At 34.7% G+C, this 137,425-nt stretch overlaps 13 protein-coding genes and 7 long non-coding RNA genes across 39 annotated transcripts in view; 10 read left to right on the forward strand and 10 right to left on the reverse strand.

Annotated features, from left to right (window-relative positions):
• Positions 1-3,250: 3,250 nt before the first annotated feature.
• Positions 3,251-4,079, reverse strand: LOC135146222 (uncharacterized). The gene is made up of 4 exons (XR_010283746.1): positions 4,013-4,079; positions 3,891-3,960; positions 3,369-3,431; positions 3,251-3,309 (listed from the first exon to the last, which is right to left on the reverse strand). It is a non-coding gene; the product is annotated as an uncharacterized LOC135146222 (long non-coding RNA).
• A 4,114-nt stretch (positions 4,080-8,193) lies between these two features.
• LOC135146219 (uncharacterized) lies at positions 8,194-9,383 on the forward strand. The gene is made up of 2 exons (XR_010283744.1): positions 8,194-8,434; positions 8,606-9,383. It is a non-coding gene; the product is annotated as an uncharacterized LOC135146219 (long non-coding RNA).
• A 20,758-nt stretch (positions 9,384-30,141) lies between these two features.
• On the reverse strand, positions 30,142-30,798 carry LOC135146217 (uncharacterized). Its single transcript, XM_064078384.1, has 3 exons — positions 30,668-30,798; positions 30,331-30,570; positions 30,142-30,268 (listed from the first exon to the last, which is right to left on the reverse strand). Exons 1-3 carry the CDS (start codon positions 30,765-30,767, stop codon positions 30,159-30,161), a joined length of 450 nt encoding a protein of 149 aa, XP_063934454.1. The 5' UTR covers positions 30,768-30,798; the 3' UTR covers positions 30,142-30,158.
• A 3,963-nt stretch (positions 30,799-34,761) lies between these two features.
• On the reverse strand, positions 34,762-35,370 carry LOC135146187 (uncharacterized). Its single transcript, XR_010283731.1, has 4 exons — positions 35,305-35,370; positions 35,186-35,250; positions 35,041-35,109; positions 34,762-34,971 (listed from the first exon to the last, which is right to left on the reverse strand). It is a non-coding gene; the product is annotated as an uncharacterized LOC135146187 (long non-coding RNA).
• A 4,725-nt stretch (positions 35,371-40,095) lies between these two features.
• LOC135146191 (uncharacterized) lies at positions 40,096-40,396 on the forward strand. Its single transcript, XR_010283732.1, has 3 exons — positions 40,096-40,139; positions 40,192-40,256; positions 40,338-40,396. It is a non-coding gene; the product is annotated as an uncharacterized LOC135146191 (long non-coding RNA).
• A 1,008-nt stretch (positions 40,397-41,404) lies between these two features.
• LOC135146188 (RNA cytidine acetyltransferase-like) lies at positions 41,405-44,263 on the forward strand. Its single transcript, XM_064078341.1, has 16 exons — positions 41,405-41,559; positions 41,611-41,732; positions 41,790-41,879; positions 41,934-42,081; positions 42,132-42,223; positions 42,283-42,389; positions 42,449-42,508; positions 42,571-42,842; positions 42,894-43,034; positions 43,086-43,250; positions 43,308-43,439; positions 43,492-43,641; positions 43,701-43,772; positions 43,830-43,978; positions 44,030-44,123; positions 44,171-44,263. Exons 4-16 carry the CDS (start codon positions 41,961-41,963, stop codon positions 44,260-44,262), a joined length of 1,647 nt encoding a protein of 548 aa, XP_063934411.1. The 5' UTR covers positions 41,405-41,559; positions 41,611-41,732; positions 41,790-41,879; positions 41,934-41,960; the 3' UTR covers position 44,263.
• Positions 44,264-44,350: 87 nt separating this feature from the next.
• LOC135146189 (histone deacetylase 1-like) lies at positions 44,351-46,429 on the reverse strand. The gene is made up of 13 exons (XM_064078342.1): positions 46,355-46,429; positions 46,169-46,286; positions 45,994-46,068; positions 45,806-45,944; positions 45,608-45,749; positions 45,460-45,552; positions 45,297-45,405; positions 45,103-45,243; positions 44,873-45,049; positions 44,741-44,818; positions 44,641-44,688; positions 44,475-44,582; positions 44,351-44,422 (listed from the first exon to the last, which is right to left on the reverse strand). The coding sequence occupies exons 1-13, from the start codon at positions 46,427-46,429 to the stop codon at positions 44,403-44,405; spliced, it is 1,323 nt and encodes a 440-aa protein (XP_063934412.1). The 3' UTR covers positions 44,351-44,402.
• Positions 46,430-52,233: 5,804 nt separating this feature from the next.
• LOC135146208 (uncharacterized) lies at positions 52,234-53,871 on the reverse strand. 3 transcript variants are annotated; one of them, XM_064078368.1, is made up of 5 exons: positions 53,769-53,871; positions 53,093-53,285; positions 52,871-53,038; positions 52,502-52,813; positions 52,234-52,395 (listed from the first exon to the last, which is right to left on the reverse strand). In XM_064078368.1, the coding sequence occupies exons 1-5, from the start codon at positions 53,868-53,870 to the stop codon at positions 52,337-52,339; spliced, it is 834 nt and encodes a 277-aa protein (XP_063934438.1). In that variant the 5' UTR covers position 53,871; the 3' UTR covers positions 52,234-52,336. The 3 variants fall into 3 exon arrangements, with proteins under 3 accessions (XP_063934438.1, XP_063934439.1, XP_063934437.1); XM_064078369.1 differs by lacking the exon at positions 52,234-52,395 and having other exon boundaries at positions 52,402-52,650; positions 52,708-52,813; XM_064078367.1 differs by lacking the exon at positions 52,234-52,395 and having other exon boundaries at positions 52,402-52,813.
• Positions 53,872-55,055: 1,184 nt separating this feature from the next.
• LOC135146195 (uncharacterized) lies at positions 55,056-58,245 on the forward strand. 6 transcript variants are annotated; one of them, XR_010283736.1, is made up of 11 exons: positions 55,056-55,182; positions 55,281-55,414; positions 55,494-55,630; positions 55,931-56,038; positions 56,088-56,188; positions 56,374-56,527; positions 56,589-56,661; positions 56,859-56,948; positions 57,014-57,389; positions 57,613-57,761; positions 57,814-58,245. XR_010283736.1 is itself a non-coding variant. In XM_064078354.1 (9 exons), exons 3-8 carry the CDS (start codon positions 55,517-55,519, stop codon positions 57,756-57,758), a joined length of 696 nt encoding a protein of 231 aa, XP_063934424.1. In that variant the 5' UTR covers positions 55,056-55,182; positions 55,281-55,414; positions 55,494-55,516; the 3' UTR covers positions 57,759-57,761; positions 57,814-58,245. The 6 variants fall into 6 exon arrangements, 3 of the variants coding, with proteins under 3 accessions (XP_063934424.1, XP_063934425.1, XP_063934426.1); XR_010283734.1 differs by lacking the exons at positions 56,859-56,948; positions 57,014-57,389 and having other exon boundaries at positions 57,814-57,885; positions 57,956-58,245; XR_010283735.1 differs by lacking the exons at positions 56,859-56,948; positions 57,014-57,389 and having other exon boundaries at positions 57,814-57,885; positions 57,961-58,245.
• Positions 58,246-63,218: 4,973 nt separating this feature from the next.
• Positions 63,219-64,409, forward strand: LOC135146211 (uncharacterized). Its single transcript, XM_064078374.1, has 4 exons — positions 63,219-63,556; positions 63,654-63,793; positions 63,865-64,104; positions 64,279-64,409. The coding sequence occupies exons 2-4, from the start codon at positions 63,694-63,696 to the stop codon at positions 64,386-64,388; spliced, it is 450 nt and encodes a 149-aa protein (XP_063934444.1). The 5' UTR covers positions 63,219-63,556; positions 63,654-63,693; the 3' UTR covers positions 64,389-64,409.
• Positions 64,410-64,483: 74 nt separating this feature from the next.
• LOC135146199 (THO complex subunit 1-like) lies at positions 64,484-66,812 on the reverse strand. Its single transcript, XM_064078359.1, has 15 exons — positions 66,797-66,812; positions 66,459-66,616; positions 66,271-66,409; positions 66,150-66,218; positions 66,052-66,092; positions 65,819-65,988; positions 65,657-65,766; positions 65,481-65,605; positions 65,330-65,422; positions 65,224-65,273; positions 65,114-65,170; positions 64,983-65,063; positions 64,867-64,928; positions 64,697-64,809; positions 64,484-64,639 (listed from the first exon to the last, which is right to left on the reverse strand). Exons 1-15 carry the CDS (start codon positions 66,810-66,812, stop codon positions 64,484-64,486), a joined length of 1,440 nt encoding a protein of 479 aa, XP_063934429.1.
• A 444-nt stretch (positions 66,813-67,256) lies between these two features.
• On the reverse strand, positions 67,257-67,425 carry LOC135146206 (uncharacterized). The gene is made up of 2 exons (XR_010283738.1): positions 67,372-67,425; positions 67,257-67,321 (listed from the first exon to the last, which is right to left on the reverse strand). It is a non-coding gene; the product is annotated as an uncharacterized LOC135146206 (long non-coding RNA).
• Positions 67,426-70,926: 3,501 nt separating this feature from the next.
• Positions 70,927-71,313, forward strand: LOC135146192 (uncharacterized). Its single transcript, XR_010283733.1, has 3 exons — positions 70,927-70,975; positions 71,026-71,105; positions 71,169-71,313. It is a non-coding gene; the product is annotated as an uncharacterized LOC135146192 (long non-coding RNA).
• Positions 71,314-71,479: 166 nt separating this feature from the next.
• Positions 71,480-73,271, reverse strand: LOC135146210 (apoptotic chromatin condensation inducer in the nucleus-like). Its single transcript, XM_064078373.1, has 11 exons — positions 73,111-73,271; positions 72,879-73,055; positions 72,675-72,809; positions 72,525-72,579; positions 72,357-72,406; positions 72,259-72,304; positions 72,052-72,197; positions 71,935-71,998; positions 71,803-71,880; positions 71,621-71,754; positions 71,480-71,565 (listed from the first exon to the last, which is right to left on the reverse strand). Exons 1-11 carry the CDS (start codon positions 73,246-73,248, stop codon positions 71,530-71,532), a joined length of 1,059 nt encoding a protein of 352 aa, XP_063934443.1. The 5' UTR covers positions 73,249-73,271; the 3' UTR covers positions 71,480-71,529.
• Positions 73,272-73,447: 176 nt separating this feature from the next.
• Positions 73,448-74,654, forward strand: LOC135146207 (uncharacterized). Of its 3 annotated transcripts, none has more exons than XR_010283741.1 (5): positions 73,448-73,470; positions 73,740-74,053; positions 74,104-74,140; positions 74,325-74,400; positions 74,458-74,654. It is a non-coding gene; the product is annotated as an uncharacterized LOC135146207 (long non-coding RNA). The 3 variants fall into 3 exon arrangements; XR_010283740.1 differs by having other exon boundaries at positions 73,740-73,922; positions 73,987-74,053; positions 74,104-74,400; XR_010283739.1 differs by having other exon boundaries at positions 74,104-74,400.
• Positions 74,655-76,936: 2,282 nt separating this feature from the next.
• LOC135146193 (hormone-sensitive lipase-like) lies at positions 76,937-79,919 on the reverse strand. Of its 9 annotated transcripts, none has more exons than XM_064078349.1 (12): positions 79,826-79,919; positions 79,686-79,749; positions 79,332-79,628; positions 78,946-79,271; positions 78,666-78,887; positions 78,490-78,560; positions 78,136-78,382; positions 77,954-78,072; positions 77,530-77,899; positions 77,356-77,482; positions 77,077-77,299; positions 76,937-77,023 (listed from the first exon to the last, which is right to left on the reverse strand). In XM_064078349.1, the coding sequence occupies exons 1-11, from the start codon at positions 79,877-79,879 to the stop codon at positions 77,202-77,204; spliced, it is 1,995 nt and encodes a 664-aa protein (XP_063934419.1). In that variant the 5' UTR covers positions 79,880-79,919; the 3' UTR covers positions 76,937-77,023; positions 77,077-77,201. The 9 variants fall into 9 exon arrangements, with proteins under 9 accessions (XP_063934419.1, XP_063934421.1, XP_063934418.1 ...); XM_064078351.1 differs by having other exon boundaries at positions 77,530-77,759; positions 77,829-78,072; XM_064078348.1 differs by having other exon boundaries at positions 77,530-77,780; positions 77,829-78,072.
• Positions 79,920-94,416: 14,497 nt separating this feature from the next.
• On the forward strand, positions 94,417-96,909 carry LOC135146212 (amyloid-beta A4 precursor protein-binding family A member 2-like). 2 transcript variants are annotated; one of them, XM_064078375.1, is made up of 10 exons: positions 94,417-94,459; positions 94,523-94,584; positions 94,644-94,790; positions 94,875-95,069; positions 95,128-95,244; positions 95,299-95,351; positions 95,415-95,505; positions 95,560-95,631; positions 95,686-95,957; positions 96,749-96,909. In XM_064078375.1, the coding sequence occupies exons 2-9, from the start codon at positions 94,540-94,542 to the stop codon at positions 95,830-95,832; spliced, it is 867 nt and encodes a 288-aa protein (XP_063934445.1). In that variant the 5' UTR covers positions 94,417-94,459; positions 94,523-94,539; the 3' UTR covers positions 95,833-95,957; positions 96,749-96,909. The 2 variants fall into 2 exon arrangements, with proteins under 2 accessions (XP_063934445.1, XP_063934446.1); XM_064078376.1 differs by lacking the exon at positions 94,417-94,459 and having other exon boundaries at positions 94,515-94,584; positions 94,649-94,790.
• A 17,607-nt stretch (positions 96,910-114,516) lies between these two features.
• Positions 114,517-117,130, forward strand: LOC135146215 (GRB10-interacting GYF protein 2-like). The gene is made up of 14 exons (XM_064078382.1): positions 114,517-114,567; positions 114,627-114,742; positions 114,820-114,908; positions 115,579-115,649; positions 115,702-115,791; positions 115,843-115,897; positions 115,950-116,020; positions 116,090-116,184; positions 116,236-116,281; positions 116,341-116,415; positions 116,474-116,548; positions 116,607-116,702; positions 116,754-116,836; positions 116,884-117,130. The coding sequence occupies exons 5-14, from the start codon at positions 115,720-115,722 to the stop codon at positions 117,047-117,049; spliced, it is 834 nt and encodes a 277-aa protein (XP_063934452.1). The 5' UTR covers positions 114,517-114,567; positions 114,627-114,742; positions 114,820-114,908; positions 115,579-115,649; positions 115,702-115,719; the 3' UTR covers positions 117,050-117,130.
• A 7,442-nt stretch (positions 117,131-124,572) lies between these two features.
• On the reverse strand, positions 124,573-126,569 carry LOC135146205 (uncharacterized). 2 transcript variants are annotated; one of them, XM_064078364.1, is made up of 13 exons: positions 126,483-126,569; positions 126,271-126,414; positions 126,083-126,194; positions 125,932-126,027; positions 125,645-125,701; positions 125,486-125,593; positions 125,348-125,431; positions 125,155-125,283; positions 125,052-125,103; positions 124,933-125,000; positions 124,838-124,879; positions 124,693-124,784; positions 124,573-124,640 (listed from the first exon to the last, which is right to left on the reverse strand). In XM_064078364.1, exons 1-13 carry the CDS (start codon positions 126,506-126,508, stop codon positions 124,634-124,636), a joined length of 1,017 nt encoding a protein of 338 aa, XP_063934434.1. In that variant the 5' UTR covers positions 126,509-126,569; the 3' UTR covers positions 124,573-124,633. The 2 variants fall into 2 exon arrangements, with proteins under 2 accessions (XP_063934434.1, XP_063934436.1); XM_064078366.1 differs by having other exon boundaries at positions 126,488-126,548.
• Positions 126,570-137,087: 10,518 nt separating this feature from the next.
• Positions 137,088-137,425, forward strand: part of LOC135146198 (uncharacterized) — a 1,385-nt gene continuing 1,047 nt past the window's right edge. The window contains exons 1-2 of the mRNA XM_064078358.1: positions 137,088-137,124; positions 137,181-137,425. The exon at positions 137,181-137,425 is cut by the window's right edge and continues 8 nt beyond it. Of these exons, the coding sequence (XP_063934428.1) occupies positions 137,112-137,124; positions 137,181-137,425 (258 nt within the window). The 5' untranslated portion in view covers positions 137,088-137,111. The remainder of the gene's footprint in view (positions 137,125-137,180) is intronic.

Raw genomic sequence — 137,425 nt, forward strand, 5'->3', positions numbered from 1 at the left:
TATAATTTAGTATATAAATAATTAAAATATACATAAATAAAAGTTAATAATACAAGAAAATACATAACAAAATCCTTAATACTATAAATATATTATAAAAATAAATAATATTCATAAATAATAGATAACAAAAGAAATAAAAAATAAAAATTAGCAACATTTTTTTTATTTTTAATGTTAATGTTATAAATAGTATTGAAGATATAAAATTTTCTGACGTTAATTATTTTTAACTATAAAAAAAATAATTCTAATAATTTATAAAAAAAATTAATATTAACATTTTCTTAATATATAAATAATTATAAATAATAAAGAATTATAAAAATATTAATTTTATTATTTTTATGTATAAATAAATTTGAAATAACATATAATAAACAGTAAATATAACAGTATGTAATAAATATTAATAATTAAAAATATTAAAAGTTTTATTATTTTATATAAAAAGAATATATAATAAATTGTATTAAAAATATAAAAAATATTAAAACTTTTATTATTTTCATATATAAATATACATAATAGAAAGTAATAAAAAACAAAAAAATTTCAAAACTTTTGTATTATTACATATAATATAATAAATGGTAATAAAAAAATAAAAATACCAAAACTTTTATTACTTTTATATATTATATATATAGTAAATAGTATTGTATATAACTTATTTTTCCTATAAATTTATATAATAAATAGTAATGAAAAATAAGAAATTATCCATATTTTTCATATAAAAATATATATAATGAATAGTAATAAAAAATAAAAATATCATTTTTATTATTTTTATATACAATAAATATAATAAATAGTATTATAAACTAGTATTATAAACTTTTATTTTTTATATAAATATATATAATAAATAGTAATGAAACACAAAAAATATAAACATTATATTATCATAGAAATATATATAATAAATAATAATAAGTAAAAAATATCAAAACTTTTACATTTTTATATATAAAAATATATATAATAAAAAGTAATAAAAATAAACAATAGCGCCACCTTTATTACTATTGGCGTGTTGCACGACTTCTAATGTTTGAGGCTTCACGCCGTCATTAGCGGCCACTATAAGGACAATAATATCCGTAACTTCAGCACCACGCCGTCTCATTTCTATAAATATTTATTATTTAAAAATTATTTAATGATTATTTTTTTTATGTATATTTTACTTTTTTTTTTTGCTTTTTTATTATTTTTATAATAATTCTTAAATATTTATTTTTATTTTATTTTATTATTTTACTCTAAACTGTTTATAAAAAAATACCAGAAAACGCTGCATGGCCAGGCGTATCAATAAAAGTGATAACTTTTTTTTCGGCAAGCTTCACTTAGAATAACAAAAAAATATTTATATATGTTTGATAACCAAATAAAATGTAAACAATTATTTTATTGGTTCTAAGATAAAAATATTGATCTTTATTGGTCACAAAAATACACCTTGAAAAGCCCCAATATGTTGGGTAATGCCGCCAGCTTCACGAGCGGCGACAGTAGAGGAACGTAAAGTGTCCAAAAGTGTCGTTTTGCCTAATAAAATAAATAAATAAAAAGTCTTTTATAATAAAATAAATATAATTTTTTAACAAAAACAATAAAAATTATTTTAAAAATAATAAAAAATAAAATAATTTTATTATTACTATTATAAATAATTGTGGTTTTAATAATATATAAAACTTATCGAAAATTGTAGTAAACTAAAGCCCGTAGCAAAATTATTAAATCCACAAATAGATATTTTATTTGGTTCTATAATTCGGTGTAGGGATCAATAAAATTTAAAAACACCAAAAAAATTATATAGATCTTTTTAACAATGAAAGCCAATAAAAAAAGGAACAAAACGACATCTCGAACCAATTAAATTTGCTTCTTAAAAAAATTAGGACTTTGGGAGCAAATATTGCTAAATTTACCCGAAAAAAGGTAAAGCTTCCAATTTAACAATTATAGCCAACACATGGTAGCTAACTTAAAGCTTCCAATAACTATAAATGTTACCCAAAAATTGAACAGGCCTTTATAAAGACAAAAAACAACAAACTGACACAAGTAAACACAAAAATTTATCATTAATATAGTTCGTTAAAAAGGAAGTCTCCAAGCACCAAAAAAAGGTCAAATGGTGCCAGCAAAGTAAAAGCGTCCCATATAAAAATTATATTTCCATAATTTTTTTAAAAAAGTTTATAATAAAATTGATGAAGTTTACGAAATAACTTTAAACAAGACTTATTTTGATAACAATAATATTAAGTAAAACGCAAATTTTATAATTTCAACAATATAAATTTTACAATAAAACCAAATTTTAAGTAGAATATAATAAAAAAAACTAAAATAATTTTTTAGTAGATCAGTTGTATTAATTCTGCTTTATTAATAATTTTATAACGATGTAATATAAAGCAAATTTCTAGTAAAAAAACATAATAAAATATCAACATAAATAATAATTATAAAAAATAATAAACTGAAATTACTTTTTTTATATAATTTTCTGTATTTTACTAATAATTTATAAGTTTATAATGCTGTCATATAAAGTAAAAAATATAATAACACATATAATATTGGTAGTAATAAATAAGAAATGAAATAAAAAAAAAATTTATTACTGAAATTACTTACCTTTTTATATAAAAGTTATATTATTTCCGTATTTAATAATTTGTAAAGAGAATTAAAAGTAACAAAAAAAAAATAAAATATAAATATAAATAATGATAAAGAAAAAAAGTGAAATGAAAAAAATAAATATCTGAAATCACTTTTTTATATATAGATTATATTATCTTCCGAATTTTATTAATAAATTAAAATTCATTATACTATAATACAAGGAATATATAAAGTTAATATATAATTAATGGAAAAATATAAATAATAATGATAAGTAAATAATAACTAAAATAGCTTTTTTATATATCAGTAATTTTAATTTCCAGGTTTTATTAATTTATTAAATATTATAATTAGATTATTCTTTAAAACTTAGTTTACCATGGTCCACGTGGCCCATAATAGCCACAACAGAGGCTCGTGGGGACAGCAAAACTTTTTCCGGTCGTTGACTTTTGCAAAAGATTATCATAAATAAAATAGAAATTTTTTTTTTAGAAAGAACTCCAAAAGAGGCAAAAAGTAATATTAATATAAAATCCAATAAACTAAAATATTCGTTAAAAAATATTTTGTATTTATAAAAGTACATCTTTTCTGTGAATTTCAGATCAACTTTTCGATCTAAAGAAAGAACGATATCTTTTGCGAGATCTCCTGAGCAATAGAAGAGTTGGTGCAAGTAAATTTAAAAATTAGTAATAAAAGTAAACAACCAGTAATGATATCATCTTTTAAGGGACGACCAGAGAGTTCTTCTACTAATTCTTGTAGATAATCTTGAAAATTAAAAAATTAAAATTTAAAAGTAAAAAAAAAACTAAAAAAGTTAAATATAATAAAAAAGTAAAAACTACAATGTTAAAAAAAATTAGAAAAGTTAACTATTATAAAACATTAAATATTTTTTTAAAATGAAATAAAATCAAAAATTTAAAATAAACTTAAAAAGTAATTTTAAAAAAATGTAAAAATTATAATTATAACAAATGTTTAAACATAATTTTTTTTTGTTAATAAGTTAACTATTATAAATTTAATATAGAAAGTTAATTAAATTATGATAATATTTAAAAAATTTTAAAAAAATACTAAGAAAATAATTTATAAGGAAAAATAATAAATTATAATTTTAAAGGATTATTAAAATATAAGGAATTTTCAAAAAAAATTAATTTTTAAAAAATAATTTAAAGAAAGTTTAATTTAAATTATAAATATCCTTCTTAGTAAAATACCAAAAGGGGTATTCAAATCTTTTGCAAGCTTTCTAGCTGAGTTAACTTCTTGAATAGAAACAGGAACTTCCTAAAAATAAATTCCTAAACTCCTAATTTTGACTATAATTGTAAAACTATACTAAATTTTGTGAGCTGAAACTGTAATCCCGCGAACTTACAAGTGTCCTTCGCTAAAATTTAAAATCTATAATTTGTGAAAGTAAAAAAAAAATTATAATTACATAATACCTTTTTTAAAAGATATAATTTAAAATTTTTTATAGAAGGAGAACTATAAAAAGAGTAGTATTTTATCGTTTTCTTTGAATTATTAAAAACTCGCTTGAACCAACTTAAATTAGGTGGTGTTAACGTTATAAGCTTTTTGGAAAAGCTAACATTAAGATTAAGAAAACAACGCATAATGAAAATATAAAGCAAAAAGCATTTATTTAAAACATTAATAGGAGTTTATGTATACTGAATTTCTAAAGATAACTTTAGACCGACCTGGTTATTCCTTGTGGCGTGAAATTTTCACCCTCGCAACCATGATGATCGCATAAACCTTCCATAAATACAGAATAGTGATGAAGAACTTGGCACTCTTGTGAGCAATATTAAGGCTATATAATGATCTTTATAATAGAAACTATTTGGATGAAATATATTTGTTTACGAAATTTGTGAACGGAGTTTAAAACTAATAGGTTTTTGGAGGAAAAACATTTATTTCAAATTTCGTTAACCCTGTAACGGGCAAAACTCTGCTACTTAAAATAGCCTTGTTTTACGTTTACTGGTAACTAAATTTACCACTTCTTTATGTTTTGTTCGTTGCTGTCTAATCCCGTTGGAAAATGGTACTCAAACTTACCAGAGATGCTTTCAGAGACTGAGTCTTGGCAGTTAGGGTCAATTTCCTTGGACCCAATCTTGCAAATTGAACCTAGGAGACAAGAGGTAATATAGTAACCAGTAACCTATAAGGGGGGGGGGGGGTTAAAACATGGATAGGACACTATATGATCCTTCAATAAACCAACAACATAACTCCAAAGAATATTAATAGTTAATAATAATTATAATAACATATACATGCTTTCTCTCTAAAGAACTACATATAGCTCTTTTTAATAACCTTTTCACTTTTAAATATATACATTGAAACTTTTAACTTATTTATGCTCTGCAACTCACGATTGCATTTTCCCAGTTAATAATAAAATATTAATTTTCGTTATAACTTTTATTAAAGATAATTTTTTTTTAAATAGAACGTTAAAAAATAATAAGAGCTGCTTCTTTATAGTGAGGTGCTCACCCTCAGCATAAAATAAATAATTTTAAATGACCAATAGTGTATAAAGAAAACTTCATTGAAAGGTAAACAGGAATCCAAACCTTAACATCTTCAACCATATTAATTTATCTATGGATAACTTTTCTTAAAGCTTGATTTTAGCATACTTACAAAAATTTATGATCTATTTAATCTTCTTCGAAAAACGAGGCACAGCGATTTCAAGCTATATATGCCAATGTGTAGCGGTTTTTTTGTTCCGCGTGCAGAAAAAACGCTAAAGCCGGTGAGTTGTAAGCCCATAAGCATATCACGTAAAGTACAGCAAGAGTAACAGGATACAGAATGCCAACTTTGCTTACAATAAATAATTGACTAATACTACTTAGTTTAAAACATTATACCCCAACCACATAAGGCTACTTAAATAAGAAGGCAAGCGAAAAACGGTAAAAGAAAGCGAATAAAGAAAACAAGGAATGAGGAAAAACACCTTTTTCCGCTTTATTTTTTTATTTATTTGTATATAGCTCTGACAAGCTTCACTCAGACCTCTCTTTCTCAAGACCTCAAATTCCGCTTAATCTAATTTTGTTGCTGGGTAACATCGGATGATAGGGTAGTCAGGTTAATTATGCTGTCACTGGAGCAACAGGAGCAATCAAATTGATGTCGAAGTCTACTGTATTTCTTGTATAAACTTGGATCGTAAGTTACTTCTTGAATAAATAGCGGATTAGAATGAGCAAAAAACTTTTCTTAATTCTCTGGCTGCACGTTGAAAAAATTGTGGCAGAGTAATATTTAAGTCACGAAGAAGGATGAAGCTTGGAACAGTCCATGGCCCACCTAAAATAGTTCTCAGTATAAAGTTTTGTATAAGCTAGAGTGACCGAATAACGGAGGGGGCATTGGACCCAGCCACAGGTGCGTAAATCATCTTTGGTTTGTAGTGGTGAGATAAAGTTAAGGCTTGTTGTATATGAGGCGATTTTCCTGGCATATAAGAGGGTGTAGTAGTTTGACCTCTAGTTCAGCCTTAATTCGTGATATATTCAAAATGGTTGCTTCAAGAAAGTCTGTTGTCTAAGATGACGCCGAGATAGTTTATGCTACTTAAAGTAATGATCAGGTTGCGCTCTTTGAAGACTTAATAGTAAGGCGCTCTAGAACTCGAATCCCTTAATGTATGCTTGCACACGTTTTATTGCGAGTAAAAATGACTTAGAAATAGCAAAGATTGTTGTGTCATCAGCGAATTGTGACGAATGTTGAAGTATTCGTTGGTTTGGTTCTGTCCCGCCAGGTAGATAAGACGAGGTATGGAAGTAAGGAACCTTGTGGTACGCCTCTCTGAGTCCCTCAAAATGTGGCCAGAACGTTTCCATTTTAGTAAAACACTTTCTACGATAGAGAAATGATTAAATAGGAGAAAAGATGAAATGTGTATCCTTAGGTTGGTCATTTTAGTTATGAGCTAGTTATGAGAATTGCTTGCCAAACTCCATCAATGCCTTTTCAATATTTAAGGGAACAGTACATGTGAACTTGTTGTTAATTCCCTTTGTCACGTGCTCTGTGAACCTCAAGAGTGCTGCGTAGTTGAATGGCCCTTTCTGAACTCATATGGTTTTAAGGGGTGATATGGCTATGCGCTTCATATTTATGTAATTGCCTGAGTATAACTGCATCTGCTGCTTTGTCAGCACAGGATAGTAGACTTATTGGGCAATATCCGAGGGTTTCAGGAAGGGATTTTTAATTTTGATAGAAAATAACAGTGGCCGCTTTCCATCGACCCGGAAATAGTGAGAAACTAAATGACAGTCCTGGTGACTTTTTAGTTGTGAAGGTATTAATAGTTGATTGTACTTCTTCGAAGCTTCAGTGTTCCTTTAGTGATGCTTGCTTACTCGAGGAGGAGAAGAGTTATGTGAGGGTAGTTGTCCTACCAGAAAGGATTATTAAGGGTGGGCATTGAGATAGGAGACCGCAAGCAAAGACGTCCGCTTTCTATTGGTCGTCACAAACAATCCCGGTTTTCGACTTAAATGGAAAGCTGCTGCGTTTGGCGATTGCTTACCGATTAAATGAATGGCCAATAGGAACGAGGGCTATTGTTATTTCCTAGATTAGAATGTTTATCCTTCTATTTTCGGTGGTGAAGCGTGTAGACTATTTATGACGTTCTTGACAAGGTCGTTTAGTAATAGTTTATTTTCAGGGGGCCTAGTTGACGCAAACTTCCTCTTTTGCTGTTTTTTGGATATTGAAGAACTTCAACTTTTGCCGCAGATGGGTTATTAAATAAGATTGACTCACGGTGGTAGAGTCCATTTGGTATGATTAAATGATTTAGCTACTGTATCATAGGAAAGCACTGGAAAATTAGGTCTCAAAGGGTTCTCTTTAGGTTTTCGTCTAAAAGATTCTCAAAAAGTTTCCAATGGAGAATTTTTAGGTCATAAAGGCGGAGGACCGTCTCTGGGGAGACTATTCCAAAAACTAAAAGTAGGTGACTAGAGGAGAGTTCATATAAAATCGTCTGTTAAACTACGAGAAATATATTTGTTATAACACCCTGTATTGTCTAATACATCAGCAGTACTTGATGCCTTTTGCAGAACAATCATATTGGTTTGAGAAGCTCATTAAGCAATTTGGCTATAGTGAGAAATGTTTTTTTAAAAATTAATTGGTTACTCGAAACTTTGTCTTCAGTGCGGGCCCTCTTTTTCGTTTAGGGAGTAGAAATAGTTTTTTTAAGGAATGCTCCTGGTTCAGGGGGAGTAGTAGTGGGTGGAGGTTGCATTTTTCTTAAGTAGGCGTTTTTCGTATATATATACGACCCCTATAGTTTGTAGTGTGATTGCCCTGACAGTTAGCACATGTTGGGGGAGGCCCCCAGTATTTTTGTGCACCATCGTGATTCTCGCCACATTTGACGCACTTGCATGCTGAGGTGCTCCAATTTGGGTTACGGCTGAAGAACTGACCGCGATCGCATTTTGACTAGTCCTCGTGCTGTCTTCAAGCTTATCACAGAGACTATGAAATGATAAACAGAAGTAACTATAAATTATTACTTTAGTTCTCGGTAGATGCACGAGGAAGAGGTTTCTTTTCGTCTCTAAAGCTTGACGTTCGAGTCACTGATAACGGGTGCAATCCCTATTGTCGTAAATCTTCTTTGATCTCTTGGCCTTCCAATTCTGGAAGTATACTCCTTATACTTTGGCCCTCACCGCTATTGTTAACAGTTATATACTTGTTACTATCGTTACTGTTACTATATTTACTATTACATTTATTATTTTAATTATATTTATTACTATTAGTAGTGATATCATTTTTATTATTAATGGTAGCAACTACGATTCCATCTACGGGCATGAGCACTATTAAATTATTAGAATATGATTTTTTATAGCTAAAGAGCGGCCCTTGTGCTTTTTGAAAGCATTTAATCGGAGTTGTTAACTTCACTTTCAAGTTCGGAAATCTTTTTGGCTACAGAATCTAATGTTGTTAGTTCTTTGGTGATAGCTAATAAACTTACTTACCACCTCGAGGGAATAGTGTGTTGTCATGGATAAAATATATATGTATATAAATTAATATTATAACATAAATAAAGTAAAAAGAAATAATGAGTTTTAAGTTATGCTCAATCTTACATTTTAATTTTTTTTATTACCTGTCATACTACAGCCAGGCTTTATATATAAGGGGATCCTATACACTGCTTAATCTGGTCCAAGCGGGCACGGCTGCCAACCCGAAGGAGCTTGCACTATCATGACTGTCCCGAAGTACAAGAAGCGGAAATATCTGGCACGCACTTCCGCCATTCCGTTTAGTGTGTCGGAAAACCTCCAAAAAAACCACTGGGGCGGTGTAAGGTACAAGAACCAGGTCTCCTAGAAACTCCGACCAGCACCACTGCCACCAGGCCTTTCCGAATTGCTCTTTATCTTGATTATTTATTTTTTATAAATAACAGTTTCTGGTGCCCGACAGGGTCAAATACTTCGAGTACTCGAGCTCTCAGTGAGGAGTGACGTCCTATCGGGCTTTTAAAAACTGAATAAGGTAACCAAACTCAGTTTACTATAAGCAGATCAGTATGTTCTGGGAAAAAGTCATCCTACTACTTTCCAATCCTGCGCATATTTATAAACAAATAAAGTTACCAAATATTTAAAATATTCCATTTTTCCAACTTTGCTACATTCTTAAAAACTACTATATATAACAAATCTTCGAGTACAAATATGAAAGTTTCTAATACCTTGTTTTTGACTTTGAAAAAGTTTAGTATAAACATGAAACACTTTTACTCAATCAGGTGTAAGACCCGCTGAGATAATGTAACTTCGCATTTTTTATTTCTGAGGGCGAAGTGCTAGATTTCCTAGTTCAAATACAACGCCAATTACAAGTACCCTTATAAAAACTCGACAAAAAAACACCTTAGTATGTATATTAACGTTAACTACATCTAGTAAGTAAAGAAGTCTTCGGTAATCTCTCTCACTTAGTAGGAAGGGTTAATACCTTGCGCACTATTTTTAGCGCTTAAAATAGGTTATTTTTACCATATTGTTAAAGTTTCTATTCCTGTTCTGTTTCTTAATGGGTAAGTATTTATTTTAGTTAATGTTATCATTAATAGTGCTACCTTAGCTAACAATAAAATAACCTTACTGCAATCACTGTTAAAATACTATAGTTAGTACTAGTAGCGGTGCTTCAAATAACATTATCAACCTTATAACTGACGTCACCAGTGTTAAAATACTTATCACAGATGCTGCTTTTTGAAAAGTTTGGTTGAACGCTTTTTAAAAGTTTATTATTAATATTGTCGTCACAATGATTAATACTAACGTAAGTAAATATTATTGCTATATATTAATATGACTTTTAAAGTTGTTTTTATTACAATCGCCATCAAACGGGTTCTACAACTTTTAACATACTCTCTGCAGGTATAACTCATTTACTGAGATTAAAAAGGGTTATTAGTTCAAATTTAAAATAAATTAAGCTTTTTCGCCTTTTGGTAATATTGTTAAATAAAACTTTTTTTAAGCTCTATTAGTGCTCGTACAAACGTCAAGCTATAATTGATCTAAGTGTATGAGAAAGAAATATTAGTAAAAAGGGGATATGCAATAGAAAAAAAAAAAATTATAAAAATATACAATATAGTTGAGCAAATAAAAATATATGTACTCAGACAGAGTATTTATAACGTATGTTATACATACATATAAGGAAATGAAAATTTATTAGTTGGCAAGTCTGGTAGGTTCTAAGAAAACAGGCAGGTTACCGTGCATAGGACCACCCCAGCCATGAGCTCGCATTTTCCCATTTGAACAACTCTTAAAAACAAGCGGCATGAGTGAACTAAAAGGTATATAAAGCCTTCTCCCCGCCCTCAACCTTCGAGCACGTCACCTTAAGTTCGCGTGTCGCGCTTGGCTTTGGCCGGGCTGTTTGTCTCCCGATTGCGTTTGAGTCATTGGCGTGCAATATTAGCCGATTGGTTTACGAGACTTAATACTAAAAGGGGGAGGGAGTTGGTTGCATTCTTTCCTCTAACTTTTTGCGCTCGTAAATTTTATTTTATCTTTAAGCTCTGTAAGTTTAGTACTCGTCCTTGGCGGAGTGGACTTCCACTTCTCTTTGTTTACAAAGTCAACGGTTAGTTTAAAAGTCGGTTTACTGTTTTACAAATAATGGTAAATTATTGTAAATAATAATTATTAAAAAAAAAAAAACCTCATAGCGCTCTCAGGCTAAAACTTATTATTAAGTATAATTTTAGCGCGGTTATTTGTAATTTGTTATAAGGTTTAAATAATAAAGTCAGTTTCTTCTAACATATTGGTTTCACCTTTATAACCGATCATTCATTAAAATTTTTCTTTGGGTCTATATAAAAAGAGTTTTTTTTAGTTATTTCATCTTTAAAAGCTAATTTTGAATGACTTGTTTTGTGTAGTAATAAACAGTCATTAAAATATAAGCTCAAACATAGAATCCTGCAGTTAACTTTTCTCTTCTGTGACGTAAGCTTAAGTATGAGGAAATCGAAGACCTCGGTTTTTCAACTGGCAACCTTTAGGCATACACATAAATTTGCTTTTAATGTGAGTGCGCTATTGTAAACAGTTCCACTGGCGACTATATATCTTGAAGAATAAAAATTAAAATTAATAACTGGCATAACGTTAATCTCTAACGAAGTAAAACAGTTTTTATGAGACTCTTCTATTTTACCTTCTGTTTTACCCTAATTGGCTTTTAGGTTTAAATAGTCATCCCTCTTAAAAAACAGCGTTATAAAAACGCACCAATTTTTTAACTTTTTTATTTTTTATAATTGACAACTCATAAAGGTTGATAATTTGTAAATGGGCTTGTTATCGGCGAGTACTAAGAATTTTTAAAACAACGGCTATGTGGGAGTGATAGTTGACATGCAATAAAAAACTATTTATAGAAATTTATTAGAGATAGCTACATTGAGCAATCTTTAGGCGCCTCTATCGGTGACTGTAGCACATCTTCCCAACGGCAGTTTATAAAAATTGTAGTATTCTGCCTAACAATAACTGCATATTTAGTGTTCCGATAATCTGTAATCTTGCATCATTGATAAACAATAGAATTTAAAGACATGAAAAAATTTTTAGTTTAGTAAGTGAGTTGCTTGCATCGCTTGTAGTCAGCTATAATTAAAAAACGGATATCAATATCTTGAAGTCTGCAACGCCCCTGGTGGATGACTATTGGGACAAGAAGGAGAGTCCCCTTAATTCCTCTTCCCATTCTCCTATATGTAATTATTCTGGTCGTTGCACCTACTGTTCCTTGTTGAGTACTTGCTATTTAGAAACCATCTTCCGCAACTGTTTAGCCTTTAAAGATTTTTTGTAGAAGTACGTAAAAAAATCGCACTTATAAGTACTATTAGTTTCTTAAAGGGCCGCGGAAACAGAGACTGACTCTAACAACCTAATGTAGCATGTTCAATTTAGTCATTTAAAGCTTAAGAACAGCAATAGGAATTAACAAAAGCACGTTCATAAGGTAATGTGGGTAAACTAACTTAGTAACCAATACTAGTCAGCCGAGGTTAAAAATCATAACCTTACTTCTCCCTATTTAAAAGTTAGATACTAAGCAAGCATTCATATTTTCCTAGTGGCTCGTCCCTTATTTTTACTTTTTGATTTGAAGGCAAGGATTTCTGCTTGTGTTTGTTCGTTGATTATTTTAAATAAAATGGGCTCCTCTTTTCTGGAGGCCGACTTACGCAGGACAATTGCGTATTTATGAGCTTTTGTTTAGGATCTTCGTAAAGAGCAGACAACTGTGAAATTCAAGTCACAGGATCTTGATCTTGAAAAAACGTCTCCTGTTAAAAACGGAACTAAACGACGAAAAGAGCCGATAGAAAATTCCCCTGTTAAAATTGTTTATGTTAATCCTTGCTCTGCTCTCCAAATACTCATTGAGCTTTGGAAAGAAGAAGCCTTGAGGAGAGTGAAGGAAATGCTTTTATGATTAAAGTTCTTTTAAAGAATTATAACAAAATTAATAACAACAACATTAATAATAGTAACAATAAAAATAATAGTACAGAAAAAAAAGGAAATAGTGGTATTAATAAATTTAGTAATAATACTTTTGTAAATTGCCTATATTGACTGTATCAGCCTTAGTAGTAAAATTATTAGTAATATCTAAATACTCTATTTTCAATGATAGTAACAAAGACACAGATTATTTCTGATAGAGAGTAAGAAGATAGCGTTGAATTTAGAGATGGGGAATACTTCTCTCAATGCCCGAAATACCTCCAGCGACACCGAGTTATCTTCCGCGGCTGCACCTCCTCTTAGGCGAATTAATAAGATTTCTCTTACGTTTTCTGGGAAAAACCGAAGTAGAATCATTTTATAAAACTTCTGCTAGCCAATGGCGTTAATAGCATTTCGAAGTCTAGGGATAAACGTCAAGGGAGAAATATAATTCCAGCAACAGTAGACGAGTATCTAGCCATCACTAAGCTTGTGCGTGATAAAGTACTACCTCATTCCATCTATCAACTAGCAGAGGAGACAAGCCTTTAAAGTTTGGTTTTCGTGGAATCTATTGCGATCTTGACGTTCAAACCGTCGAAGGGGATTTACGCACGCAAGGCGTCCCACCCCTCCGCATGGCAAGGATGCACGCTGAGGATCCTGTCGATGGGAAAGGCACGAAGAGACCTTTACCGATGGGTGTTAGCGCATATATCTGGATGTGATGGACAAAAGATGTTGGAATTAAAGACTGTTTTATATCTTTAGGTCAAGGTGGAAGAGCTTTGAAAGGGTAATCGAGTCGGAAAGTGCCACCGCTGTCAGGTATTTGGACAGAGCGCACGTTTTTGCTCTGCAGCCCTCCGATGTGTTAAATGTGGCGAGGGCTACTTGACGGCACGGTGCATAAAGGCACGAGAAAACCTTGCCAGCTGTGCTTGCGGTCAAGTGCACACTGCCAAATGTTGTGGCTGCAAACATTACCCGCGTAGGCCTATACCATCCACTCAAACTGCTCTACCAACACTTTAAAACAGACCCCTCTTAATGTTACTCCGGCAGTTTCCTATGCTGCTCGCTTGGCTACAAAGACAATTCCTCAGACCACAACCCCCTCAACAACTGCAACCTACACTTCGACAACTCTTTCAGTATTGGCGCCAAACCTGTTAACAATGTTAGGGACTGTAAAGGGTCTAGATTGCAATGGTTTTTAGACCACAAACCCTTCTTCATATCCGTCTTCTGTTCTGGAATTTCGATGGCGTTCTACATAGGGGATAAGAGTTGCAGGAATTGTTCTCTGTGTTATCAGTGAGACTCATCTTCTCCCGAGCGTTCCATTTAATCTCTGCAACTTTTGGACGTACCGTTAGGACGCCTTGATAGGGGAGGCGGAGGCGCAGCTATTTTGGTCAGACAAAACATTCAACACGGTGTGATATCTTTCCCAGCCCTTCAAAGCATCGAGGTGGTTGGGGTTTCCCTCCATTTAACCAGTTAGGGCCCACGTCGGTAACTGCAGCTTACAAGTCTCCCAGCAGGTCACTTATTACCTCAAATCATGGTTATCCTTTTTATAAATAGTTCCTCAGTTGGTGTATGTGGAAACCTTAACTGCAAGCATCTCGCCTGGAATAGCTGTGTCAATAATCCAAACAGCCGAATCCTCGAGTCTTACACCGAACGAGCGCGAACTGCACGTCTTAGGACCACAGTACCCAACGCACATGGCGAAGACAGGGTTACCAATCGCACTGGATATCGTTGTTTTGAAAAATATTTATATTTTAACGGCAATGGAAGTTCTTTACGGGCTCTCGTCGGACCATCTGCCAGTTCTGCTTGATCTGGGCGACGAAAAGGAGTTACTGAGGACATATACGAGAACTTTTACGGACTGAGCTCAATTCTTTGAGGCTCGTGATATAACCTTTTCAACATCTTTCGCCTTACTTGACGTTGCTGTTGCGGAATTCGAGGGAGTTTTGACCATGGCATACCACACCGCCACGTCAACACGTGAAGTTGAGTTTTGCCTTAACCGGTTGCCTGATGAATTGAAGGCGCTCATCTGCAAGCGGCGACGCCTTATTCGAGTGGCCACGGTGTCACAACTCCACGAAGATAACGAAGATAGATTAGCGCTTAATAGACTACACCGGCGCATTGGAAAGGACTGTTGGCGCACCATTACCGATTGTGGAAGACAAAGCTAAGTAATATATCGGGTGAGAACGGTAACGGGAAAGTTTTATTAGAAAATACGAAAACCGAGCGCGTTTACCGTTACCTACTGCGGGAAATGGTAAGTCTGTGGCGGAAAATGTTGTTGACAAAAAAGCGACACTTTTTTCTGGTCACCTCTCTACTTAGTGTATGCCACCTGCTAATTTAGTTGCTGAAGAAGTGCTTTGTGAATTAAACATTTGCTAATACCGAAGAACAGCTTTAGCCAATCAACAGAGTTGGAATCGTAGAGATTATTATCGCTATGTAGAGGTGATGGGCACCTGGCCCCGATGGTATCACCAACGTGACGTTAATTAAAGCAATTACCAATGGTGGCGGTAGAACGCCTATGCCGCCTCATCAACTCTACGATGGCTCTCGGCGCCCTTCCAATCCGCTGGAAGATGGCAAATATTGTGGTGCTCCCGAAGACACCACGACCAGCATCTACGCCAAGCAAATACAGTCCTATCAACCTCTTGTCAGCCGTTGCCAAAGTTGCTGAGGCGACTGTACTGCACCGCCTGAAAGCATTTGTTACGCAAGCCATGCCCTGCCAGAGTTCCAATTAGGATTTCGACAAGCACTCCAAAACGACTAAAATAACTCCTTCGCTTGACAGGGTAAATGATCCGTATTTCAATTTAAAGAAGGTACTAGGCGCCGTCTTTCATGATGTCGAGGAAGTGTTTGACCAACTTTAGCCCAAGGGCTTGCTTCACAAATTGCGCGTCATCTTCTTACTGTTCTTATTAACGTGATCAAAGCTTACCTTAGGTTCGCTTCTTTGATATACGGGTGGGCAATGCGTGCTCACTTCGAAGACCACTCCCAGCCCGGGAGCCGCGCGATTATATAACATACTAGTTAATAACACTATTCATCTCTCAAGTCATAGCGTCCCTTGTGGCACGAGCCGCACTTTGACTTCAAGTGCGGCGTAAGATAGTACATATCACATCGCACTTTGAATCATAGCGCAGCTTCACAAAGATCTCTTTTATTACCCCTACTCTTTGCACTTTATGTGCGCGACGTGCCTCAGCCCGAGGACCCCTACACTCGGATATTGCCTAATATGCGGATGCTACGGAGAGTTACACGTCCGAGTCACCTGCCTTATTGCGTCAGCATTTGCAGTACTACCTAGTGACGCTTGCCAACTGGCGTCGTCGTTGGAAAATTACTATTCATGCGGAAAAGAGCAAAGCCCTTTTTATAATGAAGAGGCCCACTACACCGCTATCACCCATGCTAGGTTATTTTACTTGGCGTCCTCAAGCGAAATACCTGGGGGTCACTATCGACAATAGCTCTCGTGGTGGCCGCGCATAAACTATATCGCGGTGAACGTTGAGGGGGCGGTGCAAACCCTTTACCCTTTACTTTGTGCCCGAAGCAAATTCTCGTTGCACAGCAAATGACACTTGTATGTGTTGTGTATCCGACCAATCATTATATGCGCGTCTGCTGCCTGGGCCTACAACTCACCGGTAATAGTTTCTTCGCTTCAAGTGAGACAGTGTGTTCGCGGCGATGTCTTACGGCCAGGTCCTCTAGATTACAACCCTCTGGGTTACTGTCATATGATATTAATTACGAAATCTGGGACGGCTCATGCCATCACCGACCGCGCAATGGGCTGTAAGTATATAATATTATGGGTTAGGGGTAAATTACTTTTAGTATTTATACACTATCATTTAAAATTGTTTCAATGTTTTGCATTTTCCATTTAATGTAGAATAAACCGTTCAATAAGGAAATGGATTATATTCAAATTTATCCATTTTAAACTCCTATGTTTTAGCTACATTTTTTTAGTACTTGATCGTAAATGGGTTTACTTATCAAAAGATATTAGTTTGTAAAGTTGAGAGATTATAGAAACAATTTTGCACTTCGAAAAAATTTAGTTTAGTAATTAGTGTAGCTACATTCTCCCAGGGTCACTGCTTGTTTCCTCTTTGGTATATTGACAATCAGATTGTAGCATTGATCGGTGTTATATTTTCCCATTCTGCTTGTGCACATGTCCAAAGCTCGTTTAAGTTAGTAGGAGCTGGTTCGTATGGTGCCAATTTTCTATTCAAGATTCCCCATGCATGCTCAAAGAGATTGAAATCTGAGATTGCGGAGTCAGTCTGGCGCCTGGAACGACTGTAACTGGTGCCATTATCGAATTTCTTATATGCATAGCCTTAAATATTTAGAAATAATTTTTTACGCTTCGCTTTGGTTTATTGAATGTCTTTGTATTAGGCTTGCAATTATCTTTTCCAGTTTAACTTAAAATTATTTTTAATGTTAAGTTTTTTATGTCTCACTGCCACTTTTAATATTTTTATATATTGATACCCAACTTTCGAATATGCGATGTTTATTGTTTTATTCAACAATTTTTAATACTATTAGTTCGTATACGAACTTGACTTGATGACTTACTGAGTGTCAAAGTGCTGAAATAGTGCTTTACGTATTTGTCAAATTCTATAAATAGATTTAAACTTACAGTGTTTATAACTATAAAAGATATATTTTACGGGAGTCCCAGAGTTTAAGGGTGACTGAAATGATGATAGATTCTCAAACCATAAAGAAACTTAAAGCTGTAATATACGTCAGTTTCAAGTAAGTATTATTATATTCGACTTTTTTTTTATAGTAATTCGGTTTATATCGTTTTTTAACTTGTAAAATAAGTAATTTATATAAATAAAGTAAATAAAAGCATGGAGGAAGTAGGGCCTAGCAAAATGGATGGAGAAGAAAAAACCAGGCAGGCGCGTGCAACTTGGATAGCCGACCTTCTCGGCGTTGAGAGGGAATAGCGCCATCAATGGTAAATACCCCCGGCGTTCACTCGATCAGGAAAAGGAGCGGTTTAATTATTGTATACTAACTGGGTCACGAGTATCTAGGATCCCGCTTTTAAACGATTAGATACAACTACTTCGGACACCTCTTTCGATCATCAAAAAAAAATTAAGATGGTATTTACTTATCTCAGAGACCAGTCATGATATCTTTAGTGTAACAACACGATCACCGCCAACTTTCATAGAGTAGGTAGTGCGGTCATTACAGGGCCAGATACTTTTTCGCCTCAGTAGCGCTTTAAAGATATCTTGGAGATAGCGAGCTCCAAAATTTTGGCTGTATTACCGAGAAAAGTTTGGCTCAAGAAGCGCGTTATCAAAACAGTAGAGGAGAAAAGCCTCATGTATTAGGCAGTAATGGTTAACTAAAAAAATATCGCCGTGGTACAACGGCAAAAATTTTTCTCCGCCAGGCTTGTGCGCCTCTGTGTATGAAATCTTTTTTAGAATATTAGATTTATTCAAAATGGTTGGATTGGGAGCTTTCTAATAAAAACCATGTAGTTATAGTTTTTTTTAAAAGTAAGATTCTTGAAATTAATAAAATTTAGGTGGGATACATACGTTAAACAAAACTTAAAAGCAGCTCTTTTTAATTATATTAATTTAAAAAGGTAGCGTACACAAGTCAGAGAACCCAATACGCAAATCTTCTGCTACTAAGCCTTAGCCTAGTCTGTACGATACTGTTAATAAAAAGTAATATTAATTTTTTATAGTAGTGTTAATTTAACACTCTATTAGTAGATATGTTTGCCCGGCTTCTGTTATTAAACCATAAAATCGTATTATCAACGATAGAAATATGACAATATAAAATAAAAAAATTTTGATTTTTACACCTGATACAGTCACGTAGTAGTACCGCGAGGTATGCGCACGTAATTTTTCAGAATTAACCTCAACACCTAATTCTTAAAAAAAATGAATAGTGGCGTCATAGTTGCAGCACTAGTACTAAATAGTAACACGTGCCACTAAAAAATTTTACAGATGCGATTGAACCACCGTCTTTCGTTCCCCCGCTCCACGACTTCCTCACCAATGAAGCCTTTGAAAGTTTGAGGGTGCACTGGCAGCTGCCCATGCTGCTGCGAAATGGTTATCAAAGCTGCCGAATTATTTGATGACATGACTGGCCACTGCTACACAAAACCCCGGTAACAAAGTGATGCTAAACCGTCTTTAAAGACGCATTAAAAAAGAGCTGACTGCTTTTTACAATAGTTCGCTGAGAGGCGAATAAGCAGGAAGTGGCAGTAGAGTCATACGCATAACAGCCGGCAGCGAATTAATAGCCAATGTCAAACACCCACCTCGCCACTTAATAAAGAGTGTAAATGGTAGCTAAAAGCTACAAAGGAATAGAGGCACTCTGTGCCCACTGTCCCTCCTACTCCTTGCGCGCCTTCAACTTGGGCTACCTTTAAGGAGGGAAGGTACGAAACCGCAGGACCTTCTCCCACAACCGAAGGAACGATTTATTTAACTGAGCACAGCTGCTGAAATCGCTGTTATCACTGTATATTGCCGATAGGAAGTGGCCTCTTGACGGTATTTATCAACAAAAAGCTTAAAAGTGCCAGAGGCTGCGATTAACCACCTTTCCTTTTTTGCAAATTTTGCACGGTCGCTCGACCTCCCCACCACTATGGAAAAACTGTTGTGCTGCTACCCAAAACTTTGCGAAGTCCAGCAGGTATCGGTCTATTAATCTATTTTCAGCAGTGGGCAAAACAGTAAGGGCTGTTCTACTATGCCAGCTGGAAGGGTTTAAAGGTACGCAAGAAGCACATTTAGAATTCCAATTTGGATTTTAAAGAGAACACTCGACGCCACAACTAACTTTTGCTCTTTGTGGACAACCGGAACTTCAATTTAGAAATTACGGGCTTCGTTCTTCTCGCCGTTGAAAGTCTTTGACCGCGTATGGTTTCAAGGTTCCTACGTAAACTAACCCTTCGAAAGAAATGGCACTGAGCCGTCATCATACCGTTGACTGACAGTTGGTACTCCGCAGGGCTCTATTCTCATCCCTGTACTTCGCACTTTACACGCGCACATTTCACACCCTGCAAATCCTAGTACCCTCATCGTACTACAGCAGTAGATACATTTTTTAAGAGTTTCCCCTTATTAACGCGCCACCTACAACGCTACATAAAGATACTAGCCTACTGGAGTAATTATTAATGCACCAAAAAGCAGAACACTTGAAGGTGTTAAGATTCCTTAAAGTCCTCACCTCAAATACATGGGCTGTATCATCGATAAGCTACAAACTTGGTGACGACATGTAGAATTCGTTGAGGCTAAGGTCAAAGCGACAATGCACGCACTCTATCCGCTGTTGTGTGCAAAAAGTAGATTGCCCCTGGCAATAAACAAGGCTTCTATTTTAAGTTTACGTGCGCTCAATTAGGCTTATACGGCTGTGGCTTGAGCGTACGAAAAATTCTCGATGATTGTTTATCTGCATACGTAACAAAACAAGCTCCTGCATTAAATGACCGGTGCTCTTTATTTCGTGCGCAATGACACTTTGTGCGACGACCCGGGTTTGAAACAATTAAAATTCTTTTTCCAAATTGCAACTGCTGCTTCTTTAATACGGTGTTATTAGGCATCTAAATCACCGGTGGCCCAAAAATTTTCATTACGAACTCCAGATTGTGGCACGCTATCGTCGGCTCCGCCAGTCGCTTTCAGCGCACACTTGAATTTTGTAAACCTCTACACCATATACTATATTTATATTATAATGATGATGAGATCTCTTGCGGAACTTTATAATAATTTCATTTATTAGCAAAACTAAGAGCTTTGCTCTCGATTTTACTGTGCATCTTTGACAAATTATTATAAAAAGGAAATATGTGTTAAAGCACTGTTTAAGGTCAGGATTCTCAATTATATGACCCTCGAGGTGGGCGAGTGATCCTACTTTATACCTTGTAACTGATTACTCTAAATATTTATACCTTATGAGGGTGTACACAAAACAAATAAAAGAGGTTAAAACAGAGTAAGTATTATTAAAAAACCATTTTTCCTTTAAAAACAATGATAATAATTGCAACGTAGTACTGCTTATTGGTAAGACTAGTTGAATGCACTTAATTTAAATTTTAAAACGAGCAAAATTCGATTATTGATTAGAAAGATGCAGTGATAGTTAGGTTTAATACAATTGTGAGGAGGTCAAACTACACCTAAAAGCTACTTAAATTTAATTTTTTGTTATAAGAAAACATACTTCAAAAAAATTCAATTTTTTATTACTACAGCACTTTCTCATAATTAATAGTGCTGCTTTAAGTGGGTAGCACTAATTGGAGCGGGTGAACCGCTAGTATTGTAAAAAGATCAATAATATAGATTCCTTCGTTTTGGTTTATAATAAGTAACTGACTCTTAATAACTTACGCTTATAATTCTTAAATCTAAAGACAATGCTTGTAATCTTGCGCTCCTCATATTCGTCATAAAACCTTTCACTTTTTTTTTTAACTTTTTGTATTACTCATAATATGTGAAACCTTTCCCTAGATACTATAAGACCCTGAATAACTGTTTCAGCTAAAGAAAGAGGTGCAATAAGATTGCATAAATTGTAAATATTTAAAAACGTTTTTTAAATAGTGTTAATATCAGTCAAACTTTATAATTTATGGACAGCCATCCTTTAACGTTATGGAAAACGAAGAAAAGGAAATTGAACAAATTAAGTTAAATATCATTCAGGATATTATGCTTTTACATAATTCTAAAAGAGGTAATATATTTTAATTTTTTGTATTAAAATATTTATTAACTTTTTTAAGATTTAGAACGCCGGATCATGGAGATCAAAGAAAAGAATTATAACCTTAGATCTGAAAACACAACTATAAGTCGATATCTTGAGAACGTTATGTCTAGCTGTAGATTGTTTAAAGAAGTTAAAGAAACAAGGTATTTATAATTATTAGCTTTGAAGTGCTTTTATTTATTACAAACTTTTTATTAGACCCCTCTTGGAATTTTAAAAATAATTTTTGAAAAACAAAATATAATTCCACTAAAAGCTCTCTTCTCGTATTGTTAATAAACACGAGAATTTTTGCTTAACTAAGAAGCCACAAGCCCTTTACTAATATCCTTTCCATAATTTTTTAAAGTCAAAGGTAGTTAACATCTTGAGGGCAATAAAGGCCACCTTTACATTAAGGGTATAACTTTTCTTGACTGCCTATTTTCGTTTTTTGGGCCATGGGTTTAGCAATTTTGTATCTATATTTAGTCTTTTACTTCGTTAATTTACAAAACCTTTAACTTTGTGAGTATTAAAGTATTATCCTTAAACCTTTGTTTCAAAACTACTTATTATACCTTATTTAAACAATTAACCTTAGATATGTACAAAATGTTAGTCTAAAATTAAACTCCATCCTCTATTTACCGTATACTAAGCGAATTTAATAAAAAAAACTACCTAACTACCAGCTAAAAACAAACAACTTATACGGCATAATTGGAATAAATTACTAAAGAAACAGAAAACCAGTACGATGTAGACTTGTAGTGTAACAGAGTTGTTACTATCCTTTAACTAAGAGGACGGTAAAATATCTACACGACAAAACTAATGGTTTTTTATGTTATCAAAAGTTTAAGAGTTCAATTCTTAATTCTTGTTTCTGATAAAATAATTTTTTTAAAAGTTTATGGCAAATTAAAATACCAAAGTTGTCTTTAGATGCTAGTCATTAAAAGAAAAATTTTTTAATAAATGGACCCTTATAATTCCCTGCCCTAGGATTTTAAAATTTTAAAACCAAAACATTTTGGGAAAGATTATATAAATTGTTTATTATCTAGTACTCAAGATAGTGCATATCTATATTCAAATACAACAATCACAAGAAGCAATGCTAAAAAATTCTTTAAGTATACAGTTTGTTATTGAAAAATATGTACAAAGTCTAAGAATCGTACTGTGAAAACAAAAGTGACCTGAACTTTTAGAATTAGGTATGTGGGTATTCATATAAAGAACAGAATTGTTTTACTAAAAAACTAAAGAAAAAACAATTCATTGTGATCATTAGCATAAAAACGGGTGAGAGTGAAGGAAGGAAAATGAACAGGTCGGCACTCCATTACGATTTATGAGGACGAGGTTAAATACGCTACCATCAGAGACCGAAAAAGGGAGTCGCGTCGGTGGGTATCGAACCCACGACCTTGTGTATATGAGGGTCACTGTTCTTAACCGCAGAGCTACGACGTCAACTCTCAATCCCGGTGTGATGGTTTTACATATTTAACCTGTTACATTCGCACTTAATTAAGGGCTATAAGGGATCGCAACATAGTAAAACTGGAGCCGGTTATTACAATATATCACTGATGTAGAACCAGCATTCCCATTTTTTATTGACTTTAGTTGTTTATATATAGCAATTCCCAGTGCTCGATCGAGCCATGAGACTTCAAATACATGAGCTCTCAGTCAGGAGTAATCGCAGACATATTACAAAGTAGCTTCCGATTGATGTGTCAATATTTTCTTGACATTAACAAACAAAAACTAGCGCTACGGGTGTCACGTGGGCGGCGGTAATGTGCCCCGTCCCATGACTCGTAAATCATTTTGCTTATCAGCAGGCGATTAGAGTTCCTGGCTAGCCTGTCATAAACGCCATAGGCATTAAGTAGGAAAACGACGTCTAAAGGAGAATGTTCCGGTGAAGAGCTATTTTACCTGCCGCACAGCAGACGCGTACGTCATAATTGACTGGATTTGGGACAATTTGCTATTGTTTCGCAGAGAAAGTTAGCTCTTGCCGCCTAGTAAAGGGTAAACCGCCTTCTTTGCTACCTTGGCCTTAAGCCATTACATTGTTCACGTGTGGCTGCTAGGAAGAGTTATTGTCGACGATGACTTTTAAGTATTCCGCTTAAGAAAACCACGGAATCTTCATCAAAGGTTAAGGTCGTCAATAAAGGGCTGCCTCTCTTTGGAATTAAAGGCGCCATTGTCCATCACATTTATAGAAACTTTCCAATTTCGGCATCAGTCAGCAAGGGCATCAAAGTAAAGTTTTAGTGCTGGCAAAGAAAGGTGGGAGGCTTTGACGATGAGTCAAAGGTCAATTCATCAGCGTAGAGGGCGATTCGGGTGTGTGGATTCGACGGCAAGGGCACGTCGCTCAAATAAATTGCATATAAGAGGGGCGATTTGAAAAGCGATCCCTGACAGATAGATTGCAGGGGTAGCTGTGTACCCCCCACGCAAACACTGAAGAGGCGAGCATTAAAATATGACCTCAGCATGTTGTAAAGGCTATGAGTAACGATAACTAGCTCAGTGTAGCGGACCTTCATTCCAAACCTGATGATTGTTTTGTCAACATCAAGGAAGACAGCCTCTTGCCTTTTTAAGTTATAAGCGCGAGTGGTTTATTCAGTTATATGGAGGAGTTGCTGGGTTGTCGGGTGCTCTTGCCGAAATCCAAACTGAAATTCCTGCAAGGCGATCCTAGCGTTAACTTACTCTTCAAGATGGCGCAGTAAAACAGCCTCACCCACTTTGCTCACCGCTGCAAGGAGAATGATGGGTCAGTACTTGCTAGTTGCAATCTCGGTTTAAATCTTTGGCAGCATCACAATGGCCGCCTTCCATAGGATCGAAAAGATTCCAAGGACTATCTCAGATTTTACTAGCAGGTCAGAGAATGCATCTCTGTTAACAGCATATTCTTCAGCATCTCTTTAGTGATGCCGTGCCATTATTGACTTTAATGTGGGCCCATACCAGCCTTGATGATTTTATCGGTTTTGAATCCTTCCGTTTTTTAGTGAAGTGCCGAGGGTTTTTAAAATTAATTTGGAGTGGTAAATTAAAATACCTAGCGCTGCACTTGCCTGATGACTAACGAGAAAGCAAAAAAAACATTGTAGTTAGCTTACAAAATTTCTGCTACCGGGTAAAAACATTAACACAAACTAACTAAATGTGCGTTTAATATCTGCGTGCGTTTGGGGTTGCACCCCTTATATGTATTATTGTTGTTAGGACTTAAGTCACCTAAACAAATGATTTCCTGCCCCTAAGGGGTGGCCGTCCACTTTTTTGGCGTGGCGGGAAAAGGTCAATTGCTCGTGTTTGTGTCCCGCCACCCACAAGTAAAGTTTGTCATACTAGAATAGGAGTTGTAAGAAATTAAATTATGTTAATCTCTTGTAATAAAAATGGAATCATTTAATAAGGTAAAGGGGTATATTAGAAATCGATATCAAAAAAAATGATTTCCTGCCCTTTAAGAGGGCGCCCACTGTTTGGCGTAGTGAAATTTTAAATGTAGAAGTAACAACCTGTTAACGACGCATATATATAACTACTTGACATTTCTACAAATATAGCTTAACTTTAGTTTAAAACGGTTGAAGGAAACGGTTATGATTTCTTAGTATGTATGTCATTAATTATGCAAAGTTATTATTCGTTTTGTGGACTCATAAAAGATAATCTATGTAACAGGATTAAAACAAAAAGCTAGCTTTGCCCTGTATTTTTCCGCGGTGTGAAGTGAGGGGCAGATCATTCACAGCACTATACACTAAATTTTAAGGCCTATCCTCTAGATGTGCAAATTGCAGTTGGGTACACACGGCACACTACCGCCGCTGCATACTTTACCAGTTAAGGCCTAGCAACACTAAATTAAATGGACTTATCACGCAGAAAAAGCCCATTACTTTTTTTGAAGAACTCAACGATCTCGTACGCCGCTTGTTGGCCACCAAGACAACTCCTCAACAATCTCAGCCACCACAACTGTAGTAGATTGCAACATAGGGTAAACACTTGCTATCCTGACAACAAATTTTTCATTGAGGTTTAAGACGTCACGTGCTCAATATCCGTTTTTTGATGTAAGTAGGGTTGTGGCAAGTAGATAGCATGTTAAGCAGGAACTATGAGTACGAGGTTAATACGATGCAAAGGACAGACCTGTTGTTATTAGCGAGACTCACTTATTCCCGGCGTCCATATATTCTGCAACACCTTGGACTTTCCTTAGCTACTCTGGCAAGAGGTGATATTCCACTTAATATGACTTCTCTGCTAGCTCTGCAAGCCGTTGACGCAGTTAAAATTTTCCCTGCTTATCAGTCAGAGGGCTGTGTCGATAATGACATTTTAAGGTCCTGCCCTCTCATAATACCAACAACTAAAAAGGAAACTAAAGTAAACGGGGTTTAAGTTTATTGCAGGCAATCAAGCTATCTCTATGCCTTTATGAAATATTATGTTTTATAGATGTGTATTTGTTTAGATTATTTTCAAGACCTGCATAGGTTGAATTTTGTTCCATTTAAAAGACAAGTTTAACCCTACAGTCGTCGCACTTCTTATTTAGACATTAGCAGTCGCAGTAGAGTTCTCAGATTCCTTGAGTTTTAAATTTTTTACTTCTATATTAAATAAAAAATACCTTAAATTTTTTTTCACATTCATTGTTTATTGAAATATTAGGATAAAGGTCACACTAAACTTTAACTTCTATCTAATTTGAAAATTTAGAAAACAATAATTTCCAGATCTGTGAGACCCCCTGCGTATTGTAGGTTTAAAACAATAGTTGGATAAAATACTGCCCAAAAATGTTTAAAAAGATACTTTCCTTCAAAATAATTAGTTGATAATGTATATGATTGATTTATCTATAAATAGATAATTCTTTAAGGTTAATTATTTATTCGTGTTAGCGTTATTTGTTTTTTTGCGTACATTTCTTGATACCCTCTTATAGACAACCAATTGGTCGTTTTAAGTGGGGACCTTAACTGGAAGCATTTCGCTCGTAAGACAAACCTTAGAAAGTTACGAGTAAGTGCACGAACTGCGAAGGCCACAGTACTCAATGCGCATTGCGAAGACGGGCACATTCGACGTGATGGATCCGCTGTTTAACAATATTCATCTTCCGACAACTGTTGAGGTTTCTACAATCATTCGTTGGAGTATTTGCTACTCCTTGCATGCTGGGCATCGGAAACACCAAGGATTTTCACTAGGCATTTGCAAACTCGGCTAAAATAGCTAAGTCTTTTGAAATGACATCCTTAAAGTCTCCAGCGCTGTCGATGAAACCTCTTTTTAACCCTCACTGTCGCCGGGTTTGAAGGCGCAGTGACCATGGCTTGTCACACCGTCACCAGCTGCCTGATGAGCTGTAGGTCCCTTTCTTCGGAAATCGGTTTATTACAGTACCCACACAAACAGAATACCATAAAATAACAAATTAGCGCTTAATCCACCTTATTGCGCACTAGGAAAGAGCTATTGTCATACTCCTACTGCCAGTGAAAGCTAAATGCCAAGTCACATCATGGAGGCTGACGACGATGGTCGCGTGTTCTTCTAGCAGTTCACTCAGGATTATAGTAACCACGCGCGCACGGCAACTTTAAGGTAAAAGGCGATATTACCGAAGCGACACTTTTTGCTGATCACCTCGCTGCACAGTGTATCCACCTGCACCTTTAGTTGCAATAAAAGAATTCTTTATTAATACCGAAGAGCAGATTGAGCTGGCCATTACCATCGAGATTAAAAAGATCGATAACACACTATCTAATGAAAGACATGTAGCCTCGACGACAGCAGCAATATATGATGCTGAAGCAAATAACAATGGTGGCGATGTCGATGGATCTTTTTCTGACACTTCATCTCAACGCCAACCCTCAGTCACTACCGTTGCGATGTTCCAGAAAACAGTGCGGCTGGACTTTTGGCCACATATAACGATCTATCAGCCAAAGTGTTTGTTGCCACTCATGCCCTGCCGGTATTCCGGTTTGGATTTTGTTAAAGTATTTAATATTATAATAATCCCTTTGTTTGATTAAATTAAAAACGCGTGCCTTCAATTTTATGGTCAATCAGCGCCGTCATTCGTGACATTGAAAAAGCGTTTGACAAGGTTCGACACAAGGGTTACTCGCAAATTACGAGCCATAATTCTCTATCGTGTTTTTCAACATGCAAAAATTTTAACTTGAGAGCGGCCTCTTTCTAATATACGTTTACGATACATACACTATATTTACAAAGCTTTAGTAACAAATAATATGACTTGCAACCGCGGAACTATCATTCTATTTCTTTAGTAAAAGTTTTTAGTAAAATTCTTAAATTTCTTAATTAAAGTGTGTTTAATGAAGAGATCATGATACTTAAAAAAGCACTAAATTCATTTTATTCTTTGACTTTGGAATGTCAATACTACTACTAATAATTGCCATTATAGAGGTTATTTTTTAACAAAAGGAACAAACTGAAAGTAATCTTACTTTTGCGTATAAGGTTATATAAATTGGTACTAAAGTGTTTGGTAATTATAATACTCACTGTAAAATATTAAAAGTGGTGCTTTCACGAAGCTCCGGTTACTCTTGTCCTTTGCATTTCATGTGCACAGTGTGCCACAACTCGTTTACCTTCACACAGGGATCATCTTCTACGCAGGTGATACAGCGATTTACTCCTCGTAAAAGTCGCCGGCCTTATTGCGCTAGCATCTGCAGGGCTGTTAAGTCATGCCCGCCATCAGGTGTTGTTGTCGAAGAATTATTTATAACGAAGAAACGAAACTCAATCCGTCACCACTTTCGCTAACTTACTACGTGTACCCGGCGGAAATGTTTGGAGGGCATCATTATCATTAAGTCCTCATGGTGACCGCACGTAAAGTATCTAGTGGCAAAGGTCTAAGTGGCGACTTAAACTTAGTACCCTTTATTGGCGCCAAAAGCAAACTTTTATTGCGCAACAAAGCGACGCTTGTGTGCATAGTGTATTAGGCCAATCATGACACACGCATCTGTGCCCAAAACTACGAACTCGTCGGCAATAGTGTCCTCGCTTCAAACAAACCGCTATGCGTTACGAAGAGGTTCGTGGTTGTGCGAATAATGCTTTTTTTTAGTCCTTCAGCCTGTGCCTCTGGCTACTGTCATTCAACGTAATGCTATAACCAAAACGGCTTACCAAACAAGAAGAGTTTAGTTGTTAGCCTGAAGGCGAACGCCAGGCACTTTAATTCAGGTAGTATTTAATGCGGTAATCGCTTCAATTTCAAGCTTAAATTTTTTATTATATCCAGTTCATATTTTGCTACTATTATAATAATATCTTTACAACTACAACTTTAAAACTACTAATAGCTCCTAGGTTTGTTTTTGTTAAAGCGCCACGAAATCTAAGAACCCTCGACATTGATTAATTCTTCTTTAACACTGAGCTACAGTGACAATTCACACTTTTGGGTTGTTAGATCTTTTTTTCCATCTCCTCTTTAGGGCAGGAAATCATTCATTAAGTTTTTAAATACTAACACATCCCTTAACTTTTTGAATGATTTCATTTTAACTTCCATTACATAATGTTCAATTTATAATTCATTATTCTTTACCCCAAATATAGTAAATTAACCTTTATTGGGGGGTGGTCAGACTAGAATTATTTTAATGTAATGAAAGTTATAAGGCAGTCACTTAATAAGGTAGGGGGGTGTGTAGAACTCGATACCTTAGTGATCCTTCTGCAGGACCTTGCTGCTCACTTAAACTTATCAGGCGACCATAAAAGTATGTAATAAGCTATTGTGGATGTTATCTAACACTTAATAATGTATTACAAAAGCTCAATTCCATAGGAGTTAATATACAAAACTAGTAAGAGGGTACGTTAATAAATTCCCTTGGCAGGATATTGAAAATAACAACTCCACGCTAAGATTTTTAACTACATGAAGCAGAGAGCTGCGCCAAGCGCCCTAGACAACTAGTGCTCTTGGTATTAACAGCAATTTAGTAACCATTTGTATGGGTAACTAAAGTTGAAGCCTTAAAACATTTTATATTCTAACTTATTTAATCAAATAATATAAAAAGGGGGCGGTCACTAATACTTCATGAACTTATAAAAAGTTTAGAAACGACGTGAACAGCAAAAAGGGTCCCTTCTACGGTCTTTTGCCATCTAACAACTGTTACATTGGATCCCAAGGGGCATTACTATTATCTTTTTTGAAGAATAGATTGCCTTCAATTCTTTTAGACATAAAAAGATGTTACCGTTCTTATATAAATTTAGCTAATGCAGTAAGGCAACTAAAATGAGTTAAAAAATAACACAAAACCTTTAAAAAAAAAAGTTTCACTCGGCAATACTAGGGATTATAATACTTTATTAGTGCTATTGCAGTTAAAGGATTTATTTAGCGCTCATTCTCTTGACAAAGTCAACATAATATATGTTGCCATCTCCCTTAGTATCAGCTTCTCTTATTAAGGCATCTGCTTCCTCATCAGAAAGTTTTTCACCTGTTATAGATAGAGTTTTATCTTTACTAACAGAGCAAACAACTAAAACGTGAATAGTTTACCTAAAGAGATCAATATATGACGAAGTTCTTCAGCACCAATATAACCAGTCATGTTTTTATCAAAAACTTTAAAAGCTTCAATAACATCTTGGTCGGAATCTCCTTCATTCATCTTTTTTGCCATAGAAATTAAAAATCTAGGGAAGTCTATGGTTCCTTTACCGCTGGGATCAACTTCGTGGATTATCTCTTGAAGTTCTTCTTCTGTAGGATTTTGACCAAGAGAACGCATAACGGTACCTAAAATATTAAAAAGTTTATGAAACTATGAATTTACTTTTATTTACTTATAGCTAACTATAAATTTTTAAAAAACAAAATTTGCAACAAACTCAACCTAACTCTTTAGTGGTAATCGTATCGTTATGATCACGGTCGAGAAGAGAAAAAGCCTCTTTAAATTCGGCAATTTGTTCTTCTGTAAGCTCTGAAGACATTTGAAGCCAAAATCAGTTTTTAAAAATCAACAAATCCCCGATCTACTCAAAGTAACTTTTTTTAAGCATTAAACTTCAATTTGACCTGCAATATCCAATGACCATCCTCATCATCTCTAAAGTCGCTAATTAATATTAGCATCTTCTTGTTTGACTTCGTTAAGAAACTTTAATTTTACTATTAAAATTACTTTTAAAAAATTATATTGCGCCTAACTTAATTGTTTATTTACTTAATCGTTTCGTTTATATTAATGGTCTACTATAGTCATCAATCCGCTGTAGAAGTTATTTATTTTTTTACTCGCACCATTTTGCTTGCAATTAAATTTAGTAGCAAACTTCGGATTTTTTTACAATATATTTAAATCTCCCTGGTGGCAAACCCGGTTTAGCTACCTGTATTCTGCGTTTTAGTAAGATATATCTACAACCTATTGTGTTAACCATCTACTATACTTGTGTGGTCGCAGTGTCTGTCCTATTTTGACCTTTTCTTAAATTAACGAATATTTTTTTTAAATGTTTGTCGGATTCAGGCTACTCGATTTAAGAATATCAGCAAGCGCTTATATTTAAAGGTTACAGAACTTAGAGAGAAGGAGTCTAAAATCTCTTACGTACAGGCTTTAAAAAGGACCCATCACCCACTCAACCAAGCTTAAAGCATCCAAAGCTTGTTACTAAAGAGCATTACGTTACAAATATAATATTCTTTTTTTAGTTGTTGAGATGGTCTTTGACAACGAAATGGCACGAATAAGTGATGTATCCCCTTGTATTTTATATGATATATCGAGCTTTTGGTAAAATTAAAATCTTTAGGTTAAAAATAGCGTCCCTAGACTCCAAGTCATACTACCCTACAGTTGGTATACCTCAAAGCTTCTTTAGTCTTTTATGTTATTTTCTATGTTAAGCTCAGACAATCCCATAGGCGAAAATGCCCCCTCGAGGACTGCGCTAAAAAGATAGCACTAATATATTATAGTGCTATCATTAATTTGACAAAAAACAAAATTTCTAGTGGCAGGCTTACAAAAAAAAAGTGATACCAATACAGGTTATTAAATTACAATCAAATAATATTTAATGGTGAAAAAAAATTAATAAAAAATTAAGAAACCACAAAATAGATAGGTTTTTATTCTCTTTTTATAAACGCTGGAATACTACGGACAGTACTAAGAAGCGCTTTAAACCGCTCAAGTTGTAGTCTAGAGAATTCGGGATACGAATGCCACTTGCGCATAGACTATGGAGATAACCGCTTTAGGGGCTGAAAACTAACAACTAACAATTAAAACCAAATTCTTGGCATATGACCGTTGGTAAAACCGTTAAATAACATTACCGAGAGAAGCGGCCACAAGTAGGAGACCCGGAGATCCCTAAAGACTGGTCAACAAGAATGCTAGGCAGGCCTCCCAACTACAAGTATCACCTAGAGGGAAAACCCTCCAAAATTCTGCTCATAAAATAGTTGCATTACAATTATTTTATTTTCATAATTGATCTAAGATTTATTAAAATTAAGTGTTTCTTTTTGTAATTAACTGTTTAAATTAGATTTCTTTATTAAATCACATTATAATTATTTTAAATATACGATGATGTTGCTAGTCGGTTAGTACCCGGTTTAGCATTAATAAGTATATTTTTTTTGTGCTGATAGTGCTGTTATAAATATGGTCATTAATTTTTCTTTGTAGTTCCTGCATTGTAATGATAGGTGTCAATGTGTCATGCATTACCTTCGGCCCTTGTTTAGGCCTTGCTTACACTGCTTCCTTATCAGTATATATGCGTATATCTACGTTGTATTTGAATTTTCAACTGCTTTTCTTCATTTGCGCTATTTTAGAAGTAATATAGTGAGCGATCGCAGTATATTTTGAATTTTACTTCCATCTCTCTAACACTTCCAATATTATCGGTTGTTATAAAGTAATAATGCTAATCTATTGATCTTTTGTACTCGTACTTGAGTGTTTATGACCCCTTCGTTAAGCAATTATATACAATAATAGTTGGTCGCTGTCTGGGTGTTTTGTGAAAAACAAGTAAGCATTAGGCCATTTGTAGGTGATTATCTTTATTGCATTTGTGAAGTGGAATTCGCTATAGCGGGCTTACGTTTTCTTTTACATTTTGGCAATGATTTCGTCAGGCTTGAGAAGTCTTGCTGTTAGCTATATTCTCATTCTCTGGGGCTTGAGATTTTTGTAGGTAAGTATAGCGTACTTGTATGGCATTTGAATTTTTTTTGGCTTCTTTTGGGCTGACCTTTTTATCAATATTAACACTTCATGGGTTTATCAACTCGAAGTTTTTCCTTAATATATTTTTTTGTGAGTCATTGAAAAATAATACGACAGTTACAAATTTTCCAACTATGGCAACTAAGCCATACTACATAAGCCTACAAAAGAACTCGTTAAAAAGAACGTACCGTGCCGAAAATTTCCTCATTTATTTCAAAAATGTACCTTCTTTACTTTCGTATTTTATAAGTTAGTAAAAAAAAAATTTTGTGTGCTGTGTCTCATTAACTTTAAGGATAATAACCCTTAAAAGCCGAATATATTGATTTTGTGTGTAAAAAGGCAGTAGAGATCTTGGTTGAAGCAATAAGCATGTTATCTTATTACCCTAAAGGCCCCTCGAGAATATTTTCATACTAATTTTTTTAATAGCAAAATCCACTTGATGTTAACCTAGCCTTGAATTGTTCAATATTTTTTTAGTGTAACCCTAAGATTACAGTGAGGATTTTTTTTTATTAAAGGAACTCAATATAAGTAATATCAAAAATTCCAGTATATTTAGAAAAGGGTAAACCATTTTTGCTGCGTCCCTGTATAAATGGCTCTCTGTCATATTTTAACCTCCTCGAGGTGGGTGTCCACTTTTAGGCTGAATGGAAAATCTTAAAAATGTTGATTACGTGATTACTAGTATGGGGGCGTCCCAAACAAATTTTGTTATTTTAGTAGTTTATTTAATTTATACATTTTTTATAAATAATACTTTCACTGTAAATATTGATAATAATATTTAAATTTTTATATAAAAAGTTGAAAGTTTATTTTTGAATTACCAGGGTTTATTTAATATATTATTTATTACCTTTAACTTTTTAATAAATTTTTATTATATATAATAAATAAAATTCTCTATTTTATTAAAAACTTTATTTTATAATATTTTGTTTAATTATTATTAAAATTTGCTTAACTTTTTTCATTATTTAATATTATAGGCTGCGACCCTTCCCCCCCTCACGACAGTAAGTTAATTTTTTTTCTTTCCGGTAGCCTAATTTAGTTCTCAAGAAAATAGTAATAGGTAATATGGTTGCCAATCCCAATTAGTATGTTTATGGATATCATATTTTTTAATAGTAGAAATTTCGACTGCTGATTGTAACATAATCGTATTCCATACGTGGTTTCGTGTTCCATAGTAGTGTATCGACATAAAATAGTTGATCAAGAAGTTCGTGTAAACGTAACTAAGATATAGTCTACAATTTTCTTTCTTATTTTACAAAGTTGACAGAGGCCAATGAATTGCAACTAAGGAATCTTACTTAAATACTTATCTGTTTGATATAATTATAATTAAGGTTACCAAATAATTAGTGTTTATTAATTATTTAGAAAACAAATAAAATGTTAATTTAACGATATAGTCAAAGGGCACTATATACGGTATTTCCTTTCTGTTGGGTGCTCTTCTTAGTTGGCAAGAAGATACAATCAGTTAAAATTTTCTACAGCTTCTAACTCTCCAACGGAATTTGAAAAGTAGAACAATTTTTACAAGAATAGGGAACAAGGTCTAATTTTTGTTTGATATGTAATTAATAAATTTGAAGAAAACTTTTTGCTGGTGTCGTGAGGATCATAGGGAGATTTACAGGTTAAAATATCTTTAGACCCGTTTAAAAATTTTTTTTTTTGACTATCTAAAAAGATGTTTTCTCGTTATCTATTACATTAAAAACAACAATACTCAATGGTTAAAATGGTATCCTTAAAAATTTTTTGTAAAATTTTTATAAAAATAAAAATCCTTAAGTAATTACAAAGCGATTTATAACCTGCGGGATAGGCCCCTAATAAGATTTTTCAATGTATCTGGCAGGATGAGCACTGTTCCCGGCAGTGTAATATATAATTATAGTCTCTGTTTAATGACTCTGCAGACGATATATGGATTTTTTAAAAAATTAAACATAAAAAGTTAATGAAATTATCTTTATTAATACCTAGCGTTCGGTTTAGCTCAGTGCATAGGACATGATTAACGAATCCGTTGATGAAAATTATAGTTTTACCTATTAGCAACGTAACATATATATAACGTTTGTAAAACAATGTATAGAGATTGAAGTGATTAATTTCAAGTCTTACATAGTATGCTAACACAGAGTAGCCAAAGCTGATGCTGCCGAATTTAACATAGGAATTCCCTGCAACTGTAAAGTTTATCTTTAAAAATGAAGGCATTCATAACGCTTCCTAGTAGTTACCTAACTTGTGTACTCTTATAACGGATTAACCGCAACTAACTTGGGGCCTCCTCTCTTGAAGTTGCGTTTAATTTCGACAGTAACTAAAAAAATGCTTGTTCTTTTTTAGCTTCTGTTATATGTAGTTGAGGGTTGACCATCTGAGGGCACAATCCTAATTAAACATTTAAAGGATTTCGTGAGCGTCGCGCTCTTAATTATTTTTTTTGTTGTTGTGTTAAGGGTTTGTTGAGTGGTTTATTGTTGTGTTACTCAGGCGGCTCGAGAGCAATTAAATAAATTATTATAGCTTTTTTTAATTTGTAATTAACTCTAGGTTATATTTTCTTGTAATATCATATAATATTACCTCTCTTTTGCTAATCATAAACTAGATCTTGAAGTTATCAAGTTTTTAAGATCCCCACTTCAATAAATTATTTTAAAGAGTAATCTCTTTTGGGTTATTAATATTTAGATGTTTAATATCTAGAAGACAATAATTTAACTCTACTCTAATAAAATTTTATACGTTCGAAGTTTGAGTGTAGTTAATTTTGCAATTTCTTACAGGGTACGGGCTAATTGTAGTATGCTACTAACCCTAAAAAAGTTTTTAAATGACCTTTCTTGTGAATCTAAGCATAGCATAAAATAGCTCAAAGCTTTTTTTATTATATTATAATCCCGTTTACAAGCTTGATATCTCAAGGAGCTCTAAGTACTCTTGGTTAAGTTTATAAATATAAATAGAATTTGCAACTTTTCTTTTTGTGAAACTCAGGAAAGGGCCTTACGATGGGTCATAACACAATCTTCATTAAAGGTTTTTAAAAAAACAGCTAGGTCTTGGTTTAGGTCAGTAATAATAATATTGGTTGATTAATTTACTTTCTTTTATAACCTAGACCTCAAAGAACTTCTTAATATTACTAAAGATAATTTATTTGTAAATTTCTATTGGTGGACGAAACTGTTTATATATAATGTATAGTTTTTTTTTCTCTTTAGTTAGCTAGAGTCTATTAAAAATTCCTTTTTATTTTAATATTTTGGGGCAATACAGGGCTTGGGGCCAAATTGATTAACTTTTTAAATTCTTCAAAAAAAACTTGCCTCTAGGGATAAGGTCATGTTAAGTATAATTGGTTCAGTTAAATTCGATAGGAGTATTTTTAAAGATAGAAATAATTTTGTCTTTTACAATAGGATTTCCAATCACGTAAACTATATAAAAGTAAGTATATATAAAAATCTTAATTGTAAAGTTTAACCTTTTCTAAAAATGTAGTTCACACACTCAGGTAAGAATTATAGCATAACGCTAGTTGTTTATATAATAAATTTCGTGTAAACCTGTATTTTTTTTAAATTTCTTTAATGTCTTATTGTCGCCAAAAATCCTGTTGAACACACTCAATTTAATTTGGCGACTCTATTTAATATTTTTATAACTTTCGGATTATAACCTTTCCCATATTAAAAAGTTTATGTTATCAATTTTTAAAGTATTTGTATTTTTATTGTTTTACTGCGCTCGTTTCATGCATAATCTTGCTAATTAATATTCTATCTTCTATATTGATTGAATACGCAAAGATAGTGCTAACAATCGTGTTCCTTAAAATTATTTCTCGATATTAAAGGCATAATATACCATGTATTTTTTTTATAAATTGAGAAAAAGAAGTGCGTATTGTGGTCGCTTTTATTAAGGGGCTGCACTGCTTTTGTCGTAACTACCAGTACTTTTGTATTATTCATTGCATCTATGCAACAGTGCTAGTGTTTCAAAACAGTAAATCCTTAGAAAAATAAGAGTATTTCTTTTTCTTTAACTTATGGAGCTTCAGATAACGATGTAGCTCTGATCTAAACCAAAATCATGGAGAAATAAGCAAATAGTTTGGTTCAATCTGCAGTCTTAAAAGTAACTTTTTTGTGACCATAATTCCATGAGGTTAAAAAGTACACTATTGTCGGGCCAAGTTAACGCTTTATAAATATTAATATAGTAGTTTTATCAAAAACGACTTTTTCTGTGTAGATATGCGTGCGACCTCCCAGTTTGTTTTGCTTTATAAATAGTGTAGTTGCTATATTTATAAAATTTTAGTTCTGTATATATTAGTATCCCATAATACTTTCAAAAACACCAGAGTTCGGGCATTGTGAAAAGTCAAACTTGCAGGTCAAGAGACATGGAGGCTAGAACCAAGAACTAGGTTTTGTAGTGCGCCTGAGCACAAGTCACCTGTGAAAGGTAAGGACAACTTTTCTATAAGATAGTGAAGCTGTATGAGGGCACCACGTTAATGAGTAACTGTAGGTAAGGAATGAGATGATGTGCTCGTTGCGCTCTTTTCTTTTTACTTTACATTTTTAGTGTTTGTTAGGTGACGGGTAGTGTGTTCATGAAGGCTCAAAAAGCTATCAAATGGTTGATCCTATAGGTTTAAAAATTCATGAACTAATCTATTATAAACAGTGATATAATTAGAAGCATTGTAATGAATTGATTGATAGCTCTTGAGCCGGCTGACAAGAACCACACCCGCCACCCAAAAAACAGTAAAAAACAAAAATTAAAAAAGTAAGAGCACCACACGCACATAATTCCAACCTTTACTTATAGTTATCAATTAAATGATCTATAGTCATCTTAACTGCACATAACAATAGACCAAATTATAAGTTCACAGCTAGAATTTGATACTAAAGAGCCGTCATCCTATACAGTGATTAAGTGTATTTACTTGGAACTAAACTTTAAGAAAACGAATTCACAAAGTGCTGCTTTACTGCATATCTCATTTAAAGTTATTGCACTACCGATGTTCCATTCTATTTAAATTTGGTTAAAACACTTTAGTTTTTTAATTAAGTTCACAAATTATTTATACTTTTCGAGGCTCGCTTTAATAGTTTATAAGTGTGCGAATAACTCCACTCGCGAAAGCTATTCAGGGATGCTGGTGAGGAGTAATTTTACCAGTTTTTTCTCTCTTCAATAACATAAGAGCTTTAGGCGCCACGGTTTAACTTTGAGAGCACCCGCAGAGAGAGCTAGAATTAACAAACGAGGTATCATGTTTGAAGCCTTTTAATATCAGTAAGATCAGATCTGAAGCTTTAAGGTACTTGAATTCACTCGTTGCATACTCAACAATATGGAAGGAGCAATGGAATGATTTTTACTAAATTCTAATCTCTCAACGGAGGAAATATAGGACCCAGCGGAAAACTCGAGCTACCAACGGCTTTTTATGTTATAAGATCAGGTCTTTTGGCTCGTGGATTGCCTATTATCGCCCTGCAGAGTACTAGGTAACCCTCAGTTTAAAGCCGGAATGGAGAATTTACTATTTATAGCGTGGCAAGTATAATGGTAAAACAGCTTCCAAAAAAAAATTCCAATAAAGTAAACAAAATAATAGGGGTACAACTCGTAAAGGTGGTGATACTGTAAAACTAATTTTATCGCAGCCAAGTTCCAACGGTCGAGAAAGACTAAATCACAGAGCTAGATTTATATTAGTTAAAATTTATGTCAGACCTGGCTAGACACTTGATGTTAGAAATTTCATGAAAACTTGGATTTATTTTAAAGTTTAGCTTTAAGATAATACCGTTTACTTCATCAAAGGTTACATGTGCCAAAAATCTTTTGAGTAATATACTGTAAGGTAACCACACTTGTCATAGTAGGGCTACCTTGATTCTTCCTGATGGAAATAAAATTTGTAGATAAACAGTTTGTATGATTCAGTTTTTGAATATATTAATGTTAAATTGTGGTCTATCCTAAGAAACGAGTCCTGTAACCTATCTCTTTAAAAATATTGAGCAGACAGCAGAAGCTCTGGCCTTTCTTTAACGCCATTTCCGCTTAATATTATCTTAAGGATGGATGCATACATTACTTTCTTATTTAGCTTGTAGAGAAGGGTTTTATAAAAAGTATAAGGTTTTGTAGTTTTTCATAGACGGATTTTTAAGAATAAGCGTCAAGATGAAAGATTGCGTTAAGCTCTTTACCTTTACTTTTAAAATTATAATAGTATTATCAATATTCTTAAATGGGAAATATAGTAAATTACGATCCCTTTCAGCTTGACTCGTAAGGAAACTTACTGCAGTTATATAAGGTATGCATGCATAATATAATACTAGGCTACAATAAACTTATAAACTTTACTGCTTTTAAAGTAGTTTAATGGCGCGTTACTGCAATCCAAACCATTATATCTTTTTACCAGTGTATTCATAATGTAAAAATAACTGTTCCGACCACAAAACCTAAAAAATATCTTTTCTTTAAAAACTGACCACGTAAAAGATTTCAACTTTTTGCGAGGCCGTCACTACTACTGTATACGTCAGTATTATGCGCAACTGTAAACAAGCAATAGACCTTGGAAAGCTTAAATGTACAAGGGGTTAAATTAGTTAGTTGAAAAAAAGTTGATATACATAATACCTAAGAGGTTTGTTAAACGTACAACTAGCATAAAGAAAGAAGGACAAATACCCCAAAGTTACTAGTCGCGATGTTTTTTCCTATTAAAATAATATTTTTGTAATAACACACATAACTATTAGACAACTCATCAAAAGTTACAACTTCAAGGCTATTTTTAAAAGAACGGTTTCATCCACTATTTAAATTTAAGTGAACTAGTGCATCAAATTGTTTGGCAGCAATTCCTCTTCTTCTCATGCTCGCCAAATTGGTAATAATGTACACTCCACGTGTATTACAAAAATCATTGTAAATCCTTTATTTATAAAGTTGGCGGTAAGCTTGGTCCTCATTTATACAATATGGTACGCAAAAAAATAGATTCTCGATTAAGGTTTTAGTGTGTAATGTTCTATTATTATAATATAATTTATGCACATATGTAGAACGTTAATAGAAAATGGCGTTAGAACAAATCAAAGATCCCTTGTTATTCTAGTGGGGGATCGAGGTTATATATTTACTTTAACTAATTATTATATTTCCCTTTGCGCTCTTTATTCATTAATAGTTATTTTAAAATACTTTTTAGGGCGTCATCAAGTTGTTAATCTTCATTACATCCTTTCTAAATCCGTAGTAAAAGCTCGGCCTTCTGTTCTATGGTGTTATAAGTCTGAACTAGGATTTAGCAGGTATGTTATATATCTTTTTTATATAACTATTACAAGGTAATTACATAAAAATTGTAGCCATAGAAAAAAAAGACTGCGTCAATTTAAAAAAAAGAAAGAAAAAGGGCTTCTCGATCTCGTCGAAGAAAATCCTTTTGAATTGTTTATAAGCTCAACTAATATTCGATATTGTTATTATAAAGAAACACATAAAATTTTAGGAAAAACTTTTGGAATGCTTGTCTTGCAAGTTTTTTAGTTTTTTCTTACTTTACTTACCGACCGCTAATTTATCTTTTTAGGATTTTGAGGCCATCACACCAAATATTTTAGCAAGAACAATAGAAACCGTCGAAGGAGGTGGAATTATAGTTATACTGTTAAGAACTATGACCTCCCTAAGAAAACTTTATACCATGGCGATGGTACTATACCCAAAACATATAATTTACTTTTTTTTATTGTTGTTTTAAATAGGATATTCACGCCCGCTATAGAACTGCAGCCCACCAGACCATCGTCCCGCGTTTCAACGAAAGGCTTTTATTTATTATATATATATATCATATCTTCGGGGTTGTTTCTTACTCACTTTTTTTCTTAGATTCTTATTGTCTCTTAGCTCGTGTAAGCAAAGTTTGGTGTTGGATGACGAATTCAACGTTCTTCCTATTTCAACTCACGCGCTTTCCATCAAACCTGTCGGCGTTCTCAAAGTAAATTTTTTATTTCTATTATATAGTATATTCCAATAAAAATTTCCCTAGTCGGTCGATTCTGTAAACACTGCTGAACTACTAGCAATAAAGAAGTCGCTTATGGATACACAACCAGTAGGTGCTTTAGTAGAGATCGTTAAAACGCTCGACCAAGCTAAGGCTTTGCTTACTTTTATTGAAGCAATAAGTGAGAAGGCAATAGATCCCATGTATACTTTCATTAAATCAACAATCTAAGTATATTTCAAATAATGGTAGACCCTACGCAATACAGTAGCCCTCACTGCTCCACGGGGGCGTGGGAAGTCTGCGACTCTTGGATTGGCCATCGCTGCGGCTGTGGTTTATGGCTATAGCAACATATTTATAACCTCGCCTACTCCTGAAAATTTAAGTACTCTCTTCGAGTTTCTTTTCAAAGGTTTTGCTGTTCTTCCTCTGCTACTTAATATATAATTACACTGACCGCCAGGCTTGGACTCCCTACGTTATGAAGAGCATTCAGACTACGGCATTGTTCAAAGCACCAATCCTGCTTTCCATAAGGCCATTGTAAGAGTTGACATTTACCGGCAGCACCGCCAGACGGTCCAGGTGCTTCACGAATTCTTTCGTCTTTTTGCTTCTCTTCTTATAGTTTTGTTTTTGCAGTATATTTTACCCAAAGACTCCTACATACTCAGCCAGGCTGAGCTTGTTATTATTGATGAAGCTGCCGCTATTCCTCTTCCTTATGTGAAGGTCCTTTCTATGTTGGTAGTTGCCTCATCTGTTTTAACTTTTTTTTCTCTGCAGGAGCTTTTGGGCCCCTATTTAGTCTTTATGGCTAGCACCGTGAATGGTTACGAAGGCACCGGCCGCGCCCTGTCTCTTAAACTAATCGAACAGCTAAAGCAACAGTGCCATGTGCATTCAGCTGGGCAAATGCTCAGCGCTACAGACGGTTTGCACGAGAATTTCTTGGTTAGTTTTAGTAGTTATAGACCTCTCTAGCGAATGAGATAAGGCAGATTTCTGCTGGTGGCGGGCGGATTTTCAGGGAGATTGTTTTAAAGGAACCCATTCGATACGGCGAAGACGATCAGGTCCCTTTTTCTCCTTGTGGAATAGCAGCTCTGATGATTTTTCTAACTGAGCATTGAAGGTCGAGAACTGGCTAAATAAGCTACTTTGTTTGGATGCACAAGTCTCTCTGACGCCTTCGGGCGGATGCCCGCATCCCTCAAAATGTGATCTTTACTATATAAACCGGTGAGCTCACGCACCAATTTTTTTTAAAGAGGAGCTTTTACAACTTTTTATTATGGTAGGGATACTCTCATGTCGTATCACAACGCCAGCGAAGCTTTCCTGCAAAGAATGATGGGACTGTAAGCCCCGTCTTGCTTGATATAGTCGGCCTTTTTTTTTATGACTGTGCCGTCCTTCCTAGCTATGTCTCCTCCCACTATAAAAATTCGCCCAATGACTTGCAGCTCCTATCGGATGCGCCCGCCCATCATCTTTTCTGCCTCCTTGGACCCGTGGATCCCGCCTTGAATTCTCTTCCCGAGCTTTTGTGTGTCCTTCAAATCTGCCTTGAGGGCCAGCTTTCAAAGACGACTGTTCTTGAATCACTATCGCGGGGACATAACGCAGCCGGCGATATGATTCCGTGGACTTTGTCACAGCAATTCCAGGACGCCGACTTCCCTTCCCTGTCAGGTCTCTCTTGCTCGGTGGTAGACCTTTCCACCCCTATAACCTTCCAATCAGGCGCTCGGATCGTGCGGATTGCCACGCACCCTGCCTATCAGGATATGGGCTACGGGACTCGTGCTATAGAGTTGCTGAAAGCTTATTATCGCGGAGACATCATTTGTTCTGAGGAGACCGTTGTAGACAGTCACACTCCACGTATTTACTATTTGTTTTTTCTCTTGTGACTATTGATACTACTTTGCGAAGAGGAAGTGACTTTTGACGTTCCCCTTGTCAAGGAGAAAATAGTAGCTCGTAAGAACTTACCGCCGCTGCTTTCAAAGCTCACAGAAAGAAAAGCGGAAACCCTGCACTACCTTGGCGTGTCTTTTGGTCTAACCGAGCGTCTCTACAAGTTTTGGAAGAGAAGCAGTAAATAGTGGCGTGCTTGCTTTGTGCGTTTTGTTTCCCTGCCTTTGACTCTATCAGACTTCTTTCCGGTTTACATCCGCTTAACTCCGAATGTTATAACTGGCGAGCACACTTGCATAATGCTCTGTCCCTTGGAAATCTCCTCTGAGACTCCCAGTGACTCTGACCTCGCCGTGTCTGCCGCGAAGGGTTTGACTTCGTACTGATTTTTTTTAACCTATTAACGCGTGGCGCTGCTCAGGATGGCTGCAGAATTACTTGAGCGACTTTCAAAAAAGATTCACTTCACTTCTAAGTTATCAGTTCAGGCGGTTCTCGCCTTCTCTGGCCTTATCCGTTTTGGATAGTAAATCGCTCGTCCCCGAGTCGTCTGCCTCGTTGAAAGATAAGCGTATGTACTAGGGCATGGCTTGGTGGGGAGCGTACTTTGAGGTTTTTTTTTTTTCTCAGTGGATACTCCTGAAGCCATTGAGGCGTGCTTTAGCCCTTTTGACTTGAAGAGATTCGACTCCTACGCCAGAGGTAGAGAAGGTTTCCCGTACACCTTTTACTTGCCTATTTTTTCTTTTTGGCTGGCAGGGATAATTGACTATCATGTTATCCTGGACTTGGTGCCTCTACTTGCATCCTTGTACTTCACGGATCGGCTTCCCGTGCGCCTCTCCGCCGTGCAATCTGCCATCCTTATTGCCATAGGTCTTCAGAGAAAAACTGTGGAAGAGACAAAAGTTTGTTTTCATATTACTTTTTAGCTCACTTAAGTTGAATTTTTTCAATAGGAAGATCTCAACTTGCCTGTTGCTCAGATTCTTGCTCTTTTTAATAGAATTATACGGAAAATAATAGGAAAATTCGATGAAACTATGAAGAATGGTGAATTTTTAATTATTTTTTAATGAAAGCCTATTGATCATCCACAGGAATAAAATCCGAGATGAGTGAAGAGCAGATGAATGCTCTCACTTCAAAGAAATCAGCTGAGAAAATGCTCAAGGAAAAGTCGTTTATTTAAGCAAAGGCAGCAACACAGCTACCAAAAGCCTGCCGCTTAGAAAAATGTGAGCCATTTATAAGCCAGCGGAGTCCTCTCAATTTAAAATGTAAAGAACTTATTTATTATTACAACGGAAACAATGCGATTTTGCGCACGAGTCAGCGCTCCGGAGCGCTCTCTAAGGCATTTTAGTTTCAAATTATGAATAAAAGAAGGGTAATTTTTCATACCTGGCACACCCTCCTCTCTACCAATCACTTCTGCCCCATTATAATCTCTTTTATTTTGATTGACGCTTTCCGGAACCTCGCCATAGTTCTGTTCATCTCTTCTGTTGTCTTTTAGTAAATTATAATAATATTTAAAGAAGAATATTGTAGTGCTTCTGGCAGAAACCGTCATCGTCAGAGTCGGACATTTCTTCGTCGCAAATGATTCTCCGGTCTATGAAACAGCGACGTCACAAAAGATGTTAAAGGCGTTTGGCCCATACAACCGTTGAAAGTAGGGGAAGTTCTTTTGTCGGCGTCTTCGGGCTCCATTTCCTCCTTGCTGGACACTACTGGCATATTGCCTGCTTTTTCCGGTATATATAACAAAGTTGGTGTCTCAGCTTTATAAGGTGTACAGTGCGTCATGGCCACGCTGGGAGCTGCTCCTCCAGCTATATTTCGCAAATTCTCTAGTAGTACACAAGTAGTTTTCTGGAGATACTCGGGCGTGTTTTTATTCTCCATGTTGCAGGGCTGCACTTCTAGCGTATAGTCAGGACCAAAGTACTCGAAGTATTCGTTGTAGGGTAAATCTATAGATACACAAATAGTATATTCGGTATGGCCTTTTCACCTGTACCGCCACCTTTGCTGATCTCTGTCTCCAGCGCAACGGCCGTCTCATAGGTCCAGCAGCGAGCCACGTTGCGGATGGTGTACCCGCCACCTCCAAGCATAAGCAGAGGGACATTAAAAGACTTAACGTAATCCACGCATCCCGAGTGCCCTGCGCGATGAAGATAAATCTTTATTGACTGATAAATTCTTTACTAAATAAACCGCGCAAAGACAGGTTAAAGCAACCGAGTCTGTCGCCCGCAAGAGAATCTGCCCCGCACTGAAGAACAATAGCGGTCGGGCGGTAAAATGCCATCACGTTCGATAGAACCTACGAAAATTCTTTGTACACGCGAGCGGGGACGCGAGTAGTGGTTTTGCAGACCTGCTTAAAGATGGCAAGGAAAGAGTCGTCGTCCAGTCCGTCTCGTAAAGGAAAATTAAGAGCATAGTACTTTCCTGCGCCCGCCCCGATGTCCTACGAGAATGTGAGGGCTCAAGTAGCAAAGGCGCCTGCACCGCCGAGTAGCAACCCTTATATCTCCTGTCCCTGGAAAGTATTCTCCAAACTTGTGAAAGGAGAGTGTCATGACACGATCGGTCGTGTAAAAAGCCTCTTCCACACCGTCGCCGTGATGCACATCGATATCCACGTACAAAACACGCGGGTGAACTCTACATAATTAAAAAGCTAAAGCTTTGGTAATGTGTATTTTATTATTCGTGCCAACTTCAGAAGCTCCAGAATTGCGAGGACAATGTCGTTGACGTAACAAAATCCAGATGCTTCTGTCTTTTTTGCGTGGTGCAAGCCGCCCGCCCAGTTTATAGCTATATCCGCTTCTCTGTTGTTTAACTTGACAGCGGCGGCTGCAAAAACCTTTATTACAAGAAACAGTAATAACAGGCAATAAAATACCGATTGAGCCTCCAGCTGAGATTTGGCAGAATTCATAAAGTCCATAAAATACGGGACAGTCATCACCCACATTAACTTTTTAAAAAATATTATATAACTCAGATAAAGGGACTAAAACAGCGCTGTAGCTTTATAAATTATTTTTTATTTAATAGTATGATTATAATAAAGATACAGCGAGCCATTGCTTTTGAATACTCTTGAACGTTGTCAGGGGTGATAGTCCTTAAAAAGTTAATGTAATCGTCAATGTGAAATCTCGTCAGGTCTTCAAATTGAGCTCGTGGAGAGCGCTTTATTTAACCCCAAAAATTACATATACTTTAACATATATAGCGCAAATTTAAGAACGCTTACTTACAAAAATTTCCATTTTTTTATATAATCCATAGTTTAGTAACAGATTATGAGTCATCCTTATCCGGTGAGGTTTCATAGGGTGGCCTTGGCCATAATAATAATTCCCAGTGTCAACTAAATAGTTTATTAGTAATCACAGAGTTGCAATGGTTAGTCCTTACCATCATAAAAATAACAAATTCGTCGTTTATAACCAGATTTTCCAAAACTGAAATCCATATTATTAAAAGATTAGAAAACTAAAAGAATGAAAATTAATAAGGAGAGTTTTGTTTTTTTTTATGGACTCAAAAGTTTGTAGCTAATTGTAGTTAAAAGAAAAAAAAAATTATAAAATAATTTGATTGAACTACATTGAAAACAAAGCTTCGCCATTGCAAACTGCTTTCAGTATTGCCCTCGAGAAATTAGTGGGCCATGGAAGACATCTGGAAAATCGATAATTCTCTATAGGGTCTACATGACTATTTGCCGTAGTATTAGGTAAAAGGTCAGCAAAATTTTAATGAAGCAAACCAAAAACTTAGTAAAATTATTATTCTAATTTCTGTCATGAGCCAGTAGAAAGAATAATGAGAAATATTACAGTAAAAATTTTTATAAACGCTTTAGCACAGAACATTCAATTGAGACGAAGCATGGATTTGCACTTATTCGAGTCTAAAGGACAAAAAAGGTAAAGGCAATATAAAGTTTTGTTTCACAGGCCAAAAATTTAAAACCCCCACAGGAAGTAATTAAGAAGCGACGATAACTTTGTTTATGTTATTTACAAATATACATAAATGTCATCTTGGCTTTTGTCATGGTAGGCTGCTCCTTCACATATATGCTAACCTCCCCAATACCATCAATTAATTAAATTAAATAATTATGTTTATCCGTGATAAATTTTCTAAGTTGAAAAGATTTCTGCATTGGTGTAATGTGTTTGTTTGTGGTGTTGTTGTGACTTTATTACAGTCTTTTTAAAAAAACTAAAATTGTTGAAGAATAATCTATCATTTGTAACTACAGGAAGTGAAGGTTAAGGGAGAAAGTAAATATATAATAGTCCACAGGCAGTTAATTTTCTTTTTGCTTTCTCTTTTTTTTTCTCTACTTGTTTTAGTTTACCGCTGTGCGGGCTGGGTCTAACTTGTGTATTGTAATATACGAGACGGTTTAATAAATAATTTATATAATTTTTTAGTGCTAAATAATGCTTATTATACTTATATAAATCACTTATATACAATGTTTAACATTAAAATAAGAACCATAAGTACTCCATTCTAACGGTTCCGGTTGAAAGTGAGTCTCATTTGAAGGGATGTTGTTTAACAGTAATAGACTAAAAACTACCAAACTAATTAAAAATGCGCAATTAGGAATACTCCCGAACATTAATTTCCCGAAAAATTTAAAAAATTTTATGTATAAATGCAACAGAAATGTGAAATAAAGTTAAAGTTAACCCCTACTTTTAGATTTTCTTCGCTCCATTCTGTTAAGTAGAAGTCTTGGATTGTGTATGTACCCATAAAATTTAAAAGTTGACGTGTCAAATAATTAATTTAACAATTATTGAGTAAAGTTAAAACAAATAAGATGTCTAGCGGAACCTTGTTTTCAGAACTTTAAATATCGTGCAGTGACGAAGTGTACCTTGTAAAAAATGGTAAATGTACCCAGAAAACCAACGCATAATTATTGGCCACTTATCCGCAATATGCTCCTCATATGCAACGGTCAAGAGGTGTACTTGGCTGTCTAAACAAGGGAGTGAGTCAACAAAAGACAATAAGCGTCTATGACCATCTTGCACGGTCGTAACGGAAGAAAATTTTTTAGAAGTGGAAAAGGTTTTAGTAGATCGTCGAATTCGGGATTCATCAGGGTAGTAGAGGGACTAAAGATTAGCAAGATGGTGTTTGGACAAATCCTGCATAGTCATTTACTAATGAGCCTGGTGAGCGAGCGTTGGCTACCCAAGGTGTTCTCCGCTAAATCGGGAACAAAGAGTGGAAAGTTGGCGTGATTTTCTTCGTTATGTGAGGATGACGGATTTATCAGTACGTTATAGGTCCATACAAGAGTTCATTCAATGGATAAAAAGGGGAAGAAGCACCCGCTCAAGTCCAGAGTAGAAAGAATAGCTACCGAACTTATGGAACGTTATTCCGTAATAGCGCAAGGATACATTTAAGGTGGATTACCTCCCTAAAGGAAGAGCGACGAACGGACAATATTCTGCTGAGTTAATCATCCATGGATTTCTCCTGTTACAAGACCACGAGCCGTTTCAGACAGCTTAAGTTGCAAAGCGTTGCTATACGAACGAGATGTAAACTTCAGAGAAATACTCATCCACTTAAATAATTCAGATCTGGCTCTCAGCTATTTTAACTTGTTTAAAGCTCTATAAAAGGCTTTACGTGGTAGAAGATTTTCGGATGAGAAGGAAATGGGTCCACTGTAGATAAGCAATTGCAAAGTTTTGAAAGATTTATTCTTGGATAAAACAATTGAATGGTAGTTGTGAAATATTAAGATAGATGGAAATTTTTTATAATGAAAACAAAAAATATTAGTTTTTAAAAATCAGTCTTACTGCCCTAGGCTTATTTTTTACAGGACACTTTCGTACCGATTTTTCACAGAAATACGGATAAAACGGAATAAGGCAAATTCTGCTTATTTAAATGTTATTTTTATTAACAGGGAGGTTAATTTATTTGTACTATACCTTCGGATCTAATTAGTTAATTTTCAGATCTTGTCCAATGAGATTTCGTAGTTATTTTTTGCTTTCGACTTAGTAAGTAATATTTATAAGTTCTTGACCAATGATTTCTCTAGCAGTTACTTATCTATATTTAGCAATTTCTCATTTGTGATTTGTGCTTTTGGTTCGTTTTTATGATGAGTTATTTTTTATTTTGTCAAATACTTTTATGGTAATTGAAAAATTAACAAATTAAAGAATGGTGTTCATAGAAAAACCGCTTAAAGTAAGCAAGAAAAATTATACTCGATACTAAACTCAACTGGATAGCTCATGTTATCATGCAATCAAGAAATTTTAAACCTTTATTTTTCGCCCTATAACTATTAAAATAAAACAATTTTAATTTAAAAAAAAAGTTTTTTGCTGGTATAAACACCTATTATTTCCTATGCTTCATTACTTCGCCTTAAATTTATTTTAAATATCGGTATACAAAAAATTAAAAACTATCCGAAATAGGGAACTAGCAATCCTTAGGACGTCCTCTATTCTACACTAAGTGGATACTTTAAACCGCGAATTTGGCATACTACTATGTTCGAACAACTAAAATTTGATTTGACTACCCGATGCCACTAACAATAATTATCATCTTCGCTCTTATAAATTTCCTACTAGTAATACTAATAGTAACTGGATGATAAATAAACACAAATACAACTTATAACCTTTAAACATTTATTTTTTGCTTGGTTTATTTTAATATTAGCTGCGCGAAGTTAAAAGGTTAGCTCTTAGACTCAAAACAAAACGTGAGAAGTAGGCTGAAGGAAAAACAATTTTTTTAAAGCTCTACACCACCACTTAAGAATATGGCCTGGGTATGTGGGCGCTTTCCAAAATTAAAAGCTTAAAACCTGTACTTAAACGCACACTAAATTTCTATTACGTTTTGTTAGATTTCCACTATGCCAAAAAGTGGACGCCTATCTAAAGTAGGCAGAAATTCTTATACAGAGACACTAATACCTTACACGTTCTAATTTTGTCTTTCTTATAGCTTCAAATGGTCTACTAAAACCCCAAAAAAAAGTGACTAGATAGATATGGCTTAATAAAAGTATAACAACTTTTAAAGGCATCAATACAAAAAAAATAAGGAAATAAAATGTGAATAACAAAAACTATTGTACTGAGTTTACAATAAATTTCAATTTTTTTTGGAAAATAAAGAGAGGGTTGTAATAAATCAAGTTTTAACTGAAGAAATAAATTGAAGCTTTCTAATTTTCGCGATTGTATAAAGTTATAGAGCATTATGTAATTATTACACAAAAAGACATATATTTCGAAAAGCCTAGAGGGCCACGTACTTTTTTATTTTACTTTTTTGTTTCGCCTTCCAAACCGTTCGAAAATTAGTTGGTTCTTGTACATTATCGATTAACTTGTTATATGTAACCTTCATATTAAAACCAAAACTTCTTATATTATAAAGAGTGTAAAACTAAGGCTAGATTGCAACACCAAGAGAAAGCACCACCTCCCAAGGTTTTCATAAAACTTTAACTAAGGTAAGTTCGCTTTCTACTTCGCCACTCGATATAAACAATTCATTCTTATAGAAGAAACTGTCAAATTTAGGAATGAGCTATTTATGCCTATAAATTAATAGTTTAACAGCTTGTCTGTTCGGGGATCGTTATGTTCTAATTACCGTTTAAAATAAAATAAAACAATCAAAGTAAGCTACTAAGCCACAGAGTACAATCCCGAAAACGTCGCCTTTATTATAAGGACTTTACACCATATATATACGTATTAAAATTGAGTGGATTTTTATAATTACTATCATCCTGTAAAACCACTAAGTTAAACAATCCAGTTTCTATATTTGAGGCCTTTGGACCTCGTATTCTCGTAATTTATTAAAGCAGTACTACATGTGGTTTCATTAAACTGAGTTCAACGAGACGCTATGGTTGGTGGTTATTTTAACAGCTATAAATGTAGGGCGAATAATGGGATAGCGCACTACTTCGTGCAAATCGTATTATATTTGAAAATACTTACACCTTGTAAGTTACCCTAGCCTAACCCTGCCTTAACCTTAAGCCTGACTTTTCTACTAGAATTCCTTTAAGCCTACAAAGATAAAAAAAAATTAATATGGATTTTTATGTTTATAAATTCCCCTATATCTCGCTTTGATAGTAAAATAGACAATCTTAAGTATCATAGTTTACTTATGAACAGATATATTGACTAAGACAGTGTAAAATTGTAAAACGTCGAAAACATCTCTTCGAATTTTTAAAACTTTAGGTTAGCTCCAATATCATAAAGATCTTAATTTATAGGTTGAGCACACCATATAAACAAACTTAAGGTGAATTTTAGAAAAGAACCATAGAAATTTTGTATGAAGTTCATAGTCGTCTCTTAACTACCAAGCTCTACTATATTTAAATTTTCAATATAACCCCCCCCCCCCCCCTACACCCCAACCAACCAATATATGTGCTAAATCTCGCATTTACAAGTGGTTTACTAGCGTTTACGGTGGAAGTCTTCACTTTGCATGCATAAATTGGTACTGATTATTATTATTTAATACATTCATTATTTTAAGAAAAGTTAATAAAAAAAAATACACTGTTTCAAAAATATAAGAATACAAAGTCGTTACGCTTATTGAAAGTGTTTTAACTAGAACACTGATAACTTTTACACTTAACTACCAACAAACCCTAGGAGATGAAAACTAGAATAATGTAGCCAAAAAGGGAAATATATTATATACTAACTTAAGTCAAGCTCCTTCAATGAAAAATTGACTTAATAAATATTTTTTTTAATTTAAAGGATTTTAGTTCGGATGGCCTCCCTAAGGTTTTTTGTGTTTCTTTAAATATTATAATTTAAATACTTTCTTCATAGCATATTTTATAGACGCTTTAAAACAAAGTAACTAAACCAGAAAGTTTTTACTATAAAACAGTAGCCCAATTAAACCAAACCAATAAAATCGACTCCTTATAGTAAAGCTGCCATGTGGAACCCCAGTACAACCCCTCTGCAAAGAGGACCGAATGGTAAAAAAACCCCCTACTAAATCCAAGTACCTTTTAACAGACATACAGTCCTTTAATTTTTGTAATGTAAGCGTTTATTTTACTAAATAATAAGAGTTAACAAGCAAATGTAAAAGGGCAACTCAAATGACAAAGGTAACAAACAGGTCTACGGTCGATGCAAAGCATACAAGCAATGCTACTTGTCAAAAGCAAACTTTTCTTCAAAAAATTTCCACAAAACCGAAAATAACATTCCTTTTAAATAGTAAAAATTAGATATAGTGTGAGGATATATATTGATAACAAGAAACTTGAACGCCATTAGCAAGAATTTTGGTTCGAAGACCCCTAAAAAGTAGACCTGTAACGCCATCCTTACAAATCACCATGCTAACGGCCTGAGGATACGTTATGGGTTGTTCGTGTGTCTGTTTAGTAGTCTTCACCACCCGGATGGAATTTGAGCACGTGTCCGAAACCATCGAGGAGATAAACCCAATTAGTGCATTTCTTGATAGTTTCAAAAAGAAACGATCGTCGGCGGGTTTAGAAATTAGCGAGCTTAACTGGTTATGAGTAAAGAACCAAGGAAAGTGGCCAACAAACGTAGCTGAAGCAGACGCAAGAGCGCCGTGATAAAGAATGGAAGGTCCTCGCATTTTGATTTTCTCACCTGTTTGCACGTTAAAAATACCTTTATAAGTAAGCACTGGTGCTGTGAGTATTATACCCAGCAGCGAGAGCCCTTTAGGGCCCTGTACTTGCAGAGTAGTCTTTAAAGTATCTATAGGGGTTAGGTTTATTCTCCACAGTGCAGCCGTTGTAGAGGCAGCCATCGTCTTCAGAGCGATAGGAAACCCCTCAGTACTTTTAAAAGAGTCGAGAAGAGAAAGAACACCTGCCGGCATAATAAGAGGAATGAAGGAGAGGTGCAAGACTTCTTCTCTTTTACCCACATTCGCCGCGGTATCTCCGAAGCGGCAGAGAGGGCCCATCAATAAGGCTGGAGCTACTCCCCTGTAAAAGCGCCGAAGCCCCCCTTCATTATAAAGAACACGGAACGTTGTTACAGTAGATGAACCGCCATGACGGTACTGATAATTAAAGGTCGTTCGAAGAGGCATTAATGTGCACACTTGTATCACCTAAAAGATTAATGAAGGTAAAACAAGACGTAGCCACATAGCTTTCAAAATCGATTAAGAGCTTTACATATATATATATATAACGCATAGATGTTACTGTAAAAACTTATACTTTATAAGTAATAACATTAAAGTTATACACAAACTAAAATATGAGAGGTTGTGCAATCATGTATAAATTGAAAATTGTAAATAAGTCGTATAAAAGGTATTAATTCAAAAAGTATAACTCGAGAAAAATAAATAAAAATTTTCTCTTATGTATAACACATCTTTAATAAAAGTTTGTTTATTTAAAATAACCTGTAGCTTATATATATGATATACAAAAAAAAATAAAAACTATTAATTCTTTGTCGTTAACCTTAAACGAAGTTTTTAGTAAAAAGAAAAAAAAATTTCATGTATAGGATTTAATGGCTATTTAAAAGCAACTTTTTTTTGTATTAGTACTATTACATATGGATTGTGAAAAAAAGTTACCATAGCAAGAGCCCCTGGAATACCTCCGCTTAAAGCTTTTGACGAGGAAATCTTCAATATGTCAAGAGTAGATGGTAAACTACCATCCTTCTCTAAAGACATCCTAAACTGTTACCAAGCGGGCTTCGAACAATTTTTTGCTAAGGAGTTTTCTCGACTTCGTGGTGTTAACTGAAACGTGGTTGGCTGGTAGTAGTAGCTCTCAGTTTGAGTGTGCAAACTAAAAAGAAAAGCCCCTGGTAGCAGTACCGACAGGGTGGCCCCTAACGTAGAGTGATACTATAACTTTTCTATGTGCATTAATAGTAAATTTTTAATCACAGAGTCACAGACTGCAGCATTTAGTTAACTCGGCAGTTATACATATCATCCGCTATAATTTATGTACCCCTTACCAGCACTTTTTCGGTTAAAAATATCAAAAAATTCGTAGAGTACCTTACTACCTAAAAAACCAGCCTACAGTTCTGTTACCTTCTTTTCTGCTTTTTTTTGTTAATTTCCAAGTTTGTTCCACTTGAAGCCTCTTATAGCCTAACTCCTATTCCCTCTTCATAGTTTTGACCAGGTCGCTACTTAATTTACTTTTCGTATTGAGCTCTTTATTGTTCGCTTATCTTTTGTCCTCTTAAATCTCTTTTTATAAAGGCCTTTATTTTGGGGCGTTTATTAACTTTATAAAACCTTAAAAACCTAGGGTTGTAACAAATTATGGCAAGGCAAAAATTTTGATACTAATATCGCTAAGACGCTGTAGACACTGTATAGTGATACTTATTTAAAGTTCTATCAAAAAAATTAATTTAAAAAAAAACTCCAAGTAAACAAAAAATAAATAAATAGCCACAACTAACGAAGAAATAACTATACATCAGTAAACGCGAACGAAAAAAAAGTTGAAGAAAAAATTAAGCTGCCTTCCCACCTCCCACCCCAAAATAAAAAACACTATAACCACATCTGTTTAATTATTAAACATTAAGGCGATATATAAATAGATTAATGAAGCCGCTTTCGAATAGGGGTAGCCACAGAGACAGAGAGGATGTCATGTTATCAAGCGTTATAAAAACCAACAGGTGATATAACTAACTATTTTAGCATTTTCAACCCAAGAACCTAATACCTAAGAAACAAATACTGCGAGAGCAAGTTTTAGGTTACCAGCTGCTACTGTGTATTCAAGCTTAGCTCCATTATCGGGCTTGGAGGTAACATTTACATGTGGTGACTGGTCATTTTACTTTTAACTAAAAGACTTAAAATGCAACCTGATTGAATTTTTTATTAACTCGTATGGTACGCACAGCATTTTTACTTGGTTTAAAGTCTTTTTTGGTTGAAATCACTAAATTTTTTCACACTTATACCGGCCTCAACGTTTTAAACCCAAAGAAAAGAGAAAAAATAACAGGTATCGCAGCTTTATACGCGTATATTTATCATTTATCTTTATAAAATATAAAAATTTAGGGTATTAATTTATATTTTAACTACACCTCTTACCTTTAGAGGGAATTCTGTTTACCACTGCAACTTCTTTTTTTATATTTCAATCTTTTAAACTTTGCTTTACTTTTCCCCAAGAAAGTTGTTTCATCCCACTTCGGAAGATTTAAAAAAGAAATTTGAAAATGTGAAAGAAGGTAGTTTGCAATTTTTATTTCTGATCATAAAGGTTTCGATTTATATATTTTAAATGTGTTTCTATATATATATTTACAGAATTTAATAACGTTGCTGAAGAAATGGGAGTCAAAACGCCCTGCATCTCCTTTCACGTTGGCAATACCTTTAATTCATACTCTCAAGGCTCAATTATATTTTGTACTGCAAGTCTTATAGTCTCTCGCCTACTTTTGGTTATTTTTACCCTTAAATTTTTTTTATAACTTTTAATTAAGTATTCGTTACTTAATTTTAAAGTTTTATTTTTTTTGTTGTTGTAAGCTTACTGAAAATTTGTTTTTATAAAGGTGTATTTTGTTAATATTACGAGTCTGTTTTAAAGAAAGACTACATAAAACTAGGCACGTTGCTTATCTCTTCTCAATTATGTATCGGGTTCACTTGAATATATTAAAATAGGAGCGTTAGAACATGATGCTGTCGATACTAATTTCTCGATCTTAGCTTTTTTTTTTAAATTTATTAATTTAAAGAACGACGAGTTGGAGAGCATTACTATGGATAATTATATGGGGAATAATAGGGAAGCTTGGACCGTTTTAAAAGAATCCCTTAAAACTACCCGAAGACAAAACCGCTTTGTAATACAATTATTTATTTATGCCGTAGAGACGCTTTACTGGTTTGCAGGTCCTTTCGCATGAACTGACCCACATTGCGCAGGAACACAGCCTCTTTTGGACTTTATATCAACCTATCAGCTTGTTGGCAGTCCACCAATTATTAAAACGGTTTCTTTCTTCTTTCTTTCTCCGAAATTTAAAGCTCACCACGAAAGCGCTTATAGCTTAGATTTATGAGATATTTAAGTTTATACAGATTCTCTCAAAGCTTTTAGAAATATAAGTATACAGAGCTTTGTGTATATCATCATAGAAGACTAAGTGTATGGAATAATTACTACGTCTGTAAATAGGAAGACTCTTTTTTTTGGGAGCCGCCCATTTCTTTCTCTTCTGTCCGCCTTGCTTATGAGCACATGCAGCTCGCCTTTCCTTTTTAAATATTTAGAAAGTAGGGCGGATACTGCTGCATTGTTTTCCAAAGAGATGTGTCTTGGGGGATTGACTGTAAGCTACTTCATTATTCGATTTTTAGAGATTTTTTTGTTTCCCTTTTGTTACATACAAGCATATTGATCGACTACTCGAGCGCAACAGAGCTATTAGAGCTCTTGTTAAAGCTAATTCTGCTGTGGACTCTGGTATATCGCTAACTTAATGCCCGCGTTTTAAGCTCATCTTTTTTCTATTTGATATTATCTGTGTCTACTACTTCTTTTTTGTATCATCGACTCACAAGGTTTTGTTTTCTTTTTTTTTATTAGTTGAACTGGCGTCTGTAAGTGTATTATTATCTATTTTAATTACAAATTTATTTTGTAAATTATTGCATTAGCAGTTCTCGTTATTAAGGCAATATGACCACTATATATGAAAAAATTTACATCGGGAGATGATTGAGAAAAACTTTCCCCTGAACCTTAAATTTGTAAAATTTTAGATCTATAATTTTATACACTTCTTCCATCTGGATTTCCAACGTAAATATATAAGCCTAAAAAGAGCATTTACGTGGATAATTATCATCTTCAAGATTAACATATGAAAACATTCTGAAGCAGTTCGAAAAAAGTGAATCATTAGTTCTCTTGTTTGACGGACGTCCGTCAGTTAAGGGCGAATCTCACTCCCTTTTGCAGTCTATTGGTCTGCCGGCTGTTGTATGATCAGAGCCGCAGTGCATAGATAGCATTTAACATTTTAAAACTTGACCTTTTAGCCTAAAGTACTAATATTACTTACAGGCAACTGGTTACTGGCAGCACACATTGGTTAAAACTTTCTTGCTCTTTATATATATCTCCATTAATAAGGTCATAAACCGTTCAGAAAGCGATGAGGTTTCTAAGTTATTATTTTTTTAACACAAGTAACCTATTAATCTGCTCTACTTATTAACATTTTTGTAAAAACTTTGAGTGTAGCACTACACCATGTCCTGTACTTTCGTAATTTAAAAAAATATTATTTATAGTTTGTGCTGGTCATTTAATTATAAGAGATATCGGCGTGGCATTTACCATAAATTCTGTACTCAGAAAATTACGTTAGCTGAGGTGGTATATATTGTAGAGTAACTACCCATCCAATAGATACTTGTTTCGGTGAACTATTTTTAACATTAAAGTCTGGGATCCGCCCCTCTGGTGAGCACCTCTTCAGTTATTCTCATCCCTCATATCGAAAAAGAAAAGAAAAGATGCTGAAGTTACTAGATAAATATTGCGGAGATGGATAAGCGGTATTGATACTGACGAGTTGATTTCATAAACTTTTCTAGCACGTGATTTTAGTAGAATTCTGTGCTAAAAATTTATGACAGTAGTCCATAAAACACAGGACTTTTCGCATTAAAAAAAATTATAGTGAGTATATGTGGAGGCGTTCTTTCTTACAATTATAATAATAATTTTTGTAATCCACTTTTTATTTAAGCACAGTTTAAGCCGACTTCATCTTTCCTGTGAGGGGAAAAGGGGTTTCGGAAATATAACGTTCTCTCTTGCTCTCCTTCTCCCACTAACTTTTTTTATCCCGAGCTTGTGTGGTGACGGAGGAAGCTTTTGCTCTAACTCACAGTTAAAATAAATTTTGGTACGGACGCTATTCAAGGTAATGACTGTAGAGTTTAGTACTGCCTGAGTAGATATAGTAATTTTTAAAACCTGTAGATTCTATTAAACTTAACCATAATATGTACTCCCGAATAAATTGTATCTGATAAACTTACTTTAGTATTTTTGGACGATTTTGAAATAGTTCTTTTTTCTTACAAGGTTGCTAACCTTGATTTTAGCAGGGCTAATCTATTTTTAAAAAATTTACTATGCTTAAACGGCGTTTACTTATAATAGAGAAGATAATAAAAATTTTTTAATGCTTATAAAGCAAGTAGTCGCTTTAAAAATAACCATTTTATGTTATTAACCCAGCAATTTTTTTAATAGCTCTCTATGGCGTAAAAATGAAAGTTATTGCTTTAACGTAATATCTTTACTCTATTGTGTTAAGTTACGTGCTGTGTGTCCAACATTTATAATAGTAACGTGATCTTTAAGTTACACATTATTAAATAACAAGTAATACCTTACTAACAATTATTATTGCCGAAGAAGCTCATTTATGAGTCAAAACGGATGTAGCTACCAAAAAAAGCAGCAATTAGTCCTACATTTTGCAATTAAAGTTTTTTTTCTAATAAAACACTTATTAAGTTGAAAAGGTTAAAAGGTGAGGTTAGGTATATTGAAAGATGGTATAACGCTGGGTTCGCTCGTTATTTGTATTCGTTTTCTCAATTAGTAAGCTATTAAAGATTTTAACGATAATCTGTCTATCTTTCCAACTGTGTTATCTAAATTGAGGCGACTATGAGTTTTCTGCTATTTTCTTACTAAAAATATAATACCTTAAGTTCAAATAGAGTAATAAATTAACCCTAAAACATATTAAAAAGTGCTCTTTGTCTTTTTAATGACTAAATTGTTGACTAAGTCAATGATTGTTCGAAAAGAAACATTATGTAATATCAAACTATAACATTAGTAATAGCCTGTAGATTTGGTGCGCAATTACCAACTAAGCATTTAAACCTTTTTTTTTATTGATATTTCCTGGTGCTCGATCGGGTCGTAAAAAGAAACACCGAATTTACGAGCTCAAAAACAGGGTGATAGCGTGCACTTTAGCTTTAATATTGTGTTAAAGCGATCTTATATATATATATATATATTAAAGGTAATTTTACCCCTAACCCATAATATTATATACTTACAGCCCATTGCGCGGTCGGTGATGGCATGAGCCGTCCCAGATTTCGTAATTAATATCATATGACAGTAACCCAGAGGGTTGTAATCTAGAGGACCTGGCCGTAAGACATCGCCGCGAACACACTGTCTCACTTGAAGCGAAGAAACTATTACCGGTGAGTTGTAGGCCCAGGCAGCAGACGCGCATATAATGATTGGTCGGATACACAACACATACAAGTGTCATTTGCTGTGCAACGAGAATTTGCTTCGGGCACAAAGTAAAGGGTAAAGGGTTTGCACCGCCCCCTCAACGTTCACCGCGATATAGTTTATGCGCGGCCACCACGAGAGCTATTGTCGATAATGACCCCCAGGTATTTCGCTTGAGGACGCCAAGTAAAATAACCTAGCATGGGTGATAGCGGTGTAGTGGGCCTCTTCATTATAAAAAGGGCTTTGCTCTTTTCCGCATGAATAGTAATTTTCCAACGACGACGCCAGTTGGCAAGCGTCACTAGGTAGTACTGCAAATGCTGACGCAATAAGGCAGGTGACTCGGACGTGTAACTCTCCGTAGCATCCGCATATTAGGCAATATCCGAGTGTAGGGGTCCTCGGGCTGAGGCACGTCGCGCACATAAAGTGCAAAGAGTAGGGGTAATAAAAGAGATCTTTGTGAAGCTGCGCTATGATTCAAAGTGCGATGTGATATGTACTATCTTACGCCGCACTTGAAGTCAAAGTGCGGCTCGTGCCACAAGGGACGCTATGACTTGAGAGATGAATAGTGTTATTAACTAGTATGTTATATAATCGCGCGGCTCCCGGGCTGGGAGTGGTCTTCGAAGTGAGCACGCTTTGCCCACCCGTATATCAAAGAAGCGAACCTAAGGTAAGCTTTGATCACGTTAATAAGAACAGTAAGAAGATGACGCGCAATTTGTGAAGCAAGCCCTTGGGCTAAAGTTGGTCAAACACTTCCTCGACATCATGAAAGACGGCGCCTAGTACCTTCTTTAAATTGAAATACGGATTCATTTACCCTGTCAAGTGAAGGAGTTATTTTAGTCGTTTTGGAGTGCTTGTCGAAATCCTAATTGGAACTCTGGCAGGGCATGGTTTGCGTAACAAATGCTTTCAGGCGGTGCAGTACAGTCGCCTCAGCAACTTTGGCAACGGCTGACAAGAGGTTGATAGGACTGTATTTGCTTGGCGTAGATGCTGGTCGTGGTGTCTTCGGGAGCACCACAATATTTGCCATCTTCCAGCGGATTGGAAGGGCGCCGAGAGCCATCGTAGAGTTGATGAGGCGGCATAGGCGTTCTACCGCCACCATTGGTAATTGCTTTAATTAACGTCACGTTGGTGATACCATCGGGGCCAGGTGCCCATCACCTCTACATAGCGATAATAATCTCTACGATTCCAACTCTGGTGATTGGCTAAAGCTGTTCTTCGGTATTAGCAAATGTTTAATTCACAAAGCACTTCTTCAGCAACTAAATTAGCAGGTGGCATACACTAAGTAGAGAGGTGACCAGAAAAAAGTGTCGCTTTTTTGTCAACAACATTTTCCGCCACAGACTTACCATTTCCCGCAGTAGGTAACGGTAAACGCGCTCGGTTTTCGTATTTTCTAATAAAACTTTCCCGTTACCGTTCTCACCCGATATATTACTTAGCTTTGTCTTCCACAATCGGTAATGGTGCGCCAAACAGTCCTTTCCAATGCGCCGGTGTAGTCTATTAAGCGCTAATCTATCTTCGTTATCTTCGTGGAGTTGTGACACCGTGGCCACTCGAATAAGGCGTCGCCGCTTGCAGATGAGCGCCTTCAATTCATCAGGCAACCGGTTAAGGCAAAACTCAACTTCACGTGTTGACGTGGCGGTGTGGTATGCCATGGTCAAAACTCCCTCGAATTCCGCAACAGCAACGTCAAGTAAGGCGAAAGATGTTGAAAAGGTTATATCACGAGCCTCAAAGAATTGAGCTCAGTCCGTAAAAGTTCTCGTATATGTCCTCAGTAACTCCTTTTCGTCGCCCAGATCAAGCAGAACTGGCAGATGGTCCGACGAGAGCCCGTAAAGAACTTCCATTGCCGTTAAAATATAAATATTTTTCAAAACAACGATATCCAGTGCGATTGGTAACCCTGTCTTCGCCATGTGCGTTGGGTACTGTGGTCCTAAGACGTGCAGTTCGCGCTCGTTCGGTGTAAGACTCGAGGATTCGGCTGTTTGGATTATTGACACAGCTATTCCAGGCGTGATGCTTGCAGTTAAGGTTTCCACATACACCAACTGAGGAACTATTTATAAAAAGGATAACCATGATTTGAGGTAATAAGTGACCTGCTGGGAGACTTGTAAGCTGCAGTTACCGACGTGGGCCCTAACTGGTTAAATGGAGGGAAACCCCAACCACCTCGATGCTTTGAAGGGCTGGGAAAGATATCACACCGTGTTGAATGTTTTGTCTGACCAAAATAGCTGCGCCTCCGCCTCCCCTATCAAGGCGTCCTAACGGTACGTCCAAAAGTTGCAGAGATTAAATGGAACGCTCGGGAGAAGATGAGTCTCACTGATAACACAGAGAACAATTCCTGCAACTCTTATCCCCTATGTAGAACGCCATCGAAATTCCAGAACAGAAGACGGATATGAAGAAGGGTTTGTGGTCTAAAAACCATTGCAATCTAGACCCTTTACAGTCCCTAACATTGTTAACAGGTTTGGCGCCAATACTGAAAGAGTTGTCGAAGTGTAGGTTGCAGTTGTTGAGGGGGTTGTGGTCTGAGGAATTGTCTTTGTAGCCAAGCGAGCAGCATAGGAAACTGCCGGAGTAACATTAAGAGGGGTCTGTTTTAAAGTGTTGGTAGAGCAGTTTGAGTGGATGGTATAGGCCTACGCGGGTAATGTTTGCAGCCACAACATTTGGCAGTGTGCACTTGACCGCAAGCACAGCTGGCAAGGTTTTCTCGTGCCTTTATGCACCGTGCCGTCAAGTAGCCCTCGCCACATTTAACACATCGGAGGGCTGCAGAGCAAAAACGTGCGCTCTGTCCAAATACCTGACAGCGGTGGCACTTTCCGACTCGATTACCCTTTCAAAGCTCTTCCACCTTGACCTAAAGATATAAAACAGTCTTTAATTCCAACATCTTTTGTCCATCACATCCAGATATATGCGCTAACACCCATCGGTAAAGTTCTCTTCGTGCCTTTCCCATCGACAGGATCCTCAGCGTGCATCCTTGCCACGCGGAGGGGTGGGACGCCTTGCGTGCGTAAATCCCCTTCGACGGTTTGAACGTCAAGATCGCAATAGATTCCACGAAAACCAAACTTTAAAGGCTTGTCTCCTCTGCTAGTTGATAGATGGAATGAGAGGTAGTACTTTATCACGCACAAGCTTAGTGATGGCTAGATACTCGTCTACTGTTGCTGGAATTATATTTCTCCCTTGACGTTTATCCCTAGACTTCGAAATGCTATTAACGCCATTGGCTAGCAGAAGTTTTATAAAATGATTCTACTTCGGTTTTTCCCAGAAAACGTAAGAGAAATCTTATTAATTCGCCTAAGAGGAGGTGCAGCCGCGGAAGATAACTCGGTGTCGCTGGAGGTATTTCGGGCATTGAGAGAAGTATTCCCCATCTCTAAATTCAACGCTATCTTCTTACTCTCTATCAGAAATAATCTGTGTCTTTGTTACTATCATTGAAAATAGAGTATTTAGATATTACTAATAATTTTACTACTAAGGCTGATACAGTCAATATAGGCAATTTACAAAAGTATTATTACTAAATTTATTAATACCACTATTTCCTTTTTTTTCTGTACTATTATTTTTATTGTTACTATTATTAATGTTGTTGTTATTAATTTTGTTATAATTCTTTAAAAGAACTTTAATCATAAAAGCATTTCCTTCACTCTCCTCAAGGCTTCTTCTTTCCAAAGCTCAATGAGTATTTGGAGAGCAGAGCAAGGATTAACATAAACAATTTTAACAGGGGAATTTTCTATCGGCTCTTTTCGTCGTTTAGTTCCGTTTTTAACAGGAGACGTTTTTTCAAGATCAAGATCCTGTGACTTGAATTTCACAGTTGTCTGCTCTTTACGAAGATCCTAAACAAAAGCTCATAAATACGCAATTGTCCTGCGTAAGTCGGCCTCCAGAAAAGAGGAGCCCATTTTATTAAAAATAATCAACGAACACAAGCAGCAATTTAAAAAAAAATGAGAATGTCAGGACACCCTACCCTAGGAAACAGGTAATTGTTTATTAAGGCTCAAGCCCTAAAATTTATAACCCGCGCGGAAAGGGTACAGAAATGTTTTGTTCCAAAAAAAGCTATAACCATTTTTTAGTGTGCTTCAACTGTCTCCTAGCGGGTAATATCTCGAAGCCATGAGTTATAATATCAGCGAAAAACAGATAAATGAATTTAAAGAGGCTTTTTCTCTTTACGATCCGCAAAACCTGGGTGCTCTTCCCATTACAGAACTAGGTTTTTCCTTCCGCTACTCATATTTCGCCGTATATATTATAACGCCCTTTAATAAAATATTTTAATATCAGGAAAACTTATGCGCTCTGTGGGACAAACTCCAACTGAGAAGGAGGTACAAGAGATTATTAGAACTTTAAAAGAGGAGGGAAAGCAGACCATGGATTTCCAAGATTTTCTTCAAATAATGGCGAAAAACATGAAAGACTGCATTCCCGAAGAGAAAGTTATAGAAGCTTTTAAAGTTTTTGATAAAGAAGGAAAAGGGCTAATTAGCGCACAGGAACTTCGTCACATAATGACTTCCATAGGTCAATAATTATAACAAAATATGAAGTGCGTTTCCCATCTAAATTTTTAGGTGACTCTTAAAGTCTTACGCTATAGTTATTATAGTTGTTATAAGTTTTTAATAGCTAGGTCAACAATTGTTTTATGCAAATATTTAAAAAAAATATGATTCTAAGTTCGTTTTAACTCTAAAGGAGAAAAACTCACAGAGGAAGAAGCCGATGAAATGATGAAAGAAGCAGAAATTGACAAAAATGGAAACATAGATTATGCTGCTTTTGTTAAAAAGATGGTTAGCTTGTGAATCTAGCTGGTCCCAACACATTTTTTATAAAAAAAACCAGAGAATTTCATGCTTAATAAATGTTTTAAGGTGAAAGCTCTAAAAAGTTTTTTAGTTTATTTGAGGGCCTCGCTGCTGCCCTCAAGCCTTGGTCTTTTATCCCCACACTGTTCCAACTCGCTTTCTTCTCCCAGTGAACAAGCGTCATTCGCTGGTTCTTCTCGCGATTGACTCTTTGCTTTCTCTTGCAGATACCGAACGGCTTCCACAATCTGGTAAAGAGGTGGTCAGGAAAACTAAGAATCAAATATTAAGTAATGAGAGCGTACCGTCCCGCCTTTCATGAACTCAAATACTGCGGGGTTAGCTTTCGTTAATAAGCGAACGGCCCTAGCAACCCACACTGAGTTGTGCCAAAGAAGATACTCTTCCTCGATACAGGCTGCCCCAAAGCCCGGTTACCCACAAGATATCTGAAGGAGGCGCACAAAAGTTATACCGTCTTCAGAAACTTGTTCTAAGGCTTCCTCGAAAAATTCGTCAAAATCTGGCACAAAATTACTAAAAAGATCAGTGGCCAAGTGAATGGTGAAAGTAATAGAGGCAGGAAGATACTTCTTCTTAAGTTGTTCATAATTCGCCGCGTCCGTTCTTTTAAATAACTCACTCAGTTCTTTAGAGCCCAAAAACGAACGTCTGCAATAACGTTTATAAGCAGTCCGTTCTGGAAGAGCCCAGATATATACTTTCGCAGTCTATCCTCCAGCGTCTGCGTGCGGCGCTCCAAAAGCGGAAACGTTTTACTTTGCATATAACATGTTAGCGCTTTTTTTTCTTTAACTCAAGTTAAGTATACTTTTGTGCATCGAAACTAGGGCAGTTCTGCTCTTTCCACTCGCACCAAGCCTGTCTAACGATATAAGAACGGGGGGAACAATGCTACACGCAGGTTTAAGGGGCACCCGCTCTCTTTCTAACATGTGGGTCACCGTCCCACGACAGCTCTTCCCATGCTGGCGTATTTGGGAAGCCATAACTAGACAGCGCTCGTGAGTCTACCGATGAATAACTTAGTGCCAACGGAAATAACACTGCACAGCCGCAGAGGGGTACCTTTTTAACCCATTCTAAAGCCTCCGCCGAAAGCACAGCGGAGTGGCAAAACTTCGAGGAAGGGTTAAGCAAGAACTGGAAGAGAATAAGCATTTGAAAGATTATAATGGCCCTAAAGACGGGGTCTAATGGGGGTGGTAACCAAAGCGATTAACACTAATCCGTCAAAGAACCACCTTGTAATTGCAGGCCGATAAGACGGCGCGACGTCAAAAATTTAGGGTACATGGGCAAGGGGGTGACATCAATGCCAACCACATCAGCTTCGGGTGGCGTATTCACAGCCCTAAAAAATCCGTAGCCGAAAGGCAATTTGCGAGGAGAAGGAGGCTTAAAACCTCGCTTTTTCGTGGGATAACGTGTCGAGGACAGCAACAGCGCAATGCTGAAATTCAGCAAATTGGTGGGACTGATAACAGTTGGCAGGGGAGCTAAAGTAAGTCTGTAGAAGCCAAAACTTTTTGTAAAACTCATGATCCACAATCACGTGGCCATCCACGTCTTCCAGCTGCAGAAAAAACAAAAGTAAAAAATTCATATGGCGAAAAAGTTTTGAACAAAAAAAAAATGCCTTAACAATTGTTTCAGGCAGCTCATTCTTTTCACTGATCTCTGTAAATGGATGTCAAGTATATCGCAAAATAGGCAGAAAAGTCTAGTAAACCGCACCATCTTCGTCGCTCTTAGCATCAAAAATAGTGGTGTTATCTACATTAAATTCGCCGTATTTATTGACCCCTTGAATCGTTAAATGTTATAAACTGGGGCTCGAAGCATGGGAACCGGAAACCTGACTGCTCGGAAATGGGGAAAAGTTTGGACAGAAAAATCAGTACGCGACCACAAAATTCGGTGTGCTGGGTTTTAGAAAGCCTCTGCAGCAAAACATTACAGATTTTCAGCACCACGTGTCGGTCGTTAACTGAAAACTTAACGATGTATCAATACTACTCAAGTAGAAAAAAAAAGTAGTAGTACCTTGGGGCTGTTCCAGACGGGAAGGTAACTCTCCAGAAGAGTAAAAAGAGGCTCACAGACGTTTACAGGAAAGGCGTCGAAGAAAGAGGCCAGTTTGTTTACTACAAAAAAGGAAGGTAGAAGCTCGTCATCTATAAAAGTATTAGAAGTAGTTAATACTTGTTAAAGACGTTTAAAACGCCGTAATTTGCTGTGTAATAGCAAAAAGTTTATATACCATATTTATAAATATAAACAATGGATATTCAAAATAAACAAGGTTGTTTAAAATAATTCGCGAAAAGTAAAGCGTAATATTAAAACTGGACAGAAAAAGGGTATATTTTTGCCCACACAACCAAGACTGATTGTCATATTCTAAAAAAACTCCCAGGACTAATAGTCGAAATTATCAGAGAATAGTTAGTGAGTACTTATATTCGTATATACAATATACTCCAGTATTTTATTAAAACTTAAAAGTACAGAAAGGAAAAAAAAAAATTAAAAGCCACAGCGAACATAGAAGACCTGACCGAACACATTCTATAATTATTTTTAAAAAGTTTGTAAGTGCTCCAAAGCTGACAGGAAAACTTTCTTCTAAATCCTCTGAAATTTCCGTAAAGACGTATTTTAAATCTTGTTGTGCTTCACTTAAGCCAATAAGTTCTGCTTATAAGAGTCAAAGCACAAATAAAGAAAATATAGAAAAGGCAACCGGAAACACTATTAACAGAGGCAACCAATTTTTCTACCTTTAAAAGCGAGTAACATAATTAAATTAATAACATTGAAAAAGCAAAATAAAAAAAGTTAACTTATTAATTACATACTATTTTCTCGAAAGCCAAATCAGAGTTTACAAAGTCCCAAATGACAACCTTATAGGTAAAAAATATTTAAAAGTCAACTTAGCAAGGGGTCCAAGGACCTTTAGCTTGGTGCGTCGATTAACTATTTCTGTCCACATAGTTTTAATTCTTGCAGACAAGTGCCACGAAGACAAACAAAAAGCAACGATTCCATTAAACACCACCCTATCTAGAGTAGTAAAGTTCTTTTACAAGGGCCAATGTAATGTGCGTAGCAGGCGGATCAACGGGCGCTATAGGGTTTCTCAACTATATAGCACCGTAATCACTACGCAAAACGTTGTCAAAAATTAAAGACAAATACCTGCAAAAAAATTCTCTAGTTTTATTTCATTGTTCAAAATTTATGTATGTAAAATTGATTTCAGAAAGACTTTTGAAAACTTTGTTTTAGTAGGAAGCTACCTGCGAATTTTGTTTATTAATCTACAGTTTCCCACGCATTGGCTAATTAATACTAATAATGAAAAAAGAAAAAATGCGTAATACTCTTATATTAAAAGATTTATTACTAAAAGGTCTTTTATTTAAAATATGGCTCGTCGTTTATACCAACTGGAGCTGTTAATGACTCTGAGTTTATCTTAAATTTTAATTCTTGCAGTTATGACATTTTTTCACTACGTTTTAAGTGACGCAACAACACTACTTCAGGGTACCTATAATTATCAGCTTAAGTTGTACATATGTAACTAGATGCCGCCCTAATCACTAACATATGCACCATATCTCTTACAAGTCAAATTTTTTCTAGAATTTTTTTGAAATGTGCATATTCGACTTCTAAGTCACCAGTCTTAGCGTTTAGCATGTGTCCTCTACTATTAACCCCAGCCTCTTCTAGCGATATTAGTAGGTTCCCACTACACCAGTATTGATAAGAGTCAGCGACTTACCTTAGTGCTTAAGAGCATTAATAAAGCGTATACTCAAGTATGGGTTTGATATAAGCCGACAAGCACTTTTTGGTATGTGGCCGGGGGCTTGAAGTAAGGGACATCCAAGATCGGCTAAAAGCCCTTAGTTTGGATGTTGATAAGATGGTGTTAAGGGGGGCCTCAAGTTTACGCGTCATGCCTTTTACTGCTGAGCTACAGCGACGACTCTTCTCTATACAGGTAGGACGGCTTTCCGTGTTTGCCTGTTTTGAATCAATTTTTTTATTGTCAATTTTCAATATTTTTTTTTTTAAACAGTGTATGATCAATTAAATTGACTACTATAGCGAACTTCACCGGGATTTGAAGTTTTAGGGTACTCTCTTAAAGGTTTTAAAAATATTTAGTTAGCTGCACATTCGCACATATAGATTTTTTAAATAAATTTGCATATTGTGTCACGCAGCCGTACGCTATATATGGCTTATTCTTATGTATATGTAATTGTATATTAAGCTTAAATGCATACGTACCTTATCGTTTTGGTATAACTTAACTAAGCTATCAACTTTGCCTTTAACTATTTTCTTTAGCTTTTTTAACTGCCTTTTCTGCAATCCAAATATTATGTTTTTACAATATATTAATAGGCTTGTTGAGTGAAACACAATAGAGACTACTTTAATATAAATTAAACAAGTTGTGGTTGGTACTCAATTATAAGCAATTTTTGAGTAACATTTCGTTTTTATGGAAAATCAGTTTGTAAGCACTGTAGTCAACCGTAATCTTGTGAAAGAACTAGCCCAGATCTTCATTTGATGAACGGACTTTTAATTAACGTTCTTAACTTGACTAAAAGAATGATTTTATTTAAAAAACTTGTGCTAACCCTAGGTCAACTTTCGTTTTGCATGTTTATTTTGTTATATGCTCAAAATTATCTACTTAATAAAGAACGTGTTGACTAAATTGAATCTTTTTTAAATATTTTACTGATACCTTCCTTAACTCTACTAGTGTGGTATTAGTAACTTTATATCAGTACATAACTTTTAATCATTTTCTAATAGACGGGTGACCCTTACCACTTTGTAAAACTTGTTGCCCTTAACCCGAAAAGATAAGCTAGTAAAAAGTCAACTATAATATATACCACCCAGTAATTAATGAAATTCTCTAACTTTTTCTTTGGCGACATTAATTTTTATTTATTTCGTCTAGTGAGACTCTTTAGGACGACGCAATTTCACATTGTTAGATTATATATACCGTAATGATTTGGTTGTTTTCCGGTTAAAAAATTTAGTGTCAAAACTATCAGTACTGGATATTTTGAGGAATCCTGTCTCCTTGAGATGGCGTCCACCCTTTAGCGTAGTCAAATCTAGCAGGTAGGTGTAAGGTAAAACTTTTTTAGTACAGTAATTTTACTTAAAAGACATAGTAAACAAAAAGATGTGAAGTCTGGTATTGTAAAATTAATTTTACTATAATTATAAGCATTTGTGAGCTGTACACTGCATATACGTTCAATGTATACAATTACTTAAATCGCAACAGTTAGCCGAAAAAGGTACAATTTCTAACTCATCTCACTTCCATCACTCTGGTTTCAGTACTGGTTAGTCGGCATTAAAAACCGCTTTTCGTATGGCTTTAAGCGTCATTACACTCTAAGAAAAGAAAAAAAAATTATCTCCAGAAAAATTTTCAAAAACCAAAGTTAGACTAAATGATGCTTACCTGGTTATTCTGGACAGTGCAATGTTTACAATATATGTCAATGGCAATAAAACACCACAAGCTGCGCAGAACTCTTTAAAGTTAATGCATGTCTTAAGGTGGTGCCCTACTTTAAAACTTTAAGTAAAACATGAAATAAAGAACTAACACAACTGTTTAGTGCCTGCGCTCAAGTCTAACAGAAGCTAACGTGATAAGCATCTCTTGCACGTTCCTCCCGTAACAAATCCTATTGGTATGAATGCTCTAACTGTCAAACACGTGTATGACGTAAGTTCTGCTCCTAATGTCTAAGCTGGTTGCTTCTTTGCCTGCATTTCACGTTGAAAAAGTACTACAAGAGGATTCTGAATTAAAAAGCTGTGTTTTACTAGGCCACTTTAAGTTAAATGAAGTAGCTGGAAAGGAAGAGGAAAAAAAATGTATAGCCATACTAGAAAAACAACCATTTCAAACTCAACAATTAGATTCACTACTCAAATTTTTTAAAGAAGGTAAAGTTAAGATCCATTTTGAAAATGACATTTACACGAGCACCACAATTTACCCGGAAAATGAGATTTGCGAAACACAAAGTGATTACAGGAGTCCTTATGGTATAGTTTCACGCTTTATATATCCAGCAGATCTTCTTCATATAAAAAAGTATTCGTTTCAACCTTGTGAAATCATTGAAGAAACCAAAAAAGTTTATACCGAGGTTTCTTTGTTATACAAACTTAAATTCTTTTTTGAGCTTCTTTTATTTTCAATAAAAGGTTGTAGAAAACTTTATTCTAAGTCAGCTAGAGAGAATTCAGTGGGTTTACAATATAATGAAAGGAAAGGCTGAAAGGGAGAGAGTCTTTTATGAGGATAATCACTGTGTTATTCTCCCCGACCTAAAATGGGTTGATGAGCCCAATGCCTCCCACTTATATTGCCTGGGTTGGTATGGCGTAATAGCACTGCTAGGCTCTCTGTCCTACTGACTTACTTTTATAAGTGCTCTCGAAAGATAGAAATTTGCGTTCGCTGAGGGATTTACGCGGCTGTCATGGTAAGCATAGTGGAATTCCATATTTCACAGTTTTTATATTATAAGACTAGTACCAGTTTTAGAGCTTATTCATGAGAAGGCGTCAAGTTCCATAAATAGTAGGTATAAGCTACCTAAAAGTAAACAACTGGTACGCAAGTTACATACCGCTCTTTATTTTACGTTGCTCATCTATAAATATACTTATTCTTAGTTTTTTATGCACTACTGTCCGACTTATTACCAACTTCATATTCATGTGACGAACGTGGACAACCCCCACCGCGGTGCCAGCGTGGGAAGGGCGCATTTACTATCAACTGTTATCGAGAATCTTAAGTTATGCCCATTTTTCTATAAGGAGGCAACTTTAACTTACGTTTTAAGCACAGAGCACCCTCTGTATATCAGCATATTAGAATACGTAAAATCGCAAAGATAAAAAAAAGTACAAAAGCTGTACATTTGGTTATTGACATTAAAAAAATATCTTTATTTAATTTTTTCATTCTTCTATTCAGAAAGTGATAGTTGTAATATTGCAAAAGTTTAAGTTGAGCATGAGGTTATATTATTTATCTGCTAGCTTCTGAGACTTTTCTCTTGTTCAACTACAGTGTGTTTAACAGGTTTAGCTTTAATAAAAGCAAGGGAAAGTCACAAAACCTCGATTTGTTCGGGAGAGTTTGGCAGCCAGTACAATTTGGGCTCTACTTTTGTGACTTTAAACTTGGCTAGAACCGCTGTAGTCTCAGTCTCGTGTCTTTCCGATCTCAACAACTCCTTTCGAGAACGTGTAACTACTTAAAGTTAAGCAGTTAAACGGCCCTAAGAAGCAGCTGGCTTACCGTTAAGCTCGAAGCGAGTTTTCTTTTCTTCAACATCCCCTTCTTCTAGAAACGACGCCCTTAAAGGTTCCCGTTCCTCTGCAAAAGTCATATGATACTGAAAATAAGCTTTAAGGCGCAGAGAGCTAAAACCCGAAGGCCAGCGCTTTCCGTCTATTGTCATTTGAGCGTTGGCAGCAGAAGCAACTTCCTCATACTGCGAGTATAAAAATAATAATAATCTAAAACGACGAACTTGTTTACAATAACCTTGACGATGCAGTGAGACTTTCTATCGTCAATCCAAAAAGAAGATGGGTCATATTTTCCAAAAGAAGATAAAAAAAGTTTCAAGTCAGGAAGACGCAGAGGTCTTTTAAAATTTTCGATGTGGACGTAATTAAAGTTTCCGACGTCTCGAAAACAGAGAGATGCGTTAAAAAGGGGCGGTAAATAGGTTTATAGTGAATAAAATACTATTTTCCGTGCTGTAATCTTCAAGTCCGTCAGGCAACTCACGCTCCTGTTTCAATGTTCTTTAATAGGCTTATATGTATATAAATGTGACAACTTACCTCCATAGTCTCGACGATTTTCCCTCGTTTATGGTCAGGAGGGAGAGCGCCTAGTACAGTAAAAGGTTCGAATAAGCAAGCATAGAAAAACTAAGCATAGTTTAATTAGCTTTCTAAACTATAGCTGAAATAAAGACCAGAAGACAACTATAATAAATTAAAAGCAACTCTTTTCTACGCCTTTTGTCCTTTTCTCAGAAGATTCTAAACATTCTTCCTTTTCCTATTAGAAAAAGAAAGCATTATCGGTAAATTCATAGTAAAAACTGTAACTCTTAATAAAAGAGATAAGGCGGCGCACTTTTTACGAATTGATACCTTTCCACCAATTTTAGAAGAAGCCTCTGAAATAGGCTTAAACTCGGCGCTACAAAAGCTCAGTACAGAACTTGAAAGGTTATAATTTTTCAAGGAATTATCCCCGCTTTCCGAATAAACAGCACAAGACGAGATCTAAGTAAAACTAAGCTTACAAAATTATATATACACCCATTTATAAACTCTTATAGCAATATCAAGTACATCATGATGTCTGTTATCTCCTAAAACTTGTTTTTCTCCTTCTGAGTCTTTATCGGGGAGCAAACTTTCAGAACCCAGAACATTTTCTGATGAAATTGACTTACGGTCAAGTTCTTGCGAATCTGAAGCTACGTTAGAATTTTTATCTGTTTTAGGATCCGGAGAGTTTGACAAATGCTATAATAGTAACAAGTTCAACAACTCTCAAATAGAATCAAAAAGCTAATGTTGCCTGTAGAATAGCGTCAATGTAAAATTTTTTTGACTTTCTCGACTTCGGTAACTTAATATGTCGAGCCTTACTTTCTTCAATAAGTTCCGTAACTCTTAACTTCATAAGGTCTTCCTCGTTAACCGTAAGCTCGCGCATTTTCAACTAAAATCGTACAACAGGATATCTACCACAAACCAAAAAAAAACCTCCTCGACGACGGCTGACCTCAAGCAAATTGTGCAACTAGTTGCTCATGATTTGAGTTGGGGAAAAGAACGTGCTCGCAAGCCACATTATTTATTTGTTGAAAAGGTATAAATATTTGATGGTTACAGTTTATGTAAACTTTGCTTTGCCTCTCTCCCGTCTCCTCTATCAGTTCGTGTTTAACTTAAATTTTAAGCTGTCTTGTTCGCTAGTTACTCTCTAGTTTGCTTTTGCTATACTATCAATTTATTTACAGTAATGTTATATTTCTTTCGTTTGCACACCAGTAAATTATCCAATTTTAAATTGTTACCTTTTTTTTTTGTAAGCAAGTGACGACGCTATTTCTTTTCATAACTATATATGATGATAAATACATGCACCACCGTCTGATGCTTTTAAATTCCTGTCAGTTTTTTATAACCTACTAATTTATTTAGGCGCGTTGGGCGACTTTTTGCTATTTACTGTCTTCGCCATTCTCCTTTCCTTTGTCAGTGCATACTTTTTTTTTCTTTACTTCCATGAGCGTGATGACATGTTTTAATCCATTCTTTGAAAACTACTGGAGTAACAATTGCGATTTCGTGAAGTCTTATTACCCTCTGCACTTGTGGCAAAAAGTTTTTTTTTGCGCATATCGTAGGCATCTAGACTTGACCTTTCGCTTTTTGTTGCTTACTGAAGGTGGAATCTTAGAAGTGTTTGTGCTTCTTTAATTTTCACTCTTCGGTGTTTTGGGACTGAATTAACTGTCTGACTTTATTTTTGTTAACGCTTTTCTTTCTCACTCTTTGCTTCTAGGCTTTTTCTATTGTTGCCTGCGCTTCTGGGGCTCAAGGTTTTTAGTTATGTATAATCATAAAAATTAGTCTTTCTCGTGATGACAGCAAAGATAGGGACAACTGACGGGCATTATGCTGAGTTATATCTTATTAACATGGAGACATGTTATGTGACTGAAGTTTAGATTGTCACTAGCTTAAAACGATTATTATTATTTTTTAGTTAACTACTTTCTTTAGCAGTTGTCGATATGCCATTGAGATTTAGTTTTATGCCTGTATGGGAAGTGCTATCCTTTGCGTACCAGTCTTTTGGGTATGTTAAAATTTTTTTATTGAACCAAAGCTTGCTTAATTTTTGAATTCTTTGAAGTTTACGATTCCAGGTTTTTCTCTAAACTTCTGGGTGGAAGTTTTAGGACCGCAAACTTAAAGTAGTTAAGTCTGTGGTCGAAGTATAAGGCGGGCTACTTCAATACTGTAGAGTAGCATCGGCGTAAAAATGGGATACTTTGAAAGACTTGCTTTATAAATTTTTTGAGATTTTCAAAATAAAATTATTAATTTTAACACTGTTTAGCCTGTTCCATTATTTTTTGGAAGGAGTTAGCGTTATATACGAATGTATAATAGAGTAACTTGTTTATTATATAAATTTGGGGGGTACACCACTCCTTGCTGTACGTTTGCAAACATTTAATTATTAACTTTGAGAGATCAAATGTTAGTCTCGTAATCATAATTTGAGAGCAAAATAAGCTTTACTGTACTCGATTAATGTTGTTTTCCCTTCTTCTTTTCCGTCACAATAAAAGTTTTAACACATTCTTAGTCAATTTCTGGGTTCGCATGATTTGTTATTCTACACGAAGTCTTTGACAATTCTAAGAATTTTTATTGAAAAGTTTCCCTAAATTATAATTTTGGATTCTACCACTTATTAAATTGCCATTTAATACTATTTTTACTAAGATTATGACCTTCTTTATTATTTGACTTTTCTAGCTAAATTAACTATTAAAGGATTTATATAGTCGGTAAATAGTAGTTTGTAAGCCCCTGTAAACTATTATTCCTCCTTTTTATTTAATCTTTTACAGAAAAGGGGAAAACGTAAGCCAGTGCCTGCTTTTTGTTATTTCCTTTTCCCTTTTTCTTTCCTTCTTTAAGATAGCCCGGTCATACCTTTTAAACCTGGTCTGGTCTATAGTAAAAAACAACTTAAATGTTAATAAAATATCTTTATTAAAAAGGGAAGGTCGATTTGTTTATTCCAAAGATATGAGATTTGTCCTTTTTTAAAATTTGTTAAGGAAATTATTAAAATCATGTCCATATCAGAACACAAAAGTTGTAGTTTTTACCTCAATTACTTTAGAGCTGAAGCTTTTAACTATACTTTTTCGAGGAGAAGCTTTGTAGCCTATATTTTATTTTAACTAGTTCGTTAGCTTTATTAAGGTTAGGTTGTCATAAAATGGCCTATCGTATTTATTATAACCCTGAAAGAAAGGATGGCTAATATTATAAAATTTACTAAAATTTAAACACATACCTGGATTTTACAAAAAATTGCTAAACTAAGTTTACATAGCACTGTCCAAAAGTCGCCTGTATAGTAAAGAACCTAGGGCGACAACCTCGCTTCAAATAGCTGGAGGCATACCATGTCAGCTAAATCTGTGCGAGAAGTATGGCCATCCCATAATCACTATAAAATATAGTAGGCTGGTAGTATTATTACTTGTTTAAGTTCTGATAGGTTGAAATATATTATAGAGTAGGAAAAAGAAGAAATGCAAGTTAGAAAAACTATAGCAATTGTGACTTTGTCTTAAAGATTTAAATGCGTTATCGTTATAAGCAAAAACTAGTGCTTATTAAGCGGGAGAGGTGATTAAGAAATGTTAAACCCGTGTAAAATAACAAAATTAATCACATGAACTAGAAAAACATTAAATTTAAATACTTAAAGGCAAACGTAATATGTATTTTTTCTAAAAATTTTTTAATTAAAAAAACAAGAAAGCTAACTACCTAAGACCTGAGACCTTCCGAAAAATAGTAGTGTATATGGAAAGGAATTTTCGACATAAATTTAATACTTGGCAGTTATCATTTTTCTTACTATTCCGGATTATATAGGGAGGGCCCTTTGGAACTAAGGAAGGTAAACGGCTACGAAGTGGCACTTATGTTCCTAAGCCAACAACTTTAACTGCAACAGTTAGCCTCCGAATATACCACTCCCTCCCAAGAGAACTTTTTTAATAACTGCAGAAGCACTGGTTTTTACTTAGTGTTTGCTTATGATATACATCTTATTTGGAGGAGTAATCACGCTTCCTACCTTTTTTGAATGGATGCGCAAGGTCACCAATAGAAGGGGTTAAATATATTTGAAACCTTAACTGATGCTTAACTGCTTCCTTAGATAGGGCGTCAAATTCTTTGGAGTGGTGTTAAATGCCCGGTAAACAAGCAAGAAGTCAGCGAAAAAGGTACGCATAGTTAAAAATCTAAGATCCTCCTATTTAATGGATAAGTTAACTTGCACGCAGGAACTATAAAGCGGAAATTGCCGATCAGGTAAAACTAAAGTCTCTGGTGCTAGCGCAGCCTGATTTTGTAAGGCACCCAGCGTTTATGCCTTACCTATATTACTTGTAGGCGCTTAAGTTCGCCTTTTAAAAACTACACTCGGGCGATTAGGATTAAATACCTTCACACTTTTTAAAAAATCAAGTTTAAATCTTGGAAACTTGTATAGTCACGTGTGTAATAGCATTAAGTAAAGTTGACCGGCGAGCTTTATGAAATAGGAAATAAGCAAAATTATTGTTACAGCAATGCTATCTGAAAGGTTTTATTAAAAAAAATAATTTTTTCCCCTACAAACCCAGTTTGAAGAATTTTGCGTAAACTTTGCTGAAATTTTCCTTAAGAAATGTAAAACCATTTCTATTTATGAAAAAAAAAAAAACCTAAATACCTTTCCACATATTGAGTTAGAAAGTGAGCTCGGCCGACGAGATAGAATCTTTAAAACTTTGTGAGTTTTAACTATAGCTTGCGAACTGAACTAGGTAAAACATCTTGCAAGCTTTTTTAACCCATTTACGAAGAAGTCGTCGGACGAAACTCCTCACTTATCCAATTTATTATGTGACCTGCGCACTCCCTAGAGTAAGAGCTTTCAAGAAAATTGAGAAAACCTTTTAAAATATTAGTAAAGCTAAGAAGTTTAATACACTTTACAAAATATTGTTACCGTGGCAGCCTCTGCGAAATACTTTGAACTCGAAGTTAGTGTGACAAGAATAGAGCTTTTTGGCAAACTCGATCGAATCGTCTAAAAGTGGGTCAAATTCGCAAGCCGCAAGCCGGATTTTCGGTAACTACATAGAAGTTTAAGAAATATAAAAAAATGGAAGAATAGTAATACACTCGACAGCAGCTCCTCAGGTGCCAGTATGGGGGATAAAAATGGGTTGTCGTCTTCGTGGGGGGCATAAGACTTTAGACAAAGAATAAGAACGCTGGGCGGGAGTAGCGGGTCTATTGCAGAGAGACACCGCGACGGCGAGAGAAGATCTTTCACCAACAAAACAGGATAAACCGGGATAACGGAGTCAGGGACGCGGATACCGCAGCAGGAAGCTGCAAATGCAGTTGCTGCAAAGAAAACAAGTGAACCTTTGAGAGACATCAGGTAAAGAGAGGTCCTACACAACGCCAAATTACCGCCGGCTGAGTCTCCCACAAATATGACACGTCGGCCAAGCGTACCAAGCTTTTCAAAATTTTGTAAACACCTAATAGACATAATTGTACGGCATGTATTGCGTGGAGCACGCACAACGTTTAACCAAATATATACAAAGAAGCAATCGTGAATAGCGGCCGGATAAGGCTTCTCCGGTGCTAAGGAGTAATCTACCGACACTATCGGGCATTTAAACATTTGCGCCCAGTCTCTTAAAAATGCCTAGTGTAAAGAAATAAAGCGAAATGTAAGTATGACATAAACGTCTATCTTCACTGTTTCTACCTCCGAAGTAAGGGAGGAGTGAGCTATGAAGCCACCGCCATGGAAATGAATGATCAAATTTTCAGCTTTATCTTGAGAAAAATTTGGCTTGTACTTATTAATAAAAGTTTGGTAGTCTTTTATATGCTTTTCGTCGAAAATCTGTCCAAAGAGCCACTCATGGGAAACTAAACGAAAGACGACAACTTCAGATTTCAAAGGATAAAAGTATTTGGCTTCCTCAGAGTCAGACCGACATATATAACTGCTAAGTATTATTTTAACTTGGTTAAACTGTCGGTCAAGAAGGTTGAAGAAAGAAGAAATACTGCTAAAGCATAGATGCAATAGGCTTTTAAAGGACATACAACTTACTTGATAGCATCCTTTCTTAACGTAATTAACTTGTTAACCTTAACATATGGATGGGTAAATTTGGGGCCAAACTATAGTATGTATTATTTAAAAGAATAAAAAATCGTAGCATTCAAAAAAAAATAAAAGCTGAAAAAATTTTAAAATATTTTTTTAATTAGTATTACTTAAATAACCTTAAACACAGTCGTTTCAGTTAAGTTCCAGAAGTTTCGCCAAAAGTTTAGATCCATATTATTACGCAGCGGTGTCTTTTGTCGCCTATTAAAAAAGCGCTCTATTGACGAGTAAAAGGCTCCTTTAAGTTGACTAGATCCTTCTACGGTATCGTTATTCTTTTGCAAGATCCTTAAAGACCATGTAATAACTTTAAACGTTCTCTTTAGGGAGTGGTCAAACTACACAGTGTGTTCCTGTAATATTCCTAACTTGATTCAACCAGTTTTAGATAGGTACCTGGAATCCCATATTGCTCTCCAAAACGTTTTCAAAATTTAAAGAGTTTATGAAGTCCACGAGTTCAGAACTTTTACCGGAAAATAAGGTACCTGGAAGCCAAGACTGTGCATAAATAATTTCAAATAACGTTATAATCAAAGACAAGAGCTCCACTTTTCGATTAAAGACTTGTAATAAAGACCCAAAGGATGAGTGAACTTTATAATTAGCAGGAGAAAAGGCCAAAATAGATTTTTTAAAATCGATTAAAACAATCTTAACGACAGAAAATAGACTTCTGAATCCGTTATATTGACAGGGTGTAGTAGGATCATTTCTAACCGCTAATAAGTAAAAACAAAGGGAGTGAGACTATCAATAAAACAAACCACTATGTAACTTACCAAATAATAATAGTTTATCACTTTTACACTTTAGAACCTGTAACCACGCTTCAACTGGCTTTAGTGTTTCCAAAAACCGGCTCAAGTTTTCTTTCTCAGAAAGAAATGTATGCAATTTAAAAAGTTTTAGAAAATTTGAACTTCTAGCTTGCTGAATAAAAGTTGGATCAATTTCCCAAAAATCACTTGAGCTTAAGTCTTTCCCTGAGGCTGTAATCTTTTTACAGAGTTGATACAACTCATCCAATAATTTTAAGTACTCATAACCGTCTAGAACATACCACGCATCCTGAATTTCTTGAGATTAAAGGTAGATAAGAAAAAACTTATTAAATTAAGTCAGTAACACTTAACCTATTGTGTTATAGTGGAGGTCACTTCTATAAAAGCTAACTAAATTGGAATTCATGATCTTACCCTATTATAAAACATCGTTAATAAATACAAACTGTTCTAAGTAAAAAATATTTTTCGCCATTTTTATAGGCACTAACTTTGTCTTCTGATTCTGATAGAGGTAGAGCCGAAAGACAATTTAAAGGGGACATAAACAAGCATAGAATAGAGTTTACGGTACTCAATACTCATTTCCGAACCGGCACCGCTACTATATAATTTAGTAGTCCAAACAGTATCTTGTAAAATGCGACACTAATAAATATAGTAACCAGTACTGTTAATTGATAAGATAGTAAAAGTATATCAGGCAATTGGATAAACGAATACTAATTAGTTAAAACCGTTTTTAGAAAATGCTGTGAAAAAAAGGTATTTTAGATAAAATATTAAAAAAAAAAATTATAAGTATTGAATCATTAAAAATGGTTCTTAATTTTTGCGTTACTTTTTTTATTTTTAAAATTTTAATTTTATAATAGTACGTACTTTCCTAATAATTTATTATAACTCGATACTTCTGCTTTTATTTGTAAATAGATAAAAATTATCTTTCTTCATTTTTGGGGGCAGAGAAGGTAATGGGGTGAACCAGCTAGAAAAAGATGTGAACTGAACCGGTAGGTTAAAAACTTTATATTAATAAGCTCTGAGTAGTTACCCGATCTTATTACCCCTTATTTTATGAACGCATAGCTTTTATTCCCATTATAATTGGTTGCTATGGTAACCAACAATGTTAAAAAAAATTGGTAGGTATTTTGTATATCTACTGGCCACTAGGGATGCAAACGTGATCCGAGAGGGGATTTGCGATTGAAAACTAAGTTGTAGTCTTTTAATATTTTATTAATCAATTTTTGCAGACATCCTAAAAAACAATTTAAGATTCTTCCATTCGTGATTTTAAATATTTTTTTTCTTATGACGTGCTTATGACTCATAACACCAACATGTTCTGTTTAGTCTCGTCTGTCACTTTTTGTTAATAAAGCCTAGTATGCGAAAACTCACACTTTTGCTAATTTTCGATATTAGATGATAATTACAATAGAACGATAATTGCTGCCATATAATCTTAAAAACGATGATTAATTTTGTGTCCTGAGTCAGGCGCAGTTCTAGTATATATTTTTCTCGTAAAGTTCAATAAATTTAATCTATTTCGTTTTCCTCCTTCCCCTGTCCCACTTGTTTTTTTTTATTTTAGTTGAGACCGTTCAGGTGGTGTATCCCTTAATTATTTGACATTCACTTAAATTAAACTTGTACGACGAGTGAAAAAGAAAAGAAAGTACTTACTTTGAACAATTGGTTTCAGGCCCGACATCTCCCTGGAACTTTTTTCTGAAAAGTACGGATAAAAACCTGCGAAGCGCAAAGAATGTTCCGGAGTTAGAAAATTAAGTGCTAGATCGACAAAAGGATTACATACTCTTGAAAACCGTTCATAACATCGTTTTAAAAATTACAGTAATTAACACCGTCTAGTGGTTTGAAAAGGGACCGAACTTGGAATAAACAGAAAGACGATTTTTATGGGTCTGACATTATTAGCTCAACCAAAAAAAAAGAATTTGGTGGAATATTCTCTATCATATAAGAACGAAAGCACTGAGATGATATCGAATGGTTGCATTAGATGGTTTTTCATTTAAATCTTTTAATACTTCGACGAAGAAAGTACACATTAAATCAGGGCACAGTTTACTGGATTCAGCCCATACTGTTAGAAACATCGTAATGAAATATTGGAAATTCAGTTAAAAATAGGATAATTGAGGAATTCTTGCATGGCATCGCTAAAGTCATAGGCAATTTCCCCCTCCATTCTTTTTTTTAAATTGTACTAATATCTTTTTTATCGTAGATTTTCATTAACTTTAGACGAATGAACCTCAGAAAGTAACCGACGCTGCTTAAATGTAAACGTTTCATTACGATTTTAGAAATCAAATCATATACACAACTTAGGACTCACTCGGAAGAGAAAAAAATTCCTGTCGAGAATATTATCAAAATTTTGGAAATTAAATTAAAGTCAATTGATTTGTCGTTCGAAAAAGATATAGTAGCCTTTTGTAATGTTGGTGCTAGTGTAATGATAAGAATGGGGAAACTCTCAAATGCAGAGCTAGTTGTCGGTTAGTTAAAAATTTAAAAATCATTTAAAAATTTACTTAGTTTAAATAAAGATTTTTGTGTCTTTCTTGTAGAGCAGCAGCTGTGTTATCTTCATGGCCTCCAATTAGTAGTCTTAGATGTTCTTTACAAAAAAAAACGATAAAGTGGAAGAAGAAATTGTAACTGAGACTGAAAGTGAATAGGAGGATTCTTCCACAGATGAATCGGGCAGGGAAGCCTTAACCGAAGTTAAAAACGAAGAAGTTTTTTAACGGAATTAATAGATGATTATAAAGAAATAATTAACAAAGTGCGTAAAGTTGTAAAGCTGATCAGGAAATCATTAAAAAATGATATTTATTTGCAAAATAATGTAAAAGATCAGTTTGAGGGAGAATCAAGTTTGGAATTGAATTTTAAGACTAGACGGAGTAGTCTACACAATGTGGTAGAAAGATTTTTAAAGCCAAAGACCTGTGTTTCATAAGCATTTATAGAGTTGCATAAGGAAATAAGCTTTTGTAATTTGGAATGGCAATTAATATATCCTTAGCGCACTTGAGCGGCCGCCGAGGTTCTTGGCAGGCGCAGCGCGAATTTACTAACAGCAGAAACCACTCTGGAATTTTTAGTAAAAAAATTGGATTAACAAAAGAATAAATTGAGCAGTGAATTATCTACAGCGATTAAAAAAAAGGGTAATTGAACGAAGGACTGTACTACTGACGCCGGTTGATTTTCCTTCATAATCCGAAAGCGTTTAAAAGAAAATATGTTGACCCTACGGTTTTTACTTGTCCATCGCAATATATTATCCGGAAAACAATAGAAAATTTTGTTAGTCGTTTAAAATGTGAGGACGAACGTCAACCGAAATGCTGAGGATGATGACGCCAGGAAAATAATGAAAAAATCCCAAAATGCAGAATTTTTGTCGATCAAGGAATTGCTTGATATGGCTATTGCGAAAAATCTTTCTAAACCAGAAATTAAAGTCGAACCGAAAAATTTGGATGCAGTCATAAAGGAAATAATACAAGGGAAAAAGGTCACCAGCGAGGGGAAAATTTAGAGATGGTGCATCAATACCTACCTACGATTCCACCTTCAGGCATCAAGGCAAAACAAGCTATACTTTAGTACAAAATTAAGTATTCTATGAATGATGACGCCTCGGACTTATTAGTTTTTTTAAAATCCAATTTTTGAAATTAATTTAAGCACTGAAAAAAAATTCAATTAGTTTTTCGATTTTTTTTTGTGTAATGGTTGGAAAGCCCTCAATCGCCCCTACTAACAACCTACTCTTATTCCTTTACTTTTTAAAGTAATGCTGTTTTTAAGTTCGAAGTTCTACACACTCATAGTCTTTAAGTTTTTGTAATGAATTACTAAGTTACATATTTGTTCGTTTACTTTTTACTAATTTTGCTTTTTACATTTTATGAATTTTTTTTCATTGCATCTAATAACCTTGAAGAGCATATATATGAAGCCTTCTTTTCCAATAAAGTTATGAGCTTTTTTTGCTCTTCTTTTGTTTGTCTCTTGTTCTCTCTCCCTGCGCTAGCGGACCGCTAGCCGTAAAGAAAAAATTAGTTTTTTGTTAAAAGGTTGACAGCCAAGGGCTCTGAAGTAATTTTTTTTTGTGATACATTAGCTTTTTCTTCTCATCATTCCCATAAGGAATGAGTATTCGAAAGTTAAAAACTGAAGCAAACTGGGCCGACTGGGGTATGTATTTTATCTTACTTAACCACCAATATGAACGCCATTCTTGCGAGGTCATAACTCACACGCGATGTAGGAATAGTAGATAACTTTGTATAGCTTAGCCTACAATAATTATTACCACTGACCTATATTTAATGAACATAGAGTGAGAAATTCGAGGTACTGAAAAGATGGGAAGTGGAATGGTACCAGAATTTTTGCTTGTAGGGAAGTTGTATACGTAACCACCAGATCCGAAAAAAAATGCGAGTTGGCACCGGGGGTAATCGAACCCGCGGGCTTGAGAATGCGCGGCGATGCTCTAATCACTGGGCTACGGCGACAACTAACATCTTCGTCGATAAATTATGAATACAACTTTTGTTAAATGGAACCAATGCAGCTCTGGAATGCTCTCTATAACGAGTTTAAAGTTATTACAAAGAGTATGCTTCTTGCCTTAGAGGAAGAATTATCTAGAATAAGAAAAGGATGAAAATGAAGCTATTAGAACAATAATGGGTAGTATAAACCTATTGAGCTCCAGGATAGAGCATCAGAATAATTTAGTCAAAATTAATGACTGGATGAAATTAGTTAGTTATCATGAAACACTTCTAATGACGGGACATGGGCCACCATTAAGCAGAACTTTCTTATGTAGCGGAATAGGCCAGGTAAAAATTTGCTTAGAGGTTGTCGTTAATTAGCACTATCATGGGAGGTAACTATAAGCCAGCAAGCTAATCAGAGTTCGTCCGATGATAAGGACTTGAGAGCTCGTTATTCAGAATTCTTTATGAAAGAAATGATAGGGAAGGTGAAAGTCCTGTAAAATGCTCTATGTGCGGCAAGCGAGACCATATTAACAGATACTACAAACGCATACAAAAGAATAGCTTGAAAGGCTGGGGATACTAGTAGACAGCTTGTCAATTTTGATTTAGGAGCGAGTAGTCACAATACCAAGGACAAAGAATTAATTAAACACTATAAACCTAGTAAGGAAAGGATATTGGGAATAAGTGGCATATGCCTGCTTTGGGCACTGTAGAGTTAAAAAAGAAAAATTTTTACGTCCCGAGTGCGTATGGAAATCTGATTAACGTTTGACAACTTTATAATTATAAACTTCTCATCTTTAATATCAAGCAAGGTATAGAGTGTTTATGAAAGGAATGATATAAAGAAGGAGCTTATTAAAGAAGCAACGCCGGAAACGTCTGCCTTAAGAGATATTAATAATTTATTATGTTAGTGAGAGCAAGACGCATAAAACACTTGGAGATAAAAGACTGGGCCGTACAAAGGAAGGAAAACTAAAGGAACTCTTTTGAAGGTGTGGAACAGATACAGAAGTTTATGACATAGTAAGGCAATGAAACTTCACCAGAAACTAGTGCGAAACTCAGAACACCGCAAATATGAAGGTTTATTATCGGTATCACACTTGAATCTTGATCTAAGTGGTTCGCGGCTGGAAGTAAGATTCTGCTTAATTGTCGTTTGTAGGAGAACAAGTTTTTAGGGCTCTGCCGCTTAAATCAAAGTTCCCTCTACATTACGTGTTTGGAAACTTTTTAGATGACCCACTAGGATATGATTTTATTATTGAACACGTACATTCAGATAATGGGATTAAATTTTCAAGTAACCCCTGTAAAGAGGCTCGCAGACTACGGATGATACGTCTATCCGCCATTGCAAAACTCACTGACAGAGCGAATTAAGGGGCCCTTTAAGGAAATAGCTAAGGCAATGGTGCACTGAGCTGATTTAGATGATAGATTTTAGGCGGAGGCGATAAGCCAGCTGTATTTTTAACCACTGTGTACCCAAGAAAGCTGGGAATATTACGTATCGGGCAGTAGAGAAGTTAATGAGTTGGAAGTTTTTGGCTCATTAGTGTATTATCAACATGAAAGGTTTGGAAAAATGGCTCCTACTCTAAGAAGTGGCATACTTTTCGATTCTTCATTTGATACTTGTGGAGATTGTCTTAGGGTCTATGACCCGAAAAACAAACAAATTGTGAAGAATAGGAGGTATAAAGTAGTTACTAACGAAGTAAGAAAACCTCGGTTGGATGAAGGACCTCCTTATTGTTCCTACGATTCCAAGCAATACTTATTATATAATGAAGCCCGAAGAAGGAATGGTACTGGAAAGTCAAGTTCGATAAGCAAAGAAGATCATTCGACTACGACGTCACCACGAATTAAGGCGGATATCAAGAGATGTACTGCATAGTTTCCCTAATAAAAGGAGGAGCCTAGTTGGTTCTCCACTCTAAGGAGAAGTCATTTTACACTTTTGCCTTAGAAAACGGTGACAGGTTTTTCAGAACGACGAAATACAAGAGGCACATCACGTTATAACGGCAATGAAAGCTGAACTTGAGGACTTGGACAAAGCAGGAGTGGTGTTAACAAGTTTGCAAAAGGGCATTCATTGAAAAAACAACGTGGAATTTCACGACCAAAAACGTCGGAAGACTTGTTGGAGTAAAACTGCAATAAACCACCTTCATACCACATGGTCATATACCGATACCACTATATCACATGGTCTTACTACGTGTGTATATACATGACTTACGCAATGCGCTCTTATCACGTGATGGTGTCACGTGCCATTGCAGTTTTATTTCTTTCACTTCAATTTGTATTACTTCCCTTAAGCTATTAAGTACCCTTTCTTTACGGGACAGTTATTAGAGGACTCCTATTTTTTTTGTTGAGTAAAAGTCTGATGGTGTCTTGATGGATTCATTTACATAAAAGGATGAAATTAGGAGAAAATCACATTTTTAGTAATTTTAATAGAGGCAGTCAGATTAGTTAAATTATGGGCTCTGCAGCAAGGATAGGAGTGCTTACTTTTTGATATATTTAATGCTTACGTTCAAAAAAATATCGTTTTACTCTCTATATTAATATATATGAACTATTTAAGTTATTTTACCCATACATTGGGCGTAAAAAAATCCTTGAAACTTGTTTAAGCTCTGCAGGCCACAAAGAAGCAAGACTTTTATGGTTTAACCACGTTTTGTCTAAACTAGAAGAGATCGGATTTACGACTAAAGGGTCTTGAGCCGAGCCTTTTTAGAAACTTTTAGAGAGATGCTGTCACTACATTGGCTTTTTAAAGAGGACGTTTTTTAGATTATGCAAATACCCCAAGGAGGAGTCATAAATTCTTTAAAACTGAGTGGTAAGATAAAAGAAGTTTCCAATATATTTTTAGGTTTGCTATATAAATGTATGCTCAAGGCCGTGCAATTATTGATAGCTTACACACCGAATATAACATGGGAGAGACTAAAATTGGAAGGTACTCTATGCATAATGGAGATGCCTACCACCGAGGGCGTTTTTAAGGATCGCTACAGTTTCTCGAGAATTGCCAGACATATATTTTTAGTTAGCAGTAAATGAGCGAGCACGACATTATAAAACTTGTACAACCTATGCAAGGATACCGCAAAACGGCGTTACGCTTTTTAGAAAGGAACGAAAAGCTACGAATTAAAATAGATCAGAAATCTCTTTATATTCTGACGCTATCTTCGCATTGGGGACCTGACAGAAATCCGTATCTGTTACATAATTTAATAAATAACCTGTAGTTCGGTAACCAGGAAACACTCCGTGGTACCCTTTCTTCGACCGAAGCGGAGTACATAACGAAATCTGAGAGAATAAATTAGTCAAAATGGATGAAAGCCATACTAAAAAACCCGGTTGCATAGTTGAATATTCCGTAAGTATTATTACTGACAACCAACTCTTAATATATATAGCATATAATTGACTTTGGACTAAGTTATCGAGAAATTTGTTAAATGTAGCTCTTTTTTGAAGGCGAATGGTAAAAAAAAGTGCCTCTTTGGGGCACTGTCCTACTTGCGAAATGTTAGCTGACCTCCTTATTAAATTTATAACTGGTTCTCAGTTTATTAACTTAGTCTAGTAAAATTAGCTCAGAGTAATAATGGTATATTTGGTTACATACCAATGTCTTTCATACACTTTATGCATTTATGTTGGACCTATTAACCTCGAGACGTGTGTATATAACACATTTTTTTACATTCGAGTTTAAGCATTTGCTCTTCAGATTGTTTCTTGGGTAAAAAGGTTGGTTTCTTTTTAACCCTATATACCTCAGCTTCCTAGTTCTGTCCCATTTCTCAATTTTTATTACATTGAACCTAAAGGTTGTAAATTGTTATTCCCTGTTTGCAATTGCCCCCGAATGCATTATCTTTCTACGTATATTAGGTAATAGTCATACAATTAGGCTAGCATTTCTATGTGCAAAGATTTGTAGGAGCTAGAGTAATGACTATAAATGTTTCGGCGTATGTCATAGTAAACTGATATTGCTTGCTTGGAGCTTCATGTACTTACATTGAGAAAGAGCGAAACCTTCTTCATTGACCACATGTTCTCTGGCTAAGTTTTGGCTCTTAACCATAAGTAATACTAATTAATAAAGTTATAGTAAAGAAATATATGAAATCAAAATGACATATAAATTAAAAGAATATAAAAATAAGTGAAACATGGGGAAGAAAAAATAGTTTAGCTTGAGGTCTTAAATTCATTTTTTATTTATTTAATATTGCACTGCTTACTACAGGCGAATTTATAATCGATTGCTGCTTAATCTACTTTCCCTCTATTAATTGAGAATGCGGAAGTTTCGACTTACTTAACAGATAATAGCGCCCTCAATTAGAACAAATGCGCTTGATCACCACAGCTAAATGGTATGTATTAATAAAAAGGAGTAATATCAGAATAACAACATTACATGTAAAATAGGTTAGTCTTAATACTGTTATATTATTAAAATTATAGGAAGTCTTAATATAAAATAAACTATAATAGCCAGTAATCCTTCAATAGGTCTAAAAAATGTTTTACCGCGAGTACTTGTGTACTCACGAGAGTAGTAATCAAGAGCCTAATTAGTAATATATAGCGACCACCGCCTCCAGGAAGCCAGTGCTTTGAAATTTTATTGATTTTTTGAATAGGCTCGCGGTTACACTCTCTATGAAGTTGACTGTTGCGCACAAACCGAGGGTGTCCACCACCATTCTAAGAGCATCATTTTGTAGTGATCAATATGTTTACTTGAGAAATAGAACCGGGAAAAGAGGTATAGACCATCAGCGGGTGTAAATTCGATTTGTATAACAGATGCTCTTTATTAGATAAAATTTGCGTATCGATGTAAGCAAGGTGCGGTCCAGTTTAGTGTGTTGCCAATCATAACCCCGAGATATTTAATTTTCTTCGAGGAAAGGGGGTTGGGTTAGCGTGACTATGGAACTGGGATGTGTTAACCTTCATGTTAAAAACCGTATCTAACGCACTGTCAATGAGACACACCAGCCAGACTGAATTTAACCTATAATATAAGGCAATTTCATCAACATACTGGGCAAGTTTATTTTCGACAGTTCTAGCGTATCTGGCATGTAGATAGCAAATAGTAAAGAAGATAGTACGAAAACCCTAGTAGAACACTCAACTTGAGATGTCTAATTACGAACCCCGTCCAAATTATTTCTAAAAAGATCAAATCTGTTACATTTTAATTATTAAAACCTTTTGTAGACTTTTCCGAAAGCCTAATAAGTACCTGGTGATTTATGCAGTAATTTTTTCAAAAACTATATTGAAATGTAGTCATTATGCACATACTTTCCACATTTATTGTAACCTAGAAAGGAGAACCGTCTCTTTCACCTTTTTGAGGATGAGCAGCAAGCTTATTGGATAATAGTCATTAGTAAAACGGCTAAGGGGCCTAGAGTTTGGAATAAAAATAACTTCTAATTTCCAACATGGAGGGAAGGAGACAGGGGTAAGTATTAGCTTAATTTTAAGATGGGAGAATTGGCTTGTGAAGTTAAGTTTTTAAACAATTAATAAGAAAATCATTAAAACTCAAGGTTTTCATCTCACAACAATGTTAAATTTCGCACTAGTAGGTACCTACACTTTTTAAATATGATAGATTCTTAGAAGGTAAGCATTAACTATTGTTAACACATACTTGAGGTGATGTTCACTTTCGTCGGATTCTAACTTATTAGGTGAGCGAGCTTCCAGTGAAACGTTAAATGACTCTACTATTTCGGAAACGTCGTTGCTTAGCGTCCATTATGAAGGGGTGGATCTAATGGCCCTTATTAATTTTCATATGAATTTGTCCTCTGCCCCGAAAAACTAATTTACTCTGCCAACTCTCGTTAAAACAAGATTTTCAATTCTTTCTTAACGGAATTGTTGATCTTTTTGTATAATATTGAATCGGCTGGAAAGCAAGAGGTCGTATTCTTGCCCTCAACTTTCACTTTCTCTCAATCAGAGATCTAATAAGGCCCAGTGAGGTTATTTTGTTGGTTTTTGCGTTCTTCAAATAAAGTGCACCTACTATAGGATTCTTTTATAGCTCATTCCATACGGACAAAAGCCGTGCCTAAATTAATGATTCGCACCACAAATTTTATGCTTTTATCTATATATTCCCGAATTGTTGGCCTACTGATTACCTATCTATCCCAAGGATTTGGGCCTAACTTATCCCATCTATATGGAGACGGTGTTATGATTAGAAGAGAGTACATATAGCATATTGACAATGATAGGTATAAGTAAATATTTTGTGTTGCACGGTAGAATTTTAAAAGTCACAAGTCCTTTTGAGTGGGTGACGCGTTCAATCCTTTAAAGCAATAACAATTAAACCTTTTTCGTCGGCTATTTCGGTAAACCTCTTTTTATTACATTTTCAAGCCTGCTGCTATTATACATGGGGCATTTACAGTTTAAATGAAGGAGGACCCACAAAAATCTTATCATCATCAAATTTATGTATAACTTATAGGGATATTTGTTAGCAGCAATTACATCGATCCTCTTAATGTAACAGGGCTCTAAATTCACGCCTACAGCATTTAAATTTATCAGGCCTAAATAACATCTCGCCTGAAAACCCCTTGTATTAATATATAGATTGCCTCTCTTAGAAAGATTCACACCATTTTCAGTTAGTATCGGCTTTCAAATGGTACGTGTAAAATTTTATGACATTTCGCCCTTTAGTTATCGAAATATTGAAATTTTAGTGAATTAACTTTCGTTATTTTCAAATAATGAAAAAAAAGCATTTCTTGTGTTTATTAAGAGTTGTTTACTGATGAGAAGAATATCGATCAAGCTCCGCAAAGGCTTGAAAAGTGTTATAAGAAATCTGCTTTTGTCGAAAACTCCGATTTGTTGGTGGTTTGCTGCGCTTAAACGGAACCTTTTGGACGCTTAAATGAAACGGTTACCTTCCTCTAGCTGTGTTACGGAAACGAGAATCATGTCAGGTTCATTACGGAAGTAAAATTTTCTATTTCTTGCTTCCTGCAACAAACGCCGTCTGCTTCATACCTAAAACTTCGAGGAACTACGGGTTGATCTGGTTTTTTTTATTCAACGTTCATAATTTTTTTTAAATTTTGAAATAGCTTCCTTTAGCCTTTGACTACTAGAAGCAGTGTGAGTTTAATTTCACTGAAACAACTCCTTTCGAAAAATTAATTAAATTTGGTATTACAATTAATCAAATTCATTCTTTTTTTTAATAAATTAATTTAAAAAATACCTCTTATGGTAAATATACATGTAACACTAAGGCTTTACAAATGCGTGATGTAATAACACTACTCTAGAAACCCCCTTGATGATAGTACACTCTAGAGCTTTAAATTAAGTTCTAGCGTTAGTGTGAATTAAAGTCACAATATCTATAATCCCCCTAATGCATGACAAGGCACCCCAGCACTATCCTACCCATTATTAGAGGATAACTTTCTTTAATTCACTATTGGTGGAAAACTCTAGCGACCCGACAATTTAATTGTCGAGATCGACTTTGATGCTCAAGGTATTAAGCCCCTCAGTTGGCAAGAATGCACAAAGAAGTCAACTTTAATGAAAAGCGGCTAAGCATGTGTTACCATTGGTCTTATTCAGCTACACAGAGTTTACCGAAAAAAAAATTAAATAAAAATGACCTTCTCGCACTTGCAACCCAGTAACTGCGCTAGAGCAACCGCGTTGGGCATGGTCACTGCTGTTGGATTTTTATCACAGATAAAGACTGTCATCCACAGCGCGCGGTTAAAGAATTGAGATTGTCTTTGAAAACAAGCCAATAGTAGAGCTGCTTTAGATATTAGTGTTCTTTGAGTCGAAGAATAAACCACAACTATATTAAATTAATCACTACCTAAAATGGTGCAAATAAGTATATTCGATATTATTCTAAAATTCACCACATTCATATAATAGATAAATGTTTTATATATTAACACATTAATTCCTTACTGAACAATAGTATTAGGTTCTACTTCCAGCTACGAAAGTAGCTTTAAGAAAGGAATTAGAATTGTTAAAGCTAACATTTTGCCAACTCTCCGGACTTTAGTGACGGAAAGTAACAGGCCTCGACGGTATACTAATAAAAACCTAAAAAAGTTACTGACAGCGGTGATTACAATCTTTCCTATTTTGCAACTTCTGCACTGCCGCTTGGCCCTTCTAAACACTATGGAAAACGACCACCGTCGTTGTAATGCTAACTAAGACATTGCTGATTCCAGCAGATATCGCCTCGTCATCTCCCTTTCAGCAGTGGATTTAAACCGTGAAGGCTAATCTACTACGCCGGCGGAAAAGTTTTAAAGGAGACACGAAGCGCTTCCAGAACTCCAACTCGGATTTTGAAGAGATCACTCGATACCACAACTAACTTTAACGCTTTAGTGAGTAAACCACCCGTAATTTCAATTTTATAAATGTGCTTCGTCTTCCTCGTCTTTTAAAAACGCGTATGACTTTAGGGCTTCCTACGTAAACTAAGCACATTAGGTACTCCGTCAGTCCCCTACGACATATTTGCGTCGCTTTTGTGAGGATGCACCCCTCAAGTGAAAATTGGCACTGAACTGTCGTCATACCGTCACTGATATTTAGGTGTTTGGCAAAACTCTCGCTCTCATTCCTGCTCTTCGAGCTGTACACGCGGGACATTCCACTTTCTGCGAACCCTAGCACCTTGATCGCATTCTACGCGGATGGCACTGCAGTTCACACGTCATTAATAGCCCCACATCCTTAGGGCAAAACCTACAACTCTACTTGGACACACTAGCCTAGTGGTACCGGAAGCGGAGAGTAACCATTATTGTAGATAAATGCAGAGCAATTTATCAAGAAGATGCACTATTTATCCCTCCGCCTCTTACCCTCAAAGATATAAAGATTTCATGTAGCTCTTAGGCGAAAAACCTTGGCCATTATCATCGATAAGCGACAAACTTGGCGAGGTATTCGTTGTGGGTGAATTCAAAACGAGAACCCTGCGCACTTTAAAGTGTGCGTGCGCTCAATAATGGCTTACGCACCTGTTGCTTGGGAAAGCGAAAGTCATGGACAATTGAACTCCCACTAACAACAAAGTAATCTCTTAAGACTAATGAATGGTGCAATGTCAGTTGGACAACGACCTGGATTTGAAATGACTTCAAGTCTTTTTTCCGATATGCAGTTACAGTTTGTATGAACGTGTTCGTAGGTTTTAATATTTAAATTACCAGTGAGCATAAGAACTTCCATACGACTGCCCTTCGATAAGTTCTTGGGCTAAAATTATGACATGCGCGTCTGCTTCCTAAGACTACAACTCGCCGGCAAGAGCGTTCTCGCTTTAACTGAGAAAAATTAAGCTACTAAGAGTCATGACGTGCTCGTCATGGTTTGTGCAAAACTGTTTTTTACATTCAGCTCTTCGGCTTAAGCCGCTAGAAACTGTTTTTCAGAGTAATGCTGCCACCACTCATGAATAGCCTACCTACGCACAACTTCATTACCTCCAAAAGAGATCATTTACGAACCATGGGTCGGCACGCTATCGCCGTCAGTGCAATGCGCATTAAAATTTTGTAGTACAATTGTACGCCATCACCCTGTTAAGAGCTCGATACTTAGGTGTTTAATGACCCGATCGGGCACAGGATAGACTATTTTATAATAAAAGTCAGTAACCCAATTATAGAAAAACAACTATTTGTGTAATTAAAACCATTAATTATTTTTTACGTTATTATGCTAATTAAGTTAAGGGTCTTAAAAAAATTTTGGTATGAAGCTTACCACAGTATGTCAATTACCTAACTTTACTATCGTCAAGGAATGATTATAATGACTTTAAAAACCTTATCTAATACTATCGTATCGTCTAACATCTAAATTATGTATCAACTAGAAACAAGGAATTTGAGTTTTTTAAAGCTTTAACGATAACTATTCATTTAAATAATTTCTTTGAAACTGTTTAATAAAAAATAAACATTATATAATTTCCTTAAAAAGCATTTATGGATACTAAGTTGTAAATTTATAAATCCACGATGACTGTAATTGGATAACAGCTTAATCGTACTAATGTTTTAAACTAATGCGCAACTTAAAAGTAAGTCGTTTCTTCTTAAAAATTGCTTCTTTTTTATTTGTAACTGTATTTTATAATGCTAGTGCTTTTTTTATCGGTATAAATATATAATTAGATTAGCTTTTACAGGCTGTAAGTATTCCAAATTAATATTCCGCTCCGCTCTTGTCTTTTTGTAATAATCTTAAATGCTACGCTCAACGTCTAACTTTGTTTGCATATAGTTTTCTTTCTCATTTAAATTTTGGATATATAGTTGGCAGCTTTTATAGATTAAAAAATTGAGTGTAAAGTTTTTATTTTCCTTAATATAACATTACTCTACGACGTTTAATATTTATTTAAGTCTCTTCGTCTCTAGAACCTCGCAGGTATAACGGTTTTATAATAAGCAGCATCCCTGAAAATGTTCTTTAAAACAATTTTTATTTAAGTTACTGAGGAATTGACCATGAATACTGCTTTGGAAGGCGTTATAATCGAAGATTCTAAAAAAGTTTAGAATATATTTTTTTTTACTTTTTTTTAAATTAATAGGAACTAATTACTTTTAAGGATAGTCTTGACAGTAAATCTACTCTGCAACCAATGGAGATATCTAATAAGGACAGTGTAGAGACAACAACCTCAGTTAAATCAGTGAACTTAAAGGAGACTGAAGATGGGCAGGGAGATTTAAATCTTGAATTGACTCATGATAATGTTTGTTCTTCTTTTTTTTTTTGTAAATAAAAAGTTATCGATTGTTAGTTGTGTAACACTACATTGGTTACTTACTTTTAAAAGGTTAGTATGTTGCTTAGCCCAGAGAGAAAGGAAAGTTATGAACGAATGATTTTTAAGGAGAAGTATACATATCGTAACTTTAAGGGCTCTCGTTACAGTGATTTCGATTTGGAACTTTTTATTAACGACGAAAGACAAAAACATGTTCTTGTTCGAAAGTCTGCCGAAGAATCTCTAGGCTTTATGATAACAGAGGTGCGCTAAGCACACACGCTTCTTTATTGCTATCTGCTATTGCCTTTGTTATATACAGACAGGAAGGACATCCCTTTTACCTTGTATCTTCATCTCCCACATATTTCCTGGCGGAGCTGCAGCCCGGAGTGGCGAGTTGTTTGTGGGCGATCAAATCTTATTTGTTAATAATGTGGTATTCCGTTATTGCTAACTCTGTTGTCTTTAAATATCACTTTAAAAAAATAAGTCTTTAGTGGGGCTCCCTTTCAACAGAATACTAGAAGTTTTCAAATGTTTTAGGTATACATTTTTTAAGTTTCTACTACTATTTTTTATTGGCTCCTACTAAGCGCATTTTCTTAGAAACGATACACAAATAGAGTTTTGTGTGATACCCATGCCTCCTGTAGATAGTGTGGTAATTTGTCGATCTGAATCCGTGAATCATAAGCTTGTGAGTGTCTTCAATAAGTTTTGTTATAAGAAGTATCACGTAGGCTGCACGCAGGGTTTCGATGTGCTTCACGGTGAAATTATAAGTGTTGACGTAGGAAGTGCTTCTCATAAAGCTGGCCTTAAAGTCACTATTTATTTTTTCTACGGTGAAGCTTCTTCTAGTATTTTTATATAATAGCCCGGTCATAGAATCACCGAAATTAACGGGCAGAGTGTGGTGGGCGCTTCTCACCAGGAAATTGTTAAGTGTCTACAAGAAGAAGTGGTTAACTTAAAAACTATGCCCAGGGATCTATACGAAACTCTCGTATGTCCACGTGACTAAGGATTCGTTATCAGGGGGGGTAAAGGCTACTTAGCAAGTTATGTTTATTTGGCCATCTCTTCGCATGAACTTTTGCGCAACCCTGAAACTTTTAAAAATAAAGGCCCACTCACCTATGTTATGCGGTATATAAAAGCCCAAATATCTTATCAACTTTCATTACTTTAGTTCAAACACGTCACTTTTTGATTAGTAAAATATTAGACTTTAAAACAAAACAATTTTTTTTTATTGTGGAATAAAAAGTCTGCTTTTTTTACATTTTACTCGCTCATGATTTACAAAGAGCTACTTAAAGCTTGTTAGCTAAGTAATAGTTGGATTGCTTTCTAATTCTAACTTAAGTAAACCTTTTAACGTTGCTTCGCTAGGCTTATTTATAAAATTTTTAAAAGCCCTATTCTTTTTAAATACGTAACTTATATAATATCTTTCAAGTCGAAGCATTGGAGTAGATGAAGTTAATACCTAAAAATACACATTAACTTAAAGCCGGTAGCGTCTTTTACAGAAAATTTTAAATTACCTAGTAAAAAACTTCAAACATCAACTTATTCGTAAGAATAACCTTATCAGAGTTCTCTATATTTTCTAATAACAGTGTTTATTAAGTAAAGTATTTATATTAATTTAAAACAAGATCTTTTTTTATAACGTCAGCCAGCTGCAGAAAATTAACGATTTAAAATAATATTTATTTTGGCGCTTCTAACTTTTTCATAACTATCAACGTTAGTCTCCACTAAACTAATAGACCGGCTTTTTAAATTATTTATAACAAAGTACTGTTGTCTTAATATAAGCTCTAGGTCTTGTATAACTAAGTTTTTAAGTTATTTTTCTATTTTTATTTACTAGTTCCATTTCTTCTTGTATGTATAGTAATAATAGATAATTTCTATACCTATTTTCCTAGCTTCCATTTTCATATTCCCAAAAACTTCAAAGCGCTGCAACTATATTGAATATACCGCAGGGCCATCCCCGATAGTAAAGTACATCAACTACCCATAAATAAATAACTTTGTAAAGAATTAAAAAACAGGGGTATCATTACTATTAACTTATATACATGCAAGTTACAGAATAAAAATAAAGAAAATAGCTAGGTTATAATGAAAGCAGAAATAGGCTTCCTAAGTACTAATTAACAATACAACTTTCAAATTTTTGGAGCCTCTATCAGTGGGATAACCCCTCTTGACGTTAACCGCCTAACTTTCGACGGCAACCCTCATTCTCGGATTGTAACATCTTTGTTTTATGGTTTTAAATATTGTAATTCTATTTTAGACTTCTCGTTTAAAAATTCTCTATAGTCAACAAAATTTAGCCATTATTTTCCTATTGGAAAAATATTTTTTGATATAATTTTAGTTTATTATTAGTTTTTCATTGTTTATCTGTTTAGATGAATTATGTTTCAAGTAAAACTTTATTTTGTGTTTCCTTTATTAGTGTTTATTTTTTAAAAACAACCTCATATATCAATTTTAAAAAGGTAGATATAATTAAAATCTGCGGAGCTATTATTTACTCTGTGACCGGTCAATCCTTCTTTAAATTACTAGCTTATGTAACAGATTAAATAGTACATCCATCATACCAGGCTCGAGAGTTGTCGTCGTAGCTCAGCGTTTTAAAGCACTGAAGCGCAGTTAAGGTGGTGGGTTCGATCCCACCAACGTGACTCTCTTTTTTGATCTTTAATGATTGCTTATTTAACTTCACCATGTATTTTAATATTGTTTACGAAAGGTGGGAACTTATGGATCGTATGACGATCAGCCAAAGGCAAGAAGACAGAACGTAGAAAAAAATCTTTCTTAATTTTACTTATGAATTATATTCCCTAATTTTTAACTAGTCAAAAACTTTAAATACTTTTAGCTACCTACCAGGAGTAGCCTCATTTTCATAAGAGTTTGAAGGGAGAGTACAGTGGATAAAAAGCCAATGTGACCCCTGCCGCGACCATTAACTAACTTACTCCTCATTCTACTGCTTCATTAGTAGAATAATATAGGTAAGCTATTAGAGTTAGAATTTATGAGGGCGAGTTTTGATACTAAAACATCAAAACCCAAAAAAAGAGTCGCGCATGAGGCAGTCGAACCCCATGACCTTTAGTGTGCGTGGCAGTGCTTTCAATCCCTGAGCTACGCCAACAACTTTCAATTCTAGTATGACAGTTTTACTATTAAACCTGTTGTAAGCTTTTCGAGGATTATTCTAATAACTCTTGCTATATCGCAATCTAAGGACAGTTTTATAGGACCAAATTAACTTAGTCTTATTTTTTTTTAAAGATTTTTACCGTATAAATTCACCTCCGCAATGGGTGACATTAAGGGGCTAAATTTTTCACTTTTTCTAACAGGAGTTAATTATTCATACCGCTGTCTAATTGACTTAGCCAGTATTTCTTATTTGCTTTTACAAAAAACTCCTTCAGATCACTTTTACCACACCTTACACAGATAAGCGATTTTAATACTTTTATGTACTTAGAAGTTTTTCAGACTAAAGTATAATTAAATCGTTTACTATTGTTTTTTAGTTTTGTTTTAAGCCTATATACCATTTACCCTTATGGTTCCACGGAGCTATTATCTTTAAAGTAAAATTTACTACTTGACTTACGAATAAAGATAGGGACAAAATTTTTTATTTTTAGTGTTAATATCAGTTTTGATAGACTACGGATCTAACATACTGCATGATTGCACCACGTTAGTCTGTGTTACACGCCACGTGACCTTATATTACAACCAAAAAGAAAAGAGATAAGAAAGTAAATGGGGGGCCGAGTTTATTGAAGTAATCAAGCCTTTATGTATACTTAATTCAATTCGAGTTATATTATTTGGATTCTTAAAAAAAGCATATTAAAGTCATTTGCCTACCAAACTAACCATAACTCAGGTCTTAATTAATTTTTTTTGGTTGCATATATTGTTTTGGGTAAACTTTATGTTTTCCAGGCGCTGAATCCAAATGATTTCCATTTACCCATTTTAAATACGGTTTTTTGCAAAATATAGGGTTTACAATAAATAATTGTAACAGGGATTAAAAAAAATCACTAATTTTATTACATTGGATAAAAAAAATTATTTCACTATTAAACAAACAATTTGTTCATGTATTTAACATTCTATGTTCATTCTTTTTGCTTGTGAAATTTTTCTTCTTCTCTTTTATGCCTCTTAAACTCGATTTCACTTTCCATTTTCCGTCTCCAGCTTGACCATCCAGCAGTAATTAGCTAGCACATTCGCCATCTAACAAAAATAACACAGTTTACAAAAACATTTAAAACACGAATTACAAAAACAAAATAATATAGAACATAAACACAAACCCCCTAAATTTTTTCAGGAAATATGATTGGTGAGTAAACCAATCAATTACCTTGAAATCAGATTATAAAAATACAGGAAAAGAGAAATTAATTTTTTACTTACAAAATTATTTAAGCTACTTTATTTATTATATACAAACTAAACAAAGTAAATTTCTATATAAACTAATTTGGTGCAATTATTTTTATCGTATACAGATACGGAAACATTTTTTGACCTTTGGTAAAGTTGTAAACACAGGCCGAAAACTGGTCAATAAAGCATTCCTTACGTTAATTAATTTTTATATCTTGTATTTTATATATTTTATTATACAAACTTCTTTATTTTACTTCATTATTTATATTATATTATATTTGTATTTATTTGAATTTACTATAAAATATACCTATTTTAATAACATACAAATTTTTTTAAAATTTCATCTTCCCTGCTGGCATCTTTAGATATTACAGACATCTTGGTGAAATCGTTCTCCCTGCTCTTCATTATGGCTCCCAATCTCATCGTGCAACCTTGGACTTGATATGCAGCCAACATGCGTTGTACATTTATTATTGTTAACAAACTTAATTGGAAGGCTTATATTGAGTATTTAGTTAAAAAAAATTAGAAATACGATGCACGCTTCACCCCTTATATGTAAAGTAGTGTTCTTCACCTTAATAAGAAATTTACCATTTAGAATGCTATTTTAGTACCAGTAATGTCATGCATCAGCAGCTTGGGCATATTCCTCTACCTTAATCATAGATTGACTGCAACATGCATAATAACTTTTTAAAAGTGTTTTTTTCAAGAGCTCCTTGGTAGCCTTTTGGTATATAAAACCCTCTTAATTACACTGTCAATGAGAACTAAACCATATTTGACGTGCTTAGATGAAACTACTTTGAAGCATTAAAATCATTGCATGATTACAATCTAATCCTAAATTATCATCTTATTCACTTACCCAAATGTAGACGACCGAAGCGCCCCCTTTACTATTCTAGTTAAGAACTTTAAAAGCAAAATTTTTACTGAAAAATAATTATTATATTGATAATAGTGGTAAAGAAATAGTTTTAATATTTTAGTATAGTATTAATTAGTAACAATAATATATTAGTACTAATGTCTATATTAACAATATAGTATTAATTATATTAAAAAACCAAATAATATAACATAGCAACTATGATAGTATTATGACATTTTTTTAAGAACTGCTATAATATAATATAATAGTGAGTTAGTTCACCGAGAAAATTTTTTATAATTATCTATAAAGTCGGTGAAGGCTTACATGATTAATTTTTAATGAAATGTCTTTACAAGGTAATTTCTTTTTTCACTTTTTAATTAGACGACTTTTGAAGGCAGTATCTTTTCATGGAAAGGACCCTCTCACTTGAGGGAATGTAGATCAATCAGTTTAGGTTATGGTACTCAAAACAATTTTAGCTAGTCAGTACAATAAATAATAAATAAGTTATAATTATATCGGGCGACATAACCTAAGTTGCTGCCAGATTTAGAAACGCAAGATTGTTTCCGGAAATTTTTTTTGTACTGTATGTCTACTTTTACCAATACACCAGAGGGGTTAATCATTAAACTTTTTTTGTAGTCTGTTATAGTTTCTGAAGGCCCTAGTCTATAGGCTGTATGGGCCTTAAATTTGAAATATTAATTGCATTGGTCTATAGGACTGAATCCGAAAGGAGTTAAAAAAATATTAACAAATAAAGACTTTACTTTTATGTTCCGCAAGTTAATTATTTTTTTTTCCACTTAACTGTATTTTAATTTAAAAAGAAAGTGAATGGAAGGCGAGGGTAGGTCATTAATCTCGAATATGTAAAGTTATTATAAGAAGTCAGCGAGGAAAAGAAGGTATTTGAGCCCATGAAATCCGGCTTTTAAAATAAAATATTTTTCTATACCTTATTTTGTTGAACCTTTTTGAACTTGGGAGAAACTAATCCAAGAGTTAATATAAGCACAAGTTTGTGTTACTTACAAATAAAGAATACCGTAAGAATGCAACCCAGAATCCAAATAGAATGGGGCGTAAAGTACATTGAGTACTACATTTGTAATGACAGGTGGAAGTTAAGAATTTTTCGAAGTTAATGCAACCTACGTGAAGCTGCCCAACTCATTAAAGCTAAAAGGCCATTAAGGAAAAGTCAAACGTCTGGAAGGTCCTTGAAAGTCAAGTCGAACCGTAAGCAATGAACTTAAGGAGTTTAGGCCACTGAGATGAATTTACGTATGAGATCTCCGCAGGAAACATACAATAAACCTGGGCTGCTGCGTGCATCTACAAATAGTTTAGAAAGATTTTTTTAACCCATATAGGCTAATCATCAAGGGGCATGCCATGACGAACTCCAGTGGGGACGTGTAATAGTAGTTCATATAAAGTTCATGACAAACCGCCAGGAACATAAGAACCCCGCCTGGGTGTACTTCTTATTAACTAAATATTTATGTCTTCTGTAGAAATAATGGTAAGACCAAACGTTGGTACTGCTGTTGAACTAGTCAGGAAGTTTAATTAAACACAAGCAGAGTAGTGTAAAAATATTTATTGCTACTATCTTTCGGATTGTTAGAGCAGTAGGTGTTGTAAAGTGCAAACATTTTAAAACCTTTACTTTCAGTATTAACAATAATATCATTAATTACTAATATCCTGTCAAGATAGTGGAGCAAAGTTTAAAACCCATATATTTAAAAGTACAATTTTTGTGTTTTTGAAAGACCCCAGAAATAACGAAGTTACTACACTACTGAAGATGGAACACAATATTTCCTGTTAAAAAAAAAAGGGACAAATACTTATTGTTTTTCTTCTCTAAAGCAAGATGAAAGGATACTCAATCCCATTGTAGTCAGGTAGCAAAGACTCCTACAAAAAAAAACTGTAAAGACTTTATATAACTGGTTCCTAATTCCGCAGCGGTAACTATAATATATTATAATTAGACAATTTTAAAAAAAGTAAGTATTAGCTGAAAAAGCTAAAATTTATAAGATAAAACGACTATAGCAGAAAGCAAGCGGGTACGACAACCAAAGGTTAAGTAAGAAAGTTACGACTGGGTAGGCCACTTTTAAGTAGGTAGCAAGCCGTTAAAACATTTTGCCCTAATTCAAACGGAAGCAGTTAATAGTAGATTATACTTACTAAAAGTAAGATTGTGAGAGCAGCCCTTAGTCATGAGAGATAGGCCGTCATATAATTGACACCAGTAGATTAACTATAGGTGTTTGCCTTTGAAATAGCCCTAATCGAGGTCCTCAAGAGTAAATCAACAAAGTATACCCTCGTAGAATTCAATTAAAGCTAACAAGAACAGTCCTACACTAAGGCTGTTAGATTAAACTAGAAGTCAAAGAACCTGTTATAAACGTAGCATAACTGAAGTACTGCCTCACTGAAGTTAAAATGTGTGAAACGCTCTCCAAACCTAACAAATCAATCCACTTCTAAGTTTGTTAAGTGAAATTAAAAGCTCCGGTTAAATGCTAACTAGACTTATAACCACATCAGTCGACTGCGACAGCTCTTTAAACTTTATTCCTACATAGTAACGTCAGAGGTTCGATTTCATTCTTAAGCTGTTGAAACAAGTGATCACTTCACTTCATTTATTGAGTTCTTTTTACACCTTGAACTTTTAGGTCCACTTACGAACTTCCACGTAACTCTCATGCAATAAACCCTAGGATGGATATAGAGCTTGACGGATTATGCTAGGATATACAAACCAATTAATTAGCCAGTTTAATAACCTAACAACCCTTCGAAACTACTTTACAACTAATTGCTTAATTTTATATATAGGCAAGATCTTTTTGGGGCGCTTTACGATAATGACTGCGGTAAAAGTAAATAGGCTTAGCACGCTTCCAAATTTTTATAAAAGGAGGTTCTTGAGACTTGAGGCTTGATAGCTCGTTCTATACAGGGAAAGATGTTTTCGTTGTTTGCCTAGAGGTATTAAAACCAACATCCTGGTAATAGCATCGTTCCAAGGGACACTTTGCGCGCTTAACCCATTTAAGTATACGCAGACTCGACACATCAAGTTCGCTCTATAATTATAGTACAACCAATATATATATATATATATATTATCCGTTCCTTTTTTCTTGGTAAAATTAAAATTGTGTATATTCAGCTAACTACAATTATGATTAGATGTGTATCTTTGCTAAAGTATTACTTGTTTTGTGTATTTAAACCCTTTAATATAAAAAAATTTTGCTCTTTTTGTTGCTTGTTCTTCCTTTTGTTGGTCACCAAAGTGGGAGAGAGCAATAGTTCCGTTTGTAAGGCCGCGAGTTGTACTTAAATTATTTACTTACAGTATTCGGATTTTTGACACTTCTTTTCGAAGTCTAGGAAAAATTTCGTTAAACACTAAATATACATATTCACATAGCTAATATGAAAAGCCTCAATCTAAATAGAAGAATAAACAGATATTTTTCAAATAACTATATACAAGTATAAACGAAATGTTTATTATACTACAAAGCCTAATTGAAAGTTATCGACATAATAAAACGCGCGCAACTCACGAAAGTCTACACATTATTATATAAAACGCTATAAAATTGACAAATAACTTAAAATGAAGTAATTAATAAAAAGAAATATATAATAAAGGTTATGCCGTACATTAACTCTCCGAAAGCAAAGGTTTAAAAAAATGATTTGAAAAAAACCTTAACGTAATAATTATATTATTTAGTTTTACCTTTACAACGATTAGTTATTTCGATTAAACTTTAGCGTCTATTACGAAATAGGAAGGTGAGTAAAAGAAATCAATAAAACGTAAAATAAGCTAATAGTTTTCTGGCAGTTTAACACAAACTACCCATGAGCAGCACATTCTACCGCCTTTCAACTTTAATGCACTCTGATGGTAGTTGTTGCGGGCAAATTTGGGTTTTAATTTAGTCGAAGGGCATTTAGATTGTTTTTGAGATAAAAGTTTTATTAGTATTCGAAGGTTATTAACTCTATCGAATACTAGAAAGCGCCTGACCGTTTATCTTAACTTTCAGTTAAAAATTATTATAAAAAAATCGCCACGAAATATAAGCACATTCGTCAATATTTTATCTATATATTTTTTATGTGGTATACTTAATAGTACTGGCTCAAGGAGTCAATTTACGGGTACTGCCTAAATTAACTGCAGCTTGTTAAGACCAACAAGAATTAGGCTAATATCATTAAAAAGATTTTGGGCTCTGAAGTTGCAGGCGCTGAGGAAGACCTCGTATTCCAAAAGTAAAAATCTTTTTCGATCTTCATCAGAGATTCTTAATAATAAAGTGATACATGTACGTTACCATTGGTCTACAAAAGACCACTTATTTGATTAAATAAGGTAAACTTTGTGATACGAGATGGATTAAACAATATATGTAATCGTTAGCTATAACTGGCTTCAATATCCTAATCCTTCTCATGCTGTTCAAGGAACGTGGTGTAATGAACTAACTTATCACATAAATGCAACGCCAACCGATAAAAATATGAACTGATATTCTGAGCACCTGCATTTGTCCCTTCAGTACTAGGTAAAGAGAAGATCTTCCCATAAAGAAATATCTCCTCACCTAAATTATTATACTAAACTTAAATTGTTGTTCACTCTAATTTAGAAATCGTAACTTTTCAGTAAGTTCGAAGTGATGTCTAAACCCATAGGCTATTTAGTGAATAAGCATATTGCAGTGTAGGGTGTTTCTCTGATCTTAGTTCACGGTTTAGTTATGTTCAGTCTATTTCTAATTACTGCGCTATTATATTGTCAGCTAATTACTTAAATTAGGTTGTACCTTCAAGTGTTTATTAATATAGAGTTTTTACCAATTAATGGCACCACTTAACCGATGTAAAAGATTTAGGAATATTATTTCGATAAAGTTTCAAGCGTCACATTTTTCACAAGAGTAAACCTTAACGATTAAAAAACGTTTATTACACACACACATATATATATATATAATTATTAAATATGAAAGAATTTACCTTAACCATTTTTATTTAAAACATTTCATCTTACAACTTTATAACATATACCAAAGTTTTAGCTGTATCGACTTGAGAGTTGTCAAATTGTATGTAAAGAAATTACCAGCTTTACTTAAAAAGGTAGTAGCTTTTGCTTAAAGCGCTGGTCACCTAGTACACTGAAATGTTCTTTATAGGTAGGGAAAATATAATCAATAAATATGCACTTGTGACCTTCAGTAACTCGTTCGTGACAAGTACAGGAGAAGCCAGAGACTATACAAGACTCTTTGATATATACATTCAAAAATTAAAATATTTCGGTTAAGTAGAAGCAGAACAACTAAGTTATTGCGGAATGATTATAAAAAATTTACTACAGCATGACATCTGCTAAGCCTGTTAACGAAGATTACAAATTATATTAAATATTAACTCCTGAAGAAGGAATATAATGCCAACATAAATAACGAAAAATACAAGAAGCGAACTACACAAAGACCTTAGTAATTCAAAAGGTGGAGATTAAACTTTCAAGCTCCATAAAGTGTTTGCTGTTTGCAGTAAGTAGTAAATTGACTAATTTCTTATTTTTTCTCCTAGTTTAATCTTTAAAAAAACCTTATTTTTTTAATTCCTACTTTATGTTAATATATATTACTTATCTTATACATCCATAATATAATTTATTTATTTTTTATGTATATTTCTTATTTCTTTTTTTTAAGCTCACTACTGTTTCAAGTTATCTTTCTTTTATTACTTGTTCCCACTATTAAGTTATTTTTTGACGTCTTTTACTATGCAAACCATTATAATTCCTTACATCCAATTTGAAGTGGACAAAAATTACGAGATTTATCACAATTAAGATACTGCTTAATAAATATAAATTAGTTATCCAAGAGATTCATGACATCTTTCTACTACACCTAAAAATCGAATAGCTTAGAATTATATTAAATTAAAAACTTAAAGGGCCCTTTTGATTACAGATAATTATTAGTCTTCACCTGAAATTAAAGAGACATTTTGAACAAATTCTAGAGGTTGTACTTCAAAATTCAAGAATGCCTTTAAAGAATTTCTAGTACCATATTTGGGTATTATACATAAAATTTGTAATGCAAAAAAGAAAAATGAGTTTAATTTATATACTGCACGTTAAAAAACATTTACCTTATATTCCAAAATTAACGATTTACTTAAGATTATAGCCTTTACCCACAGGGGTGAGAGAGAAACTTATATGCGATGTTATATCATTAGAGCAGTAATATAGTAATAATTAAGACATTCTTAACTACTGTACACCCTTAATGTTTTATTACAAACCTAAAATAAACACTAAGTCAAAAACAATTACTTTAATAGGGGGAAGCCAACTTAGAAGCACTTAAAAGTCGACCCCTATAGTACGAAGACTGTTAAGATCAGCATTTGGCCGTACATAAAGGAAACATGCGAAAATAAACTATTTGATAGTTTAAAACTCCAAACATTCAACGACTTATTAAATTTACCATTAATATTGCCTTTACCCACGAACTATAACTTAAATCCTCAACTGATACCATTAAGTATTATAGTCTAATTGTTTTGCAACATTATGTAGTTTCAATCTTCAATATTTTCTGCTATATTGGATGTAAGGTATGTAATGGCATTTAATGAATTATCATTTCTTATTTTTTTTATCTTAAAGTCTAGTTTCAACATTAGCATAGCTTCATGTTTTAATTGATTATTTTTATATATATAACTAATAAGTCTTGCTTAATAACTATTCTTGTCTTCTGCATTTTTATTAGATTTTTTTGTTTGATCATTGCGTTTTTCTAATTTCATGAAACGAGTGTTCTCATGACATATATCCGTTTCTGTATTTATTGTGTCAGCTTATTCTTATTTTGATTAAATTTAAAAGATTTATTATTATAAGGTTTATATTATTTTCGGCCTGGAATTTTAGTAATTAAAAATTTTATTACTTGAAAATTACATAAAATTTACTGAAAAGCGTTGATTGAAGCGCAAAAAAAAAAGACTTTTTTCGGAACACATTTTTAGCAACTGAGCATTATTGTATGTATGTGCTATCCAAGTTGTAATAAATCTTTCCTTTTATAGTTTGTAATTTACAACCTTGTAGAGACCACAACCTGAAATTTTTATTTCCAGGCATTTGTTTTAATTCGTTACTAATCCAAAAAAAAGTCATTACTCCATAAAAAACCTCATAAGTTAGACCAAGGTAGCACTCTGCGATACTTATTATTAGAGTTAAAAACCTAGGAGAAGTAGACAACTGAAGAAGTATAACCTATCTAAAATTGGGTCAATCCGCAAGGGATCATGGTTTTGGCGGCCTCGACCTTATATTCATCTAATTCACTTTATGTGCTATGTCTACAGTGCCCCCTCCAAGTGTCTTAGAGAATAACGTTACTTTGCTGAATCGCTAATAAAGGTTCCTTTTTCTTACTAAGTAAATTACCTATAATAATCAAAACTGGCAGAATAAGTAAGATTTAACTTTTTTAATCGGTTTATTTTTTGATTTTTAAGCAACTACTAATTTATAGATTAAATAACTTATCCAGCATCAAGTCCGCGTTAATTTAAAGAATTAGTTAAAACCATTTACTCGCGCTGCCACATGCTAGCCCTCACTAAATGTCCGCTACCCCTAATAAATTACATAGAAAACTCAAGCAACTCTATTAGATTAAAAGCAAACTAAAAAGAATGCATTTTGAAAAACGGTCCCGTAATCTATATATAGTATTTCTTCGGATTATTTCAATGAATTTGAATTAATAATTTTGTAAATTTTTCAGCCAATGGTGTTGTACTATATTTAATTATCTTAGTAATTATTGATTCCTTTTTTGTAAAAAAACGCAGGTGATCATGCTATTGCTTGGGCTTTTTGATTTTGTTATATGTAATTAAGGGTTGACCGGCTGAGGGCATAACCCTAATTAAACATTTAAGTGAGGTCTTAAGCGTCCCGCACTTTTTTTTCTGTCGTTTTCTTCTTGTCAGTTTGTTAGGTGGTAAGCTTGCGCTACTCAGACGGCTCGAGAGCAGTCAAATATATTATACAGCTTTTCTTAATTTTAACTAACTCTATATAATATTTCTTTGTGATATAATTTAACATGTTATTCTTAATTTGTTTATAAAATTAGTTCTTGAGGTTATCCAACCTGTAAGATCAATTAAAAAAATCTGTAACTACAGGAGAGTGAGGGCAAGCGTTAGAGTAAATATATGAAAGTCACATAAATATCCCTTCCTTCTTGAACCAGGTTGACTGTTGAGTGGGAAATGGGTCTTTCCTGTAAGTAGTATTATACCGGGTTATTTAAAAAAATACAATATATATTTTTACTTAGTTTTAAGTAGTATTTATTAGACTTATATAAGTCACTTATTATACAGTATTAAAATCAGGAAAATAATAACAACCCTGTCAAATATTTATTTTAATATTAGTTAACTTTTTTGCAAAAAAACATTCTTTAACAATTTTATACCCTTACATACTTTCCCGTAGAGTCTCAGCAGTCAAAACTTAATTTATTAACTGCATAAGTTACAAATTACTGCACTGAATAGTTTTTAATGAAAGTGTTTAGTTCTGAGCTTTCAATATAGCTCTGTGACTAAAAATATACTAAAAGTACAGATAGTTGAAGGTTATGTACTTTAGTAAACGTTATTTATAACACTAGTTTTGTAGCTATAACCTCTTCTGCCAAGTAAAAATTAAGGCTTTAAGGTTAAGAAAAAACACACAAACCTTAATTTCATATAATTATAGGAGGGGTTAAATCAAACAATAAATTTATATATACTTTTTTAGACACCCATAGATATATAAGGTAGAACAACTACTATAACAACTTTGAATTACAGTATTTTTACCAAATACAGTTGCCTTTAAATATAACCATAACGTTGAAATATCTTAAAAATTGAATTCATGCCTTAGCAATTTTAATAAAGATAAAAGCTTTCGTTTGCGAGATAATATTACTAGACAATTTATATAATTAGGATAATTGATATGCTACAGATAATACTTAATATGTAAGCTTACAGTATGAAACCTCGTCAAAAAAACAACATAATTTCGGCTTTTTTAGGGGTTGGGCATAGTGAAAATAATTGAATTTAGTAACTCTTAAATGGGAAAATCACTGTCATTTACTTTTTTAATTCGGTTAAAGGGGATGGATAATTTTTCACGTTATATTAAATTAAATAAACTTCCTCCAATCTTAGATCATTCCTTAAAGTTCTAAAAAAAAAATTTATTTTTGACCACGTTATAACCGACATGAAATTATATTGCTCTTGTGGGCTTTTGGTCGTTCCAGCTTATAATCTGCGTGAAAAGCCAAAATGGCGTTATGACCGAAGTCGAGAAAGTTAAAGCTGAGCATATATAATAAAATTCCCCTTACTAAAGATAGCGTCATACAAATTAAATTTTAACTAAAATCTCTTCTTTATAAGGTAGCTGAAGAAAAAGATAACATCTATGTACAAAAGTTTTAGTAGAACGTTAATCTGACTAGCCCATAATCGATTAAAAGAACCATTACATTTTATTATTTAATATTAAAATATTTTTTATATAATTTGACACAGCGGCGTAAATATAAAAGAAAAAATTATAACTTTTAAACTCAAGTATGCAATAAAGAAAGTAACTATTATGCACAAAATTTTCATCTAATTATTTTAAATAATTATCCACTGAAAAGAGTGATATAAAAATAGTATCGTTATATATTGTTCCTTATAAACTATATAGGATACTGAATATTATAAAAAATGAAAATTGCAGAAAAACATAATGACGCAGAATAGTCTCAAGTAAAACATTTAGTAAAACTAATGATAGGGCTGAGCAACATCAACTATAAATAACTGTGATAACATTAATAATGACTGTAAGTTGGCTTATAATTATAAGATGTTCCAAAAAAATTATCCACCTACTGGGATTTAAAGTTCGTTCCCTATAAATTATTTTAAATGCCATGTAAATGCAGGAGACAAGGGGCAGGCGATTCACTACCATTAAAACCCTATAAGAGTTATATTTAGTTAAATATATATTTCAACCTGTGTACACCTAGTAAGGAAGCAACTGGAATGAATCAATGCACACGTCTAGGATTGATCAATAACCTTAGCTTCCGACACAACTAGTCTCCACTTACCTCCTCTAGGCCAAGACCTCCGATTCAACAAGGATAAACGTATCTGCAGAATTAAAAATATTAGCACTAGGATCAAGCAGCAGGTTAACTAGTATATCAAGAACGCTTGGCAGCACATGAGTTAGTAGATAATCGTTTTGCTTAATGTTCCTTACGGTCAAGGCACTACATAGAACCTTTTAAAAATGCAACTGTTTATTAAGGGTTTTCCCACTTTATAGGAAGTTCTTCCAGACTCAGTGTACTATATTAATATAATAATTAGGAGAAGTATCACTTCCGCGGCTCCCCTCATACCTTAAGTTCGACAAATTAAGCAGAGCAGCCTTAGTCGCAATTCAAAATAAGAGAATTATTTTATTTAGAGGGTTTGTGTGCGCTCTCAAAAAATTTGCTAGCTTCAGTTCAGTATTTATTAAAAAATCAAGGCCAACTCGCACATTTTTGCGCTTTCAGAGAGCCTTACCAAGGACTAAGCCGTGTTTCTGTGTTAGTTGACTTTTTCCCCAACCTAAAGAGGTTATGCTATAACTAATTAATAATTAGAATGTTTCTTAAAAATTCGACAATAAAACTATGTTACGGTTAGACACGATATAACTAGAACTTGGTGAGACAAACTATATTTTAATTTTAACTTCGAAGTTAATAAATTTAAAAGTTTAAAAAAATAAACTTGTAAAATAAACTAAAAATATAAAGGAAATATAACTGTGAGAGAAAATAAAATCGCTTAGATACTTTAGCAATCATTACCTAATTAAAAATGGTAGCTCCTGGTGCTTGAACCTGGTCAAGAAACACTGAGTTGTCAAAATCTTACACAGGTTAACACCGTGCAAAAAAAATAGTTTTGGATTAAATTTAAGAAAATTTCTTATCGAATTTTTTGGTTTCTTCTAACCTTAACTTCTATTCTGGCAAAAATTTAAAAAGCATTACGAGGACAGCTTGCAGTTTGCACCTTCCCATGATGGATAAATAAGCTCTCTTGCCATCAGTCTTAAGTTTGTTTACTTATTCGTTCGTAGAATAAGATAGCATTACGTAGAAAACGATACCCAGAATCCGCCCAAAATAAAGCTTGCCTGCCATGACACGTAGAAGCTTGTTTTACCTTATTCAAGCAAGAATATTCTTGATGAGCAAGGAATAGGTCCGGGCAGCAAACGTATAGATATACACATTACGTTCAAGCACATCTTTTCACGTAAAAAAAAAGATATAAATAGGTTAAGCCGTCCCTTGACCTTTGCCACTATATGTTCTGCTCGTTATTAATGAAGGATTCAGATATTTAGACCTAGAACACTAGGAGATTAAAGTGCCAAAATAAATTAGCGGCAGTGCTTTTGAGATGCGTTTGTTAGTGATTAAAAAAAGCTTTGCTCTTCGTCGCGTTAACAAAAAAAGTCGGTAAGTGTGAGTAGATAGCTCTGTAGACGCTGGCAAAGTAGGGCAAGCAACTTTGACGGCGCGTAGGTCGTCGTCCGCGTGTAAGGCGACCCAGGTGTAAGAGTTGTCGAAAGGGTTCGCGTACATCAAGCGCGAGGGCAAGAATGATAGGAAATCTTTGCGTAACCACCGCTGCTTGTATTTCAGGTGACTTTGCATCTCTCACGTGTTGCTAAAAATGTGGTCCTATAAATAAAAGACTTGAGAAACTCAAAAAGGTCACGAGGGGAGGCTATGGCACGCAGTTCATAAAGCAAGACCTAGTGCCGGATTCAGTCCAACGGTTTTTTAACTCCAAGAAAGGTGTTTGTAGCCATTTTAAGACACCCGGGCATCCCTCTGTCAGATGTAAAAGCTGCTGCGTTCTTGAGTGACCTAGGTCAATTTTAAACTATAATTAATGTCAAAACGCGTCGCAAGAGTGAACAAATACTTACTAGCTGCATGACATTACGGCTTCTGCTATCTTGCTGGCAAGAACCGTTATTTGTTTGGCGTAAAGACTGGCCAAATTTCTTTGGTAGCATTTTAATGACAGTCGCTGAGAAACATTGTCGCGATGATTTCTCGCCATCAACGATTTTGATTGCTTTAACATCACATAAGGGTTGTCGTCTGAACAAGGTGTCTTGCGTTTCTTAGAGCTTAAAAGATTTCTTGAAATGTCAATCCCTGTATCGCTTGGTTACAGGCCGAAAAGGCGCTTTTCGTCAAATAACCTTCCCTGATTATTTTCGAAAACTACAATCAAACTAAATAAATTATAAAAAAGAGAAAAAAAACTAAATCTTTCATACTCACGGCTAAAAATAAATTGTTTTCGATTTATTATCTTTTCATAAATTGCCAAAAGGAGTAGCGACCGTCATCGCCCATCTTCCACATTGGCTTAACTAGGTAATCTATCGCTGTAGCGACCACTCAAATGACGCGATCGAGACTCGCAGGTAACCGCTTCCAGTTCGACAGCGGAGCCATAAAGGACTATTTGTATTTCGCGGCGGTGTGGTAAACACTCTAAGGGTAAATATGACCATTAACACAGGACTCGACTAATTGGGTCCAGTCCATCAAGTTGTAAGCGAACTTAAGTGTCTCCTTTTCGTTGCTTATCCCAAGTAAAGGTTATAAATGTTCTAATTACAGATTGTAAAAGGAATCATTGCCCTTAGAAAAAACAATTTTTAAGATAGGGCTATCTCATCATGTACGATGTATACTGTGGCCCAAGAATGCACGGTCCGCGTTTGTAAGCAAAAGTTATAAGAATGCAAGAGCTTGAATATAAGACGCGGCTGTTCCAAGTGGGGTATTTACAGTTAAGGACCCTGTTTCGGTATAGAACAGCTAAAGGACTCTTTTGAAGAAGGGCAATAACTCGAAATCAACGACTAGCTCATGGACTTCTGAGATGTAGTCACGGGCACAAGATAACCTTGACTACTAATGCTTTGCAGGGGTGGTAGAGTTACTGAATCATATTAAATGCTTCGCTTGACCAAAAAAGTTGTACTCCTATCTCTTTTATCTATTAGATCCTGGCGGTATAGCGAAAAATTGCAGAAACGAATAAAACGCTGGGGGACAGCGGATTCTCTTTGATAATACACAACTTAATTTACCATACCTCAATTAATTCTGCATATTATGTTGCCTGCGTTGAACGCCAGCTGCGTTTCTAAATAGAATTCGCATATGGTGGCTAGACTCTGCTCTAGAGACCATTGCAAATGCTATTTAGGTCCTTGTCTAGCTCAAACAACGTTTATAAGTTTGTTGTTGCAACTGCCAGAAGAGAACCAAGTGAGTGGGGTAGAAAATCGTCGAAGTTATACTAAAAGGAGAAAACTTCAAGCTGTGGCACTCTAGTTTTATCGAGATTTGTATCCTTCGCGGGTTATGTTTGCGGCTAGGATAGTTGACTGTATGCCTTGCCCCAATTCACATCAGGTTTGCGGGTGGGATTTAGTAAACTGCAATAAGGTGGTTTTCACCACACTTTACGCTAGCGCGGTAGCATACCCCTGCGTAATTACCTGGTACCGACGTTGCTCCTCCGCAGCGTCTCGATTCGAACTTGCAAGTAAAAGACGGTCTTCGGGGCTTCTGTCTACCACTTTTGTTATAAGTATTAGCGTCAATGGCAGCGGTCGCTTATAGTGCCTTCCTTTATGTGAGTCTTCCATGAGCTTGAGAAGGGGAGCGATACCTTGAAGACTGACAAATTTAATGGTTTTTCCTTCTTTTAGTGGTCAAGTAAGGTGCAGTATCTTTTTTTACCCGTAAACCTCTGTAACTAGTTTAGACCTTCGGCGCTTACCCCAAGATCTTCACAGTACGTATTGTTCCAGCACAAAAATAAATAGGTACAATTTATTAATTCATTGGTTTAATACAAGTTACATTTAACAGTGGGCGCTCGTTAGGAGATGGCAGTGTCTGTTTCTAACAAAGCTTTGACTTTAGTCGTAATCTTTTGTCCAACCTTGTAAAACCATAGCTAAGTTTTTATGGTATTTTTATACAATTTTATATGAAAATAGACGGCCTTTTTACTATTAGAAGTTGTTGGAAGTTTGCTGCCGTTTGTCAGTTTTTAAATTTTTATAGAGGAAAACTTAAACTCGCCTATAAATTAGATTTGATTGTACTTACCTTCTTTTTACCTGAATAGTTATTTGTGTACTTTTCATTTGACAAACTAAGGAATTTGAGAAAGGTTTTGTTAATGAGAGTGAGCATTTTCTATTTGCTGACGTGCATGTCAAACTTTTAAGACTTGCAACTAATAGTGAAGAGATAAGCTACACAGACAGAATAAGGTGCCTCAGTCGTATTATCCTTTTACCCTTATTGTTTGTAATTTAAAATTATAATAACGTTGCTTCTTTTTCTGCAGAGACTTATTTTGGAAAAACGTTATCATAGCTCTCGTGTTAAAATATTTATCAATAAAATCTTCAAATTGTATTGATAAAAAATATATTGGTATGTCATAATTTTTTTAAAAAGTTCAATCGGAAGTCTTTTATTAAGGTAAAGTGAGGCTTTCCAGTGTATTGTTTGGACTCAGTCATCGTTTTTGTTAAGTGGTAGAGCTGAAAACTTTTGTTTTTTTGGACCCACTGTGTTTGTAAAATTCATTTTAGGCACGGGTAAATTTATTAGTAAAACTTACTAAAGCGTTTTTTGAAATATTTTTATCCTATGTACTATATTTATCATATTTAATTGTATAGTACTTTTTCTTATGGCTGGCAAGCTCAATATTATTTCTATCTTTTTTGGGCTTTTTTTTTTTACTTAGTTTGGTTCGCCTGCGTTTTGCAGTAAAAAGTTATTGCTAATTTATAACTTATGAGTTTGTAGAATTCTTTTCGTTGGTTTTTTTTTTAAATAGTTCTTTAAAGTTTTTTGTTTGCTACATGAAAAGTTTGCGTATACCTTTGTCTTTACTTTTTGTTTAAAGAAGTTTTTCGAATTTTACTTCCAATTGAGTCTCAAAGCCGCCATAACAACCACTTAACCGTTCAGTTTTATAGACTTTTAGTTGTTGGCTTGATTTATTAAGGCTTTCTGGTCTATTTTCTCTCTTTATATATTTTATAGAGATTAAATAATTATAGTTTTTTTCGAATTGAATTGCTTTCCCTTACAGCTGCGGAAGAACTAGAATTTATTCACATATTAGAAAAAAACAGCTACGGGGATTTGAACAGTCTTCAAAAGGTTTTAATTTTTTTAAATAATTTGCCCAGTTATAATACTGATTTATAATTAGGTTGCTCTTCTTTATCACATGTGTTCGTTGGCTTCTGAAACTGAACTATTTCGAGAATTTGCCGACGAACTCATCGGTTTTGATCTTCTGGTTGTATAAAATCTACCTTACATTATGTAATTTTGACCTTTATTAAATTAGCGAGGAGTAATTATTGGAGAGGACCGTTTTAAACGAAAGTATTGGTACTTAGGAGGTACTATTCACTATTTTTTGCTTATCAACTGTTATTTTTATTATTTTATTAGATCTTCGCCTGTACAGGGAAACTCTGCCTGTTAAAGCTATCAAAAGAAAAGTCAGCGGAAAGAATTTGCAGGTGAGAAGAAGACTTATTCTGCTTTTGTGATTTATAGCGCTCTTTACAAGTCCATTAATTTTATTGAAGTCCTGGGAGGTCGTGTGTGCCACTTCTCATGACTGGCTAGCGTTTACTGGAGAATTGGAGAACTCGAGGAATGCCGAGGAAAAAAGTCTTCTGAGGTACCACCCACTTCCCGTTAGTAAGTCTTCGTTAGCGATAGCGTTCTTTAGATACGTGAAACAGCAGCTTATGGAATCCGTTCTTGCATCTTTAAAGGTTATTATTTTTATCATCTCGATCTGCTTGCTTGTACCTCACACCAGCCGGCATGCCAGCGCGTCGAGTATCAACGGCGCACAGGCCATGGCCACCACCAACCACTAAAGCGCTCTGCAAGGATCCAGCAGCACGTAAACCCTCTGCTTAACGATAGGTCTAACCCACCTTATAAAATCTCGGTACATTTAGCTTCTGCAGAAGAAAGAGGAGGAAGAGTTTTTATTTTTAAAAAAAGAGGAAGAAAAACTTGCGCGTTTGCAGAAGGTTATTCTACTGCCTATTAAAAATTCTTAGTTTTAAAATGTTTTACAATTTTTTTTAGGCTAAAGAAGAAAAACTATTAAATAAAATCATGAAACTCGCCGGATCGCAGGAAGACTACGAAAAATGGATGGCCATGCTTCCTTTAGTTGATATGGTACGTATGGTGGTTAAAGTTATTAAAGGGCATTACTTTTGATTCATTCAGGAACGCCTACGTCACGAGAAAGAAGAAAGAACTCGGTTGGAACTTCTTGAAAAAGAACTTAAAAGATTAGAGCGAGCGGAAAGGTACGTTGTTACGGATTCACTTTTACTTATATATTTACGTCTTCAAGGTTGGCTAGGCGAACGCAAAGCCTCTACTTTGAAGGTCAGGGACCCACTTCGCTTTTACCAGGGAGGTGTAGTGACCCAAATGGAGAAAGTGATAGCCAGAGCACACCGCCCCAGACAGCCACCATTCCTCAATATTGTGACCTCTCTGTAACGAAGCTACCGTAAAAATAATGATTAGCATAGCTATACACCCCGCCTTCAACTAAAGGCTTAAAATTTAACCTCAGCAGAGGAAATATATTAACAACCAGATAAATAGAACTTTATCATGCTAGTAGTTATTCAATATAAAAATAGTTGTGGTTTTCACAAAAAATATTAAATCTTTCTAACCAGTCTATTTGTTTAAACGAAATTACCAGAGTCGAAAGCTGAATATAGTTTTAAAACCATGTAGAAGTAATACAAGTGTTAGGTTTCTAAATATTTTCGAAAACGGTTATAACTAGCCCACTTCTCTAAGCAAGCCTAAAAGTTTTGAGTACGACAGCTCTTTAGGGATCTCTAATCCGTTCTGCTAGATATTTTTTTAAAAAATTAGAAGTGTAATTAAGGACAGGAAATATTCATTGAAGAAAATCTATCACATATTGAATAAGATAATTTTAAAGACTGAAAAAGCAGCCGCGACAGTAAGCGAAAACAAGATCCTGAGTTTAAACTTCAATGCTTCTAATCGCTGAACTACAACAACGTTTATAACCTGTGGACGACCACTATTTCTTGTCGTGTTTGATAAATGGTGGGGAATGACGGCCCAATATCTCTCCCTAATAGTTAATCTTTCGAGAGAGCCAGGAGGGCTTACATACTCAGGCCTCTCAATGGGTGGAAGATATACAAAGCTGTTTGTGTATTTTATAATAACTATTGTAGATTGCCGGTGTTTAAAATAATCCTGCAAATACTTTTCAAAACAGTTGGGCAACAAGTAGTATCGAAATCTGTGCCTATGATGCTGGAAATTGATAGGCATGATTTGGAAATTGGTGGCCAGCAAAATTTCTGTGATACTGCCATGTGACCAATTACGACTGGAAGCAGTAAATCTCACTGACTTTAGTTGCTTTTGTGTCAAAAATAGTTATATTATTTAATTCTACTTTTACGAAAAATTTTGGAATCCTTATTGAAAATTTTGTTTAACTTATTAAACTAACAGTTTTTCCTTTAGATTTTCTCCTTTTTACATCTTTTTTTAAGTGTGAAACATTTTACTTTACATATAACCCGTTCTTTACTGCACATCTGTATTAAGTGGTTTTTAATTTGTCTAAGCTATGTAATTTTTGAAAGAAGTCCGCTTAAGAGGCTATTTTTGAAAGATCTTGAAGAGATATAGAACCCTACAGGATAAGTAGAAGAGCTTTAGTTCATAAAACAACTTCTATATAAACTAAAAATAAACCCAAGTAATTAAGGGTATCGATAGAAGGAAGTGAAGCAATATACCGTAAAACTGTATAACTGATTATAAACCTTTTTTAATGCAATAGCGTAATTTACGTTATCTTACTAAACGCTCATATGCTTAAATTGTTAGGGTCAGGTTAGGTTAGGTTAAGGTAGAAGTAGAGTTAAGGGCTAAGGCGGGGTCCTGAAGATTGAGCATGGGGTGATTAGTTTACTGAGTAGTTTAAGGTATCAAAAAATAACTGAAAGTATAAAGAAAGCGAGTCAATTGAATTAGCGACTGCTATTATTCTCTTGCCAGTAAGACCAACTTATGCCTTTTTAAAAGTTAAATAAAAAAGGTGGACCTAAATAAAGTTATCTACATAATATTTAAGACGAAAAAATTAAAAATTACATCTTTGCAAAGTTTTGATTACCGGGAAAGTAAAACTAAAAATGGTTCTAAAAGATCACTTTTTAGGTCGTAGAGTCCATGTTTTATAGTGATTGTGTTTTCTGCTTGAATCCACTCATTATTAAACTCTTTATCGTAAGTGCTGTTCGGATTTATCTTTTATACTGACTTGTGTGCACAATTTTTTTACCAAATCTTTTTGGTGCATAAAGTAACATCCTTTATTTAAGAATTTGTTTAGTAGTTGTTATTTCTTAGTGATTTCTTATTAAATAGCGAGCGAAGTGATAGAAAGAAGCTCCAGTAGGCCGACTCTTAAAAACTTAAAATAACTAAGTAACTCTAACTCAACAGTAGTACTCGAAGTTTAACTTTTATATATTAATAAACAAACCAAGTTGAAGTGGTATATAACTAAAATTATATATACGTGGGCTCAATATAAGAGAATGAATATAGTATTATAAAAATTAGGTATAAAGAAGAAATTGTAACTACTATAATATATAGAACTTTTGAAAATATGTACAATTAGATTAGCGGAAGTTTTAATTAAAATAATTGTATTAGGCAAATAATAGCCGACTCAAAATTAAATCTAACAAAATTGTGTATAGCACAACCATAAAATAAGAAAAAAAAAGGATGAGCCGCAAAATAATAAGGCGGATAATTAGATCAACAGCCTTTAAAAAGAAATTTATAAAAAAAATTAATAAGAAGTATATCTTTAGGCTTACAAGTACAAGTAATTGCAAGGGCTTCAAAAAAATAGGCTTAATAGCTAATTCTCTATAAGTTAACAAAAACTATTATACCATCAAAAAAATACTTTAAAATTTTAGCCACCTCAATTTTAACATGCCAAAAATATTTCCAAAGTATAGCAAGTGCAACTGAGTGATTTGGTTGTAAACCAAAGGTGAGAAGGAAAGGAACTATAAACCAAAAAGCAAGGAAGTAGCCCTAAAGTATACAAGTTAAAAAGAGCAAAGGGGTTAAAAAAATAATATCAATAAAGCTAAAACTTAATAATAAGCGGATATAAAACAACAGTATAATATTATAATTTATAATTTTATTAAAGCAAATTATTAAACCAAGATGAAGAGTAGTAAGAGAAAAAGAAACATAATAGCATCTTTACCTATTAATGCTAAAGTGCACAAAAAGCAGGGGCGGCTCTGTTGGTAGAGACTTAAAAATATAAAAAAGATAGTAAATTGTTGTGTTACTGGAATTGAGACTGCCAAGCGAGAAAGTAAAAAAAGAGGTAAATATAGTTGAAAACAATACATTTATCAAATTTTTAGTAGATAAAATCGGAAAACATATAGTGCTTTGCCAGCCACCAAAAAGGATGGGCACACACTTATGGGTAAGTTTACAAGATCAAATGGGTCGTATTGAACAATTGTAGTTGACTGTTATAAAGTAGTCTTAATGAATTCGCTAGTTAACCAAGGTTGACCATATAACTAATATTTTACAACTTCTCCTGTATGACAATTATATATAATTTATACAAAATCTTGAGTTAGTTCCCCTTTAATTGTAATATATCATTAGAGCGTACACTTTTAATAACATGAGTTAAAATAAATTTTTGGTAACTAAATATTTTTGTCTATGCTGGCCCAAAGCGCATATTGTTACCCTTATTTAACTTTATTTCTAATTATAAAAATGAATCTTTTTCAGGAACCTTAAGGTACCAGTAGCTCCCTATAACTCGCAATTTAATTGTATATAAGTATTACTAGAAGGACCCCAATTCTGCATAAATTTTTTTATGATAAAGGGAAGGCACGAATTGACTGGCGAAGTAGTAAGTACTAGGAAATAATTATTCTGTGTTTAGCTAACCTTGGGTCCAAGTGCAATCAGTTCACACTTAATCCATTCCATTCAATATCAGTTACAATAAAAAGTCCCAATAATTTTAAAATGACTATAGAGCGTACTATAAAAAGATGTGAAAAGTGACTATTTATTAGTCATAATAATACGAATTCGAACAAAACCCACTACAGAAGTATTGTCTCAGCACTCCTAATTTAGGCGCTAACTGCCCTAAAATAAAAACACGTTGGCAACAAGAGAAAGCAAACGAAGAAAGCGTTTTTTCATAATTTTAACGGATGCTTAGTGACTAGAAAGAGTACTAAATTAGGTGCAATAAATTATTAGTTATTACCTAGCAAACACACCCCAACAATTATAAAACATTTTGGATTAACATGTTAGCTTGCGTGTAGAAAAACCTTGGTTAATATGTCAGCTAGATTGTTATCTGTTAAAACATAGCCTAAATAAAATATTCCAGCTTTCAGTTATCCTCTCGTATACGAAAATAACGGATGTCTACGTATTTTGCTTAACGTAATGCTCTGAAGTCTCATAAACCAGAACTGCAGATTAATTATCCAAAGAAATTTGCACAGCAACACCTTTTTATTACTATTAATAGAACCCTCCTGTGTTTGATCGAGTCAAAAAAAAAACACCCAGTTTACGAGCTCGCAACAGGGTAATAGCCTACAAACTAGACTCATGTTTGTATCAAAGCCATCTCATATATATATACACTCCATTTTTAGTACTAACCCCTTTATATATACAACAAAAAAATTCAATTCATTGCGCGGACGACAATAACGTGCGCCTTTCCATGGTTCGTAACTAACTCTTCTAGTAATCGATTGGTGGGCAGAGTAAGCAAGTCGCAGGTAATAATAGCATTGCGTTGGGAAACGGTAGCCAGAGGCTCAATCTAGAGGTTTTGGTGTATAATACCGTTTGAACAAACCACAGAGCGTCCGTCATGACGCGTAGCATTAAAATTAGTCTCTCTTACAGAGAAGGGGTTTGTGCCGGCGGGTCTTAGACCTCGACAGGAGACGCGCATGTCACAGTTAGGTAGGTACACAAAACATGGAAGAATCGCTTCTTGCGCAAGGGTAGTTTGCTTTTAGCACAAATTAAAGCATACATAGTTTGAGTTGCCACTTTCACCGCTACATAATATACGTGTGGTCGCTTTAACTGCTTAACGTCATTGATTATACCAAATATTTTGCCGTCGAAGGTCAGCGGCTATAGTGGCGCAGTGCACTTTCTCGTGATATAGGGCTTTTGGGCTTTTCATTTTTCCCGCGTTAATAGTAATTTGTCCAACGATAGCTCCAGCTAGCGAGGGACGTTAGGAAAAAAAACTTGCAGACGCTGGCGCAATAAAAACGCTTACTTTGACAAGGAGTAAATCACCGTATCAACCCCATATAAGAAATCCGCGAGTGAAGGTTGTGAGACTGTGGCACGTCGCGCATGGAAAGTGCAAAGAGCGGAAGAGGAGGTGATAGAAGAGATCTTCGTGGGGCCCCTGCCATTAGTAGATTTAGGTATGGGTAACGCCTCGCTCACAAGTGTTTTAAAAGTGCGTCTTTAAGGTAAGATTTGACCACGTTGAAAAAAAACAGGAGGCAGGCTATAAAGCGCAATTTTGTGAAGTAACGCTTTGTATTAAACTCGGTCAAAAGCATTTTTTGACATCAAAAAGGACGGCCACTATTGCCTTCTTTAAAGGGAAGGCGCAGGTCCTCCATTCTGTTAGGCGGAAAATCTGTTGGAGTGTTACACGCCTTTGTCGAAAATCAAAATTGGAATCCTGGAAGGACATCCTGCGACTTTAAATAAATTCTCTAACCATATGGCCTTTATAGCGTTTCGCAAGTGACCATGACCTCTCTTTCCATTGTAGACGGGGCTGTAGTTTGTTAAAATTGAGTTCCAAATACCGGCGCATCAAGTAGTGAGAATAAGATAGTCCCTGATGCCAAGCCTTGTTTTCTTCCAATTACCATAAGCACATTGTTAAATCTTTTAAGATTAAAACTGCTCAGCCCCTGTCAGTAAATGCTATAGCGTTTTTGCAGTCAATCGGGCAAAAACAACCTTTTGGCTTTCCTAGCTAAAATGTTGATAGTGAATGATATACCAAGGGAGCTGGTGATTTCTCTGTAGGGTTCAATTAGTGTTTCTCTTGACGTGTCATCTTCTATCAAACGATGTACAGTGGTTGCGGTATGAAGAGGCAATTGTAACATATTCCTTTTAACTTATTTAACCCTATTGTCATTGTGTACATCGTTCATTAATAAAACTCAAGACAAATGTTTTAGTTACTACTTCCTGCCTTTCCTAGCAACTCTATAGCTTACTAGCTTTCTTTTGATAATTTGGCTTCTTCTAAATTGGTTTGTTTTATTTTTAAACTATTGTTAAGCCCTGTAAACGGAACAAACAGTAGCAAGATAGAGGAGTGCAAAATAGCAGAGTATTTCCTTGTTTTTTTTAATTCTTTGTCTGAATATATATGGACTGCTAGGGCACTGTTAATAAATAGAGATTAATTTTTTTTTTTGAGCACTGGCATAACAATGGCCAATCTTCTTACTAAGAACTTAATCCGCTTAATCTGAATCCCTCTCTTCTGCAGGGTTTGGAGCACGAGTGCCCACCAGTGTAAGTTCTTTATAGAGCTATAATGACTGTCCCGAAGGGCTGGAAAAATCAGAAATTATCGGGCGTGGATGCCCGCCGTGCGGCCTAGTGTGGTGGAAAACCGCTAAAAACCACCAGTGGGAAAGAGGCAAGTCTTAGGGCGCAGTACCCGAGGCCACCTGGAGACACCTGCCAGCACATCTGCCAACCACACCTCCCCGATTATGAGCTCCTCAGACAGAAGGGAGGAGCCCTTGCTCTATAGATTAATTGCGGTGTTCATTGTCTTTTAATCTCGGCTCCGTTTGAAACACATGTGTTGGGGATGATAATTATTATACTTGTATATAATAATATTTGGTTAACATAGTTCCTGCAAAGGACAGCGCGCATGTGGGTTTAAACGTTTAGTCCACGACCCGCTGCAATCTTTCTTTTTCTTGTCTGTTGTGCAGTTAGGTTTAATGCGCTAGGGGAGTCTATAATAATTAAATTTAGAGTGCTTTCTAATACTTCGACTTTCCTATATTATATTCATTATTTGTAAATAAAATACATCTTATCATCTAATATTACATATATTTAAGTCTAATTAAGAATCATAATGTGTATTACCATCTAATATTACATTTATTTACTTATGCTTAAATAAGGATTATAATGTGGACTATTTAACTTAGTTATTAAAATTAAGACTTCACAGAATTTTTTCTTAGTTTTAAAATTTCAAATTAAACTTGCACATATATTAATTTTTGCTTATTGTAAAAGGTTTAATGTATACATATAAAAACTGGCATATCTATAATCTTTGCGAGTATTAAAGTTTATTTAAAAATATATAAGTAAAATAAACTTTTTTTTTTGCATTTTGTTTGGTAACAATATATATAATATTTATTAAGCGTTGTTGTATTTACCCTCTCACATAGTATAAGTTAACCTTAATGATCAAGAAAAGATATTAAACAAGGAGCATAATTGAAGGTGGAACAGCGTTAACAAACCCACTCTGAGGAGCAAACCAAAAAGGCTGTTCCTGACCCTAGAGAGGGGCTTACATACAACTACAAACTTATTCAATTCTAGGTGTGCGCGTGCCTTTATCTGGTATCGGATTTATAACTCGGCACGAATACCCATCCTAACTGTCCAGTATAAAAAGCCATGAACAAATGTAACCAAAGGTTTCGGGTGAAAATAACTTTAAGGTGTTAAGACCTAGTACTATATGATGCCCTCCGCGCCAATTCGTGTTACCATAAGCTAAAAAAAAAAAACAAGAAAAATGCCTAAAGTCGTTTCTTATCTTTCAACGTAAAAAAATTTCAACTGTAGACAATAATTTAAGTAAAAATAGTCTTTATTATTGTACTTCAGCTTTTATAATTAAAACTCAGAAACCGAATTCAATATTTCAAGTACTTTAACAACGACTATTCTCTTAAAACAATTGATAACTACAAGAGGGGAGAAAGTAAGCTTCAAATGTTACCTATTTCCATCGTTGTGTGAAGGCGACGCGTCATCTGCGTTCTTCTTTTTCCCATTCTGCACTCCCCCGTTGCTGGGCTCCTCGCTGATTCCCTAAAAGTTTGGGTGTCAAGAATAAGTCTTTATAGTGCACCGCACAATATAACTGGTCTAGCGGGGCTCGCACCGGAGTTGCGTTCTTCGACAAACTATAGAACAATAAAGTGGTTACAAGGCAACCAAGTGGTGGTATACCTCTTACTTGTTGGTCGTATTCTTCAAGTGACATTTTCATGGCAAGTTCAATTTGCTCTTCCTCCGTTAAAAGTCCTTAAAAAAGTATTTATGAGTCTATAATGACACAAGTAATTGTGCCAGCACCGAGGTCAACGTGCTCCTCTTCAGAATCAAGATGGGCTCGTTTTTCTTGTCCCTATAAAAAACCTTATTAAGATGATTTTTCTAAAAACAATTTTAAAATTACGTTTTCGTTTGCAGGGCTGTCAGATGGTATATTAGTTGATAATCCTTTCGCACACTCTAAATCCGAATTTTTAACAAGTTGAGCTTTTTCTTGTCTCTCTCGCTCTTCTTCAGCAGAAATTCGAAGAACCTAAACACGTTAAACTGTTTAAAAAGTGTAGAAACAGAGTAAGAGGGAACGTCAAGAAAAAAACCATGGCCAGGTCGGGGTCAAGATTGGAATCAACTCCAAATTCATCAAATTGGGAGACATCGCCGCCTAGTACGGGAGAAGAAACCTATATTTGCTGCCAGCTTTAGTGCTTCCTCAACAGTGCTTAAAAAATAGCTACCAGAAAGTCGGAGAGCACACCAGAATCGCCAGGAACCCAAAGAAGGTGGCTGGTACCATCTTTATCAACCACACCAACAAATTTTTCTAGCTTCTCGTTATTTTGAACCTATTTATGAGTTTAGTAATACTAAAACTAAAAATATAAAAATAAAAATGCCTCTCCGAAGTTGATAATGTCTACCGAAATGTTCGCCTTTCTCAAAATTTTGGCTACCTAAAAATAGTGAAGGGACAAAAAAAATTAATATATATTTTTTAAAAAAACTGGTAAAACTCAAAAGAAAAGCTTAAGTTCATAGAGTTTTATAAACAAGGGGTTTCTTGCGAATAACTAACTTACGGTAACTTAAAAAATATAAGTTGCTGGAAGAGAACTAATTCCGAAATTCTACTCCCCTCCCCTCAACAAGTTTCAGCTAAGAACAAAAAAACGAAGTCAAGTACCTTAACAAGATCAGAAATCTCATCCTCTACCGGACTGCCTACAAATGCTACAATGCGTTGGCGCTGGTTTTTGTTAGGCCGATGGCGTAAAACTAACTGCAAATAAAAGTTGTATAATAAAAGACTCAAGTTAACCAGGTGCCTGACTTGCCTTAGAGATTTGAAGACTTTGTAAAAAGTATATTTTCCCGCTTATGTTAACTTCTTGTATACAGTGCAAAATTTTTCCCACATCTTGAGTCAAAGAGCAGAGCACGTTAGGTCTGTTAAATTTTATAAAAATTATAAGTTCTATTAGCAACGAAAAAGTAAACTAGTCAACTTTATTAAAACGTAAACCTATTGGCCATGGATAAAACAGCCAAAGAATTTTCTGGATTAAACTGCATTTTAGCTCCGCAAACAAGGTTGACAGCATCCGATTGAGCAGCAATTCGTGTTGGAGAAAAATCACCATTTCTCATCCACTCACTATTATCCAAGCTGACAAATTTAAGATTAGGAAAAAAACCTAAGCAAAAAGCGATGTATATGTGGTATATAACAGTAACCATACAACTGTAGCTTCCAAAACCATATTTATAAAGTTTTCACAACTACAGCGGTGAAACCATTAGGAGAACCCCCACAGTTCAAACGTAGGACCCTTAGCTGATTTAGTTCACTCCCTTCATTTAATTTGTAACAGACTACCAATACAACTTATTTCTTTGTATCGAAAACTCACATACATGCAGCCCCGTTTTATATATAATGTGAGCAGTCTATTAATTTAAAACCTTCCATTCCGGAGTTCTACCCGTCTTTTACTATGTTTTGCGGCTAACTTTATTGGCATATATAGGCTAAGACACTTATAATACCCATTTTCATCCACTTGGGCTGTGAGGTCTGGGGGGTGGTGTTCTCTTGTCATAGATTGCTCCCCCTTCTCCACAGGACGCGACGTCAACATGGCCGGCAAGCTTAGAATAAAAGCTGAACTAATAACATCAGGTCTCTAAGAGTGCCGAACACGAGAGAGAATAAAATTTTTTGCTATAATAGCTTACGAGACCACCTCTCAACTTTTAAAAAAGAATCATATCCTTTTCCTAAATCTTCAGGTCATATCTAAGCTGTCTTTTTAAAAAAAATTTTTAGTACAAGTTTTATTTCTAAAGTTATTAATACTTTGGGCACCATATCATCGGTTGATCCGGATGGATAAGCAGAATAATTTTCGGTTTCTTAAAATATACCTGAAAGCTTACATAAATTTATATTGGGGCCGTTTGTTTAGCGTGTTATATTGTTTTTAAGAATTAAAGGCATTTTTTTATATATATATATTTTAATTATTATGGTTATCTTCTTTTTAAAAAATTTTACCAAATCTCCAGTATATAAGATATGTAAAGTATGAAGATAACATTTAGATATGAAAAGTCAAAATTTTTGGCCTTGGTTTCCAAATTGTGCTGTGACTGGATTTACCTGTTTTAACCTTTGCGGTCATAATCTCCACCCAGAAGTCAAAGGCTCAAAATATTTTGACCGTGTTCCTGACGAAGTTTATGTGCTTCCATTTATTGCATAAATTCTTAGTGGATATAAAAGGAATTCAACTTAAGGCATGTTTTTGGTTAAAAAGGGGTTATATAACAAAATTTATTTTTGCAATTTTAAGTTTATATTAATAAAATATATATTAGCAGTCAGTACAGGGTTCTGTGGGGAAAAAATAAGAATGTAGCATCGTCATTAAAAGATACGCTGATAAAAACCAGCGTTGTAACGGTCTTAGCTGAAGCGAGCGGAATCTGCTGCACCTACCAGATATTTTTACTGAAAGCGTATTTCTTAATCATAGATTTTGTTTCTGAAGGGATGACGCCTATAACATTTCTCGAAAGCTCTGTCCTCGTTGTATGGACTTTATTAAAAACTGTGCATGTAATACTATTCCCTATGCTTACTTATTGTCCTGCCGATTGTAAAAAACTAGCTCACTTCCTCAAAAATAATTTTGTTGTAATTTATGGAAAACAATTTTAGTAGATAGCGGCGCTAGTCTACGTTAATTCAATTTTTAAGTAAATTTGCAGCGTAAGAATCGACTCCAATATCTATAAAGATGGTCGAGGAAATAAATCGTAGTGCAACCTATAGAGACTTTGCGACTATAATCGGTCTAGGGTTACAAGCTCATTGTTGCAAAGACATAAATGTTAATCTTTTTTCCGTTAGCAAGTTTATAAAGAATAGCTACCGAGATGCTAAAAAAGGTTGCCGCTGGTGGCGGTTAGCCACTCTCCTGTTCAACAAGGATGTGGAAGATTGTCAGTTACAACATTCCAATCTTGCGACCCCTTACATCCTCGGCACACTCTGCGCCAGCTTCAGTGCTTCTACAAACCCTTAAAGAACCTCCATAATTACTACATTTCACTTAAAAAAGCACTTACTAACTGATGCCGGCAGCGGGGAGTGACTATTAATACAGAGAAAAGTAGGGCAATTCTCATGTAATGAAGACGCACTGCACTATCCCCCTCCCCTGACCTTTGGAGGTTAAAAGATCCCCTGGGGCTCTCAGATCAAATACTTGGGGGTCATCATCAGTGAATGACTACCTAATCGGAAAATTTTTGGTGGAGATTAACGGTCCAAGCGGTAACTCACGCGCTCCACTCCTGTTGAGGATAGGCTTAAAGTTCCTACGCAATAAACTGCGCGTATAAAATGTGCTTGCGCCCTATTATGTCCCACGTATCTGTTGCTTGGAGTTATGACAAACTATCGATGTTTGCACTCCTTGAGACCAAACAAAAGCTCCTGGGGCTTATAAACGGCGCGATTAAAGTCTGATAAAATAAAAAGTTAATAAAAAATCTCAAACTAGAACACAATATAATTAAAATATTTCCAAATATAGAATGGGACAGTAAGTCAGATTATTGGTAGAGAAAATTTTAAAATTTTGTAAAACCCAAAAAATTGTTAATTATAATAATTACAAAAACCAAGAATCTCATTGACTGAGCTCCCGAAGTTCATTGGTTAGCAGTATCCGAAGATTTAGTATATATAGAGAGGAGTAACCAACAAATAAAACTACTTTTAACAATTTATTATACTATTCTATCAAAGTATTTGCAGGTTTTGCTCCTTTTAAAAGCGTTAGAGGGCTCAAGAGCTTACATGCGAACCCTTGATAGATGCACGCTTTCGTCGACCACCCGATGTGCTTTAATCGCACACATTCTTCGTATACCTCTACACAAATATGCCCAGAAGACTTGCAGAAATAGTACAAATACACGAGAATATAACAATAGTGCTTATGGTAATTGGAAGAAAACAAGGCTTGGCATCAGGGACTATCTTATTCTCACTACTTGATGCGCCGGTATTTGGAACTCAATTTTAACAAACTACAGCCCCGTCTACAATGGAAAGAGAGGTCATGGTCACTTGCGAAACGCTATAAAGGCCATATGGTTAGAGAATTTATTTAAAGTCGCAGGATGTCCTTCCAGGATTCCAATTTTGATTTTCGACAAAGGCGTGTAACACTCCAACAGATTTTCCGCCTAACAGAATGGAGGACCTGCGCCTTCCCTTTAAAGAAGGCAATAGTGGCCGTCCTTTTTGATGTCAAAAAATGCTTTTGACCGAGTTTAATACAAAGCGTTACTTCACAAAATTGCGCTTTATAGCCTGCCTCCTGTTTTTTTTCAACGTGGTCAAATCTTACCTTAAAGACGCACTTTTAAAACACTTGTGAGCGAGGCGTTACCCATACCTAAATCTACTAATGGCAGGGGCCCCACGAAGATCTCTTCTATCACCTCCTCTTCCGCTCTTTGCACTTTCCATGCGCGACGTGCCACAGTCTCACAACCTTCACTCGCGGATTTCTTATATGGGGTTGATACGGTGATTTACTCCTTGTCAAAGTAAGCGTTTTTATTGCGCCAGCGTCTGCAAGTTTTTTTTCCTAACGTCCCTCGCTAGCTGGAGCTATCGTTGGACAAATTACTATTAACGCGGGAAAAATGAAAAGCCCAAAAGCCCTATATCACGAGAAAGTGCACTGCGCCACTATAGCCGCTGACCTTCGACGGCAAAATATTTGGTATAATCAATGACGTTAAGCAGTTAAAGCGACCACACGTATATTATGTAGCGGTGAAAGTGGCAACTCAAACTATGTATGCTTTAATTTGTGCTAAAAGCAAACTACCCTTGCGCAAGAAGCGATTCTTCCATGTTTTGTGTACCTACCTAACTGTGACATGCGCGTCTCCTGTCGAGGTCTAAGACCCGCCGGCACAAACCCCTTCTCTGTAAGAGAGACTAATTTTAATGCTACGCGTCATGACGGACGCTCTGTGGTTTGTTCAAACGGTATTATACACCAAAACCTCTAGATTGAGCCTCTGGCTACCGTTTCCCAACGCAATGCTATTATTACCTGCGACTTGCTTACTCTGCCCACCAATCGATTACTAGAAGAGTTAGTTACGAACCATGGAAAGGCGCACGTTATTGTCGTCCGCGCAATGAATTGAATTTTTTTGTTGTATATATAAAGGGGTTAGTACTAAAAATGGAGTGTATATATATATGAGATGGCTTTGATACAAACATGAGTCTAGTTTGTAGGCTATTACCCTGTTGCGAGCTCGTAAACTGGGTGTTTTTTTTTTGACTCGATCAAACACAGGAGGGTTCTATTAATAGTAATAAAACCTTTAAGAGAGGCATATAAAATAATTTAATTTTGGCTGCGCAAGTGCTTTTTCCTGGTATCGGCAGTTTATAAATTTATACCAATATCCCACCCTAACTGCACATTAGTTAAAATTCATAATAATGAAAATTCGGTTTCCTTTTTTTTATTAAAATATTTGGGTTTTGCCTATTTTTTTTTTTTGTTAATTTTTGTTCTGTATTTTTGCGTTTAATATTTTTTTATATTGTATTTGTATAGTGTGTTTTTGTGTTTAAGGCTCACTGTTTTCCGTGTTAGTCTGCTTCTTGCGTTTAGTAGCATTGCCGGGCTATTAAAATTAGTAAAATATAATTTATCTTTCCTGTACTGAATAACTTTATTATACTTTGGTCACTAAATTTGATGGTGTCACTGCACAAGCATAACAAAAAAAAATTTTTTATATGTAACCACGACATACTTAAATACTCACCAAGATTTAGCAACGGACTTAGTTTCACCTTAAATTTTTAAGGCTTGTACATTTACTGAGCTCCGGATAACGACAGCATTTGTTTGCATTCGAAATTGGAGTGCCCTTAAATCCTATAGACTACTATCCTATAAGTTTTCCGTCACGCGTTATCAATATAGTGAAGGTGATAATACTTTAGCTACTGCGAAAGTCTAAACAGCAGCTCTTACGTTTTTACTAACACTTTACACAAGGGATTATAATAATAATCGACGTGTGCATTATTTTTCGAGAGAGTAAGCACGTTAAATTTTTAGTGAAGTTATCAATCCTGAAGGTACCAGATTATCTTCTTTCGCTTCTTCAGTCTGTTCTGCATCAGAGGGGGGGAAACTAGCTCAGTTCTGAAAACTATAACGTCCCTAAAGGTAAACTTTATTTTCACGAAGGTGGTTGAAGGTTTTGTATGAGGATAATCTTCAATATATAAAGAACGTATACAACTTTATAAAATATGACACAATCAAAAGGAAAGAACAGTATAGAAGAACAACAGACGGACAGATTGATAAAACACAGCAAAGCAACAGATCACTTAGAACATTAAACGGATCATATGAGAATAAAGGCTAGAATGGAACCCCTTAGCAAGAAAGGGGGGTCCAGACTGTATAATAAATAACACAAGTTGGGTTTCTCTTAAGCGTGTAAACGGTGTATATACTCCCAAATGATTGACCAAAAATGGAAACTAATCATGTGACCTTATTAGAGAGACACGAAACCTAAGAGAAATGGAGCCGGGCCTTACAAAAACTGTTATGGGAGTACAAAGCTCATTGCTATCTTTAATCCTATTTCCTTTATACATGTCAGACATAGAAGAACTGAGAATTCTACAGCTTTATGTCACAGTAGAGGATTTCTTTTCCAACCTAAAAATCCGATTAAGCTATATTTAAGCACTCTTTTTATGAGAGGCTGACTGTAGAGTCCACCTTTATTATCTTTTTAAGCTACTTGTAATACTTATTCTCCTGCTAATGAAGTTTTTCTAACAGTGCGCTAACGATACCGTAATATATTGTAATGCAAAATTACTTATTTATTAAAAAAAATGCAGTCAAAGGTATCCAAAATAAAAGTACAATTGCGGTATAAAAAGATTTATAAACTCTTATTAATTGCAATAATGATATTATAGCGTAAGTAGCTGAAATACAGATAATTAAAAATAAACATCTCACCAATGAAGCGAGGGAGAGCCCTTAAAATGTGTGAGTAAACCGCTGTTTAATTTTTTTTTAGCACCGGCATTCTATGACCGAGCCTCAAAAGCATTTTAAACCGCTTAATCTAAATTCCCTTCGTGAAAGTAGCCACAGGGGTACGCTCCTGGAGTTTGATAGCTGCCCCAAAGGACTGGTGAAAAGTGTAAATATTAGGCCAGACTCCCTCCATTTGTCCTAGAGTAATGGATTACCCCTTAAAACCACTACCAGGGGGGGGGGCAACAGCTACAACACCCGAGTCATCTAGAAACAATTCAGCAAAATGTCGGCAAAGTCTCTTTAACTACCGCTATTCCTCTCTCATGCGCCTTTGCAACCCAAGTTGTGATCAGGTCTGTAGTACAACTGTAGCAAAAAGTGGTAAATATTTACCTTTTAATTAAGGTGATAGCGTGTGGCTATCCTTGTACTTAACATACTAGGAGAGAAGACAAAAATAGACAAAAGTTTTAGGTGTCTGCACAACCATATACAATAATTTACAGCCTAAAGATTATGAAAGAGGGAAAAATTTAAAACAGACAGCGCTACGGGAAAAGATCGGTATCTCACTGTTAGTGAGCCATACTGCGTATTTGTCATATGGAGTAATGTTAGCAATACAAATACCTTTTTACCCTATTGGCCGATTTATAGCTTTGGTCTTCAAAAGGTAAACACTTCAACTCAACCTGGGCTTCTAGTTCTAATTCAACATACGAAAGTTGTTCTACTCTATAAAAAATATTTTACTAAAACTTTCCTTCTTAAGGTGGGCGTCCACTTTTTGGTTAGTTGGAAAATCTGATAGCAGTATATTTTGCTTTCCATTTGAATCTCCTATTAAAATATTAATTGGCAGAAAAAACTGGTAAATGTTTATTTAGTTTGGTTCAAATATTTTAATCTGGTACAGTAAAACTTAAATTAATTATAAAATTTTTTCTGATTAATTGAAATTCTGTTTCTTTGGCAACCTCGAAAGGTTTTTTCAGAATTTTCAAGTTGTGTTAGTTAGGTTTGTTTTTTTGGTTCTTAGTTTTGCTTCCCAGTATCTTGTGCTATATGCGGTGTAAATGTTTAAGTTCGTGTAGAATATAAAATTGTTTTTACTTTATTTTACTAAACATGTATGAGGGTAGTGTGTTCGAGGTTTCTTTTATAATTATGTCTAAGGTTAAATAATAGTTGCTTTTTTCATGCTACGATATACAAAAATGATAGAATAATAAATTAAATAATGTTATCTATCAAACAAATGACAATTGGCGAAATTAACTAATGGGGAATTATCAAAAAAAGTTTACTTTCTTTAAAGAAACCAAGTATAGACGCTTGAAAGGAGGAGTACCCATAGGAGCAACATCGATTAAAGATCATGGACTCCTCAAAAGAAAAAACTGTTACTAAGTTATTGACCATTAGAATCATAGAACATTGGGATAATAGCATGACACACGGGGGATTATTTAGGAAAGAAAGTATAAGAATGCATTCAAAGTAAAAAAGCAATACATCTTACTCATAACCTTTTTAATAATGGTATAAGTAATATTAAAAAAACACTAATCTAGGAAATACAATAATATAAAAACACATTCACAACATAACTTATTAAACATAAAAAGCAAAAGCTTAACCATTAATAGGGATAAACTAATATTTAAAAGAATTAATTCACATTTATAGGAGAAGGAATAATTTGAATTTAAACAACTATAAAGTTTCTATTAATTAATATATTTTGAAAGAAAACATACAAAACCAAGGGCGCCGTAAAACACAAAACTTTGAACCCCTTAATCATAAGTGTTTGAAAAATTGATCAATTACAACTTGTTTTACACCAATCAGAAATTCTAAACAGATACATAATTAAACAGTATTCGGAATCAGTTTAATACAATCTATCAGTATTTTGGGGTCTATTAAAAATAGGCTAAATATTTTGAAACAAATTGACCAGCAGTTAACTTTATATACCGAAATATGAAAATATTTTTATACTTTTTTCTAAAGTTTTAAATATGACCTGACCGACCAGGAAATATTGTATTGATGATTTAAAGTCACCTGAAATTATACAAGCGGCGTTGGTTACGCAAGGATTTCTCTTATCACACTTGCTTTCCCGCTTATTCCGCGCGATGGTCTTAGGCAAACCACACGTGGGGCGCCTTACACTCAGACGATACGAGGATCTACTCGTCAACAAAACCACTTGCCCTACAGCTATCTACTCACACTCACCAACAGGTGTTGCCGACGGAAAATTACTGTTAACGCGAACAAAAGCAATACCACTGCTGTTTATCCATCATATTCGAGGTTATCGTTCACAATAAGCAGACTATATAGCGGATACTGGAGATGGTCAAGCGGTGACTTAAGCATTGTTTTCTCTTCTTTACGCTAAAAGCAAACTCTCGCTACGCAAAAAGAAATGCTTTAAATGTAATGTGTATATCTGGTCAGTTATGACTTATGCTTCTGCTCCTCGCTCTATTACTTGCCTATCAATAGTGTTCTTGCTTGCAGTGAGACAAACAGGCTACTGCTTTTCATGACGGGCGAGCCATAGTTAGTGCAAATTGATAATTACATCAAGACCTCCACTTAAAGTTACTGGCTACCGTTTTCAATGCAATGCCATCTCGTCTCCGAATAAAGGAATGAATAAACAAGCACACTTAAGACTGCAGAAGGGCACCGATGTGACGGCTGACTTCTGTTAAAATTGTTATTTAGAGTGAAATTTGAATTTTTCGATGAGTTAAATAAAACCAAATTAGTTTGTGTACCGCTTTACTTGTCGGTAATTAATGACTTTTAAATTCTTATTAATTATATGCTATCTGTAGCTAAGAGAATATAATAACAATTTGAGAAATTAAAGCAGCGTATAAATGCAGCAAGAAATCTTCTCCGTCATAGATATTTGAAAAAGAAATGAAATATATTTCATTAAAACCCAGACTGGGCTAAATTTTTAAAACAGATAAGTATAACAGAAATTTTTTGATTGTATCATAAATGTTTATTTCTTAAGAGGTTGTAATAATTAACGTATAATGTAAGCTACTGTGTTTATGATATTTCCAAATGTTTGAAGCACGTGCTCGTGTGCAGGTGCTCACTGTAAAGGTCCCACAAGCAATTTTAAGTTTGGGAAGAGCCTGCGCATTTTGGGGATATAATGTATTATAATTAGTAGGCTATTTTTTTTTGTTAACCTTCGCTGCCTTTTTATGAGAGAAGGAAGAGTACCCTTTAATGCTCCAAACATTTTGAAGATTTAAGTAGAAAAACTTGCCAATTAAAAGTAATTTTTGGAATATAGGGAAAGGTGTAGAAGAGATACGCTACCTAAAGAACGCTTTTAGTACTCTCTATAACCATTGCTATTATTATTTATCTCACAAACAAGTTTTAACATATACCTTTAAGATAAAACTATAACCTGAACTGGGGAATAAATAACTTTTTTAAAATTACATGTGCAATGTCATGTACATCAAGTCCTTTAAAAACGGAAGTCAGTGTTAATAGCGATATATATTATACGGGGCCATCCAACGGTTTTTAATGCCTTCCTCCTTTTTGCCAAACTTTATTTTTCCAGAGCTAGCTAGTTGCAGAGTTAGAAGCTTAAACGATATAAAGTGTCTTTATTATTTTTACTGGGTTAAAAGCTTACATGCTTATAGCGCTGAAATTTCAAATTCCTACAGTTATTGTGGACTGCAATTTAGTAAAAATAGCATTTATTTGAACTCGAGTCAACTTAATTACTCTTTTGCGAGAATGAATGGATATCCTTATCTATTAAATAATGTTTATTTATTAAAGGTTAACTGGAAAACTAAATTAAGCATAGGTAGGCTAGCTCCTTTTGGCATTATAAGAAGAATATTACTAGATCTTAATGTATGTTTTAAACCACAATTTTTTGAAATTTTCAAGTATACTATATATAAATTTTGTGAAGACCTTGAATTCCGTAGAACTTTATATATTGACTTAAAAACTCGTAAAGAAAACACTTTTAACATTAAAGATTGTTTTCGGCACCTCAGGTAATATTGACTTTTTCTTTGACTCGTATTAACTTTTTTTGTTAATTATTTTGAAAACTTTATATAAGAGGAATTTTTAGACTTTTTGACGTGTGTAACTCCTCTCTTATGAACTTCGGATTGGAAAATTATACCAGTTCATCTAAGATAGTTTCCTTAGCCACTACTTTAAAAACTGAAGACAAAGAACTATTAACTTCTGGGCTGCAAACTTCTAAAAACATTGAGTTATCATTTGAAAATCAAATATTATCAGCCACAGCTTTATTTTTTAGAAAGTACAAACCTATTGAAAACTGCCAAGAACTAAAAAACTTGGAAACGTACAATTCTGCCATTATTAATAGCGAAAATGCTTTCGTTGCGGAAGCGATATTTTTGGATATCTTAAACTCGGCATCTGTATATCCTGACGCTTCTGTTTTTACTAATCTTTTTCACGTGTACAGCGATGATAGAACAGTTACTGTTGATCGTTTTGAACTGCTTTTTAGGTTATTAGTATGGTGCTTTATGTACATTACTTTTTCATTTCTTTTTTTTTCAGAATTATGTCTCATAATTTTAAGATAGCCCCGCTGAAAAGTCATTATAAGTTAATTATTGGTTTTCTTTCTCGTAATAAGCTTAAGGAAAAAGCCGAACATTATTTTAAACTAATGGTTAAAAGTGGTATGTGTCACTAGGGCGACTTTAGATCTATTTTACAACTTATTAACCCACCATAGGCTTAAGTCCTAGCCTCAACATCCACAGATTTATGCTTACTCTCTATGAGGACAGCCCTCTTCAAGTTAAAAAGATATTTAACGAATTAAAGCGGAATGGAGTTAAGCCTAATGAGGCTATATACAACCTTGTCTTGAATATTCTGGCTAGAAACTTTGACTGTAAATCCGCTTTTCAAGTTTATGAAGAGATGCTCCATAGGAAGTGTAGAATAGCAGTTCCTAATTATATTCTCTTAATTGAG

The sequence above is a fragment of the Zophobas morio genome, unplaced genomic scaffold (assembly GCF_036711695.1).
Source record: "Zophobas morio isolate AGI-343-1 ecotype UQ-CSIRO unplaced genomic scaffold, CSIRO_AGI_Zmor_V1 ptg000215l, whole genome shotgun sequence".
NCBI lineage: Eukaryota > Metazoa > Arthropoda > Insecta > Coleoptera > Tenebrionidae > Zophobas > Zophobas morio.

What these genes read in the sequence shown, in the direction of transcription:
- LOC135146205 (XM_064078364.1), bottom strand. Translation starts at nt 126,508, where the DNA reads ATGGTTTTGGAAGCTACAGTTGTATG. An exon ending in TTGGAAGCTACAGTTGTATG is followed by an intron (nt 126,415 to 126,482) that starts GTTACTGTTATA and finishes TAAATTTGTCAG; the next exon opens with CTTGGATAATAGTGAGTGGA. An exon ending in TTGAAGAATACGACCAACAA is followed by an intron (nt 124,880 to 124,932) that starts GTAAGAGGTATA and finishes ATTGTTCTATAG; the next exon opens with TTTGTCGAAGAACGCAACTC.
- LOC135146212 (XM_064078375.1), top strand. Translation starts at nt 94,540, where the DNA reads ATGAATACTGCTTTGGAAGGCGTTATAATCGAAGATTCTAAAAAA. An exon ending in TTGAATTGACTCATGATAAT is followed by an intron (nt 94,791 to 94,874) that starts GTTTGTTCTTCT and finishes TACTTTTAAAAG; the next exon opens with GTTAGTATGTTGCTTAGCCC. An exon ending in TAGGCTTTATGATAACAGAG is followed by an intron (nt 95,070 to 95,127) that starts GTGCGCTAAGCA and finishes TGTTATATACAG; the next exon opens with ACAGGAAGGACATCCCTTTT.
- LOC135146208 (XM_064078367.1), bottom strand. Translation starts at nt 53,870, where the DNA reads ATGTCTTTAGAGAAGGATGGTAGTTTACCATCTACTCTTGACATATTG. An exon ending in AGATACCGCGGCGAATGTGG is followed by an intron (nt 53,039 to 53,092) that starts GTAAAAGAGAAG and finishes TTATGCCGGCAG; the next exon opens with GTGTTCTTTCTCTTCTCGAC. An exon ending in TAAAGGGCTCTCGCTGCTGG is followed by an intron (nt 52,814 to 52,870) that starts GTATAATACTCA and finishes ACGTGCAAACAG; the next exon opens with GTGAGAAAATCAAAATGCGA.
- LOC135146189 (XM_064078342.1), bottom strand. Translation starts at nt 46,429, where the DNA reads ATGAAACCTCACCGGATAAGGATGACTCATAATCTGTTACTAAACTAT. An exon ending in GTCCGACTCTGACGATGACG is followed by an intron (nt 44,583 to 44,640) that starts GTTTCTGCCAGA and finishes ATTTACTAAAAG; the next exon opens with ACAACAGAAGAGATGAACAG. An exon ending in TAGAGAGGAGGGTGTGCCAG is followed by an intron (nt 44,423 to 44,474) that starts GTATGAAAAATT and finishes AAAATGCCTTAG; the next exon opens with AGAGCGCTCCGGAGCGCTGA.
- LOC135146195 (XM_064078354.1), top strand. Translation starts at nt 55,517, where the DNA reads ATGGGAGTCAAAACGCCCTGCATCTCCTTTCACGTTGGCAATACCTTT. An exon ending in CCCGAAGACAAAACCGCTTT is followed by an intron (nt 56,039 to 56,087) that starts GTAATACAATTA and finishes ACTGGTTTGCAG; the next exon opens with GTCCTTTCGCATGAACTGAC. An exon ending in TAATTCTGCTGTGGACTCTG is followed by an intron (nt 56,662 to 57,612) that starts GTATATCGCTAA and finishes CCCATCCAATAG; the next exon opens with ATACTTGTTTCGGTGAACTA.
- LOC135146193 (XM_064078346.1), bottom strand. Translation starts at nt 79,879, where the DNA reads ATGTCCCCTTTAAATTGTCTTTCGGCTCTACCTCTATCAGAATCAGAA. An exon ending in CTGAAACGACTGTGTTTAAG is followed by an intron (nt 78,561 to 78,665) that starts GTTATTTAAGTA and finishes TACATACTATAG; the next exon opens with TTTGGCCCCAAATTTACCCA. An exon ending in CTGAGGAGCTGCTGTCGAGT is followed by an intron (nt 77,483 to 77,529) that starts GTATTACTATTC and finishes ACTTCTATGTAG; the next exon opens with TTACCGAAAATCCGGCTTGC.
- LOC135146215 (XM_064078382.1), top strand. Translation starts at nt 115,720, where the DNA reads ATGTGTTCGTTGGCTTCTGAAACTGAACTATTTCGAGAATTTGCCGAC. An exon ending in CTGCAAGGATCCAGCAGCAC is followed by an intron (nt 116,416 to 116,473) that starts GTAAACCCTCTG and finishes CGGTACATTTAG; the next exon opens with CTTCTGCAGAAGAAAGAGGA. An exon ending in AACTTGCGCGTTTGCAGAAG is followed by an intron (nt 116,549 to 116,606) that starts GTTATTCTACTG and finishes AATTTTTTTTAG; the next exon opens with GCTAAAGAAGAAAAACTATT.
- LOC135146217 (XM_064078384.1), bottom strand. Translation starts at nt 30,767, where the DNA reads ATGTCTTCAGAGCTTACAGAAGAACAAATTGCCGAATTTAAAGAGGCT. An exon ending in GATTACCACTAAAGAGTTAG is followed by an intron (nt 30,571 to 30,667) that starts GTTGAGTTTGTT and finishes TTAATATTTTAG; the next exon opens with GTACCGTTATGCGTTCTCTT. An exon ending in TCATATATTGATCTCTTTAG is followed by an intron (nt 30,269 to 30,330) that starts GTAAACTATTCA and finishes TATCTATAACAG; the next exon opens with GTGAAAAACTTTCTGATGAG.
- LOC135146210 (XM_064078373.1), bottom strand. Translation starts at nt 73,248, where the DNA reads ATGCGCGAGCTTACGGTTAACGAGGAAGACCTTATGAAGTTAAGAGTT. An exon ending in AAATCGTCGAGACTATGGAG is followed by an intron (nt 72,305 to 72,356) that starts GTAAGTTGTCAC and finishes ACATTGAAACAG; the next exon opens with GAGCGTGAGTTGCCTGACGG. An exon ending in CGGAAAGCGCTGGCCTTCGG is followed by an intron (nt 71,881 to 71,934) that starts GTTTTAGCTCTC and finishes TGACTTTTGCAG; the next exon opens with AGGAACGGGAACCTTTAAGG.
- LOC135146211 (XM_064078374.1), top strand. Translation starts at nt 63,694, where the DNA reads ATGAGTTATAATATCAGCGAAAAACAGATAAATGAATTTAAAGAGGCT. An exon ending in TCTTCCCATTACAGAACTAG is followed by an intron (nt 63,794 to 63,864) that starts GTTTTTCCTTCC and finishes TTTTAATATCAG; the next exon opens with GAAAACTTATGCGCTCTGTG. An exon ending in TCACATAATGACTTCCATAG is followed by an intron (nt 64,105 to 64,278) that starts GTCAATAATTAT and finishes TTAACTCTAAAG; the next exon opens with GAGAAAAACTCACAGAGGAA.
- LOC135146199 (XM_064078359.1), bottom strand. An exon ending in CTTTAGAATGGGTTAAAAAG is followed by an intron (nt 65,423 to 65,480) that starts GTACCCCTCTGC and finishes ATTCATCGGTAG; the next exon opens with ACTCACGAGCGCTGTCTAGT. An exon ending in CCTAGTTTCGATGCACAAAA is followed by an intron (nt 65,171 to 65,223) that starts GTATACTTAACT and finishes TTATATGCAAAG; the next exon opens with TAAAACGTTTCCGCTTTTGG.
- LOC135146188 (XM_064078341.1), top strand. Translation starts at nt 41,961, where the DNA reads ATGGCTAGCACCGTGAATGGTTACGAAGGCACCGGCCGCGCCCTGTCT. An exon ending in GATACGGCGAAGACGATCAG is followed by an intron (nt 42,224 to 42,282) that starts GTCCCTTTTTCT and finishes TGAGCATTGAAG; the next exon opens with GTCGAGAACTGGCTAAATAA. An exon ending in GATCTTTACTATATAAACCG is followed by an intron (nt 42,390 to 42,448) that starts GTGAGCTCACGC and finishes TTATTATGGTAG; the next exon opens with GGATACTCTCATGTCGTATC.